Here is a 118,926-nt window from a genome sequence, read left to right as displayed (position 1 = left end):
AGAGTAAAGTGATGGATGTGGAGGCTTCACCCATGGATCCATGGCTTCCAGTTCAGGTCTTCTGAGGCCCAGCAGGCAGCAGAGCATTTCTGCCTCCTAGGATTTCTGGGTGGTGGCAGAGAATTACCTTTTATTCTTCCCAAACAGGCAAACAACTCAGAACTGCAAACACATACATCTGAACACTCGGTTTCCGGACCACACGAGTGCCCACAAGTTCCCTGAGACCACACCTCCATGCCTACCATGAAGGCCTTACAAACCACTCCTGTGGTAAAGGAGGGCGGAAGAAAAACAAAACAAACCCCCCCCCCCCCAAAAAACAGCCCACACAAACACCCACCCCAAACATCCCCAAGTGAAGGCAGTCAGAACACTGGCAAATGACAGGAGGTGGATGGAAGCTAAAATGCACTTTCGTTGTGTTTGTCATACCGAACTCACAGAATTTTGCGAATACAGAGTACTAAGGCTTGCTTTTATGAAAGGGTAGATCGCCCACTTCCACCCCCTCGGGGGGAGGGGGGGGGGAGGAGGGAAATAAAAATCTCCTATCAGATGCTTCTGGAAAGTTTCTGAATGCTATTTTCACTGTAGCATGTATTTTCCAGATTCTATGGACAAGTGTTTGGGAAACACCCAAGAATACAATCCTGAGAAAGCCCACACTGTGAAGGAAAAATGCTGCCCTGCAAATACAAAGCTGTAGCCTACTAAAGTAAACACTTTCCTAGTAGCCATTTTGTATTATTTCTAAACTTAAAAAAAAAAAGAAAAACAAAACAACACAACCCCCCCCCCCCCCCCCCCAAAAAAAAACACGTGCAGACTTCTAATCTCTGAAGGAATTAGTCTGATGCCTAAGCATACCTGTACATGCAAGTCAGCACTTACTCAGTCTAAACACAGATAGCACTGGTTTGCACCCTTCCCCAAGTACGCGGAATGTGGGAATGATGTGATGCAAACGTCCTCGAGAGACCAACCACGCAGACCCCGAAGTCCCAACATGTGCTGAGAAGAACCTGTTTAAAATTTATTTTTTCCTATAGAAAGCTGAATTCACCTACCTGCGAAGAGGCCTGGATTACTTACTTCATCTCCTGCCAAAGTGTGCAAGTCATCAAGCGCATTTACATCAATTACCCAGGATTTTTACATGAACTAACTTTCTATACAGCCGGAATTAAAGACAGCTACAGAAAACTCTGGAACAAAACTGTCTGCGTAAATACATCAACAACAAAGAAAATCAACTGAACAACAGTCTTGAAAATGCTTTATTGAACCGTGTGTCTTATTGTAATGTGCAGAAGATGTGTTTGAAAAGACTACAACTTGAAAAACTTTTGAAAATCCTCAACAATCAATAAAAAAAAGTCCCTACTTGGGGTAATCTAAGAATAACCAGAGGCCTCATGTAAATTTTCCCTTAGAACATTTTCTGTTGCAGAGACCAAAAGAAAACAAAGCTAGTACTGCTCTATGTGGAAACAATCAGGATTTGAGGATTTTATTATTATTATTAAAAAAAAAAAAAAAAAAAAAAAGGATGGAACTTAAAACCTCAGTCTATAGGGTTGCTTCTTTTGCTGCTGTTATTTTGGATTAGCATACACGTCACAGTTCTGCTGAGAACACCACCTGGTGTTCAAGTCTGTAAATTTACTCTAAAATGCTAGCAATGCTGCAGAGATGGAAGGATACAGAGAAAGAGAGAGGGGCTGAGGTGAGAAAGATCTGGAAAGACACCATTATGTTATAAGCCTAGTTTAATAATAATAATTATTATTATTTTTAAATCAGAAGCTGTGTGCACTTTTGTTTTTATAATCTAACTTTACATTCAAAACAAAACAACAAAAAAAACACAAAACAAAAAAGTAAAGAAAGCCAAAACCAAACACACCCCTTCTGTCCTTGTCTTGGGGTTATTATGAACATATATGCACAAGAACGCTGCACTTTTTTTTTTAAAAAAACCAGTAGGGCTAGTATAGGCATGTAGGTGTCAACGATTCAACTAAAAGGCTTTTAGAACTTTTTGGTTTTTATACCAGCAAAAATAACCAAAAGAAACAATAAATAAAAGGTGCTAAAGTTAGCATTAAGAATTCAGTTGTAATATAATGACAATCTGGGGATCCAAATCCTCAAGCTCTCCTGATACTAACATGTCTCTGCAAACTATTAAGCAAATACATAAATAACTCAAAATATGATTGAGGCTGTGAAAGGCTTTTTAAACTATGACAACATGATCCAGGTTAACTTTTTTTTTTTTTAAACACAGTGAATATATGAATCATCTACACCTGAATAAAACATGTTTAACAATTAAAAAAAAATTAACAACCACAAAAAAGAAAAACTTTAAACAAAAGTGAACATCATTTGATTTCAGGGCACACAAAAGCCCTTTGCAGTAGCTTCCAGCAGTGGTCTTATTGTTGTGTCTCCTACAGATGCATAAAATGAAGTTCAACTCCACATTGACGTGATGAATAACAGGGCAACATAACGATCACATATAGCAAAATGCCACACCCTGGTCACGACAATATAACCCACTGCAGAGTTTCCATCGTGTGCAGGAACAGCACATACAGGTGTCATTCTGTCACATATTATTCAAAAGCTACTTTGTGGCCACAAACTGCACTAACCTTTTTGTTACGTAACCTTTGAATAATGGGAAAGCTTTGGGTTTTATAGTTTTGCTCCTTGTATTTAAATTTTTAAATGACAAGGTCACTAAAACTCATGCACGCTGCAAAAAACGTCATGCAGTAGTTAAGGTAAACCATCCAAGCAGTTTTTATTCATTAATATTCATAAATACACACAGCAGCTTCATTAGAGATTTTTCATTTTTTTCCTCTTCAGTTTGAATGTGGAGTATTAGGAGAGCCTTTTGCATGTCAAGGTACAGGACACAGAGCTTTTTGCTCTGCACTGCAACCTACATTTACCTGCTAGAAGTAAAAATTAGTTAAGTGGAAATGATTATCATATATATCTTTTTTTCTCTCTTTCTTTTGAATGTACACAATGTAACAAGAGTGACAGACCTGAAATTACAATCACCAAAACAAACCCAAGATAGTTGTTGTCCACTTTCATTGGCAAATACAGCACAGAGGACATTGTCTGCAAAGTGGGATGTCATCAAAGAGGAGGTGGAGGAGGCTCGTTTCCTTTATTACTCTCTTTTAAATTTAGGTTTTCTAAAGCAACATCTAGAGGCATAATATCTACACAGCCCATAGCACCAAAATCGGCAATTTCCCCCCGCTCATCCTCGTCTGAGGAGGAACTTTCTTCCTGTATCAAAGTGGACAGTAGGAGCTCTTGAACAAACAGGCTGCAGTCTGCCCGTTCGCTTTCCATTGACTGACGCTCTGCTTCTGACATCTTCGGATCATTCAATCTGTACAGCAGCAGGGGAGAAGAAGGGACAGGCAGTTGGTGAAAATACATTTCGCTGGTGGCACTTCTGGCACGTGCTGGAAGGCACACAAAGACCTCTGCCCTGCCTCGGGACACTCCTGCCTGCTCTTCGACATGCACGGCTCCGAAAACCTCTGGCTCCTAACAAACCACCTGCTCCTTACCTGCTCCTGTTCCTACAGCAGCCGTAACCACGACTTAAGGAAAACACAAGCTACTTGTGAGTTTCCTGATACTCAGAGGAGCCTTTCGGGGAGGGTTGACGGGACTTCATAGACACCCACTAGGTGCCTGGTTTTTGTTTCTAGGTCAACTTCTAAGTTTACACGTGCCACAAAATACATTACTGCACATGTAGTGCCTACGAATTCCCAAAGCATGATAAAAAATTCTTTCTACCACTTCTCTTAGGTGACAGCGCATGCCCTGATAGGAAAGGAAATCGCTCACTCACACTCTGGAAGTAAGTCTGGGACATTTGCACGTACTTTGATTAAGTTTCTCAAATAATAACGAGCTGCTGATTGAAAGACATCACATAGTATTACTTTGAACTTAGATAAAAATCAGCAAGGCGTAACAGCTTGACTCAAATCCAAGTTTCTTCGCACAGGAAATGCAAAGAAATGTTAAAATGCCCATAGCTCTTTCACACTATCAAACAGAAAAACAGGAGTATGTCAGGGGGACTGTGGGGGAGGAAGGTGGGGGAGCAGAAGAGATGTGGAAAACATTGATTTCAGGTCAATATCAAACTTGTAAAAGAATTGTAATGACGCAGTGGGCAACTCCTCTTTAAAACAGCCCTGGGATCTAACTATAGTTTCTAAAGCAGTTGTGTGTCCTGTTAATTAATGGCACCCTTTACTTGCTTTGTGATTAAGTCTCTAAAACACTTTATATATAAACTCCTACTCAATCTTCAGCTTTTAATACAGATTAATTTCCTGTTAAACAATACTATCTTCTGACCTCTCCCTCTCTCTCTCACTCTCTCTCTCCCCCCATTATAGCTTAAATCTACATGCTTGAATCACTGGAAATGCTCCTTTCATTGGACATAGTCAGAAAAACAATCACAATTTAGTCATGTAATATTTTTGTTCCTCTTGAAATTGAGATGCAGCAATTAATGTTTACCCATTGCTTAGGAGCAGACAGAAGGTTTGAAAAGATGCTACAAGTACAAACAAAAGCGCGGTATGTTAACTACAGACTCGATGAGGGATCTGGCAGAAGTCTCCTGCCTGGAGTCACAAGTAGCTTATAAAGCCAAAACTCAAAAGTAGCTTCCTTTCAGGGTTTGCAGAAAGCCATATTCAAGCCTAATCCTTTAAAGACATTTGTAGTTGTGGGAAAAAAAAACAAAGAAACAAACACCACAGTGCACTTGTGAGATTGTCTCTCTTTTTTGCAAACGTTAGACCACTACAGAACATATCCAAAAGCAGATAAAGTCCCTTCAGGCCACCTATAAACTGCTACTCTTGGATATTAAATTACTGCTAAAAGTTTGGATCAGGCAAGTTTTTGATGAACATTTTATACCTTTAAATATGAACATCTAATTGCAGATAAAAACAAATGGAAAATTTCCAAGCACCACATTTCTTGTGATTATAATATACAAAGAAATGTGACATTTAATACTCTTCTGGTATTTTGAGTATTTGAGATAGAGTAGTCTACAACCACACTTTTAAGTACATTTGACAGAGTAAGCAGATGATTCAGTGGACAAAAATCTTTCTTTTAAGGGTGGCACATTAATTCATTGAGGGTAGCGGTCTCCTTTCAGGCTTCAGTTTATTGTGACCACTGTTGAGATCTATCATCAACATATTCTGTATGATTAATTAGCCTGTTAATTCTGGGATAAATATGATCACAATTAAAGACCCTGCTTTACTAGGGCATGTGTCTAATTCCAAACACGTAACAGTTTAATTGAGCTCCGCCTCCAGAAAAACCAAGGAAAACTGAAGTGGTAAGAGGTAAGTATTGAAGTAAACATGCAGAACAAGTTACCTTGTAAGAAGAAACTGGGAATTCTGGATAGTCTGCTGACTGTTTTCTGTGTTAGATGTGTTGGTGGTTGTTGTAGATTGTGTAATAGTGGTGTTGACATTGATCGTGTTGGTACGCCTAGTTGCATTGCGCGCAGTCTCCAGTTGTTGTCTCGCTGCCTGTGCATGTTGTCGTTCCAACTGCAGTTGCATCTGCAGCTGCTGTAACTGAGAAGCGGAAGGGCCAGGGGAATTGAGCTGTCCTCCTGCAGAACGCCTCACGCCTGATAACTGAGATAAAAGCTCTGCCAGAGAAGAGAAAGGTATCTATGATGAAATACGTTAAGTGACTATTACACAACAGAATGAATACACCCTGAATTCCAGTGCATCAATTAATTTTTTTTCAATCAACAAAAATAAAGTACTAATAATGTTGGAGAGCCCATGAAACTCTTCAAAAAATTCCAAACACTCAATATCTCAAAGGGTAAGGAAGATCAAGACTAATTCTATGAAATTTTATTTCAAAGAAAAAGTCAAAGTTTAAAGCCTTCTAAATAACAAGAGAGACAATCCATAGACAATACCCAGTGAAGGATGGTACCCTCTGCAGCAGTTCTCTGAAACTTCAAGACAAAATACCAAATGACTAGGAAAATACTTCATTTTGGCTTTGGTTACTGATTGTATTTTAGCTTCAACAAACATGCCCCCAAAACATAGGTTTTGCCATCCTGGTATCATAGAAGGAGGCTGTATTGAGTAAGAGAGAAATATGTGCTGTCAACTTCAAACATTTAACAACATGTATTTAGTTAAGCAAACTTGTTCAAAAATTGCTTCACAAAACTGTTGACAAGCATGTTTGCTGTTAAAGCTTTTACTCCGCGATCTTCTAGAAATTAAGAAGTCCATCCTTAAGTCCTCCCTTCTGAATGGTGCAATGTTTTTAGCAAATTTTGTCTGAAGATTATTTTTTGAAACAAATACTAGCAGTAAATTACTGTTTGATGTCTTACTGCAGGATCTCTTGTACACCCCAAAGTTGTGTACTCCTTAGCTGTAGTTAGTGCAAGGGCAGAGGAAGTAGGGTACGAAATTGTGGCATGGAGGAGAGTGCAAAATTATTATAGGTCATGATAATTTTCCTTCCATTGCAGTAATAAAATACAATCCTTTTAAATAAGTCTTTCAATGGGGGAATAAAGCAAAATGGAATTCTTTTCTATGTCAGGAACTCAGAATGGTCAAGTTTTTTTTTGTTGTTTTGTTCTACCAGCACTGATAATCCCAACCATCCTAACTTCTAATTCCATTTTAATTACTAGAAAAGGCCACAGAGGGAAAAATATAAGAATGTAACAGATACTACAAACTCCATCATTTTTAAAACAGAAAACTTCTAGACATCTTTCCTATTCATCGTTTTACTAAAAGGGAAGAAAAATCAAACTGTCAGACAAGATTTAGATTCATTTATCCTCACTTTAAGTTAAGCCTAAACTAAGGCTTAGAGAATAAGCCTATAGCTGAACAGTACTTTGGAAGCAGATGTGAGCTTGAGATAGAGGCTTGATATGAGGAGACCCAGGCAGACTGCACTGAACTCTAAATGCTTTTGCAAAAATGGCTTACTTAAAAAAAAAAAAAAAAACACCAAAAAAATGAAGTTGAGAAGAGTGCTGTTTTATCCAGTATTTAACTCCCTTAAGAGGGAAGGCCTTGTGAGGCTGAAAACAAACCTCAGCACCTTGAAAACCTCCAGTGACGGGGTATTCCACCATGTCCCTGGGGAGGTTTTTCCAGGGATTGACTGTCCTCACTCTAACAGATTTCTTTCCTACATCAAAACGAAACCTCTCATGGTGCAGCTTGTTCCCACTGCCCCTAGTTCTTTCCATGTGACTCCTTGTGAAGAGAAAGCCTTCGTCCCCTCTGAAGCCATCCTTTAAGTACTGGAATACTGTGATGATGCCTGCTCTTAGCCGTCACTTCTCCAGGGAGAAAAGACCAAACTTCTGCAGTCTGAACCCTGGGAACCGCTGCTTGTGATAGGATGTGGCCTAAGGAAAAACCACTGATCGCCACCCTTTGAGTGTGACCCCATTTAAGCTGTTTTCTACTTTTACTGGGTTACATTAAATCAGCTGGGGAAAAAGTGTTAAAGCAGGTCACAGAGGGTCAGCAGAGCACCAGAGCCAGCAGAAGGAAGGAAAGGAGACTCATTTAAGGAAGGCAGCTTCCCCTTCAAGGGCAATGGTTAATTAAGCTGGCTGGTTGGCTACCTCTGTGGAATTAATAACCTAGAAGAAGGAAGTTCCAGTTTAAGCATTTATGCCTACTCAGCATCTGAAACAAAGGTGGATTACAGCAGGAAGTTCTGATGTTTCCCTAACACATTGGCATGGTCAAAAAACACAGCATAAAAATGTATTTCCAACCAGGAAAAAGTTACATTTTAGAATTGTTTCCATTCCATTTTTTTTTTCTTGTAAAGATGTTATTTTCAAATCAAAGCTAAACATACACTAAACAAATTGTTCTGGAAATCCTAGAAATATCTTCACATTTTTCTGGCGTTAAAAATGAGACAACCTTCCTTCATTCACAGGTTTTCTAAACTTGACCAAAATATGCTACAAATGCTTGCTTGCAACAGTACATTTATGTAAGAACTTACAAGTACACCTAAAAAAACCCTCCGATATTAGCAAGTCTGCCATTCACACAGCCTGAATGCAAGCTGAACATATTTTCAACGTCTGTTAATAACATTCACGTTGATCTGATTTCATTGTCACCAGCTCTAGAGTATATGGTTTGTGCTAAAACAAACTGAGAAAGTCTCCTCCATAAACACCTTCATACTCATAACAAATTAAAACTAGAGGTACTGAAGTAGGCGATGAAAGCAGGACACAATCATGTGTAAAAATAAACAGCACCTGTGAATAACAGGCTTTGGGAACCAGCCTTGCACTCTCTGGAATGAAAGGTGCAGGCTACAAGTGGCAGTGGTTTCAGCTTCAGAAGACCCAGGCATAGGCCCTGGGATAACCCAGCACAGCACAACATTCATCGACAAGCAGCCACCAGTCGAAAGCAAAGCAACCATTTATCATCTTGAACTTTTCTCCATCTGTATAAGAAGGACACTGGGGTGAAATCGGTGGTTACAGCTCTTACCAGCTATAGGATCCATGGCTTCTCTATTGCTTGGAGAATATGAACTCTGAGAAGATGAAAGCCCACCAGTGGAACTGCTAGTAAAGTGCATGTTTGATCTACGTGCACGGGGTCCCCCCAAACCCCGGCCTGGGTGAAACATTCGACGTACATGCCGAACACCACTGGATTCATCGTAAGAAACGAGTTAAGAAAACAGAACTGTTTTGTATCGACTACTAAATAACAAGAGCATTTGCTGGGTGAACCACTCAGGTACACACATTCCTAAAATAATCATTCAACCTCCAAAGCAACGCTAAGGTGCAGTGTAGCTATGGTGCAAGTCGGACATACAGATCTGAACTTGAGACTGTGTACGCCAAACTCCTATTTCTTCAGCTTTTTACTATGTCTTAGAAACATCTTGAAGGATTTTTTCCTAAGATCAAAGTCTTCTGCTAAGTAATCTCAATTGACATCACATGTTCAGCCAAAGTTATCAGAGACATGGACTTATTCCCCCTCCCCAATTCCTATATTAAATACTGAAAATAAAAAGCTTATTGCCTAATAAAAGTACATAGCAATTAGTGTATTCCTTTTGACTTTTGTACTTCATGCCAGAAACTTCATCCAAGAAATTTCAACACTTCAGTCCTTAAAACTTTGCACGAATTCAGCACATTCATCACACTCCTTTGTTTTACCTTCCCTCTTTTAACCAAACAAATACCACAAATTCCAATTATGAGAATGACTTCTTTCATTTTCCTTATTCCCCCTCACTTCCCATCTGATGCTTAAATTTCAACTCATGTGTTTTTACAGGCTCTCAAATTAAGACACCATCAACAAATAAAATAGACTTTGTTACAGAACATTAATATATATTGTATGATAACATACTATGTAATATAAAAACATATATTACTATATATATTAATGTACATTACATTGTTAATGTACATTCTTCCAAGACAGTCCAGTTAAGATTTCATATTATCTTAAAAATCACTAGTACAAGTAACTAGAGCAAAATGAAATAATTACCTAAACTTTTAGCTCAAATCCTTGTTTCCTATTTTCCTTGTTTCTAAAACAGCATGCTCACCACTTGTACGTAATCTACTACAGCGTAAGATTATTGCCCAATGTACTTTTTACAAAACATACAGGTACAGTGCAGAACGTCAGGACATTGCAGAGGTCAATAAATTAAGACTGAAAAAAATGTCTAGACTTCTTATGGCAAGAAAGAACGTACGGTTATTAAAAGAAAGTTTACAGAATGCTTGCCTTTCAAACCTACTCTGCTACAGTATAAAATACAACATATATGGTGCAGGAGGAAAATCTTCCTCGGAAGAAAATACAGTTTTTCCAGTACAGAGTGCCTTCCACCTCTAAGTGTGCTAATACTGGGTGCTACTGGATGCATTTCCCTAGCTTTCTCCATAACCAGACCTGATAGAAAAGACCAGTTTCTGGAGATTTTTCAAGCTACTGTGGGGTAGGTTTGCTAACTGCAGCTTTTAAAGTGCTTTAAGATAAAAAGTAAAGTCTTACCAGCTACGCTAGGGTAAGAAAAATCTTTGTAAACCCTAACTTGTGACAAACAGATAAGCTGAACAGCCATGCAAGAGCTACATGGATTACTAAGGCTGAAAAGATACATTTAATAAATTTTCAAACATTTTCCTGCTGAAGTAAGAATCTATTTGTCCAAGAAAGATCCCTTCTGGGATGACTGACAATGAAGCATTACCCTGTACATGAAAAGACTGATTTTTATGTTTCTTTTTTTTTTTAACCTATATAGCTAGCAATAAACAAACACTCAAATTGCACATTATCTGGCAGCATCACCAATATGGAAGGGGAGCAAAAGGTGCAGAAACATGAATTCCAGTCGAACATCACATCATGAATGTCAGCAGGAAATTCTTTTCACTGTATAACTGGTAAAATTTAGATTTCATGGCCTATATTAATGTTGGAGGCCCAAAATTTAACCTTTGGTATATCGCTATGCAGTTGTTAGGGATGCACATTTTGTTAGATAAAGCACAATTAGGCAGGTGTTACAAAAAACACTTAACTGGTAGAAACCACAGAACTGAACTGATATATGCGCTCAATGACTTGTTATGCCAATCAACGAGCAACAGCTCAGAGCAGTCCACAGGCCAGGAAAGACCCAATGGTCTGGAAGTTGGACTATAAATGCTGGACTACATATATCTCCAAGAAAGATCCATTTTGGAAAGGCTGCCACTGAAGCCTTACTCTGCATTTGAAAAGGCTGATCGATGATGCCTTCCTCATCAGTCTCATCCCACCTCTACCAAAAGGGAGGATGGCACAACTGCCTTAGAGGACGGACCGCAGACTGTTGAGGACCTCCAGGGACACCAGGGACCAAGCTCACATGGCCAGAGCCCCCACACTCAGCACCAGCTCCTCCCTAATGCTTAAGAGTCCTGCTTCCACCCACAACGAAAGGGGAAGCAGGCATGATTGCTTTCCTGTAAATTTGTAGTGTCCTTTGCATTACACATTACTCCTTCACAGAGGCCATGAACACCCAAATTCCTTTACACTAATCCAATTAATGTGTAGTAATTAACATGTGTGTTTAGCCTGTCCTGACCCTTAAACTGTGATAAACATTAACAAGCTTAAATGCAAACACAGTCATAACTGAAATGGAGCCATCTCCTTAAGTGGTGTCTTCCTTCTGCTAGCATAATGAACTTCAGTTGCAATGTGTTTTTTTCCCCCTTTCTAAATCTTTGAACAAAAAAGGCATTAGCAAAATAGTAATGTAGTCTTTTTGTCTATTTGTTTATATGAGATGCACAAAGAAATAATTCAGACTACTTAGTTTAAGTACTCTATATAACCTGGAGATACTCTATATAACCTCATCTAATAATAAAAAAAATTAAAAGCATCAATTAACCCTAGAAAAAAATAGAGAAAAAAACATATACCTAGAACAAAGAAAAAAAAATTCTTTCAGCTCCCCAGCCATCAAATGTAGTTAAATGTGCATAATCTGCAGCTAAGGTAACTGAAAGACAGCCACTTATTTCCCAGGAATTCTGAAAGTTTTCCTTGTCATACTACAAAAATATCAGCAGGTAACACTAGGAAACTACCTTCTTAAAGCATGGTGATAGAACATTTGTCAAAAACAGCTAAGCTCAAATCATCCTCAGATCACTGTCTTCATGTCACAAATAGTTAAAAGCCACTATTGAACCTGGATGCATAAAATCAAGACTAATGACCAGGCAGGATAAACCACAATGTAAGTAGGGAAAAAAAAATTTAATCAAAACACACTGTGAAACATACCTATAGGCTATTCACCATCTAATATTTATGGTTTTGCTTTGTTTTGTTTTTAATAGAAAGCAAGCAAGTTTTTGACATACAAATCTCCACCAACTTTTAAGTTCCAAGAAAACCAGAGGTATAACCCCTTGATTAAAAAAGGAAAAAAAAAGTATCAAAACAAGTAGTCATGTCTACTAGATGAAGAAGTCTAACTTCTTCTGTCTGTCATCTTAGGAAAGGATATTAAATCTCTAGGAGCTCTGTGTTCCAGTGTAAGATGAGCTGCAAAGTCATCTGTGACATGATTGGGATCCCCTCCAGGTAATGCTGCACATATTGGACAAATCTGAAATGACAAACAGAGAAAAAACAAATTTATAAGTTTTACACAAAGTAGAACTCATATCACTTAGTCAGTCACTACACATTAATTCTTAAACTTTAAAAATCACATTTCAGGCACCCACAAAATGAATAGTCACATATTTAAGAAAAAAACACACAGAAAATATTTTCTCTGCTCGGCTCTCGTGAGACCCCACCTGGAGCACCGCGTTCAGCTCTAGGGCCCCCAGCACAAGAAGGACAGGGACCTGTTGGACTGAGTCCAGAGGAGGGCCCTATTTCCTTACGGGGCATAAAGCTACACTGATCTTACAGAAATCCCGTTACTTAATGGAAGAGACAATTTTCTCCATTTTATTCTTGAAGAATACAATCTGAATAGCTCCTGTTTCGTTATTGTGAGAAAAGCTCTCATCAACTTTATCAACAACATATCAACAACCCTGACCTTGCAGCTCATTCACAAGGAGCCTAGTTACTTGCCTCCTGAAATGGGATTCAAACATGACATACAATGAAGTTTTTAATTTTCTATTTATTTATTTTTATTTACAACACTAACAGACTTCTAGCTGAATGCTGTATTGTGTTCAGTACGTTGGACTGAAATGAAACCCAACACCAATGGTATCATCACACCAATATCCAGATTCTTTCGCAAAGTTGCCCTATAATGCCTATTGTTACCCTTGGGCATTTACTGGTGAAGAAATACTGGCAGTTACTGAGGTTTTGGTTCTCTACAAAAATCATAATTTATTCCTTTTACAGTGTGTAACCTTACAAACCCTAATCACAAAATTTCCAATCTATACCGTAGATGCCAGTGTAATTTTTTGATTAAAGTACTCACATTAAATTATCTTTTAAGAAAATATTGTCAAACTCTTCCTGTCCACAAGTACCTAATATTGTTACATGTACCAATGCCAAATACACGAGAAAATAAGCAGAAAATCATCATCTTATCTGTACCACTCTGAATACAAAAGTGGCAAAATTAAATCTTCACTTTTCGAAATTATTAACAGTACAATATTTTATTTTTATTTTGTTAGATTTCTTCCCTCTGGTGGACCAGAATTCTTTGTGCTTATTCATTTAAAAAGATGAGTGGGAAGGGAAGAGTGACCATAAACAAAATAAAAGTTGCTCCATCCCTGGAAACCTTCCTAAGGATCTCAGGTAAAAAACAGCTTTTACACTCAGATCTACTACTAGGACTAAAAGGTCACTACCTAAACAAAAATAGTTGCTTGGAAATCCAGGATCACAGAAGTTTAGAACCCACAAGATTTCCTTCTCAGTTAGGTGATGGTTTTTCACCATCTGCAGTAAGTCTCCAGTACCCAAGCAGTCTTACATCTTTTGCGCACTAAACATTTACCAGAAAAGCTAGTCAATACTTAACACAAACATATGCAATTATATTCAAGGATTAAAATATTGTCCTTTATCATTATTTGAAACAGAGATGATAATTTTGCAGGCTGACTCCAGAAAACTAATGACTAATTTAACACTTACAACTCTTTCAGAAATCAGTAGGGTAGCAGGTGTTTAAGATCACAAATTTGGACTTTGTATATGGAATTCTAGAAGTTGCAGCCACAAACAAGGACATGCCACATTTATAAACCTAGAATCTTATAAACCTAGAATCTGAATATTCTGTGTCATGAACATACCACTGACATCCAGTGGTGCAAATCAGAACTACAACGCCAAACCACAAAAGAAAAGTCATCCAAATGTGGAATTTTCAATTAGTGACACTATGTCTGAAAGGTGCAAAGTTAAAGAGAAAATCAAGGAGATGATAAAAGTTTCAGAGTGTCACTACGATAACTCATGATCCTACAGCGTCACTGCTAAAAGTAAACTGTTTCAGTTCATAAGTTGTCAGGAAAGATCAGAGCCTCAAAACAGCTGAGGAGTTGCCTCCCCCCCAGCATTCCTTCTCGCAAGAATAGGTTTCAATAGGCTTGAAGATAAAAGGCTTATCTTCTTCCACAGAATTCCTTGAAAGTCAGACATCTGCTGCTGCTGCACACCTTCCTCTGCCTTAAGAGTTACAACAGACTGGTATAGGTCTTACAGGCCACTGTCAACTCATTTGGCAATTACATGCAGGCTGTAAAAAGGGAGACACTGCTATACAGAACAACCAGGAGAACACTTTAAATATCGTCTTACAGCATAATAAGCTCCCAAACATGGTAGCCTTTACATTACAGCAACCAAACAGCTATTACAAAAGAAATGCAAGCTTATTATCCAAGGATACCCTTAAAACACAGAAGAATTTAGATGTCACCACCAAATGTAGGTACATCTTAAAAAGCATTTAAATGAATTCATGCTTCACGAGAGATATTGTACCAGTTTCCCAGAAGACTCCTTTTCATGTTTTTCCACCACAATTAAAAACCAATTCTGAAGCTTCTTACCACTTCTGTTGATGTTTCTGCATGCTCAGAAGTAACATGTTCTTGAAGAGATGTTTCCGTATAACCCATTTTTCCACAATAAGGACAAGTAAAAGACTGTGGCTGCTCTACAGAAAAGGCTTCTCCACCATAGTACAAATCTGGAACAAAAATTATTTAAGTAGAAGTTACTTCACAGCAATAGAGTCAATTACTTTGTTCATGTAAACCTCTGTTTATGAATGTACTTGAATGCAATAACTGCCAAATTAATCTGGTATTTAACTAAAATGGCTATTTTAATATTCTGTAAAGGCCATATGCTGATAGTCAAAAAGTGTTCAATTACTGATGACAAAACACAGACAGACTACATTTCACTTTCATTAGCAAACATAATATAATCTTCTAATATTCAGTAGAAGCAAAGACTCCTCTGTTGCTGCCAGATCTTCACTTTTCTACCACCCTTGTTATCCCTGGTACGAGGTCGGTCACCTTTTCAATCACGAGATTAGCTCTCAAAAGCTTAACTCTGAACACTACTCTCTGCAAGTTTAGATTAAAATTTAAAAGTCCTCTGTGACTCCATACATCAATACTTATGCCATAGCTGAACCACTGTTTAGTAATAAGAACTTTTAGAAATGTCTTAAATAAAAGTTATACAAGAAAGAGAAATCTGATTATGTTACATGCTAGTTTCAAAACTGTGTTGAATTCAAGCACTTTTGCACTACCTATGAAAAGCATGCACTTTTGAGTTCAAACTTAACAGTTCTCCATACTTATCATGAAAATTTAACTAACCATGAAAAAAACGTGGTTTTTTTTGTTTTTTTTTTTTTTTCTCACTCTTCCTCTGCAGGGGTTATGTATTCTACAGGAAACATGAATAAACTTCAAATTCACATCAAAATAATAAAGAAGTGACTTTTGAGGAACTGATTTAAAATCTTTTTACTGAATTTTTTTCTATGACTCAATCAAAAATAAAAATTTTCAGAGAATCGTGAGTAGTCTGCTGTAAATTAAGAATTGGATTAACCTGAATAGATACAAGAACTTATGTTCTACACCCCAAGGCAATATCCATCTAATGTGCTAGGAACGTGTACTTCTGCCAGAATAAGTCACCTCTTACCAAGGTTTATTGCATCTTCTGCTATTGATCTGACTTTAGGACACAGCTAGGAAGAAAAGCATTTTTGTTTCTGTAGCCATACAAAAGACAATGCTGAAGTTAAAAATGTACATATCCATAGTCTGTTATATTAACAGGTAGGTAACTTAAGTTTTGAGGGCTAACACTGCAAGACTGCTTTTACGGAGAAAATCACCTTCAGTAACACGCTAATACACACAGTTAAAGATACATGCAGCTCCACAAATGGAACACGCTGCAGACCAGAGTTTATGTTCAGTAGGTCCCTGTTCCCTTGTTCTGAAAACTGCTTCCAGAAAATTTCCAATATGGGATGACAAGAGAAAGATGCCCCTTTAACACACATGGTAAGAAATGCCCAAGTAGACAGCAAGTGTTGCCCAAAAGGAAACAGTACCTGACAAACTGAGCATTTTAACTGGTTCATCCAATTAATTATCATGCTCAGCTTGAGAACCATCCTGAATCTAGGTTCATTTATTTAACGCATGCACACGCACTAGAAACTTATGTCCACCAATCCAAAGCAGAAAATTTCCATCCTATAGGATGAATCAAACAGAATTTATTTACATGCATAACTATCTTCTGGCTTGAATTGGTTCTCTTAAAATCACAGTATACGTATTTTCCACGTGCAGACCAGTCTTGTTTTGCTAGTCTTCTGTACTCCTCTTATACATGATATGCAATATAAAGTTTATGACAATCAACCTGTTCCAAGACTGTCTTGAGGCGGTACAAAGGCTGTTTCAGATACAACACACAGATGATGCACATAATTCACAAGACTTCAAGATACTGGAGTTTCCAGACAGTGCCACTTCAGTGCACATATTTCATTGCGCACTCTTCTGAAAGTTTTTTCAAAATTCACAGATTCCTACTCTGATGTTGCTAAAAACATGAGTGGGGGTATAAAAATTGCCAATATGCTGCAGCATACCCAAATATGAAGAATCTAAGTATGTTGTTGTTTCAAATGAGTAAAGCAGGAAAAAGGGTTTACACAGGACAAAGTTTTAAGGAGTCACTAAAACGGTCTCTGAATAGGTCAATCGTACACAAAGTGGAACGAATACTCTTTCAGAAAAATATTTTGAAAGGCAAAGGATTCAAAAATGATAGTTGAATAAAACAGATAAATGCAAAATGCTCTAGTGAAGACTGATGAAAGAATCCTCCTTAGCATTGTATGAAGACAAATTTTAAGTAACAAAGCTCATTACACAACTCACTACAGCATGTATCAAAAAGGAGAAGCATGTACATCAAAAGTAAAAACATTTTTTCCACTGTTTCATTGCACAGAGGAGAATTGAACTTCAGTTCTCATGTTATTTCATGTCCTGAAGATACAAAAAAAGTTGGGACGTATATAAAAATTCTGGGAACAAAATCAGTGAGAGGGCCAAGCTTTTGAACTGAATAGTAATAAGGAATTCCAAATTAACTGTATTTAATCTGCCCAAAATAGCACAAGTAAACACTATCCTGTTCGGTTAAAGTAATGCAGCAAGAACTTCTGCAAAAAAGGCTGCATACTTGTAGGAACAACAAAAAAGCCAGTCAAACACACATGGCAGAAGCCACTCACCGAGGCCATCGGCTCTGGGGGGAGCGGGGGGTCGAGGCGGGCAGGGCGGGGCGCGGCAGGGCGAGCAGGGAGGGCCCCTCGCCGCTCTCTTGCAGCGGTCTTTCCCTTCGGTACTTGTAACCTGCCTGCGAGGAACCTGGCCATGGTATCAACCAGGCAGAAAACAATGGCCTCCGCATCTCTTGCGGCCTCTCCAGCCGCAGTCACCGATGTGGCTACTCAGAGGGAGGGCTCGGGGAAACACGCAGCCGTCCAGGTCTTGGGCTGCAGGGTGTGCCCGAGTCTTCTGTCAGTATCTGACAGCAGCGGCGAGGGGTATGCCTGTGGGAGGTGTGCCCAGGTTGAAGAGCTGCTCAGCCAGGTAAGCGGAGCTTCGGGAGGAGGTAAGCAGGCTCAGGAGCATCAGGGAGTCAGAGAGGGAAATTGACTGGTGGAAGGGTACTCTACCCTCTCTGAGACAGACTCAGGAGCCAGCCACAGCACAAATGTCTCCTGCTACACCAAAGACAGAAGTTCCCTCATCCCGCCAGGCAGCAGGAGGGGACATAGGCCAAGGAGGGGAATGGAGTCAGGTTCCTGCTCAGGGTGGTAGGTGAGCCCTGTCCCTGCCCCCCTCACCTTCCCATCTAACATTATATAACAGGTATGAGGGTCTAGAACAAGACAGTCAGAACAACGATGTAGACAAAAGCCCGTCCCAGTTGGAGAGGGTGCCTAAGGCAAGGCAGCCTATCCCCTGCATCGCTACATCATCTGTCAAAAAAGAAAGAAGGGTTATGGTCATGGGGGTCTCCCTTCTGAAAGGGACAGAGGACCCGATATGCCGACCAGACCCAACCCACAGGGAAGTCTGTTGCTTCCCTGTGAGAGAGAGAGTTAGGAGAATCTTACCAAGTAGAGATAGAGCGCTGATGGCATTAAACTAGGATGCTACTTAGTGTCTTTGCTAACTATGGTGCATTGTGCAAATTAACTAAAGCAAGAAGCAGCCTTGGGCCCCTTACCAAGGTCAGTCTCCTAATAAGAGTGTGAGCCCATCTTAAACTAGCAGAAACTGGTCCTGCAGATGGACAAGAGCCAAGGAGCAACTGAGTCTGCGCAAAGACAAGAGGTCAGCTAGCAGCGATGAGGAAGAGTCATCAACCTTCATCCCCATGACCCCTGATGACCACCACCAGGAGACACTGTGCAAGCGCAGATGGGAGGAGTTTATGGAAATGACTCCTTGGAACTGATTTTAATACGAAGCAGGGACAGGTTATGAATGTGTATAGGCATACTGTGAAACTTCATGCATATGTAACTCTTTGTTGCATATAACCATGGCAAGTTGCCATGTCAGGTGCACACGACTTTGGCGGGACTACTCCCCGTGCTGCCCAGCGCTGAATAAACATAACTACTTCACTATCTTACTGATTGTGGAGTCCGTTTTCGGCAAGTCACCTGGGGCTCGGGTGAGAGACTTTGCTAAGAAAGTCAAGCGCCTGGTACGGCCCAGCGACTATTACCTGCTACTGGTCTTTTAGGCCGGTAATGACGAGGTAGCAACTAGAAGTACGAGAGTGATCAAAAGGGACTTTAGGGCTTTGGGGCGACTACTTAAAGGATCAGGGGCACAGGTTGTGTTTGCCTCTGTCCTTCTGATAGGGGGGATCGATGCTGACAAGCAGACTCATTAACACGTGGCTTCCAGACTGGTGCAACCGGCAGAATTTCAGGTTTTTTGATCACGGGAAGGTCTACGCGACACTGGGCCTGCTGGCACCAGATGGGATGCGCCTCTCTCAGAAAGGGATAAGGATTTTTGCCCAGGAGTTGGCAGGGCTGATAGATAGGGCTTTAAACTAGAGTCAAAGGGGGAAGGGGATAAAACCAGGCACGCCGGTAATGAGCTAATGGATGGTGCGCTAGAATCAGAGGGACTGTGTGTTAGTGAGGTCCTTCAGTCAGCTCTACAAGGTGCTGTGCGTAGGTAGGTGCATTTGAAGTGCTTCTACACAAACACACGCAGTGTGAGGAATAAAATGGATGAGCTAGAAGTCTTGGCCCAGTCCTGCAGCTACGACATCATCGGCGTAAGCGAAACCTGGTGGGATGAGTCCTGTGGCTGGTGTGTTGCAATAGGTGGTTACAGGCTCTTCAGGAGGGACAAGAAGGGTAGGCGAGGTGGAGGGGTGGCGATCTATGTGAAGCATGGGCTGGATTGTGTGGAACTTCAAGTTGGCGATGGCAAAGTTGAGAGCCTCTGCGTAAGGATTAAGGGATGAACAAATAAAGGGGATGTCATTGTGGGAGTCTGTTACAGAACACCTGGCCAGGACAACAATGCAGATGAATTATTCTTTGCAGAACTAAGAGATGCCTCATGATCAACTCCCCTTGTCCTTATGGGGGATTTCAACTTGCCAGATGTCAACTGGGATCACCACACGGCTGACACGAGCAAGTCCAGCAGGCTCATAAAGCACCTAGATGATAGCTTCTTGGTGCAGGTGCTAAGGGAGCCACCTGGGAAAGGTGCCCTCCTAGATCTGTTGCTGGAGAACAGAGAGGGTCTTGTGCGAGACATGGCAATTGGAGGCCGTCTCGGTCATAGCGACCATGAAGTGGTTGAGTTTAGAATTTATGGTGACAGAAGGAAAACTGTCACCAAAACTTCAGCCCTAGATATGGGGAAAGCAGACTTCAGGCTGCTCAGGGAACTAGTCAGCAAGGTCCCCTGGGAAACTGCTTTTGAAGGCATTGGCTTCCATCAGGGCTGGTCAGTCTTTAAGCACTGCCTCCTAAAAGCACAAGATCGGGTGATTCCAAAATATTGGAAGGCAGGCAGGCGGGGCAGAAGGCCGGCCTGGCTGACCAGGGATCTTCTACTGGAGCTTAGGCGAAAAACAAAGTGTACGGCTGCTGGAAGGAGGGTCATGCGATGAGGAAGGAATACAGGGATGCTGTTCGTGTTTGTAGGGAGAAAATTCGTGTGGCCAAAGCCCAACTAGAGTTGAAGCTGGCCATGTCTGTGGGAGACAATAAAAAGGATTTTTTTAGATATGTGAACAGAAAAAGGAGAACCAAAGAAAACATAGGTCTGCTACTAGATGGGGAAGGTCTCCTCACAGACAATGACACAGGCAAAGCAGAGACGTTTAACGCCTTCTTTGCCTCTGTCTTCAACACTGATGAAGGGCTTCGGGACCCAGGGTGCCCTGAGCTGGAGGACCGTGATGGTGGGAATGACAAACTCCCAACTGACCCTGAAAGTGTGTGGGATTTGCTGCTTCATCTGGATCCATACAAGTCCATGGGTCCAGATGGGATTCATCCCAGCGTGCTTAAAGAGCTGGCTGACATCATCGTGGGGCCTCTCTCAATTATTTTTCAACGATCTTGGGAATCTGGAGAGGTCCCATTGGACTGGAAGCTGGCAAATGTTGCGCCAATTTTCAAGAAGGGTAAGAAAGAAGACTCTAGCAATTACAGGCCTGTCAGTTTCATGTCAGTGCCTGGTAAAATTATGGAGAGAATGATCCTTGAAGTTATTGAAGTGCACCTGGGGGACAATGCAGTCATTGGTCCCAGCCAACATGAGTTCATGAGGGGTAGGTCCTGCCTAACAAATTTGATCTCCTTTTATGATAAGATCACCCATCTAGTCGATCAAGGGAAACCAGCTGATCTGATCTTTTTGGATTTCAGTAAAGCTTTTGACACAGTTTCCCATGGGATCCTACTGGACAAAATGTCCAGCATACAGCTAAACAAAAACATCATATGATGGGTGAGCAATTGGCTGACAGGCAGGGCTCAAAGTGTTTGTGGTAAATGGGGCCACATCTGGCTGGCGGATGGTCACTAGTGGGGTCCCTCAAGGCTCCATTTTAGGGCCAGTCCTCTTCAATGTTTTTATAAACGATTTGGATGTAGGACTAGAAGGTGTTTTGAGCAAATTTGCCAATGACACCAAACTTGGAGTTGTGGACTCGGCTGAGGGTGGAAAGGCCTTGCAGAGAGATCTGGACAGATTGGAGAGCTGGGCGATCACCAACCACAAGAAGTTTAACAAAAGCAAGTGCCAGGTCCTGCACCTGGGACGGGGCAACCCTGGCTATATGTACAGACTGGGCGATGAGATGCTGGAGAGCAGCCCCGCACAGAGAGATCTGGGGGTTGTGGTTGTCAGCAAGTTGGATATGAGCCAGCAGTGTGCCCTGGCAGCCAGGAGGGCCAACCATACCCTGGGATGCATCAAGCACGGCACTGCTAGTCGGTCGAGGGAAGTGACTGTCCCGCTCTACTCTGCGCTGGTGCGGCCTCACCTCGAGTACTGTGTGTAGTTCTGGGCACCACAGTACAAAAAGGACATTAAACTGTTGGAGAGTGGCCAGAGGAAGGTGACGAAGATGGCGAAGGGCCTAGAGGGGAAGACATATGAGGAGCGGCTGAGGTCACTGGGCCTGTTCAGCCTGGAGAAGAGGAGGCTGAGGGGGGACCTCATCGCAGTCTACAGCTTCCTCGTGAGGGGGAGTGGAGAGGCAGGTGACCTATTCTCTGTTATCACCAGTGACAGGACCCACGGGAACGGTGTTAAGCTGAGGCAGGGGAAGTTTAGGCTGGACATCAGGAAGAGGTTCTTCACCAAAATGGTGGTTGCACACTGGAACGGGCTCCCCAGTGAAGCGGTCACTGCACCAAGCCTGTCTGAATTTAAGAAGCGATTGGACTGTGCACTTAGTCACATGGTCTAAACTTTTGGGTAGACCTGTGCGGTGCCAGGAGTTGGACTTGATGATTCTTATGGGTCCCTTCCAACTCGGGATATTCTATGATTCTAGTGATAACTCATTTAGTTAATCATCCAATTTCCCTCGTGCATTGGTATGATTTGTATCATGATGATTAAATACCTATTTAATGGTTGTAAAACTGGGATTTTCCACTGCTGCAGACATACACACGTTAGAACTTCCAAGTCAATTTTTCTCAAAGTACTCCTAGCTGAGCAGTCTCATTTTCGTAGATTTTCAAGTTCTGACACCTTATATGCTAATCTGGGTGAAACAAGAAGATGACGCAAAGTGGCAAGCTAACACAAAAAGGGGCAAATCATCTTATTCTTTAGAGGGTTTGCATATAAAAGTAACATCTACTACCTAAAAAAAAAAAAAGTCTCTTAAAATTATTAAGTGGTCTAAAAGCCTCTACCTACAAACCTCACCATTTCATGAATGGAAGTATTTTGAAGTAAGGGACCAAAGGGCACCAGGCCATTACCAATCTGAAGAGAGTGGTAAATAGGATAACATGCAGATAAAAATCTCTCTCCCAAGGATACGCTGTTAGCTCAGTCCAGATGTCAACAATTCCAGTAGTACTGTTCTGTCACAGAGGAGAGAGGTTCGACAAGTGCTGTCAAATCCTGTGATTCTGGTCCTTGCTTTTACAGAATCTGAAACAAGCCATTTATTAATTAAAAAAAAAATCCAAGTTCCTTCCAACCTCTTGATTATGCTCCCACATGTTCTCCCACTTACACTTCATTTCACATCTTTCTTGTAACTCAAAGCAAACATACATGCAAATGGCAATTACGTATGCCTTCATCTGAAATAAAAGATATATTTAAAAAGGCACCTTTAAGAAGTGAAATCAGTTACTGGCATATATGAGTATTTTTTTCCTCTGGAAGTTCATATCTTCCTTCTTATTCCTCAACTTTAATCTCCCTCCACCTCTTACAATCAAGCTTCTGAGCTTTTATAACCTGATATGTTTTATTTTAAACAGCCTGTTCTAAAAAAAAAAAAAAAAAAAAAAAAAAAGGTTGGTAATTGTGGTATCATCCACCTTTTTTTCTCTCTACCTGTTTTTATAGTACATGAACAGTCCTAAAAATTATTACCATAGTCATATTACTGATGACCGAAGGCTCATGTGCTAAGGAAGGCCCGAATGATTGGAAGCAGTGTGGGGAAAATGAAAAGGCCATGGCTCCATTTATTACTGCTCTGATGCAACTATCTCATGACCAAAGAATTATCCCTTGTAGTGACAAAGAAATCTTTCAGATAATGAATTCTGATTCTTTTCAAATGCCCTCCTACACAAAATTTTGAGGCCATAACTCTTCAAACTCCTCTGGACCTCTGCAGCCCTCTTCTCAGAAGAGCTAGGAAGGCAGATAAGGTTGCTCAGTAAAAAGAAGACAAAACCACCAGACCAGATCACATTCCTCTAGGAGAAGATTCATTACTCACATGGCTGATCAGTTGCAGGAAGAACGCAAAGGAATAGAAGAATCAAAATACTGTCTAAAAAGGAGTCAACAATAGCTTATGAAGTTAGATTTCAAACTTGGTGTTTATAGACTATAGCTTTTCTTGAAGGAAATGAATTTAATGTGAAAACTCAAGCAAAAATATGAGCAGTTTTGCTTTATCATCCATCCAGACTACTTGTATTTAACATTTACATCCTCAACGAACACATTCTGAAACTTGGCAGAAGGTTAGAAATGAGGCAGAAGCACAGTAAGATTCCTTAGATAAAAATCAGTCTTTGAAAGGGATGATTCAGGACTACATTTTACAACAGCTTGTACTTGTTTACTGTTTAGACATATTTCTTTTACAAGGGTACACGAAAGTCAGGAATTTTAGGTTTGTTTTTTTTCCATGCAAAATTTAATTTTAACTCCATACTCACATACAAATAAAAATGCTGGTATTAAACAAACTGTAGTGTAATTATTTGAAGTATTTTTTTTATTGGTGTTTTAAGAAAACAAATGGTGGCAACACAACACATCAAAAAAGGGCCTGTCTGGACCCTTCTGGTAGTGGGGAGCCATCAACAAACTGAAGTGAGCTCAGCAGAAGGCCTTTGAGGTGGTGGGGCTGGAGCACTGCTGTGAGGGGAGGCTCCAGGGCAGGGCTGGTTCAGCCCAGAGCAGAGGTGGCTTTGAGGCACCTGCTACCACCACACCTACAAGATGTGAGGAAGGAGACTAAGCCAGGCTCTTCACAGCGGTGCATTACAGGGGTATAAGGAAAAATGTTTTCCACCATGTAGATCAGCAGTGGACCAGATACCCAAAATACAGGATGAATAGGTTCAGTTATCAGTGGCCTACGAAGAGCATTAAGTCCAATTGTCAGACTATTTCAGGGCTGACCCAGAGTTAAAACATACCATCACGAACATTGTCCAAATGCATCAGAGATGGGTATGGAGCAACTGCCTCTCCAGGAAGCCTGTTCCAGTGTCTACCTATCTTCTCCAGAGAGAAGTTTTTCCTCATGTCTAGTTTGAATCTCACCTGACACAGCTTTAAGCCATCTCCATCCTTGGAGGTTTTCAAGACTGGATAAAGCCCTGATTAATGCTGGCCCTGCCTAGGGTTGGACCAGAGACCCCAGAGGTCCCTTCCAACCAGAACTACCTTCTGACTGATCCTATGACATAACGATACATAGCCATACAGCTGTGTTAGTCATCTAGATTTCAGCATTTTGTCTATCACAAATACTGTCCTGCATTACAGACTGGAGGGACATATTCCCAAGCGGCAGGATCTCTCCTCACCTACTTGGAACCCTCTTTTCACCACCAATGCAGTGCGATCGCCATGTTTGCTAGAATAAAATGCCAACTCAAGTCAGAGCTGAAAGCAACTGCTAATTCCTTCCAGCCAGAGCATCACTGCCTCAACCAACCAGCAGGTTTTCAGTACAGCCGTGTCCAGTATGAAAAAACAGCACATCCTCCACTTTTCTTCACATAGTTTCACCAGTTGCCAATCTCAGTATATTGAGCGCAACTAGACAGTGCTAGGCTAACTGCTTCAGTGTGAGAGACACTGCGATGACAGTATGACAGCGATTACAGAGCACATTCTCAGTTGTTTGTCCAGCAGCAGCTGTACATTTTGTTTCCCCAGCAGGTGTTGGGCTCTGAGCAGACATACAAGCCTTAATTGCCTTGACCAGCCTCAAAGCAGACCTCCACACACACTCCCTCTCTGCCTGTGGGCTACATGTAAGGTCCAGCCATCTGGCCATAAACCCTGTTGTAGCTGTGCCCAGACCTCCTGCTGCCTTAGATGGATTTTCCCCATGGACCCCCGACCTGAAATGTTATACTTCCTTTCTCTGAGACAGTCAGCAGGACCTGATCCTCTCACCAAACCTGCCCTCCACACCTTGGTTGAGTAGTACGGGAGGATTGCACCCTCCAAGCGAGGAGGCTGACACTTCTTGTGCTGTGGTCACTCAGCTCTCGACTTGCTCTTCGTTGCGGAGCAGCCCTGGTTTTGCTGCTTCCCAACAGTAAGCACCACATTCTGAAGTCATGAACAAGCACTGATACTAAGGAAGGTTAGAGATGATTTGAAGTCCATCTGCCAATACTGAGTAGTGCCAAAATAGCAGCTGCTGCTTAGAGACAGTGTACGCTGGGGAGCAGCTCTGCTGAACAGGACTGAAGTGTCTTGGTGGACAGCAAACCAGCAGTGCGCCCCTGCATCAGTGAAGGGAAACCATGACCTGGGTTGCATCACAAAAGAAAGTAACGATCAAATTAAGGGTTGTGATTATCCCATGTTACCAGGCATTTGTTAGGCCACAACAGGAATAGAGGGTCCAGTATTGGTCTCTCCAGTTTAAGACAAACACACGCAAAAATGGAGCGGTTTGGGGCAGGAGGTGGGGAAGACACACACGTGCATATGCAGATGTGTCCACCAAGATAGGTAGAGGGTTGGCGAACTTGACATAAGATGACAGGTTGCAGGAACAGCAGCTCATTTTGCCTAAGTGTTAGGCGACTAAAGGTATCAAGACCTTCTGTTACGTGAACGTCGGAGCTGGAAACCGAATGTACACTTTTACAGTCCCTCTATTAAAGTAATACAATAGGACTCTGGTAGAGAATTCTATCAACAACTTGCATTACTTTGCCAGTATTACCCCTTTGCAACAGTGGTATTCATGTAGAAGTTATAGGATTAAAATCATAAAGCATCCTAATTGTTTAAAATTCTTCTTCAGAAAAAAGGAAACGATGAAAAGTGCTCTGAACTTCTACATTGTCCTGGCCAGTACCAACAGACTACCTGGTAAGTATATCCCTGTTTTTACACAGACCTATTACAGTTCTGCTCTTTGACTCCTCAGAAATAAACCAATTGGTTTTATGCTTTAGAGGTCACCTATCTTCATATATCAAACTTCATACTGTATTTTAATCTCTGTCACTGTTACGGCAGTCTATCACCCTTTCTGTGTAAAACCATTTTCTTCCAGCGTCTCTGTGGGGACTAAAGAACACCATCACTATGGCTGTTTTGAATCCCATCTACCTTCCAAAGTAATACGAGCTCATGCAATGATTTCCAAAAGACAGATACTCCAATAAGATGGTTCAAAACTGAACACTGGTGTCACCAGAAATCACCAGGGCTTTTCATTCATTTTCAGTGTTCTTGTAAGGGCTCCTATACCAGTCCAAGTCTCTGGGAAAAAAGCGCCTTCAAGGCACCTGAAGGAGCCCATCTTCTGCCATATGCTTTGCAACTTTATTACTGTGCCTAGGAACCCTACAAATTTACTAGAATTTTCATGGAGGTAAACAATACATTTTTTTTCTATGCTGAAACTATCCCAGATACATAGGATTGGTCCATGTGATTAGCTATCCCCTGCAAACCCAAGCTTGGTCACAGCTTTAAGAACAGAGTACTGAGGTGAATCCAGTTGTCTGCACACAGACAGTGCTGGTCAGACGGGAACTATGGATACCAGGGTCCTCATCATCACCTGCAGCTGGATCTCCAGCAAGTGGCTCACTGATCCCTTTTCTCACTTTTAAAATCAGTAAAGTAACACTGACTTTGTCTGAAGTGCTTGCTTCAGTTTTGCAACAGAAGGATCCCCCTTGCTGCTTCCTTCTCCTTGGCACAATACTCATATTTAACCACCTGTCCTCTCTCCAACCCAACATAAGCAATACCTCTAAGTTCACTCTTATAAAAAACAGTTTTCATACCTTTGAGTCAAACCTGATCAAAGACAACAGTACTGAAGTTTGCTGACCACCTAATCTAGAATTCATCTAACTACCTATACTATGAGACTTTCAGTCCACATTTCTACTGAAGTTTTCCTTACTCAGATATTCCCTACCCATCACACATTAGAAGACATTTTCCTTTTCTTTCTTTCAAGTTCAACTTACCATGTTACCAAGAAGAAACTGAAGAATTGACTACCTCTTTGCTGTTTAGTTTAACATTTCCAATCTTCCCTAAGAGATTATTTTCTTTTAACCTGTTAATGTATTTCCTTTACGATTTTTAAATTCACTGGCATAACTATCCTAATAACCTTGGAAGAGGCCATTTTAGACTAGTTCTACCATTCATTATAGATTTTTAATTTAAAACTTAGAATTTCTTAGCTCCTAAATTTTTGGATGTTCTTCAAAGTCATATGATCTTGCCTATAGAGGTCTCTTTGAAAAGTTACCACAGTTTCTCTTAATAACTGTAACATACTGTAAAGCCATGCTCCTTTATGACTGACGTTCTACAAGGAATTGTAGAATAAGAACATTTTAAGAAAGACATTACAGACCTTCCTGACTCCTAAGAAAATGTTATCTATAAACATTCCGTAGTCCATGCAATGGTGTATGTTTCCAAGCTCAGTAGTACTCAGGTGCCCTCTTGCATCAACCACTGCTGTGACTCGGAATCTAGCAACGTGCTCTTTCCTATTATTGTCCTACGGTGTTAATCCAGCAAGTAGTCTTGCTGTAGTGCTGAGATGCAGTAACAATCCTCCCTGACACTGATTCTGTGGGAGCAATGCTCAGATACCAAGCCAAATGAAATTTCCAGAAGTCGTTTTGTCATCTTTAACTTAAAGAAGCCACAGTAGCACGCACACCAAACAATGCAGGAGTAGCCCTCAGAACCCTATTACCCGCCTGCCTCAGTACTTCACTGCAACCTTCCACCTCTCTGTTTCCTCCTACAGGCTCAAATGACAAAAAATAACCTCTCCCTCCCCACCACAACATAGACAAATGAAGTATGTTAAATCAAAAGACATGCTCGTTTACCAAGGACTTCCAAGAGAGAAATATTCAAGCTGCAAGAAACAAAATATATTTTCTAGACATTCCTACATTCTAATGACAACTATTTTTAAGAGGTACGTGTCTAGGAGAAATTTCCCCATTGCATGACATTCAAAGTTTTGGCATTTAACATCAACTTCAGGCTCCACAGAAAGCATGTTTCAGTCCTCTTTTCCCTGTGAATTATGACCATTTAATGTTTATGGCAATGCTGTCATTTTAGCCTGTGAGAAAAATCCTAGAATAGCCACTGCTAGGGGACAAATCAGTTTGAATTGTGCATCTCCAATTCTGACCCAAACTCTGAACTGTTATGTGGAGATTTTTAACTCGTAAGTAAGACTTAAAAAAGAAGCATATGCAAATAAAAATGATTGTATGCATTTTTGATAATGAAATGAATGCTTTCCTTCCAAACCCTAGATTCCCAGGGCTTGGATTTTAGAAGTCATGACCAGGCATTCTCAGGGGAAGCAGAGGTCTGAGAATTGAGAGAAAGTGAAAGATATCCAACAGCCATTTTGAAAGAGAAACAGTACGTTTCTATATCCGGCTGTTCTCTGATGTTTAAATCAATAAAGAAGTAGACTATTTCTGTTTTCATCAAGAACAAAGAAATTACCACCTCTCAAGTGCTCAAAATGTGAAGAACAATACAGCTGGAATCACTAAAAAATAATAAAATGTGAGCCCTGTGGGCTTGGAATATATATATTTTTTTAAATGTCCAGTGACAGCAACATCTTACGGTAGAGGTTTGATGCAGAAGTGTTTCCTCAGTTACAACCCCACTGTTACAATGATGCAATAGAAACAACAAATGGGATAGGAGAAATAAGAACTTATTTTTAAGTATTGATGTGGTTTGACAGTAAGAAATAATTTTGAAATTAGTGAAACTTCAAAGGAGTCCCAAGAAGACTACATGCTAGTCCTTGCCACATTCAGTACAGCCAGACTATCATTACCCTGCTGTACCAACATTCCCACATAAACCACCAGAGAACAATTCTCCTCCACAATCTCATCATTTTTCTGCTTCTTCAGTTTCACTTAGTTACAACATATTGAACAGGAAAGCTCGCCCCATTTTTTGAATTGGAAGTTAATTAGAAGTAGTCATTGTTATCCAATATACTTAATAGTCTGATAACCTGCTGTGCACTAAATTAAGAAATATGTAAGAGTTTTTATATGCCAGAACCAAAGAAAACATGCCTGTTCTTTAGAAGACGGGAATGTGCCCTTATTTTCAGTGTGCTAATGGAAGAAAAAGCGCTTAGTAAGTAGAAATATGAAAAATCCATATTCTGTTTACTAACACAACACAGCACCAAATGACTGGAGTCTCAAATTACCACTTACCAAAATCTACTCTTGTTAGTATGCACTGCATTGGATGGTCAGTCGTATGCCTTGTTGTTGTTGCACCACTTTCATAACAAGTTGCACACAGATCGTAATCGTAGCAAATTAAACACTTGTATCGTCGACCTCGGAAATTTCCTTTTAAACATGCATCGCAGCTGACACCTGTAAACAAAAAAAATTGTTTTAAAACAACAATAAAAGCTTTTTTTTTTTTGATGAAACTGATTTGTTCCTGTTCCCTCTCAACAACCAAAAGAAATCAGCCATCTCTGACACCTACAGCTTACATACACGACTCAATTTCTAAACACATTTACGTCTCTAATTAAATACTGTTCTTGAAAATTAAGCTCTTGAATTCTAGAAGTAAAGTAAGGGCAAACTCAAGCATCTGAAATGATAACAAATTGTTATAAAATACCTTTAGACACACCTTCCTGCAGATATCTTTATTTGGTAGTAGGACTAGTATTTGACTATTCAGCGAGAGTTTTGGGTCAAATACTCTTAATAGCTAAACAGCATACTGGTTGATCAAGGAAGAAAAAAAAAAGACAACAAACACCACTTACAAAAGTCTACGAGCTTTTCTGCCTTTACTTTCACATTTTTCCTTACATCCTAATTTTCAAGAACACCACAATCATTCCTGGTATTACTATGTGGGGTATAAAGTAGGACTTTTTTTTTTCCATTTTAAAGAATGGGGAAAAATTAAAGCTTTTTTTGAGGGGGAGAGAGGGGGGAAGGGTAGTTAGGCTGCATCGGTGCTCTCTACCTTACTTCTTTCTGGAGCTCAGTATCTGCGCTTGAGGGTAGTCATACTGTGTGTGTCAGGAAAAGACTTAATAGATTCCAGAGACTTTCATTTTTTTCTGTGTGGTTTCAGATCTCTCTTGGTTACTTGGTTAATTGCAGAAGTATCACCATTTTGTAATCTGTCACGCCCAACAAACTTCCTTCAATTGCAGTGGCAAATTAAGGGCCTCCAGGAAAGAAACCACTGTATACACTGCAGGCAAAATTTTCATCAACATCCTCTTTCACCATCAGCTAATGCTTGTTCTTCACTGCTCCCTTCAAGCACAGCCTTTAGAGAAACAACATTACCAGAACAAAATAGTTACACCATAACCCATGGCCTATTTACCTTTTTTTTTAAGCCTACTTGCCAGAGGAGGGCTGGTGTTAATTACAAAAAAATTCTTGCATTTCTTTTTGTTGTGCTACTCCACTCTGTAGCACCTGAACAGAAGCCTTAACACGGGAGTACAGAAATGCAACAACCAGTTATTTCTTTTAAATCTCTGCTACTTGTTCAAACAATTAGACAACTAGTGGACAAAATTTTCTTTTTTCTTTTTTTTTTTTATTAAAGTTTCTCCACCTACAGGACTACCTTAAGGCATTATCTCATCATTTCTCAGGTCGAAGTGCTGTGCACTGGTATGAATACTGAAGCTAATTCTTTAGTTGTCTTGCTTGGTATGTAGCTTGGGTGTAACCGTACATGGAAGTTTATTCAGAAGAAACTGCTTCAAGAATACCCTTGTTAATAGCCTAAAAGAACTAAATTTTTTAGGACTACAAACTTTTTAATCTTACCCCCTTAGCATGCTTTTCTCTGATTTTTCTTCTATTAACTCTGAAGAATCTGGAACAATGTTTAATAATTTGCATACTGTGAGCAACCTGATTTCTGAGGACATCTGCTCATTAACCATGTAAAATTTCAATGTTTCAGTCCATTTGCTTGCTGTTTTCATACTGAGATGTACGAAGTTTTATACATGCAGCATCCAAATTTCCCCAACAATGCATGTTATACAGAAAACACTTATCAGCTACTGGCAGCACTGCAAGCCTTTTTGTTGCCTACTAAGCCTTCTAGAAAGCGCTCGATCAGCAAGTTAGGCATCGTACTGAAATAAGCAGACTAGTTTAACATACAGCCTGTGTCAGACACCAACAACTTTCCAAACCAAGTATTAAGCCATGGTTCCCCAAAAAGCGGGGAAGGTACAGCTTATTTCTTTAAACTCGAAGCAGTTGATTTACTGCAGATGTATGCTTCTTTGCGACTGCCAAACTCCTCCTGTCACATGCTTTCTCAAACATCTAGACAGTTCCTATTTGAGGAAAGACATGTTTTTAAAGTTTTCCTTTACAAACTTTCCTCCTGCCAATACATTCTGAAGTGCAATGCCCCTCCTCCCATGTATTTTGTGATTATTAATTTTTCTCTGGAAAAATTCAACCACGAACACAAATCACAATGTAATGTTTGTTCTTAAAAATAAATGCAACAAGGTCTTCAGACAGCAGATGTATTTTGCTTCCTACAATCAATTCTCTACTGGAAAGTACACGATCTGAACTTAACAACAACAACAGAATTCAGGTTAAAAGAATAATGAAGTCATGCTTTCTACATCTCTCATAGTCAGTATTTTACCATGACCCCAAACTACCACTTCCTTCCCTTGCAGAAACAGGCTGACAGCACTGGATGGATGTACCAAGCTACTTTTGTATGGTGATTTTTTTTTTATGTAGCAGAGAAAGAAAGCCCCTAAAGGAAACTGGTTAAAAAAAATAATAATTAAAATAAAGGACTTAGATTGGGAAATAAACCCATATTTAAATTTGCTATATCCCACTGAATCCTTTTTTTCTAGTCACTTATTCTTATTCTTCCCTTTTAAAAGCAGTCCCACCAAAACTGAGGTCTATTGCAGTTTTTCCTGTTCTTCTCTAAGCTGATTACCTGGCTGCCAAAACCTCACTCACCTATCTAAACTGGGATCTGGAAACTGAAATACCCAGCCCAGTAATCTCCTCTGACCCTACCCCTTCTATTATAGTAAACACTTTCACTTCCTTATGGAAGCTTTGTTTTTCATTTTTCTCTACTTTAATTTTTATGTCAACTGAAATTCCCTACAAAACCCCCAAGCACTTGAAGATAACATATTCCCGTTAGCATGGTATCTTTCACCAGCTGCCAATCTTCCAACATTTCACTGCATTTACCTTATATTGCAAATACAGCATGCATATTACAGATTCAAGAAAGTCAGATTATACTGGATGCATCCATATTAATCACAGGTTTAGAGAAAAAAACAGGCTCTGGAAGGATTCACTTTGAAGTGAGGAACAAAAGCAAACAACCAACTGAAAGAAAAGACTGAACAACATGTGACAAAGATTTAGATAGTCAGCATCCAATTCTGACTGGCGCAAAATTCTAATTAATGACTTTTAAGAAAATGCTTGAGTGAAATCCTCTTAGCCCAGAAGGAATTGCTATTCAAGGAGAACTTTTGAACACAGAGTAAGAAATAAACATTTTAGTTACATTTTAAGTTTTCAATTCATTACCATAGATTATCCCATTTCTTCCTCAAATTCTCTTCTACGTTGTTGCTGCTACGCAAGTACTCACATACACTGCCTAACATATTAAGTAAAAATTTCCTGCTCACTGACAAAGGCTGGGTTTTTTGTTCTGCCCTTTAAATGTAACTCTGTTCCACTAGAGGGTAGCATTGTGCTAAAAGCTAAAAAGGTTCAGTTCATTCTACCTTTAACTACCCAACTCCAAATCCTGAAGGCTTCTTCAACAGCATTCCTTTGCAATGTCAACAGTCACAACTTTGCATTTTGAGTGAAATGAATCAGGAGATACTTGACAGTCTCATTAATATTTTTTTTTCTCCTTTAATACAAAATTCTTACTTATATATCAAATCATTCCACATCTTCACCTAATCAAGGCCAACAACTTCAGGAAGATATTGTCACACCAGCATTTTATACAAAGGATACTGGATACTAATATATTTTTAAAAAAGCAATCCTCCCCCACACCCAAACTCCTTTGTCACTTTGATCCTGACAATCAAAAATTCTTTGCTCTTATGACAAACAAAAAAAATAGTTTTGCTAGGAATTATCATCAAATCAACCTCTGCTGGGTTTAACAGAGTGACCAAAGAAGGCATATGATCTAATTTCATAACGGGAAAAAAATGCTGGACAGACATGGTTCCAATGTTACGTATGTTGGGACTAATTTGCTTTTACAATTGCAAACAAAGCTAAGGTGTAAAATCAAGTAAGATGTTCTGCATGTCAAAAACCAAAATTACTGCCCTGGATAGATATAGATTTGTAACAGAGCAAAGGGGTTATTCTGCCCCACACACACACTCTTGGCTGCCCAAGACACTATGGATTTTTAATATTATTTTGATTGCTCAATAATCTGTTCCAGATAGTTTTTATCTGAGAAAATGTTTATACAGCACACACAAGACTGTTCAGACCTACCAAGAGACCTCAGAAGGAACATTACACAAAATTTACGGCCTAAATGCGGCAAAATCTTGAATACATTTGTAAGACTGACAAATGAAGCAAGACAGGCATTACTTTTTTCAGTATTTCACATAGGAAAGCACAGAGGCTGAACTCTACTCACTACTGGACAGAGAAAGACCACAACTTTGACGTTTTTCCCAATGAAAAGCAACAGCATTTGCCAACAGCACTCAAGAAGTAATTTAAAACCTAGTTTAGATACCTGAAGCTGGAGACATATGATCTGGGAACAAATATAACACGTGTACAGCATGAGAACATAACATGTGTACCTCAGAGAACGTATGCACAGCATGCAACTGGTTCCCTTCCTTTCATAAAGCTGACTGGCTTCCTGCTCAGGATGGACAAGATTTTAATGAGGAGAAGGTAATGGTTGTCAAGTAGAGCATGTAAGTCATCCCTTAAAAAAGCAAGCTAAAAGAGTTTCAATAGATGTACTTTGCAAAGCAACAGTATGAAGGGCATACCCACACAATGCAACAGATTTCTTAAGTATTAATTCTCTTCAAGAGCTATGCCGCCAGATGCAGCATTTCTTGCATGTCACCAGGAATCTGTCTTTGAGAAGGAAAATCTGAAGTCATTAGTAAGACTCCTCAGAACTTCACCAGGGCAAGAGACCTATGCAGCATGAGACGAAGAACACAGGAGAACCTGGCAGGGTTTTTTGTTTGTTTCTGCTTATAAAGAACATATAACCGTACGTATGCCATACAGAGGTACTAGAACACGTTCCTATCTCAAACAACAAACTTCTAAACTTTTAGCAATACTCTGGATCTATCACATCCTTTAACTTTTAGAAATTAAGTGGACAAAATTCAAGGCTCCTGCCTTTCACAACTACCTTTCAGAAATCCCAACTTCAGCATGCAAATGAAAAATAAAACATAGCTGACCCATCTTTTACGGTATAAAAGTCTTCAATCTGTATAGTGCATTTCATTTTTATATTCTGAAGGTCGTAAGTAACACTCCTTTTAATATGTACCTGATAATTTTCAGTGTAAGATGTTCTTTCAGTGGGTTTGTTTTTTAATAAATTTGCTTGACATTAACCATCTCATCTGTAGTCTACATGTCAACCTCTGACCTTAAAGCAATAAATTCTGCCCAATTTTTCAGTTCCTTCTGGGACTGAAGCTAGGAAAATATATGCCATTTGATACCATTAAAAGAATATTAAGCCAAACATTTCTTACTTTAGTATCCCCATCTCTCAACGCAGTCACTACTGCCAAATTTGAGAGGTTAACTTATAGAAACAGCAATTTTTGTTGTTCGTGTGAAAAATTCACCAGAAGTTCAGCAAAGCCAGCAAAGTCTGATTTTAAACATCTTAAATGTTTTCCAAATCAGACTACAAACACAAGCATCAAGGAGATGTACTACACTGAGCATACTCCATCATTCTTGCAGCTCCAAGTGCGGAACAGAAAATCCATACACCGTGTCCTATAGCTACTCGAAGTAACTAAAAATGCTCCATCCCCTCACGCATCCTGTGAGTAACAGGACTGAACATGCAGCATCTTCCTACAGCAGTGTGTAAGAGGAAGCAGCCAGACTAGCACATCTTCAAAAAGAACTAATAGGACTGAAGTTGCTGACAGAGATGATGTAGACTTGCATTTGGGAAGAAATGGGGGAGAAAAGGAAGAAGTCATGGCTGCATCAGCCCAGAAGGGCAAAAAGGCTTTTGTTTCCTGAACTGCACCCTTCCTCCCTCTCCATAGGCTAGAGCCTATGGGAGCCCCCAAGTTTTGTCATCTCCCTGACACTGACAAGTTTCACAAAGTGCCTGGTACTCGTCTAGAGCTGGCCTACGGAGGGAGATCACGCAGTACTGCTGACCGACCCTCCAAGTTTCACCTTGATCCTAACACACGAGTGCCAGCAGGCTGCCCAAGGAAGTTTTTCCATTTATGCTTTCATATCCCACATTGCGGAACCTACACACAGAAAGGTTTAAGTCATCTAGTGCATTAGTAATAACAGACAATTAGTAAGTGCCCCAAAACTCGCTCAACTCTATACAGAAACCACGTGGCAGAGAGAGCAGGATGGCTCCCCACAGCAACAATCACCTATTTGCCTCTACCTTTTCCCCTCTGCAATTACCCAGTTCTTTGATCACGCCTTCCAACTGTTACACCACAAGAGCCTTACACAGCTGATTGCCTACATACTGAGCTCTGCTTCAGCTTCAGAAGACCACATCCCGTGCAGTCAGGGAGGACTGTCCCAGACACAAACTTGTACCTGGCCAGGTAATTAAGCAGATTACCTTGAGGCATGTGTGCAAGGCATGATGCAGTTGTACTACTTGGCCTCATTCTGCTTTCTCCTAACTAGAGTTTGCGAATGTTATAAGTCATTCATTTCTATTTGATTACACAAATGGTTTTAATAATGCTGTACTAGAATTAGCCAAAGAACAAAATAACCATTACAATAATATACGTTCCCCTTAAACACCACAAAAAACGCACCGAATACTGACAGAAAGTCACTCAATGTTTCACTCCCCCAGATCCAACTTTGAGAGGGAGGCTGTAATATCTAAATGCAACAATTCAGGCTGTTTTTATTCCTCCCAGAAACGTCCTTGAAAACTACCAAATTACTTGTACTTCAAGATCTTAATAAAAAAAAAAAAATCAGAAGCAGTTCTGATACCAATCACGCTGCCCAGCAGATGGCATCACATCACACCAGTGACATTTACGCGGCAGGTCCAAGAACAATTTTGCCACCATTAAAGCAAAAATAAATGCGAAGTGCAACATTTTTTAAAAATAGATCCCAGAAACAGCAGTGGTTTCACTACTACAGCAGTAGCTGAAACCGATCAAAAGAGGGAAGTTATTTTCTTACAACCCCAGGCAGATGACATAACAGCTATCTCATAAACCTTGACCGTGAAACTTTTTCTTTTAAATATCACCTTTCCCAAACGGAAAAACAAAGAACAGCAAAATCAATATAAATTTACTGAACACTGTCCAAAAAAAAAAAAAGTGATAAATTACTCACATCGTAATGTACATTTGCCCAACTACCAATTCACCAGAAAAGGTGATAAGACACAAATACTTCTGTAAGATGAGCTTTAACTATTATTCATTCTGTCTTGGAGCAGACGAAAACAGGTTCTGCACACACACCCATAACCTTGATCAGTTCCCAACAATACTAGTCATATATTTTCTCTGCACAACAAGAGCAACCACATCCTTTCTAAACATTTCTCATACAATCCTGATATTCTTTCATCTCTTCAAATACACCTGTGGGACATCATGAAAAAAAAAAAAACAGGAATTGCTCTAGGAGCTGCTGGAGACCTTTAACTTCCAATGTAGACATCATTTTACTGAGAATCACTGTATAGTCTACGCTCCAAAACAACTACTTTAATGACAAGCAAGGAGGAATACTTTTGCACCCTCCCTAACCAGAGAATGACAAACTTATCAATACTGTGGAGGAAAGGCAGACAAAACACTGCATATCCCTGTGCCAAAATACAGAAAGCAAGCATGGATTAAAAGGAGGATTTTAACAGGCTTGTAGGAGTCCTGGGCAACCCTCCCAGGTAAGAGGAGAACGCAGCTGCAGGAGACCAATTCTAAAAACATTTTTTTTTTTTTAACTAGCCTACCCTGTTTCTGTCTAAGGAATTATTTATATTGTTTAGCAAAAACCACTTTGAAACCTCCTACAATAATATTTCCTATGCCTTCTGTTTTATTATTTTTACAAGTTACTGCAAATACCACAAAAGACAAACCATTTTCTCCCAGATACATTAGAAAATAAAAACAAAACACCTTAAACGACAAAAAAAAGTGTATTAAATACCATCCTAAATAGTGAGTTGTGTGCTTCCTACCCTGATCAGGCTTTTCGCCAATTGTTCCTTGAATTCACTGAGAAAACTAGTTTATAGCTTTAAGCCCTGGCCTCTTAAAGCACACAGATGTCGTCACTGAGAGTCCCACGGACTTCTGTATTTTTAACAAAAAATGTTAAATGTCTTCTCAGATGAAAATATTACAATTAACATATCTAAATATTTAAAACGCAGCAAAATTCTTAACATGTCATGAGAACTGATTCACAGTCAAAGGCGTGCTAGACATACCTAACAGACCTTTGAAGTAGAACCAAGAACAGCCTACCCTGCAATGACATATGATTGAGCAAATTTGGGTTTCTAACTGAATATCTGATTTAAAAAAAATGACAAAAATAATTTGATTTTCGATTTGATAATTTGATACAAACTTTGGTAACGTTTTATACGAATCTTATCCTTCAATTAATATAATTTAATTTGACCTTCAAAACCATCACAACGTGAAAGCCTGCTAAAATACTGTAAACACATTAAAATTAAACAAATTTCAACACATTTATTAGGGCACAGAAAGTTTTTAATGTGGCAGCAAAGGAACTGGCACCAGACACAATCTTATTTAACAACGCTGTTAATCTGGAAAATGGCACACAGCATGTGAATTCTATTAACAGAAAAATACTTAAACTGAGGAAAGCTGTAAACAGTGCCAGGGCTAGAAAATAACAGCAACAGCACTGGGCTGTTACTACTTATCCTGTATCTAGTAAAATCAATAGCAAAGTTTCTTATTTAAGAGACAGAAACAAGTTCCTGAGTTTCTTTCAGGCTAAAAAACAGAAATATGTAAACACCAACTGAAAGGGAACTGGGATGGGAGGAAGAGTATCACACAAGAGTTAGTTTTATCAGTGTTAAAACCGTGAATAAACACTGAGCAAGTTCTGAAGAGAAGTTAAACAGAAGAACTGGTACTTCTCTGTTGGGCCCTGCAAGAATTAGATGCAGTCTTCTCAGAAAACACCCTGCATATTTTGATTAAGAGTGTTATTTAAGAAGAGTAACAACGAAATAAATAAACCACAACAGGTAGAACAGGACATGTCCAATCAGGCACTGGAGGGCACCAATTAGCATGGCTCAGCTGAGCAGATGAGTAGAAATACTTTATGGCTTGACAGCCTCAACTCCTTTTTCTATGAGCCACTGTTATAGACAGGTAAGAGAAAAATATCAATATTCAGAACACCTGGAAGAGTCAAAGTTCATCAGCTTTCCCTGCAAAATTTTGCAAAAGGCTTAGCAGAAATTAAATACTTAATCAAGGTACACCCTGAGCGTAGCTGTTGTGTCCAAATGATATACTCAGCTTGATTTATTTTTTTATCTATCAGACTCACTCCCAGCCCTCTTATACTTAAAACATTTACAAAATAAGAAAAGCATGGCAACCTTTTCTCCCATCCAGCATAGAGAAGAGGTAAGATTTAGCACAAGCAGCAGTGCAGCAAGCACGTAGCACTGTCTGGGCAACCACAGGGCTAGAAGGAGAAGACAGAGGTTTTCAAAAACTCTCCCAGTAAATGCCTTGTGAGAACACGACCCATGATAGCCAAGACTTACAGGAGAAATTTGCACAAAGTGGTTTGGAAATGCGCAGGCTTTTCATGTCAGGAAAACAAAACCTGAAAGCAGCTGGAAGAGGGATGGAAAGAAGAACAAGTGGTTCTCCTCCTCACTGAAGTGTATCGGCAACATCCAATACATGGCAGGCAGCTGTAGCTAGATTCCTCCCTGTTAACCCACCAGGTTTATAGCGACAAACACAGTAACACTTTCTAATTTACAGCCTACTTTCAACATCACCATGGCGCAGAAGAAATTTACCTTTCCTTAACACCACAAGAGGTCTCAGAGCTTATAAAAATAATCCATTTTTTCCAAACACAAAAGAGAATGCTAACATGAACGTGTTTTTAAAATGGCAATAGGAGGTTAAAATCCTACAGCGTATTCGTTTCAGTAGTGGCAGTGTTTTACTCTGGGCTCTTCCTCAGGCATTTTTCTTACTATGAACATAAACCAACTGCCTTGCCAACCACTGCTACTCCAACTCTCTGTCACAGGGAACAGCTTCTCAGGCAGATAACACGCCTGCAGAAGCTACAGTTGATCGTGATGAAAAAGCTGAAAAGTGCTGTGGGAAATGTAGTCTCCCAAAGCAAAAAAAGGTTTCACACCTCCTTCAGTCAAGCTTTGAATCTGCTCCATTACTTTCTCCCCTTCTTTCCACTTCTTTGCTGATTGTTCATACGTTCCCTGGATTGACAACCCAGACATACCAAGTGCCTACCTTGCTCTTTCTTCCTCTCAGCAGCCAAAGCTCCTTTTGCTTTATTACATGATTTTTTTTCCTTCTCCTGTTATATCACATACACATAAAGAACCAAAGGTTATCAGAGTATCATCTTCTAAACACTTCCCTTACAGACCCATCCATTTTTTTTATACATACAACCAACTTATTTTTCAGAATAATTTACTAACAACCCTAACAGGGTTGTGTCAGAATATGTGGAATCAGACCATTTTCCTAAATAGCTACCTATTACTAAACACTCTAAAAGCCATTACTGATCTACAAATCACAGTTCATGAATCTTCAGTAATTATTGCTTTTACTGTAATAAGCTCTTTTTTTTAAAAAAAAGAAAAAACATTTTTTATTTTTAATACTTACATTCAAACCCATCCTTAAATGTGATTCTCAGGAAAAACACCACACAATTGGATTTTTAATCTAACACACTAAAAAAAAATAATCACTTGGCACATATGAAAAAAATTCCCATGTCTGCCAAACCAGATACAAAGGGATCAATTTACTGCAGAAGGTACAAAATAAGCTCATCAACTTCACTATGATTGTGCCATAAAAGTCCCAATCATATTAAGAAATTTAAGGATAGGAAAGGAGAGTTCATTACTATTCCTAGAACAGAAAATAACCACCCACCATTTCAAAGAAAAAAAAAAATCAATCTGTCTAGAAACTGAAGATACACTTAGATCAGTATTTAAGGAACCTATTTTCAGCTGAGGTAGGAAGGGACAACAGCTGTGAAGGAGGACCCTTAAAACAATTACTGTGGTTTCAATATAGCTGTTCTGTTTAGAAATATATGGTATATATAGAAACACTAAAAGATACACTAAAATCAAGACAAAAACAAAAAACAAAAAATAACAAAACCCCACAAATCTATTATTCTGTCCTGCCATAAGCCAATCTCTCAAATCCCCATGATAAATTTCAATGAAGAAACTTCCTAAGCTCTCTCTTCAACCTACACCACAAGAGTCAGACAGGTACCACAGTTTCACCACCTTCCTTCAGAAAAAAAAAAATAAAAAAAACTTTCTGCAGCCTTGTGTCCTTCCTCTGAATAGGAGAGAATCAGTCACTCAGCCTTGCTATAGAACATAACATTCAGGATTCAACGACATCAAAAACATATACAAAATTGCATTCCCACAAAGCATCAATAACCAGATGAAAGAAGTCTGAAATTTACAGTTGCAAAGCAATACTTACTAAGGGAACCTAGTGTAATGACTGTACAACAATTATAATAAACCACCAAACTTAATTCCCACAGAGATCTAAAAATGTGGAAACTAAGTTTTAACAAAAAAGACAATTTTTGAAGATCAGGCAATTTTTTAAAAATTAGAATAGGCAGTAATTTATAGACGTTTCACATTATTTGCTGATCTGAATACAAGAATAAAACACATACTTAGCGATACAGCATTTTACCAGAGCAGACAGATATGCTGCATCATAATTTGAAGAAAAAAGGAGAGGTAGTATCAAAACCGACTAGGTTTCACTACGTGTTACTGCAGGCTCATGTGCCACACTGCAGTTACAAAATGCATAAAATAGTATGTTAATGATTAGGAAAAATCAGCTGTACAAACAAGTCTGACAGATCTTCATTGAGAGAGTTTTATAAATGATCTATTAGGAAAAAAAAAAGAACTGAACACTATAATATAAATATAGTACTGAAGAAAAACCTAGATATAAAGCTGGGGAAGGCAGAAAGACGAGAGATTTTCACTGTGTTACCTCACTGCTTCTTCTGCACCTCAGAAACAGATATAGTTCAGTAACGACACAAACACACAGCTTTCTTTACACTTTCTAACTAACTTAAAGTTCTGTTCTCCATTTCCTACCAGACTCTGCTTGACCACTAAACTGCTGAGCTATCTTGAGTTCTCAGGTGCTTGTGAGAAAATCACTCACCCTCACGTGCACTTCTTCAAACACAAATATTTTTAAGACTGCCTCACTACACAATGCGTTGGATTCTTAAGTCTGGCTTACGAATGGATGTCAGAAACACGCAGCTAGTTTTACCAGGAAGACAGCACAGCCTCCTAGCCTGCAGACACCCAGGACAGAGGTTGGGTATGAGCTTGAAACTCTATCCGTTTACCTTAGCAGTTCTCAAGGTGGTGTCACCGGGGCGCAAGGATGAAGAGAGACCTTCAGCCCATCCAGTCAGAGCCATCTGCAGTATGGCGTGTCTGCGCTCCTAGGACAACTTTAAGCCAACTGTTATTTTAACAAGTTTTCTGAGCTCTCCGTAGATGGTTACACCACAGCAGCTCCTACAGGAAACAGTAAGCATTAGCTGCTTTCCTTCCAGGGTCTTCTGCATGCACTAGAGCTGGCACCTACCTTACTCCTCTGATATACCTCTCGGCTGACCAAGTCAGCACTTCATACCTTCCTACAGTTTACAGACCCTACATTAACTTTGTATGACACTGTCATACGTATATTATACATACATATATTATACATACATGCATTTTATGTGGACCTTAATGTCCACATAAAATGTATTTTACAGGCAGAGGCTTGAAACATTTTTGTTTGTTTGCAAGCATCTTTCAGTACCCACAAATACCAACTTAGAGTCAACGGTCCAGCCAATAGAGTCAATTTTCCTTGGGTACAACTGGAAGACACTTTAGGATCGGTACAGGAGGAAAACAAAAGGATTCACAATCCTATTAATGCACATGCACATTCTTTAGCCTTCTTGTGCCCTAAGGTCTGCTTTGTTTTGATAATAGTTTATTGGATCATTCAAAATACTTCCTCTGTAGTTTCTCACTTATGAGACATTCCTCAGGTTCCCAGCAGCTTCGCTAGAGTTCCTGGATCAACAGGAAGAAACTACAGTATGGACCTTTACAACTGCTATACACTGTCAAGACCTCCAAATGCTCAGCACCATGAAAAAGCATGCAGGCAGCACCTTCTTCCATATTAGTGATGTTTAATGCAATGACACATCCAGTTAAGAAAGTACCTGCTTCTTCAAAAGTAATGATTTATGAATTAAAGAGAAGGAAAGATATGTTTTGAAGAAGCTCGACACAAAACAGTGCAAGGACTATGAACAGTATTCATCATTTGCTGACCTGAAATATTAGCGCTGAAACAATACATCATGGCATTCCTCAAAGCCAGAGTCAGGAGTCTTCGACCAATTAACAGCCTGGAGTACTTTATTCTTGACTAGACAACTGTACTCTGGCACGTAATTCTCAACAACACACTTCTTCAGCTCTGTGGTCACCCTCCTTGCATTCTTAATGCTTTCAGGAACAAAATATTAACTGAGCTAGTTACAGTAACTAGCTCCAACACTTCAAGGCTGAATAGTACCACAATAGACTACAAACTCCACCCCCTCCAAAAAAAATATAAAAAAATATACATATGAGTGGAGGATTTTAAATGTGACATCATCAGTTAAACCTGAAAATTTGCTTCCTGCAGATCCTCTGCTTCTAAATAAACGTCAGGCAGCAGTTTGGGATGCAAACCACTGCAAGTCTGACCAGTAAGAGTCAATTAATCTAAAGACATCCTTCACTTACAAAGCCACTCTTCTACAGCAAAATCTCAGGCTATTTTCTCAGCCCCCCATGAGAATCTTCCAGAATAGGACAAACTTGCTGTTCTCTCAGATCCTCCCCTGGCAATTTGCAGGCCTTATGCCAAAACAACTGGAGAGAAGATCACAGCATCCCTTCTTTCTGCAGCCAACAGGGCAAATTAACTTTTCATCTTTACATGTAAATAGACAATAACCAAGGCAGAAAAGTGTTAGAAAATGTTATTTGACATAATTGTGTACCGAGACACTCTGCATAGTTTTCACTCTGTCTTCTTAAATTTGTAAGGTATCTTATTAATGTAAGTAACAAATGCAAGTCTATACAAAACAACAAATAATCCTGGTCGTTGTTTACAGCAGGAGTAACACACTCTTCCACCTGTATAGTCAGAGATCAAACCATGCCTGCTGGCATTCTCATCTTATGGGGGACAGGTATGAAATTAATTTCATGTGAGCAATCTTATGCACATCTAGGTTGGAAAAACAAGAACGTTATGTGCACAACATCAGAAGCAGTGCAGTCTCTACAGTTTACTTTTGCCAAGTTCAGTCGTCTTTCTTCGAGGGCATCCTGAATGTTCCTTCTCCATCTTACTTCATTTCCACAGCCAGGTTTAGGGAGAAAGACGACTCTGGACATATGAAAAAAATAATACTAACAATAATTCAGGTGCTAACGGACTCACATTTAGTTTTGGAATGTATGGTGACGAAGTCCAAAGAAACTGCAAATCGCAGTGGTAAAGCCATGCTTGTGTAGTCGTGACCTACGTTCCACCATCGTTACTCCTGGCAAAGCTGTTCTCATCAACCTGATTTCACCAGTGAACTACAGGCTGCCTCTCACTACGTACATTTTCCACTTGCAGTGACAATCCACAATTCAGCTTGCAATTTTGCATACACATAACAACTGTGCACTTAACACCATTTGTGTTAAGCACATCACCTCATTACCACCCATTTGAAAAGCACATGCAAATAGTTTCAATAATGGAAGCATTTGCTTTGTTGAAGTGAAAGCGAAGTGATAGGACCCTAAGCACAGACAAGCCCTTGTGTCTAAACCCCAGATTTCTTCAGAGCCAATTTCATTCTAACTATCGTAAAAAAAGAGTCCAACCAAGAAAGTTATTTATTCAGACTTCGGCAATTTCAAATTAAATGAACATTAATTTCTAAGCATGCAGCTAATACACAAAAAAAACGAGTTTTTTTTAAGTTACAAAAAAATACACTGCCATAGATTTGAACACTATTCCTTGTCAGAATTATTTGTATGGAAGCAAAGACAAGCTGACAATCACAGAAGTCATTATACGATTATAACCTAATAAATTCCTGACCTTGAAAATCTTGCACGATCTATTGCTGCTGGGGCAGGACACTTCAGGTAGGTATCCAGAGAATATCACAACTTCAACAGCTCACAGCACTGCTATCCAAACAGCCACATGCAAGACACCTCCAAATAACCCTACTGCCATTCCAGGCATGTACCTGGATATTTGCTTCCAGGAGCTGATGTTGGGTTCCTGCTATATTATTAAGCATCTGAAGAACAACTCAGTTGGTATGTGGAAGTGCAGAACTTTAGAAACTGGTTTAAAATTACAATTCTGATATGAATACTGATATTCTCAAAGAACTTCGTCCCATCTGTCCAATTAATCCATGCTAATTTCCAGACCGTTTGTACATAAAGACTTCACCTTGCCCTTTCAATTTTCGATGGTAAATACAATCAAGAGAGCTGGCCAACAGCAACACCCCTCAGACAAGAACACTGGCTGCTTTAGTATCAATAAGTTAACACAAGTGAGTCCATATATACCACCCACACTTGCAATCCACTGTTAATGAAAAGTTTTTAAACAACGGCCCTCCTCAACAAATACTGTAAGAATGGTTTGGTGTTACCTGGCAAGGAAACACTTTCTTTTTTTTACTCCTGAAGCTGTCTCGTCTCATCTGAAAACAACAAAACACGTTCATGTCTACAACAGCCAGAGAACCCACTGTCTAGAAACATTTTGGAAATAGTTATTTTCTTAAACAGACCAGAGTTAGTTGTGTTACCAAGAAATACTAGAGCTCTGTTTTTCAAAGAGGCTCACAGAGGCAGGCATTAAACTTCTGTTGCATTCAACTCCGACAGGGGCCTACGGCATCCACAGACCTTTGTGAAAATCATCCTCTTTAGGAACAAAAGTAGGAGAGAGACAGCACAGCAAAGGGAAAAAAAGAACAATGACAAAGAAATAAGAAGGTGACAGATAAAAGTTCAAAGCCAAAAGGAAGGAAAACAAAGAAGAGAATTCATCCTACCAGAGACAGCACCTCTTGTCAGTCAAGACAAGAAACATTGCCTCCCAAAAAGAATCTGGCACCAGGACATGGCAGAAGTGATGGGGGAAGACCAAATCTGACCTGAGATAAGAAAGAAAATGGAGTTATGATCCAGATTTATATTTTTGAAACTTCACCTGTTACTTCATCCATATCTTGCAGGATGTTTTAAAAAAAATCTATGTTTTTTTTTAAACTGATGTCTTTCTTCAGCTGCATTTTGTCAGTGATTGCACTGGGATGCCTCAAATCAAATCTGGAGCAATACTTTGATAAAAATGTGAAATTCTATGTGAATACTGAATTAAAAACAAATCAGGGGGAAACCATAGGAAGTAATAGCTGGAAACAGTGTATGCCACTGAAATGTTCCAGTGAGTCACGAGCTCGTAAGAATGGATTTGGACCTATAAATCTCACTGAAATGGAGTACAGAAACACTAATCCTCATTTTAGTAGAACCTCCTTGGTGTCTTCAGGAAAGGGAACTCTCTACCTGGATCCTGCATGTGCAAACAGAAGAAAACATCACTGGTTCCCGTGTCCAGGCTTCCTGTTTAATCATAATAAAGATTAAGAAGATTTACCCAGGTCTCCAGCTGCAAACGGGAGCAACTTTAAAAGCAAGTCTCCTAGAAGCTCCATATAAAGCAATCACGATGAAGAGAGTTAATAAATTCATGAAACTCATTGCAGGGTGACAAATGGATAGTAAAAATGAGAATTCTGGTACTTGGCCAGATCATATACTAGGACTAAAAAAAAAAAATTATTTAAATATCTTAACATTAAAAAAATAGAAGTTTCATGAAACAAATCCAACCTCCCCCTAACACCCAAACTACACTCTCAAAACAGGTAACATGTATATTTTTCTCCAAGTACTTTGGAGGCTCCAGTGAGTTCTACCCGTACTTAAAAATGAATCCCAACTGAGAACCCATGACTTCCAGTGCTAGAAACCAAGTGATCACCTGTATGCACCTTTGAAATATTATTCTGAGACCTATGGATAAAGAGAAATCACAAGTGATCGGAAAATTGTACTGAAGCTGAAGACATTTATATGATAATTCCCCACAACTTTAACTTGGGACAGACCACACTCATCAATTTTGTAAATGTCAGTAACCTAAGACAAATAAAACTTTTTAAACTGCTCTAACCTGAAGCCTTGATTTACACACTGTCAGCCAGTAAAGCTACTGAGCTTTTCTCTGTGCTCTTCACTGAATTCAAAAAAGACCTATTTCACAGTGTCAAAGTTTATTGTAATGTTGTGCAGGGATGAAGATGTGAATAACCACAAAGACCATAAAAACAAAAGATGATAGGAATAAGTTCAAACCAGATGTTCAGGTGTTGCTTCAGGGACAGGTAAAGGAACCAAATGGGACATCAGACTTGAGATATTCCACAGCCACATTTAAGTCTGAAATAGTCACAAGGCCTGATGCGTGAAGTTTAAGATAAAAACCAAAGCTTTAGCTGCTTAATCTGGATACTTGTTATCCAGACTCAAGAACCTTCACTGAAAAAAGTTCCACAATCTCTTTACATACTATATGAAAAAGCACTTATATTCAGTTTTCATCACTTTCTTGAATATATTAAGTATCTCCTTCTCATATTAGGAAATAAGAATTACAGACTCTTATACAGAAAGGAGTCAAGTCATCTGAGGTAAACACGTTGCAATTTCTATCCATGCAGTAATTCTTCCTCACACATGTCCCGAGTTGCTAACATTACTCTGAGTTCTCTGAACTCGGTATACCCAAGCCGCATAGTGCCTTACAATGCCATTTCTGTATGGGGGACTGACATTTCTGCCTCTAGTTAAGCTTGTAAATCTCTTCTCCATTACGACTTCATTTTCAGAACACAGCACTACCAAATCTGCCCATCTAGTCTAAATCTGGCAGAGGCAAGAACGCGTCCTGCATGGAGGATTTAGCCTCCTAAGTGATTCCAAGAGCAAAAAACATGGAAACTCAAACCCTTGCTGGTATTAAAATACAGGCATCTGAGTATCAATCCGTGATCCAAATCCACAGGAGATGCAGTCTTACACAATTACACGTCTTCCTAGAAAAACAGCACCTCGCTCAGTGCACCAGGGCCAACGGTGTTCAGCGAACAACCAGATACCCGTTTTATCATCACGGGGTCAGCCTGAGCCTTTATTTACCACACACTTTTAAAAATTTGCATCGACAATGGGTTTTCTGATACAGAAGTGCTTACAGGGAAAAGGCAGCAAGATTTCCATGTAGCATAAATATCAGCGAATTAACTTTCACAGCACTTCTAAGCCACTTTTTTCCCCATTGAAACTGATGGAAAACAAGACACAGATTAAAACCACAAACCTACCAAATCTACTTGCTCAATCTGGGATGCCAAAGGATCATTTTTTCGGAGCATTTGATTTTCTCAGGTCAGGCATATTTTCAAAGCTGATCACTTAGCTACTACAACTGCAGGTGTAAAAGCTCAGATCCCCCGAAGCCCAAGTCAGGCCTTCCTAAAATAAGGAACAAACATCGAGCAGCCACCTCTGTATTCTCTCTTTGGTGATTTGCCTAGCCCTCCATGTGAGCTCTGCAGCGGAGGAAGGAGGTGGGGTTGATCCAACTTTCCACAACAAAACTCTGCTGTCACCACCTCGACCACCCTTCCTTTCGGCAGCACCCCTACCTGCTCGCTCCCCGTACGGTCCCAAACGGGGCCATGCTCTGACACACGGCAGCCCCCCAGGCACCCCAATGGGGGCTGGGGTAGCACAGAGCAGATTATACACAGCTGTGTAATTGCACAATGCGGATACTCACAGAAGCCTGGATTACAACCATCCGCAGCCAAATTCTGACATATCCCAGCTCCCGGGGGGCTCAGCGGAGAGCTCTTCTTCAAAGGTGCTGCTGTGTCCAGCAGCTTCTTAAACATATTAACACTTTCTGTATTAGTCATTGCGCTTAACAAACATAAAAACGGAGTAACTGAAGCAACAACGACACAACTGTGAATAGTGACATGAAAAACTCTCTCAAATGGTATCAGCACTGTAAATAGGCAAAGTACCTGAAAAATTACTTAAATAAAATCTTTTAATTTAAGATGTATCAATTTCATTTGCCCAGTACTGCTCACAGAACTTGCGTCTCTCTCTGCACACCTCCCCAGAGCCCCTGCTAGTCACCATTAGCTCAAACAAGCATTTGTAACCAAGAGTTATTTAACCACTCTTCTCCCCACACGCACACCCAGTGATGTTAGACATATCATAGTTCTATACCCATTTTTCTGCTTAAGGTGTTGACCACCAACCTTTCAACACTGACCATTTAATTTTTTTTTTTCGCTGTCTCCCATAGAATGATCCATGACACTAATTCTTACCACAAGCCTGAGAGAAAAAGTGGTCTCTCTCTACACCTATTTTTGGAGGACCTTGTTCACATACGCTGCAGGGACATCATCATACTGGTTCACATGCAATATGCTTCATAAGCCATCATCCATAAACCTTTTTTCTTCTTAAATGAAAGTGTAGCTTCCTCAAAACCCGAAAATACTGTGGCTGTTAAATATCACTGAGGTACCCAGATCTTTTTTATTATTATTATTAAATGATGACTCAGTTCCTTGCTGAAAACAAACAATAGTTCAATAATAAAGCAAATTACTGTGATCCAATATTTTGAATCACATTTGCAGCTGTTCAGGTTTAACATTAACATATTGTGTGTCCTAGACATACTCTTACTAGATAAATTATCACGCCAGTGCACATTCAGGTATTGTACCAAGTTATAACTGGTCTCACAGATACGTTTCTTCATTATTAAATGCAATACTCCATCAACGCAGTGCCTAGAGTACTTTATATGAAAATTGTGCAGTTCCATTACCTGAATTAAGAGTTTTGCATGCAAAAGTACATTAATTTTGCATTTGGTGGCAACTGTATAACTGACACTACATGAAATATTCACAGTTATATATCAGCTGCCACACGTTATTTGGCTTGACAGAAATTTGTAGTTTCACTCTACAGCTCAAGTACGATACACATATGGTATAATTTGGAGGATCAGGTGTTACTCTAGTCTTCAAAACCTTTATTATGGATAACATTTTATGTATGTTTTTTATCCTGACCATACAGAAAATGTTATTGGCCCAGACTCCCAGTCTTTCCATGGTACAGCTAAAAGACTGGAGCTAATGCTGCCCTGACATTAACCATTCTCAAATGGTTAGCACATGTAGTTCTCGAGACTTCTAGGATGCATTTATTTACCCTCCCATTACAAATAAAGAACTGACTTAAGGTTCGTACCTTATTACCACCCACTTGTAACTTTTCTTCACTTGGAACTGAGATTACTTGCCTTGCAAAGCTCTGCTGATCCGTAAGAAGTGCTGACAAACGGGCACCAGTAAAAAATAAACAAGCAAAAACACACACAGAAAAAAAAAACACACTACAAGCCACTTGCACTGCTACTAGCTTTTTGAAGCTTAAAGAATACATCCCTAAATGCATATAAGAAACAAACTATGGAAGAGAGTCGGGGAGGAGGGGTACAGAGTGTGCAGGAGATAGAATCGAGTGTTGCCGGGAGCCCTCTGGAACTGCTGGGACAGGAGAACAGAATCCAGCCCCTTGTACGACCAGTAATGCTGCAGCAACCCAGTTTTACAAAAGATGTGCAAAAGAGGTCTTCTAATGATATTTATGGGAGTTATAATTCTGTTTTATGCTGTCCTGTGTGCTGTGCACTGTTGTACGAAACAGTCATGACTCGACGCACAGCCATAGAAAGAAGATTTACAATATGCAAAATACCTTCTGCTATACTTTCCAGAATATAAAAATTCACCTGTCTGTTCCTTGTAGGCTGCCAAGGATTGCACCACCACTCACTCCTAAACATAGGGACTAACGCAGAGAAACACAGTGGATCACTCCTGTAAAGGGAATGACAAGAAAACCAAGAGCAGGGGGTGACCTCACCTTGTGTTCTACCAAACCAAAGGCAGGGAATAACCAGTTTCCTAACACCAAGTCATAGAACAGGGATGGTTTTAAAAAATTAGAAATAAGTAGTATTAGCAAAAGGTGGATAAACACTAACAACTACTCTTGACAGTATTACCACAAAGCCTCTGAAACACAGAATGAACATTTCAAGGAAGAGGAACAACAAATCATGTTATACTTGTGCCTATTTTCCTGAAGTGGGGAGAAATGTGAGCCCAGAGCTCACCTGCGAGAAGCAAACACAGTGGAAAGGGAGACTGCAGTTCCATTTTTTCTAAAGGGTACAAAAATAGTTAAAAAAGATGCAAGAAAATCTTGCACTTTTGTAAGTAAAACTGCAGTTCTTGTAAAAACTGCATTTTTATAGACAATTACACCGAAGAAGACAGTCAAGAAATCCTAATGGAGTGTCAGCTTAAATCTCCATCTGATGCTTTTATGGCCTATTTAGGGTCCCAAGACTTTGGGGTACCAACTTCTCTAGCATTTACCCTACCAGAGACATCCCTTCCCATCACGCAACTGGTACAGCGTTCCAGATTCTGTCAGGAGCAATCAATAAACCTTGTTTGTAACTCAGAGGAGGGGTCATTTTTAAAGGGAACACACAGAAAAGGTGTCAATTCTAAAAACTTGCTTTTCTCCCTTGCACCATATTCTACCAAGACACATCCTCCCGACTAAGTCGCATTGGATCAAAATTGTCAGCTGTGAATGACATTATACAGACCTGCAGCAAGAAGTAATTTTTTGTGAATATTTCACTTCTAATGATTTCTGTATATGTAACAAAATCAGGTTTCTAAGCCTCTTTTCCAGAAAGTTGGAAAAGCACGCCTCCTACATTAAGAGGAATTATTCTAACCCCATAAGTAAAGTTGACTAAAACAAAAGATCCGAAATATGAAGTAAAAGGAGTAGCAACGAGAAATTAAGCTAGATTTTTATAAAAATCTATCACAAAGATGCAGCAATACATGTCCTATTTAATTTCATGGTACTCTCATGGTTTCAGTCATGCACATGCACACACACACGCACACTCAAAGAGTCTACATCCACAATGTGAAATTACCAGAATTCACGCTCGCCAACCGATTTTCTTTCCTTGTAAGTGAAGTATTTCAGTTTTTCAAAGTAAGCACAGCTAGAAAGAACAAACACTGAAGAATCTGGTTCAGAAAGAAAATACTAAGCTTGGTTTTGTTAAAAATCACTCCTAAATACCAACAAAGCCAGTATCCAAGCACAGGGATATAACTCTCACTGCTACAAACAAAAATTGCTGCCCACTAGGGAAATTTATGATGTTGCCTCCATCAGAAACGTACTTGGAAGGAAACCTCTTACTTTCAGATTTTCCCTGTCTTAACAGAAAGGCTGGTCAGGACTTTCTATATTTCTAACTTATTTTATCAGGACTTCTTAAAAAAGACACTAAAATACCACAGCAAATACCACAAACTTCGAAAAAACAATGCCCATGCACTTATCTCTGAAAAGCATGAAAACAACACACGATATTGCTTCCATAATTTTTACCTGTTCAGTCTAGAAAAGTTTGCTTCCTACTACTGTACTTTAGAGAGTATCGTTGCTACAAACACTATCGACAGACTTACAGAGCTCATCATCACGCAACGTCACTAACGAAAACTCTGTGATCAACCCTCATTACACTCATTATTTTTCAGCAACTGCATCTTTAGTCACGCACAAATCCAGCATCTTCATCTCTGCCCTCTTGAGAAAAGAGGTATTTCATAAGGAAAGGAGGTGGGTGGGAGGAGAGAAAAGGGAGAGCTGGTTTGGTACCCATACTAAATTTTAACTTCACCAAATAAAAGATGGCTTGTGGATTCTGGCAAGACAATTGTTTGATAAACAAGCGTGCTTACTCGCGTGAAGAAGAAGCCTGCAAGCTATGTGCAGGCCGTACACCGAAAATCTCCTGCGCGCTGTTGTCCAGCAGCGAGCCACCGGCTAGAGGCCAGCCACACTACCCACCAACACCGAATTCTCCTGTAGCGTTTCTGCCGAAACATTCCAAGACTGGGTAAAACAGCCGAACGAGATAAGGGAGAAAATGGAGACAGGTGCTGGGCTAAGTTCCTAACATGGCAGAAAGTTGTATTTTTCAGGTGACCGGCCGCGGCTTCGCGGCGTGTTTCCACGCTACGCTCGAAGCGCCTTACCTGCTGCGAGACAGGCTGGGGGAAAAAAAAATAAATAAAAATAATAAAAAAATAAAGAAACGGAGGGGTTTTTCTCCTGATACCACGTAACCGTCCTTTTTCTGCTCGAGTCCCCCCGTTGGCTTTCGGTCCTCCCCACCCATCCCCTTTCCCCCCCACAAGCTCCCCCGCAGCACCCGGCAGCCCGGCGGCCTCTCTCCGGCCGCCACCGCCGCGGGCACCACCGGGCGGCCCCGGGGGCTACTCCCCGCCCGCACCGCCCCTCTCTCTCCCTCTCCCCCCCGGACACGTCGGCACCGCGGGCCGGGCCGGGCCGGGCCGGGCCGGGCCGTGCCGAGCCCCCGGCGGGCCCGCAGGAGCGGCGGGGCCCCGGTCAGGCCGCGCGGGGCCCGCTCCCTGCCGGCGGCCGCCTGCCGCCCCCCCCCCCCCGCCGCCCATGACACTGCAGAGCGCGGCCGGGCCGCCGCCCTCCGCCGCCGCCGGGGCCTCTCTTCCGCCGCCGCCGGCTCCGCGGGCCCCCTCCCGGCGGCGGCGGTGGCGGCGGCGCCATGATGGTCCGCCCGGCGGGGCGTAGCGCCAGGCCGAGCCCCGGGCCCCGCCGCCCCCGCCGCGCCGCTCACCTTCATGTCGGGACATCCTAGTCCGGAGGCGGCGGCCCAGGCCCGTCCCGGGGCTCCCGCGGGCTGCTCGGGCGCCGCTGCGGCCTGGCCCCCCCCCGCCGAAGCCGCCGCCGCCGCTGCACGCACGGAGCCCCGGTGCGAGAGGAGAGGGGCCGAGGGCAGGGCCGAAAGGGGGCCAAAATATGAGAGGCGGCGAGCAGCCGGCCTCCTCCTCCTCCTCCTCCTCTTCCTCCCTCCCTCGCTCGCCCTGCGGGGGGCGGATCCGGCGGCGGCGGCTTCCCGGGCGCCGTGACACGGTGACTCCGGGCCCCGCCGGCCCCTGGCGCCGCCTCCCTCCGTCCCTCCTTCCCTTCCCTTCGCTTCCCGTCCCTTCCCTTCCTTTCCTTTCCCTTCCCTTCCCTCCCGCTCCGCCCGCTGCCGCAGCAACGGCGGCGGCGGGGCTGCCGGAGCGCCGCCGGCCCCTTCCTCTCCTGCTCTGGGAGGAAGAGGAAATGCAGGCTCCAGCGGGGCGCTCGGCGCCGCCCAGGCCCTCCCGGCGCGGATCACGGGGGGAAAAAAAAGAGGGAAAAAAAAAAAAAAGAAAAAAAAAAAAGGGGTCCTGCCGGGACGGGACGGGACACGGGGAGCCCGGCCCGCGGGCGGTGAGGGATCGGGGCCCGGCGGTGGAGGGGCCTGGCGGCTGAGGGGCTCGGTGCGGCCCCGGGGGTGAGGCTGCCAGACCCGGCCTGGCTTGGGGAAGAGCATCCATCGGCTTTTTATTAAAAGAAACGTTAAAAAAGGGAGAACCGAGACCACCACATGTCCTCCAAGTCGCTTATTGTTGCTCATTCTGGACGTTTTGTGGAATGGTTTGTTGTGGACTGTGTGTCAGGCACTGCATCCTCCTCTTCCCCGTTATTATTATATTTTATTTTATTTTCATCTTCTCTCTTTCTCAGGCCAGCAGAGTATTCCAGTATTCCTGCCAGAAGCATCCTCCTGTCACTCCCCAGCCCAGCGAAGGACACGGAGGCCCCACATGCCGTCCATCACCAAAGTCCGGACAAGGCTCGGTTTCTCTGCGCAGAGAGAACTTTCTGTCCCGTCACGCTTGCTTTCTGTCCTGCCGTGAAAGCGGTCGGTCTTCAAACAAGTAAAAACTCGTGACGTGGCTGTGCTCCTTCCTGGTTCAGATGTACATTGGGTATATCAAGTATCCTGCTGCCATGCTGCCTGTCTCACCAATTTCCTGTTCTTCCCCCAAATTTCTTTCTGAACAGCACAGTCTCTCCTTCTCAATCCGTGCTACTTCCACCTGCTTTCATTTTACTCTGCATTTTCATCTCCTACCCTGCTCCTAACCCCACTCTATCTTTTAACTCTACAACCCCAACACCTCCATATTTTTCACTACCTTCCCTTCTTCCTGCTAAAGGCTTTAAGTTCAATTCCCTCTTTGCTCTCTCCTCCCCAGTCACCATTCCGTGAATAAATTTACAATCTACCCCCAGTTTCCCCGCTGCACCCCACATTGTGCCACAGGCCCTGTGTACCTGCCCTGATCCTGCAATCCCTGTACATTCCTGGTGGTGAAGTACCTCTATAGTCTGTTTTGAAGGCCAGGAGGGCCTACAATCCAGAAAGCCAAGCACCGAGCTGCAAAGAAAGGCTGAAGCGAACAGTAAGTGCTGAAAGGAGAAAATGCCAGCCTCATTCCCTGCATCACCCCCATGCCAATTGTGTGATGCCTCCACTTCTCCCCCTGACGTGTTTGTACACACTTCTCCCCCTGTACTCTGCCTACTTGCTTCACTTCTATTACTCCCTTGCCTGAGTGCAGCTTGATAACCACAGTGCCTACTGAGAGTGTAACCCAGATCCATCCTGCCTGAAAAGATGTGGGCATCTTCATGAGAAGCGAACAATACCTTTGTATGGAGAAACCGAGTGACATTTTGGCTGAAGAGAGTCAATGGCTTCACAGCTTCTGCAAGCAGGGCAAGAGTCAACGGCCTTGCAATGTTTGCAAGAAACACCACAGATGAAACAAAGCTGACGAGAAATCTGCAAATGTCATAGAACTCCCTACAAAAGAGTGAAAGGGGCACCTCCAAGGCCGTGCAGGGGCGAAGCTGTCCCTGTCTGTCCACCTTTTCACAGCAGCCGTGCACAGAGTGGGGCAATGGGTCACGTGTCCCACTACTGTATTTTAGCACGAGCATTTTTAAATGCAAGCAGCAATTGTCTCACCACGGTGGAAAGTGCAGACCATCAGCTGCTCTTAGCTGATGCTACCCTTCAGTTTCTAGAAGAGCTCTGGAGTAAGTTGTCATGCAAGATGCTAACTCTGCTGGCTGGCAATATCTTGTCCCCTTGCCCCACCCTGAGCACTCTGCTGCCGTTTTGACCCATGTTCAGCTTTATCCTTTTACTGGTAGACTCACCTTCAAGATGAGGAGCTCCTTTCCACGCATCTGGTAAAACACAAACTGCAAATAAGGCTTTTTGGGGCACCCAGAAGATTCGGACTCAGTTCTTGGTCTTGCAAGACCTTGGGCTACTCACCTCATCTCTCCACGCTTCAGTTACAAATTGGCTTAATAACCCTTCCTGTCCCTGTTAAGCGTTATTCACATGAAAGTCCCCTGAATGCCCATGTTAGTCCTACACATGTTGGGGAGCTCCCCAGCAAACAACTTCTCTGAAACAATCCTGGAGCCTGTGGCAGACAAGCAGAATTATTTATTCTATATAACAGTAATTATATACTGCTTTCTTGCCTTAATGCCAGTATCTATACTAAATGAGGCAGGATGGGTAAAAGCCTTGACACGCTTGGAATCACATTATAATATGCTAGCATGTGCAACAGTACTTAAAAAAGGTACCTGCTTATATCCTTCGGTGGGGATTTTGCTGATTATCTGCCCTGCAAAAGTAGCAAATACGGTAAAGGTTAAGGCACCCATGCTTCCACAGATGAGCATGTGACAACTCCAGCCGGGTAAGGACAGAGGCACCTATCAGACAATCTGAAGGTCCTTTACAAGGTCATGGCCACCAGTCAAAAATATTCTTACCACCTCTGCATTAACTCGGTAGTTAATAACCTATACTGCCCTTGTTTTGAGCAGCATTTTTCTTCAAATCCGTGCATTGTTACTCCACAGGTAGAGTAAGAAAGAGAGATTTTATTGAGGTTTACAAAGTTCTCATGGAGATGGATCCCTCTGTCCCTGAGGGAAGAGCCTACCATAATCAGGTTTCTCATTCTTTCTCTCCCATGTGGCAGAATAATCTATAGGTGAGGCTCGGTGTAGGGCCGCAAGGAAAAAAATGTCGACATGAGCGTTTTCCTTTTGGGTAAATGCAAGCTGAGAGATGAAAATTTACTTACCCAAGGTCACTCAAGGTCAGAGGAAGGCAAGGGATTAGAGACCCAGATCTCAGAACTAATTAGGCCACTGTATAAGCCACAGTGAGAACAAGGAAGAAAAAACATGACTTTTCCCAACATGATACCGTAATACGACAAAATTTGTACCCGAAAGCAGCAGAACCCTGTGAAATAGGGAGGAGGTGCTTTTGTAGTCGTGTGCGTTTCCTCTCCCTGCCACAGCAGGAGAGCTCAGTACCTGGAGAGGAGCAGGACAAGCGCAGATAATGAACTGAGTTCAGTCATCCTAGAGGTGACGTAAGTGATAAAACCATTAGGTTAGGAGCCGCTTGGTCCATTAATCTACGTGAAATCTTTCACCCCTTTGCAGGCTACTTGAAGTGATGGTTTTGCTCGTATCAGTGCTATTCCCACCAGACTACAGCCACGTGAATATGTGGTCTCCTCAACACTTTGCTTGGGCTTATTAGCGAGGCTGAGCATCCTACTGCATGAAACACTGAAACCTCGTTGTCTTCATTAATCTGCTCGATGATTCCGCTTCACGTCCGGAGGTAAGATGCGCTGTCATCAGAGCAGTCTGTAACTTACATAAATCTGTTGGTTGGATGAGTCCAGTCATCGTAAGACAAATATGGCACTGTGACTGCTCACACACTCAAGTGAACCTTATACACGGGTGCACACCAGGGTCTCCCACTACACTTTCCCTTCTAACTGCTGCTGTCCTGCCTCCTCTCGCTCAGTCGTCGTTCGATGTGATGTAGAGCTGCTTGCTGGCTGTGTTCAGCAAGCTCCGTGAGGAAAGCTTTTAAACCGAAACAGAGGAAAGCAGCCTTGCTATTTTCTGATTTATAAGGAAAAACCTGAAAGAAGTTTGCCTACCAACCTTACTCTGTTTTGTTTTGGATCCTGTGCCAAGGACAGCTGTTCTGCCATCATAACGGACCAGAAGACACAACGATTCTGGGATTCCTGTGGATGGATGCTAGACAGGAAATGGTATTTCCACATAAATACTGCTTGTAAACGTAATCCTCTTTCCTTCCAAATACCCAGGCCTACTGATGGTGTCGTGCAGTCCAGCCTGAAGCACCCAAAGCACTGAGGATCAGCACAAACAAACTTGGAGTCACCAGGAAAATCAGACGGCTTTGCTTGTTGGTGTCCTTTGGAGTACAAGCATTCCGCTGAAAGAGATATCCCACTGGGCTTGACGTGTCACCAGAGTCATCCCTCCTCTGGGGAGTTTATTGGGTGTTGGGGCTAAACTGAACTGAGCACAACCACGTGTGCCATAAGATGTTCATCACCAGTTTAAACTTCTATTAGAAATCCTCTTTTCTGAAGGTTGGACACTGCTGGGATGCGCAGTGTCATCTGGCGGCACCCCTGTGTTTGCATACATGTACCCTGAAATCACTGCCTTCTCCCCAGCCCGTCTGTAACAGATGTTGCATGCTCCCAAAACCTCTTTGGAAGCCAGACAGATGTCGTGGGGAATTTAAGCTGATCAGCACTCGCACACAGTCAGACATAAGCAAGCAGGCATTGCACAGAGTGCTAGAACTGTGTTGCTCTTTTCCTTACACCAGCAAATGTACCCAGGCTCCAGGAAAAAAAAAAAAAAAAAAAAAAAAAAAAAAAAGCAGGAACTCTTTTGCTGTTCTCCTCACTGTTCCAGAACGTTCTAATTTGGAGTCACCTTTCAGAGGTTATTCCAGATCTGTCCTTCACTAACGAGAGCTTTCTTCGTTTCTTCAGTTTCTGACGCTGGTTAAGACACCAGGTGTTGATACAAAGGTTACGGTGACCCTACTACCTCATTTTCTTCTGCTTTTCTGGCCAACGCTTCATGAAGAGTTTGAGCCAAAGCAAACACTGAAAATTCATCAAGTCATTCTGTCCTCTTACAGAACTATTTCTCACTGATTGCATACCAGCACCAGTGCCTTGTCATGGCATGGTTCCAGCAGGCACACTGTTCTTACAGGACCTGAAGTCGCATGGTATGAAGAAATAGAAACAGCTCTTAAAAATTCTCCGAATTCCAGCTCTGCTCCCTGTCCGAAGAGGACAAAGAAAAAAAATAATTTACCATTTCTCAGAGTTATAATGACTGTTCCTTTGGAGGTTACCACTGAACCAACCAGTATTCATCTACTTGATAACCACATATGTTGCTGTTTTGACTCCATTCCATGGGAATGAATCAGAAGCAGAGAATCTCAAGCGCTGTTCCAGCAAGGAGGAGATACCCGGGTGTATCCTGTTTACTTACAAAGCCCTGTTTCAATGAGCAGGAGGAAGCAAACAAAACAATATCTGCTCATCATTACAAACAGTTCTTCCTCTCATTCTCAGCTATATTGTATGCACATGTTTCTCAGAGCCTTGCTACAACACTGCTGCTGGCTATGAGCTCAGCTTTTGTGGCTCTCTGATCTTCTTCTCAACGTTTCTTCCCTGCTGTCCCCCACCTCTTTCAAAATGACATCCACTCTTGGGCGGGTTCCCTGGGAGTTCAAAGCACCGAGTGGCCCTATCTGGCCTTTTTGAGTCATGCTCTGTGCCTGTTCTTGTGGTTGGATGCCGTTTGATACCAGAGACAAGCTGCTCCTTGCGAAGGATAGTGGTTAATCTCAGATCTATGTTTCTTTTCAGTAAAATTTAAGCCAACTGCTACCTTATGCAGTGCACTGAATTTGCTGGGGCGGGGGGTGTTCTGAGTACGCCAGGGGGTTTCAAACATGGAAAAACATATTGTTCCTGCTGGAAAGAGCCCATACTATAAGGTGATATCAGAAAGCTGGCAGCATGGGGTATAAAACCCAGGGTAAGGGGGTCATGTCCTGGCCATGGATACGGTATAGCAATCCTGCAACACAAGGGGCTATATCTCATCTTTCCCTTCCTCATCTCTCCCTATAAATTTTAGCCTGAATACCTCAGTCATGTGCAGGGCCATCAATGCGTTAGCAATTAGAAAAATAAATGAGAAAGTCAGTACAGCCTGACCTGGAGGGAAAGCACTGCTCTTACTGAAAATGCACAGAACTGCTGGGTGTGCTAGGCAGCTTTGTCTGGCTCTGCAGCAGGCGCCTCTGCTGAAACCATTTGCTGTAATATTTTTAGCCGTTATTAGTGATGCATGAGTAGTAATTTCAGATTGCCCCAGACCCAATCATCCCTCATCTTCTTCTTTCTTCTGCAAGGACACAAGAGAAAATGTCAGCAGAGGGACTTAGGTGTGCCTGGGAGACCACTAATGACAATTAGAACTCACACACTTTTGGGGGTTTTGTCCAGACATCTCCTTCTAATAAAAACTGAGGTCTTATTTAAAACAGATCTCTCTCATTCAGTTGCACTCTCAATATCAGAAGCCAATCAGTTTTCTATTCTCAATTTCCAAGTTTTTGTTTTTCAGTTAAAGAATGATCAACATTACATTTGAAAATGTGCTTTTAAAAATGCATGTTTCGGGTTCTTCTTTGCCCATTTAAAATACTGAACACTCAATTTAATGAAGCTTTCAGCAGAGCTCAGCCTTTGTGGACTAGACCTGCATAAAGGACTGAGCAAGGTGGTTGGCACTGCCTCTAACCAGCAGCAGAGAGCTGGCAAGGTGCTGCAAAGGGTTACTGTGACTGAGAGCCCTTCGCACCTGCTGTGCACATGGGCTACAGGTTGGCACCCGAAAGTGGTCATTTTGGCTCAATTTGCAGTAGAGAAACTGCCAATGCAAGAGGCAGTTAGTAGAGCCAGAGAACACCTCACACGATGATGTACAGAGGCAGTGTATTTTCATTATCGTTTAGTAAGGCCATGAGCAAACTCACATTCAAGGTGTAGCTGTAAGCTGTAGCGGGAACAGGTGTATGTAATCACCTTGAGTCTGAAAAGAGAAGAAGGTTTTCTATCTGCCATCTTGTTCTGTGACTGGCTTTGCCAGAAGGGATAGGAAAGGGCTTGTGCATCAACAGTGTGAGTACAGACCCCTTTTCCTTTTCTATTCCACCTCCTAAAGCTTCTTGGTAGCGGCCCAAGTACTTTTTTGAGCTTTTTTATTGAATCTGCTGGAGAGACGACTTACACAACAGACAGGACAGATTAGGAAGACAACAAAGTACTTGGAAAAAAAAAAAAAGAAAAAGAATTCGAGAAGTCTAGACACTGCAAGACCTCTTCTGTAATAGCAAGATCCTTGCTCACAAGCAGTACAGATGTAGCAGCATTTCACTTGCAGAAGCACCAGAGCCAGCTTTACAGGTGGGCGTGGGTGAGAGTAGCGTGTCCTGGCAGATCAGTGCCTACACACATAGGAAGCAGTCGCACCTGAGCAGCCCGGCATTCTCCAGCTGGCTAGGTGGCAGTCATGCACGGCATCCCCTCATCCATGTAAAACCCCTCACTGTGGTGGTGGCAGCTCACAAGACTCAGTTTTGACAAACATATGGGTAAGGAACGAGGGTGTGTCTTTGCCCTGCTTCACTGAGGTCCTTGGTTGTGCTTCCTGACAAGCAGGGACCCACAACAGCACCCTCAGTTTCTTCAGCAGCCCCAAGATGTCCCTTGACTTGCAAGAAGCAGGGGCAGACCCTCTGCCTTCAACCACCGTTAACAAAAACAGCTGGCAATGCCCATCCTTCTGTTGCAGAGGGACTAAAGAAACTTGCCATAATAAGGACAATAAGACAAAACTTCCCAGCTTTTGAAGGTGCTTGAAAATGTGACTCTGACTGTAGGCATGTGTACAGAAGTTGCCAACTGACCACAAAACCCACCCTCCAAGCAGAGGGGCTTAGTCACCCAGTTATTTTGGAACACCAGGAGTCAACAGAGTCCAAATCCGGCATCAGCTCTCCGCTGTCAGGGGCAGCAAGGAAATCCTCTGCATCACTTCAGTTAATTAAAAATTGGTCTCCAATTAACACCGCCGCTTTTTACCGAAGATGACCACAGGGCCTTTGCCAGAGTACTCGTGCTTGAGCCCTCTGCGGTACCGTGCATTCACTGGCCGAGCAGCTGCTCTCCCGTGCTTAACGAGCAGGTGTGCAATCCGATGCGCCGCACGGAGAAACAGGGGGGTCCCTGTCACACCTCTTCCTGCCTGCACGCAGCCGGCGACCGTAAGCTCAGGGTGAATTTCACACTGCCACCTAGCGACTAAGGCCGCCTTTCCCCGCTGCACACCCAGCAGAAAAAGGAAGCGGCAAGGATTTTGACTTCCCAAAGCTAAAATATTACAAGCGCTCATGCCCCATGGCTTCTGAGGAACAGTGTTGGGTGACTTGTGATGGAGCACAAAGCATCTCAGCTGAACGGATTTTGCATAGGACAGTCTACATAGACACCTAGGCATCCTAAAGTGCTATTACCATCTAAATCTAGTAAAACTTTCCTTTCCTTTCCTTTCCTTTCCTTTCCTTTCCTTTCCTTTCCTTTCCTTTCCTTTCCTTTCCTTTCCTTTCCTTTCCTTTCCTTTCCTTTCCTTTCCTTTCCTTTCCTTTCCTTTCCTTTCCTTTCCTTTCCTTTCCTTTCCTTTCCTTTCCTTTCCTTTCCTTTCCTTTCCTTTCCTTTCCTTTCCTTTCCTTTCCTTTCCTTTCCTTTCCTTTCCTTTCCTTTCCTTTCCTTTCCTTTCCTTTCCTTTCCTTTCCTTCTTTCCTTTCCTTTCCTTTCCTTTCCTTTCCTTTCCTTTCCTTTCCTTTCCTTTCCTTTCCTTTCCTCTCTTGCTTTTTCTTCCTTTCTTCCTTCTTCTTCCTTCCTTTCCTTTTCTTCCTTCCTTCCTTCCTTCTTCTTTCTTTTTCTTTTTCTTTTTCTTTTTCTCTTTTTCTTTTTCTTTTTCTTTTTCTTTTTCTTTTTCTTTTTCTTTTTCTTTTTCTTTTTCTTTCTTTTTCTTTTCTTTTTTCCTTTTCCTTTCTCTTTCTCTTTCCTTCTTCTTCTTCTTCTTCTTCTTTCTTTCTTTCTTTCTTTCTTTCTTTCTTTCTTTCTTTCTTTCTTCTCAAGAGCAGGCACAAGGAGGCACAGAATCTGTAGAACTGTCCCTCTCACAGCAGTGTCAACATCATCATTTCTTGTCCAGAAATAGACTCCTTATTTTCAAAACGTCTTGTGTCTGAAGGACTTTATGTTTTTAAGCCAACTGATGCACTGAAATGAAAAGATACTAAGCAGAGAAGAAACGAATAGAGAATATGAGCGTATCACTTTTACAGTGTGACTTCTGCTGGGTACAGACCATCCTTATTTGAACATTCCACCATTTGATAACCTATTGTGGAAACAAACAGCTGGTTGTCTACAGATTTCCATTCTCTACTTCAGAGATTTCATCTGCTGTTCATCTGCCTTGAATGGACACCTATATAGACTGTACTTATCTAAACGTACACAGAGTCCTTTAAGATAGCAATGTTATTCATGACCTGCATCATACAGACCAGTACAAACTGCCCAGGATTCTGGGAAAGACCTGTTATGGAACAGAAGTGATATAGATGTTAGGTTCAAATGCAATTTTGTACCCTTTGCTGTTAGAATGTGTTGTACCCAAAGCCTGCCAGTACAGCCTTGCAGGGAGATGAAGTATTTTCAAACTGAGGTTCTTAAGAGATATGGTCATTTACAATAAAAACTAAGCACTGCGGGATATTTAATATGTCTGGAATAAAAGTAAAAAGCTGTACTGCCACATTTGCAGGATTGCCAAAACTCAGCCAAACATTGGCTTACTCAAGTTTTCCAAAACAACCTATGCTAAGCAGAAGATATACTAGGGAAACCTGCTGCCACCCAGACAGATGCAGGGGAATCACCAACAAAACCAGAGACTTAAATGGAAACTGCAAAGCCTTATCCCAGAATGCCAACGATTGCACGAGACACAGATGTTCAGGAAAGGCCATGGGCTCAGCTGAGGAACATTCTTCATTGAGCTGCACCCACCAGGCTGTATCTGTGACAACATCTGCGACATGTGGCTCAAGGCGTTAATAAAGATATTCTCTCTTCATTCACATGCACGAGGCAGAAAAACTGCAGCTGCAGTGTCTCCACTGCCTATTTGAATCTGCACATAGTCAAGTCACACCAGCATTTGCAAAGCCTTTGTGTGATCCCACACCATCACATCACATTGTTTCTTTACCCCTTTGTTCTAAAAGCCGCAGCAGCTTTAAACCTTTTTGCACCCTCGTAGGGGCACAGCTCTCCACAAGCCCATTGTCTTCACTGCGCTCTATGAATCGCCCGCTAGTGCTTGGACAGAAGTGTTTCGCATGGCTGGACTGATTAGAAACCTTACTGCTTCCCTGCTGGAGAAGAATATTGCTCCCACAGAAGATCCAGCAGAACAGAGTGCTCCTAATCTGTCTCAGCACAGCTAGACGGCAACTGATAAAAGTGTTTTGTGCTAGTTGAGGTGGCTTTGTGCTGAATAGATTAGGAAGGAATTGCACACTGTTTTGTCAGCCAAATTGCACAGACAATAAGATGCAAGTCTGTGAGAGATTCAACAGATAGGCACAGCTAGACCTAGGCAATAGGTCTATTTTGTCAAATTTTGACAAATTTTGTCAAATTTGTCATCAGCTTCTGACAAAAGCAGGCATAGGAAATTATTTCACGTGCTTTAATAGTTCTCCGTATTTCACTTGAGGTTCCAATAACACAGACTTACAAGGGATAGTTGTACCAATAATTTTTTTTCCATTGACACAGCTCTTCAGTAGTAAAATTCAGTACGCAAGAGTCACACTGCTACATACAATCAGTTACAACGGTAACTTTTCTTGTACAGGATAAAGCGGTTTTGTTTTTCCTGATCACAGCAGTCAGTAGCAACGCCGATTGGTTAGTCGTCTAACACTTCCTACTGTAAGATCCTGCTCTGTATAGCTTATATACTTTGTCAAGCACTCACTTCTATGACAAAGATCCTGCCTCAGACATTTTAAAGGCTTGGTAGCTGCAGTTGCAAGCTGGCTGGGCAGCCTGTCATTTTCACAGCTTTGACAGCTCAGTATTTCTGAATGTGGTTGGCTACAATAGGACCAAGGTGTCTTTTGAAAATAATTTTAGAGCTGCCTTACACTTGGAATGAGAATAAACACAAACATTAGAATGAAAAAAAAAAAAAAAACACCAAACATTTCTGCTAAATGCACTGCCTTGTTACTTTTTTTCTTCTTTTTTTTTTAACTGGACTCTCGCCTGGTCTCTTAGCACTTGCATGATTTGTTTAATCATGTGCTTTTTACTTGAGCCAAGATTTTTTTTCTGTTACAGTACATTTTTGGAGTGCATATCTGTTTATTCCTCTTTTGGTAAAATTAGCTATTGGAGAAGAGGATACTTGCTTGTATAACTACTATAAAACCCTGTTAACGTTGTCACCAGATAATGACAGCTCACTGAGTACTTCTAGAAATCATCTTCATGAATGAGAAGGCCAGAAGTTGACCACATCATAAGATTAAACAATCTGAGAGACCTGCCAGAGCACCCCACTGTACTGACAGAGAAGCACAATAATGGCTGTATCTAAGCTCTTTTGTCAGACACAAGAGGTCACGTGTGGAAACACTGTCCCAGCAGACACAGTTCATCATCCTACATTAGATTAATTATTCTGTCTGAAACTCATGCTGGTGTCTAAAAAGAATCCTCTGCCTTACTCATTATCAAACTGTGTTTATAAAAACTGTGGGAACTTAGTAACATCATATACAGAGACAAAACTAATTCTCTGTTCCCTCTTGATTGATGATGTTTATTTTAATGGTTGCATTTGTGTTGCACCTCTGTGAGCTTTCTTGACTGTTAATGGCAAATACATTACTTTGCCGTGAAGTCATTGAACATACTTCTGCCTAAGTAGTATTACAAACTTAGCGTAGTTTCTGTTAGGAACAATTTATCTGAGTAGAAACATACATTTTTTGTTTTATGCTCGAACTTCAACTGTGGTAAAAAAAATATATACACAGTAGATAAATCTCCAGAAGTCTGAAGCTCATGTTCACTTTTAACATTCATGTGTCATGATAAAAATGCTTTCTCTACTTCTGGAAAAGTGGCAAGACATTAGAAGTAGTATATGGATTGTATGTACTAACTCAGTTCCCTGTGAATAGTTTTAAATCTGAAGAATACATAGAATCAACATATTTCAAGCTTCTGAAATAATCTCCGCTATTGTTTAATTATGGCAGCAGCTCTTAACAGTTAGTATCACAAAGACTGTTCATATCATGGAATAAATACTATTACTTGTTCCTTGTATGATAATTTGCAAGAAAATACTGGGTATCAGACAAGCACATTATGCTAAGAACAAAGTTTACAACAGTCATTTACTGAAAACAGGGTAGGTAGGTATAGCTTCTGTACAGGTATACACCTCCTTTGCAGTTCTGTATTTCAGGTATCTTGCATCTTTCACAACTGCAAGGAAAAGTATTTTTTGTCTGAATGGAAAAGACATGAAAAAACTACAGAAACAACAAGGTCACGGCATTTAATGCAGAGGTCTGCAATAAGTGTTCCTTCCCTTCCAGCCGAGTAAAGATACATAGCATAACCATTTAGCTACAACCACTTCTGATGCATGACTTCAGACTTCTCTGATTACAAAGGATGAAAACAAAAACCACCTACCGCCACCACATACACACACTCAAAAAAAACAAAAAACAACAAAACAACAAATCACCCACCCACAACCAACCAAAAACAAAAAACACAAAAATTTCAGATTTTCACTTGTCTGCACAGAACTTCATGAAAAACTAAGCAAATCTTTGGGTCCCCAAACCATTCTACACGACTGTGCAGACAAGAATTCAAGGATACCTTGAATATATCTAGCATATTTAAAAGTATTGTAGTAAGAATACACCAGAGCAAAAGACACATAGAAGCAACAGAGTCCAGTGTACCTAAAGGGGATATTCTATTTTTATCTCTGCTAGCATCTGAGAAGAACAATAACACCCAAAGATAAAAAAAAAATCACTAAAAATTTCAGACGAACGCTTTAAGTTATCTTTTTTTATTCAAAATGACGGTGTTAGTTGCATGCAATAGCACATGCTGCCAATGCTGCACAGCTGCACCCACAAGAGGCAACTAGAGCACCTACCTGCACTGATCTGAAGCAGGTTACTTTATACCATCTACACCTAGTGTTACTTGCAGTCATTGCTGCAGCACCTGATATGGCTGTTAGGAACACCATGTGGATAAGCCTAGATGTGAGAAATTGGTTTAGTGCTTTATAAATAGCACATATAGCTTTATATATTTCCTATTATGAAATAAATCCTCTATTTGGTACCTTTAAATAATTAAGCCTTAATTACATTTCTCTGCTGCACCCAGAGCTATCTATCACCAGTAGCAGCGGTGGCCCAAGAGACTATACTGCGCTCTGCACTTCTCCTTCATTGCAGCAATACATCTTCGGCCAGGGAAATACTACGCTGGCTTTTACACTAGTCGATGTCCTCTACTTAGTACTCTTTTACAACAGGTTGAGAGCTTAACACTGCTTCTTCCAAGTTCAGTTACTGCTGCTTGTCTGTCAGCGTGCTCTGTTCAGTGCCGGAGCTGTGCTTGTTCTTAAGGGACCTTCCAATGTATCTCCAGTACTCCTTTCGGATGGTGTCTTTTTCTTTAGCCAGAATTTCACAGAGCTAAGAAAGAAAATTGAGAGACTGCAGTGTTATACCAAAAGCTTAATTATCTTTATAAAATACAATCAAAGGATGGGTCAGCCAGTGTTACAGATACTTTTTAGCAATACTGTTTTATTCACAAGGGTTTTTTGTTTGTTTTTGCAGAAGTACAATGACTTCAAATTGATGCCAGCTCCAAAGAGCAGTTAATCAGCCTGGCGGTGAACAAAAATCTCCAGTCCTATTTCGGTTGCTACTGCTTCCTGTCACTCCTTTCTGTGCCTATGGCTTGCATCTATAATAGTATTCAGCCTACCGCATGATACAGTGTCCCTTGACAAAACTGTAGGCTATAGATCACTTGATTCAAACAAAAGAAGGAACACTGTACTTTTGATTCTCCAGTACTCCAGATGAGCTGACAGGAGATATTTCGTTGGTTTTCCTCTCAGCAGACTCTCCTGAAAGGGTTCTCAATTCAAGTCAGTGACCCCCTCCCACAACTTGTTAGAGCTGGTGCTATACAGGTACATGTTCTGACTTTTGTTTTATTCTCATCTGGGTGAACAGCTGGGTCAACCCCACTCACAGGACATGATGTATAAAATATATATGGTGTGAACACTACCCACAAACACTCTGGTCAATTCCCTTACTGTGCAGATGACATTGTCTTTTTTAGTGAAAGAAAGTGAAGAAATAGCAGCTTCAATGCCTGAATATATGAAGAAACCAAACTTAGTGAAATAGTATTAAGGGACATGAATCTGGGAGGTACAGCTACATTTATTTAGATTCCGGTCTTGGAACACAACAACGGAAAATTGTTGAGAGAGAACGATGTTGGAACACAGAGACTCCAGGCAAGAACTGCAGCTCTAATCACAATGAGTTCCAATCTGTCCCAAAGTGAGTGAAAAAAGTGAGTGAAAAAATTTTTCATATAAAAAACTACACTGCGAGCCACTGGATTCCCCAAATATGAAGCAAGGGAGATAAACAACATTGCTAGAAGTCATTTATTCCCTGTGAGGAATGGTGCCCAACACTCCTTACCGACATTCCTAGCATCTGCTGTTTTAAGCTAATTCCATCATTTGTCTTAGAAATAACTAAGAAGTGAAAAGGGAGCTTGAGCATCCAATCAAATACAGACAGTATGAGAACAAAATTCCCTAACCTACAGATTAAAAAGAAAGAGTTTATGCTACAAAGCTAGCATTGGAAACTCCTCTTATTCAAACATTTATCTTCTTCAGCAGGTGGTATTAGAAACCTTCCTTTACTACCTGGTGAAGAAAAATTACAGTGATTTAGTAACTGGTGTGTTACTATTTATAGATAAATAAACAAGACCCTTGTGATTATTTCATGTCCAATTCTTTGCAGTGCTGCTGTGATTAACAAGTGACCCGTTTGATTTACAAAAACTAATTTTGTCTGAATATAAAATGAGAGCAATAGACAGCAACCCCGAAAGCAAACCCAAGCTCTCCAAATGTACCTCTAATGCCTTGTTTAGCGTTTCTTCCTTGTTATCACACTGGTTTTCAAGCATATCTTCATAGATGTCCACGAGAAAGGCAATCAGATAGGGCGAGCTGTGGCTGGGCTGTAAACTCAACAGTTGTTCTAGCAGATTTGGATACTGAGAAAGACCACGATCCTGCAGAATCCTGGAACAGAGGCCAACACACTTCAAACATAATGCAAGGATGCAAGGATATCTGCTGTGAAGAATTATGGTTTAGTTACAACTCCTTTACTTGAAGATCAGTTTTGAAATAAAGGAACAAATACGAGCAAGGCAGTAAGTAGGCAGTGTAATTATAATGCGGCAATAATATAGCTTAATGTTGTAGTAAGCTAGTATACTTATGCCCAGCTCAACAGAAAGTACACTGAAAGCATGCTTGTTACTTTCTACTCTATGCTCTGGAGCCAGTAAAAGTACAGGTCTACTCTTCAGAAGTCCTTGCAATCCTCCTACAGGAACTAGAGGACCAGAAACTTAATAGAAAGATAGAGAGAAATTATGTATCACACCCTTGCAGAGGTTTTGCCTGTGGGTTTAAGCACAGAATCCTAGAATGAATAGCAACAAGCTTTTTCCGGTGAAGACCTAGGCACAAGGCATGAGGAGTCATACAGTTTATGGCACCTTCCTTTCATAGAAACTCTCTTTCCAACACAAAGGATGCTCACCCTTTTAAATAGTTCCAAGCACTCTCATTATGTGGTACTGCTGTGATCATCTCAAGCGTGTATCTGTGAGAAAAAGAAAACAGATCATGTATGCAGACACTAACAATTCTGTTAGAAATTGCCTGAATGTGCTCAGATACTCCTAAGCACATCCCTCCAGTCTGTATTTCAGAATCTTTTCGCAGATCACCTCAGCTAGTTTACAGATCAAAAATGTCTCGCAATATAATCACCACAGGCCTCAAAGAGGCAGATATTACTGGAACTGTTTTAAATTCTGAAGTGTTTCCATTTGTTGTATTTTATACATTAACAAAACAGCTCTCAAAATAATGAGTGTTAATGCTAAGAAACAACATGATATACTCTCCTGGTATGCTAAATGACTAACTTGTGTCTTTATGTTCATCAAGTCTGAATTCAAATGACAAGGGGCTGAAGAAACCCACAGTGAGATATTTTAATATCACTGGATATTGGTTCTGTACCTATTTGCACAACTTCCGTTAAGAGGCTAAGTCTAAGCAAGCCCCACAGAAAGGGGCAGCCTGAGCTCTCAGCTCAGAGCCTTCTGGTGCAGGTTCTGTTAGAATAGCAGTTAGGTAACTCCGCTACGAACAAAGCAAGAATAGGCACTGGCCATACAGTGGAAAAGCCATGTTTCGTCTTCACAAAACAGCCTCTACCTACTGCCTTTTCCACAGCACTGCCAGGTGTTCAGCTGACTTCTAGAGACAGCAGACATTGATAAACAGTTCTATAAGCACTACTGAAAAAAAAACCAACAACAACATATATTTTGTATATATATATATATATATATTTATCTATATATACAAACATTTTCTTTTTTCTTTTTTTTTTTTAAACACTTCTGCAGTCACTACCACAAGGACTGAGTTTATCAAGCAACAAGCAGCCCAACTACTGTTCTATAAAGACACTTGGGAAGTCTTAATCTTAGATAGTCTGATTCTTAAGATGATATCCAATTAAGATTATCTTGGTCATAGCATCACCTTGTTATACCATCATGTTATGTATCAAAGGAGGAGGGCAGCTCTAACTTTCACAGAGAAAAGGTTAGGTCTGGAAACATCCAAACCTAAGTTATGGAAAGGGTTCAGACTCATTAATTTGCAAGAATGTCATAAACTGGAAAAGAAGTAAAATTTACATTGGTTTTCTAAGACAACCATGAAAGGTGGTGGAAGGTGGGATCCTCTATCAATGACATACCAATTGACCTATTCACAGCCTCAGTACTTCTTCTAAAGAATAACTCAAAAAAAACCCAAAAAACACTACTTGTTCTCATTGCTTCCTCACTTTGTCACCTGCCAGTGTCACAGGTTTTCTGCAGGTTGATCCACTATAGCGAGTTGACTATAAAAAGCCAAGTTTTGCGCTCACAGTGAAGAGCAAGGTAGGAAGACACATTCACGAGAATAGCCTGTCAAGGTTAAGGACAGCGTGCCACCTGACAAGTCAGTGGCACTAAACACGTCTACATGTGCACTAACAATTGATCTACCGTCTGTGAGAGGAAGCCCAAATGCTACTTTAAAACAAAACAAAAAAAAAAAAATCCATGCCCACAACTGTCAAGGCCTGTCAAGGTATTCATTCACTTGCATATAATGGAGAATGCTTAATGTGGGAATGAACAGTATTACTAACTGGACTTCTCTGTCTAGGACTGCTGGATCATCATAGCCAGTGGTGTTGAAAATTACAAAGTATCTTTGGTTCCAAACAGAGTTGTTTCTGACATCCTCCCTCAGAAGTTGGTCTACATATTCCAGTTCGTTGTCCCATAACTTGAACTCCTACAAAAAGGGAAGGAAGAGAGAAAACCACAATGAAAAGGTTTTATTTTTTAAAACGCATTCTACTTCATACTAAGCTCTCTGAACGTTAGATACAAGGACTTTTTAAAAGAAATCAACACAAAATTCAAAGAAAAGTAAGGAAGAGTGTACAAAGAACTTGCTATGTTATTCAGTTACACACAATGCTATTAGCTCATCATTGAATTCACACAAATAAAAGGAAGCAGCTGGTAGCAGATATTTTTGAGCTTGTTTGCTAAAAGCTAGGTGATATCTGAACTCTACCACCTACTAAAATGCAATTGTTTTTTCCTTCAGCTTTAAGAAACAAAGTGCAGAATGCATTTAAGATGTAAAACTGCACAAGGTGAGCAGGTTATTTAGAGAATAAGCAATTCAATGTATACAATACCTGAATAACCCATTGTCTGTGTTGCCAAGCATGGTAATTTTTGGCATCCTGGTTAAGAATGTCAGCTATGAACTCAAGCTCTTGGGATGGATCCTGCAGCCACTCTACCAGCACTCGTCTATGATGCCTGATGACAAGAATAGGAAGCTATTTTTAGGATAGTCAAGAATTTGTGTGAATGTGTGGTCTGGATTAAAGCGGCATTTAACATCTGTACTACATACATCAAGAAGTGCTAGGTAAAAGAAATACACCAAAACATTTCACTTGTCTCTGAGAAATACACAATGCAAACTTACACCATCACAAATTCTATATAATTAATACTTTAACTACACATACTCACGGGTCAATCACATCCTTTTAGACAAGTTGTGTTTATCTGAAGTACCATGTTCACACTTTAATACTCATTCATGGACAAAATCTTCAGCAAAATTAATTTTTCTCACGCTACATCATTTTTCTAGTAATAACAACGTGGTAGGATGGCTCCCATGACCGGAGTGTTGAAATGGGAGGAGACTAGGAGGAGAGGGCTCTCTACATCAACAACCAGCTGGACTGCATGGAGCTCTGTTGGGGGACAGGTGAGGAGCCGACGGAGTATATGGGTTAGGATTAAAGGGAGGACAGGGCTAGGTGACATCGGGGTCTGCTGCAACCTACCTGGCCAGAAAGAGCAAGCGGATGAGGCCCTCTACGGAGGGATAGGTGCAGCCTTATGCTCACAAGCCCTGGTTCTCACTGGGGTACTTTAACCAACCCAGTAGCTGTCGGAAGGACACCACAGCAGGACAAAAACAGTTGAGAAGGTTTTGGAATACTTTGATGATTATTTCCACCTCCAAGTGGTAGAGGAGCCTATGAAAAGAGGTGCTGTGATGGACTTCTTTCTCATCAACGAGGAAGGGCTTGTTTGGAATGCAAAGGTCAAAGGCAGCCTTGGCTGCAGTGACCAGGAAACAGTGGAATTCAAGATCCTTAGGGCAGCAAGGAGAGCGCGCTCACAAACACGGACTTCAGGAGAGCAGACTTTGGCCTTTTCAAGAATCTACTTAGTAGAGTGCCAAGGGATAAGGCCCTAGAGGGAAGAGGGGCACAAGAAACCTGGTGAGTACTGAAGGATCGCCTCCTCCAACCTCAGGAGCGATGCATCCCAACAAAGGAGAAGTAGAGCAAAAATGCCAGGAGGCCTGCACGGATAAATAAGCAAGGAACTCCTGACCAACCTCAAACACACAAACACAGCCTACAGAGGATGGAGGTAAAGACAGGTATCCTGGGGGGAAAACAGAAACACTGTCCAAGGTTCCAGGGGCAGAGGTAAGAAAGCTAAAGCCCAACTGGAATTGAGTCTGGTTAGGGATGTCAAAGGCAACAAGAAAGGATTCTGCAAGTCCACCAGTGACAAACAGAAGAGGAGGGAAGCACAGGCCCTCAGATGAACGAAAGGAGAGACCTGGTTATGGGGCAGTGAAAAGGCTGAGGTACTGAATGTTGCCTTTGCCTCAGCCTTTACCAGCAGGGCTGGCATTTGGCAATTGCTGGTCCCAGAGGCCAGGCTGGAAGCAAGGAGGACGTACCTCTGGTGGGAGACGATCCGGTTGGGGAACACGTGAGCAAACTAGGGGCACGTAAGTCTGCGTGCCCTGATGGGATACACCCACGGGTGCTGAGGGAGCTGGCAGATGTCACTGTGAGGCCACTTTCCAAAATCTTTGCTCACTTGTGGCAAGTGGGAGAAGTGCCTGGAGACTGGAGGAGAGCAAGCGTCACTCCTGTCTTGCAGGAGGACCTGGGGAACTACAGGCTGGTTGGTCAGCCTCAGAGTCACCTCTGGGAAGGGGACTGAATTCTGGAAAGCATTCTCAGACACGTGAAGGAGAAGAAAATCACCAGCAGTCATCAGCATGGATTTGCCAAGGGGAAGTCAGGCCTGTCCCACATGACAAGCTTCTGTAACGCCACAACCAACCCCATGGATGAGGGAGGAGCAGTGGGTGTTGCCTTCCTGGACTTGCATAAGGCCTTTGACACCGCCCTGCTCGTAAGATCCTCAAAGACAAGCTGCTGAAGTATGGACTGGGTGAGCAAACAGTGGGGTGGGTTGAAAACTGCCTGAATGATTAGAGCCAGAGGGTGGCAAGCAGTGGTGCAAGGGCTGGTTGGAGGCCAGTGATGAGTGGAGAACCCCAGGGGTCACTGCTGGGTCCAGCCCTGATTAACATCTCCAGGAATGATCTGGATGATGGGGCAGCGTACCCACAGCACGGCTGCAGATGACACAGAACTAGGGGAGTGGTTGACTCACCAGAAGGCTTTGCTGCCATCCAGACCTTGACAGGCTGGAGAGGTGGGCTGCCAGGAACCCCATGAAATTCAGCAAGGGGAAGTGAAAAGTCCTGCACCTGGGGGAGAACAGCCCCAGGCACCAGGACACATTGGGGCTGCCCAGCAGGAAAGCAGCTCTGCAGAAAGGCCCTGGGGGTCCCAGTGGACACCAAGTTGAACGTGAGCCAGCAATGTGTCCTAGCTGCAGAGAAGGCTAACGGTGTCTTGGGCTGCATCAGGCAAAGTACTGCCTGCAGGTGGTGGGAGGTGATCCTGCCTTCCTCCTCAGCACTGGTGAGGCCACACCTGGAGCGCTGTGTCCAGCTGTGGGCTCCCCCATACAAGAGAGGCCAGTGGAGGGCCACCAGGATGATCAAGGCACTGTAGCACCTCTCCCCTCCTATGAGGAAAGACTGAGAGTTGGGGCTCTTCAGTCTAGGGAAGGGGAAGCTCAGAGGGGGTCTTGCCAATACCTGAAGGGAGGGCAGAAAGAGGACGGAGCCAGGCTGCTTTCAGTGGTGCCCAGCGCCAGGACAAGAGGCAATGGGCACAAACTGGAGCACAGGAGGTTCCATCCGAACATCAGGAGGCACTTCTGTGCTATACAGATGACTGACACAGGCTGCCCAGGGAGGTTGTGAAGTCTCCCTCTTTGGGCATGGTCCTAAGCAACGTGCTGATGACCTCCAGAGGGCCCTTCCAACCTTAACCATTCAGTAGTCCTGTAACACTGCTCTTTTCTTTATTTCCCCTCACTTGAGAAAAACCCTATGATAGGTAAGTGAATTCCAAGAGCCACTAAAAGAAAAAAAAATATTTTTCTCATGTATTTTGCCTTTTCATCAGTCATTATTGTTCTGTCACTTATTTTGACAGCTTAAAAATTTAAGTTAAAAGAAAACGACCTTTTTATCATATAATAATAATTGAGATTAGAACAAAGTGCTAAAGAGGACTTTGGCTGTGACAGTGATGCAACTCCATCTTACTCCTCTGCTTCTGGCACTGTATTACACACAGGGAACAACTCTTAAGAACCTTTAGTATCAATTAGCACAATTTATTCTACAGAATTAAAAAAAAGATCTGTAGAAACTTTAAGAACTGAAAAGAAAATGTGGTTTTTACCAGACTTGGTAGTTCTTTGGTTGGTCTTCAATAATAGCTGTAATGTACTTAAGTTCCTCATAAAGATCCTTTCCTAAGGACTGCAGGAGGACCCTCCGGAAATGCCTGTACAAAAATCAAGCATTCAGACACTGCAGCAGACTTTCCTAGAATTCATAAAAGAGCGTTTCTTTGCAGTTCTTCAGACAGATACTGAGCCTAAAAGAAGTGCAAAGAACTAAGCCACATATCCAGTCCTACTAAAGGTCATTCAATCACTGAACAGCAGACAGCTGGAATATGACTGGTTATAACAACATGTTATCTAAAATCACAGCAATCCTAGGTTTCAGGTCAACCTCTGTCTACCCACACTAATTTCATCATTGCAGAATCCATGGCTTTGTACTTGAAATAATGTAAGCTTTCTGATTCTATGCAAGATAGTGGGCGTAACAGGGGTATTTACTGGCATTCATGAGTTAAAAAGCCCTGCTTTGAGTATTAGAAATTCACTGCTTATTCACCATATACGTATTAACCAGAGAGATTTTTTAAAATGCACTATTTAGTATTATACAGCTATCCAGCACTGAAGCAGTAACTACCATACTTCCATGCCTCTTCTTGAAGTTACCTGAAGGAATCTTCACCATTTTGCCAAGGTCACGTTGTTTAAAATTAAATCACTTACCTAGTGAAATTCTTTTTATAGCTAATCCTGACTTTGCTCGGTAACATCCTCAAAACACAATGAATGAATACCAGTGAATCAAAACTAGACACGGAAAATAGTGAACATGGGCTTTCTTTAGAAGCTCAGTGGGAGTGTACAGCATTCCCCCGCATAAACTCAGCTAGTTGTGCCCCAATTATACTAACAAAATTGTTTGAGATGTAAGAGGCTGGCAATCAACTGACAACAGAAATAATCTTGGGTAATAATCTTAGTGATCACTTACCATACCGTGTAGTTTGCAGCATTTAACTCAATGGCATCTGCTGTTAGCTTGAAAGCTCTTTCACTTCTCTCATCCCGCTGCAGAACAGCCCGGAAGTAATCATAGACATCTCGAACTAGATAGATAAGAGCATCTTACCCAACAGTACGAGAAAATGGCCTGACTAAGGGGTAAGGTTAATGACCCCCATAGAGTTACTTCCTACAACTCCTTAAAATGATAGCTACATACTGATACGATATGCCTGTTGATTGAAGCCTCTAGTGACACTGGTATACTGAAAAGCTGCGAGAGTATCTTAAAACACACTATCTGAAAAATACCCAAAACAATCTGCTTTATGGTGCTTAGTCACGCTATTCCCCCAGATGCAGTAATTTCATACATGTCTCTTCTATACGTGGGTTAGAAATGCCTTACTGTGTGAACCACACTGTCTGCTACAGTCCTTGAGCTGCACGATTTTAAAATAAAATTTTGCCTATTGACACCTGACGTAAAGACTCAACTTCAGAGATGCCCGTTGAAAACATCACGTGCAGCTGCCTTCACATGTGAGATACTAACCACTTTCTTTTTACCTGGACAGGTCCTCTAGCAAATATATTATCTGAAACACGGAAACGTGTTACCTGGAACTAGTGTTGCTTTAACAGTGCTAAGGACAGATAAAAATTTAATCCCCTTATGTTTTCCCTGAAGAAAATACATACATTTACAACTTACACTTTTCACTGTAGATGATCTGAACCACGGGATTCGGCCCGTCGTTCTGAGGAACCGGTTCAACGTCTGCCCACTCCTTCCTGTCCCTGTAAACAAACTTAATTTACTTCCCTGTCCCTTTTGAGCCACACAGGGCCCCAGGCGGGCTGCAGGCGCAGCGGCGGCTCCCAGGGACCCTCTTTCGGGTTTGTTTCGGTGCCGGCACGTTGGGCGCCGGCCGGGAGCACCCGCTTCCCTCCGGGCCTCGCCTTCCTCCCCCCTCACCCCCCCCCCTCCTCCTCCTCCTCAGCATCTTCCTCATCCTCCTCCTCCCCCCCCCAACGCCCCACAGGTGAGGCACCGCCGCCAACCGTCACGGAGCGGAGAGGGGCGCCCCGTCCCGTCCCGTCCCGTCCCTGCCGCACCTGTAGAGCACGTAACCGGCATCTTCGCCCTCCTCGTCCTCCAGCAGCTGCCCGAAGCCGCCGCCCTCCGCCTCGCCGCCGGGCTCCCCCTCGGCCTGCAGCTCGGCTGCCGCCGTCCCCTCGTCCGCCATGGCGCCGCCGCCGGAAGGGGAGGGAAGGGGGGAGCGGGGACGGCGCCACAGCGCCCCCTGGCGCCGCGGGGAGGGGGCACATGCGCCGTGCGGCTGGGCGGGAGGATGGAGTCATCCCGTCAGGCGCATGCCGCTGGGGGCGTCGGGAGGCTGGGTGTTAAAGCACTGGCACGGTTGTAATCGACAGTGTTCACCAAGGGTCTGCGTTCCTATTACCTACGCAATGCTTTGTTTGGGCTGATATAAATATAAATCTGAACGACAAGAAGTGAAGGAAAAAGAGGCACTTCACAATCCAGCAGTAGTTCTTATTCCTACGGGGTCCTGCCCTAACACCAGTATAACTAGCGATAAAACCAGAGGCAGTGGCCCCAAGTTGCGCCAGGGGAGGTTCAGTTTGGAAATGAGGAGACATTTCTTCTCAGAAAGAGCAGTCAGGCACTGGGACGGGTTGCCCAGGGAGGTGGTGGAGTCACCATCCCTGGGGGTGTTCAAGGACAGGCTGGACGTGGTGCTTAGGGACATGGTTTAGTGGGTAACACTGGTGGTAAAGGGATGGAGCAGATGATCTTGGAGGTCTCTTCCAACCCTAATGATTCTGTGATTCTATGATTTTATGATCGGGGTTTGCAGGTGCAAGGCGTGAGACCAAAATCACCGGAATAACCCCACAGTATTACACGGGAAAACTGCCACAGGGGCTCTGGAAAACACTGCTACAGCAGCTGGTGTGAAAAGTTACAGAGCTGCAGGTAGCAGATCCCTAGCATCACTGATGCTAAGGCATTTAGGTGCACCTCTACCAGCAATATTCCCCCCACCGTGGAAACTCACAAAACGAAACCATTTTCGAGTTGGCCTTGTGACAGTTCAAGGTTGAGAAATTTGGTCTCTGTAAAAGGTGGTGTTGGAAGGAGGCCTTGAAACAGCCAGTTGTGACCAGTGGGTGAAACTGGGGAAGTCAGCAGATCCACTGAAGTGACGTTGGTCAGTGGGACAAAGCAGCTAGGGGAGATAGTCCTTAGGAAAAGCAGCTGACACGGTGTTACAGGTTTGCAATCCATGCCATGCTGAGATGCTTCAAAGAGGGGAGGGTTAAAAATCAGCAGAGCACAAGTGTAGCAAGGGCTGTGCATGTGTCTGCACCTCAGCAGTGCTGACAGGATGGTAGGAAATGATTCCACGTGTGGTGAAAAGGATTATAGTCTCAAAGTCTGAGGTGCCCAAGTTAAAAAGAGCTGTAGGTGTGTCCCTGGTTTTACAAAGATTTTACAGAAAGAAGAGTGGTGTCAGAACAACAAGAAAGGAATATAAAGACAGGGCTGGAAATCAAAACACAAGATCCAGGACAATGAAGAATTGGGCCCTCAGGTTCTTTTTGTGGCACTGAGCAGCTTTGTCTCCTTTAGGAAGTCACTTGACCTCTTGCCTTGCCTTGCCTTGCCTTGCCTTGCCTTGCCTTGCCTTGCCTTGCCTTGCCTTGCCTTGCCTTGCCTTGCCTTGCCTTGCCTTGCCTTGCCTTGCCTTGCCTTGCCTTGCCTTGCCTTGCCTTGCCTTGCCTTGCCTTGCCTTGCCTTGCCTTGCCTTGCCTTGCCTTGCCTTCCCTTCCCTTCCCTTCCCTTCCCTTCCCTTCCCTTCCCTTCCCTTCCCTTCCCTTCCCTTCCCTTCCCTTCCCTTCCCTTCCCTTCCCTTCCCTTCCCTTCCCTTCCCTTCCCTTCCCTTCCCTTCCCTTCCCTTCCCTTCCCTTCCCTTCCCTTCCCTCTCTGCCTTTTTCCTGCCTTATCTATTTTAATGATACACTTGGGGACATGATCTGTTTCTGCCTGTATGTTAATTCAATGACTGGAGTGCAGATTTTTTTTGGTGCATCTGAGTACTACAGTAACATAGAACGTAATAATAACATAGTGGAGGGAAAAAACAAAAACAAAACAGCAATCTATTGAAAGGTTGCTTCAGATTACAGAGATATGAATCAAACAGAACAGGAATGGAGAAAGACATACACAGAAACTGAGAAGATACCCAGCAGTACCTAGGTGAAAGAAAAGAAGCTATAAAATGCAAAACATTATTATTACAAAAAAAAAAAAAAAAAGAGCCAAGACTAATTCTTCTAAAAAGAAATAAGGAATATTGAAAATATAAACAAATCAGAGAAAATGCTACAAGAGTGATCACGCTGCAGCAAAGTTACTGGGTGACCTATTTCATGGTGGAAGATCACAAGATGATAAAAATGGTTGAAATGAAGAAAATCCCAGATTGCCAGTGTAAAAGAAGGGCAGAAAAACTACAAAGCGGTATGTCTGTTATGTAACCAGACTAATTAAAGAGTAATGAGACTTACAGGATAACCAGGCTCTATCATTGCTGGTCCTTTTCAGAAGACAGCCTTAGGCACAAAGGTTTTCTTTGCTTACTGAGGAGAGCAGGAACTCATTCATCATATTACTGTCTTTTACATGGTACTGTAAGTAAATTGCCCTTTTCCCGCTTTTGCTAAGGTTTTTTAAATATCCAAGTGCAGCGTTCAGCCTAAATGTGCCATTGAAAACTGCTGCTGTGAATGAGGATTGGAGATTTGTTAGTCTTTGTGGTCTAGTAAGACCATTCAGCTTGACCTATGTTTCTCCTCTAAAAACTTGCGAATATATGTCTGAATGAAAGAGAGAAACATCAAAGGCAGCAGATCTCCTTGTTAGCGTGCAGAAGGGAAAGGCACGTGCTGACCTGTGGAGGGACAGGTTGCCTTGTGATTTCATTAGATAGCAGTGACTCTCCATGGGCACAAAACACTCGAGACACAGATCTTTAGGAAGTCTGGTTTATTAGCTCTGCTTGTTGGAGCAACAATTCGGTTTTCGATTGTGCTTCCTCCATGACCGCCTGCCCCAACACCCATGCCTTCGCTTATGCTGGCCCAGCTCGTTAACACCGATAACAGGCCAGATCCTGCAATAGGCGCTTGTTTCCTCAGAGTGGCATTTCAGGACAAGAAATGAAATTGATTTTTTTTCTGATACCAGCCGCTGGATGGAGCTGATCCAAGAATATCTTGCTGATAGCATTGGGTCGACAGTGTCTGACAGCCATCCCACCGCCCTCAGGACTAACTTCTCTATTTTCAGTTTGAATCTGTGGATTGTTGGGGTCTATGGACAGCGTCTGAGGACTGGATGGGTGGTAACTGGGAAAAGCAAGCCTGTTGCCAGGAGGCTAAAATGCATTACAAAGAAATTCTGCCCTCATGAGAGCAATTTAGGAGTCTGCAGACTGAGGGAGCTTGAAAGCCATGAGTATAACTAAATTTTAAAGTGAGGGACAAAACCAAAACCTAATGGGATCAAAGCAAATCCTTCCATTAAGTTTAACAGGCTTCTGATCTATCTCCATCTGCTCAGTTTGATTTATGGGCTGCTTGTGGCATGCTAGCTTCAGTCCTGTCAGCCTCATGGTACCCTGCAACCATTAGTCAGGCCTCCAAAAGCAAGAGTCTGCCTTAGCATGGATCCACTTATACAAAATAATAGTTGGGAGTTTCTTGCTACATGCCTGCCGGCCCAGAGCCGGTGGAGCAGATCTGTGCTGCAGTTCTAATATCTGTAGCCATGCTTTGCAAAGCATATTTAAGCCCCACCTGATGCTTCTACTTACAAATGTGAGCCCAGCAGCTAGGATTTTGGGGAAGAAACAAGAGGTGTGATGAAACTCTGGACGAGGAGTGAGGGATAAATGAATCTGTCATGTCCTAGCACCACGGTGATGCTTACTAGTTTTTGTCTTAAGAGGAAGGTAGTAGCCCAGGGGAATCAGAGCTCTGTGGTGCAGTAAGAGCAGCAAGAGGTGGGCCCTGCTGCAGCAGGCTGCAGTCAGCCACAGCGATGGGGAGAGGGCGGGAGAGGAAAGGGGGCAAAGACAACACGGCAAGGATCACTTGCACTGCTGTTTGTATTGCTGGTTGTCTGCTGGGTGCTCTGTGAGCCTTTCAGAAAGGCTACAGGCACAACCCACAGTGTAGTAAGGAGATGAGCTGTGTGCTTAACGTTTGCATAACCTATATCACTCAGACATGTCAGCAGAAGTACGTCAAGCTTTCCCTCTGCCACCTCTGGGATGTTTCCACCCTCTGCTCCCCTGGTAGCTGCCCTCCTGCACCTCTGCTGCCCTTCACACCCAGGCTGTGCCCCTCTCATGAGCCCCTCCATTCCTGGATTGGGCACTTTTACTCTTGGGGGAGAGGAGATGGAGGAAGAGTTGTTTTGCATTTGTTTTCCCTTAATGTTTGAAGCATCAAATAATGGTGTTTTGCCCTGTTTGTGTATAAGTAGCGTATAAGTAGAATCATAGAATGGTTTGGGTTGGAAGTGACCTTAAAGATCCATCTCATTCACAAACACTTACGAACAAATATGTGCAGGTATCAGACATCTTGGTATTAAAACAAATGGGATATCATGTAGATCCACGTTATAAATACGGACATGTATGGTTATGCGTACGTACCAGACGGATAAATGTAATCTCTGCCCTGAGCCAGCACAACCAACATTTTAGAGCAAATATATTTCCTTACAAACATCAAATGCCAGAAACCGCACAAAGAGGGCCGCAACCTCTGGAAATCCCGAGCTGATCTGGATCGCTACTCGCAGCCTGGTAGGGATGCCCCGCGAGGCTGGCAGCATGTCGCAGCCGTAGCCCTTCTTGTGCTCGGGGTGCCTGCCTCAGCTCTGAGCCCGAGGGACGAGGGATGTGTTCCCTCCCTGTGAGACAGGGCCGGCCAGCAGGCACTTGAGTGCTTCCCAACTTCCATGACGCATTTGGTGTTTTGTTTTTTTTTTTTCTGACAACCCTCTGGCTTGGCGCAGTGGAGCTAAGCCCTCTTGAAGAGAGCACCGGATAAAATAGTGGCACTGTTGTAAAGATGAAACAAAACAAAACGAGGGAAAAAAAAATAGCCAGAAGAAGCACAGCTAGGCTAACAGTTATAGAAATCAGTGTCAGAAGCAGACTTTTTAATTATTATTATCATTTTATTTGTTTTTTTATTTCGGCGGGAGAAGCAGCCGGGAGCGGCAGCGCGCCCGCTGCCATCGGCCCGCCGCGATTCCCCTGCAGAGCCCTCGGGACCCCGAGGGGAGCCGACCCCCGCGGGCCCTCCCCGAGCCCCCCGGGTGGCCGCAGGGAGCTGGGGGGGGGGCTTTGGGAGCGGTGGAGGAGGAAGGAAGGAGGAAGGGGGAAGGCGCGGATCCGCGCCGCCCCTCCGCGGGGCCCCGCGCAGCGCCCGCCTCCCGCTTCCCTCCCCAAGTGGATGCTCGAACTGAAAGTGAAAAATAGCCAACAAACAAACAAACAAACAAAAACCCCAAACACACACAAAACAGTCACCAAACAGCAGCAGCAGCAACAACAACAACAAGAAGGAAAAAAAAAAAAACAGACCCAACAGCACGGGGACGGTGGCACATATCGGGCGGGATGGATTTTTGCGGGTAAGTAGGAAAGCAGCCCGCCTGGCTGGAGGATGCTGGAGCCCCAGGGATCGGGGGGGACACGGGGCTGCAGCCCCCGGGAGGGGTACGGGACGGGCTGAGAGCCGGGCAGGGAAAGCGGGGTGCACAGGGAAAGCGGGGAGAGCGGCCCCGGGGCACGGCTGGATGCGGGGGGAAGGCAGCGAGGCAGGGCCGGGAGGAGAGGGCGGCGGGGGGAGCCGGTGGGAAGTTTGGGAGGGTGTGCGGGGGGCCGCTCTGCTGCACGGGGTAGTGGGATGCGGTGAGGTGTCCTGCTCTTTCCCCAGGTCCTTAGGCCCTCTGCTCGGCAGGACCGAGGAGGGAAGGCTCTGCGAGGTCTGCTCTGCTGGCCAGGCTGGGGCAGGACGGAGCCCGGCGTGGCCCACCGTCAGCCCGCCGCTGGGTACGAGCACCGGGTTTGGGCACTGCAGGTGACAGAGAGAAGCCATGACCCCCCTGCCATGCCCCGGGCAATTGGTACAGCACACCCGTGCTGTGCAGTTCCCCCTCTGGAAGAATACCTACACCCAGGAAGATTCCTGCGTTTTTACCCAGGCAGAGGGTGAGGGGGGCTTCCAGTGTGTCATTAGAGCCTCACTTTTCCATGCATATTGTAAGATGTATCCTATTAAAGACACTGTTCTGCCCCCCAAGCGTGGCTGAGTAGATTTTCACTAATACACTTGCAATCAGAGTTCAGCCCCTTCCCCTCCTGATGCCCTACTTTGGCTGTAATGCAGGAAGGTACAGGGGATAGAAGACTTTGAAACCTGGTTTCAAAGGCACTGAACTGTCAGCAGCATGCTGCAGTACCCAGACAAAACCTTCAAAAGCAGCTGTCCCACGCAGAGCAGAACTCGCACAGCACCGTTTCATGTGAGGCTTTGGTGAAGAGGCTCCTCAGGTGGTTGATGCGAGGGGATGTGCTCATGCTGCAGCGGAAGCAGGAGCAGCCTTTCGACTCCATCTGCTAACTCCACAGAGGCAGGAGGCAGGCAGTAGCTGTGGGACCCATCCCGCTGAAAGATTTTTGGAGCTCCATGACTGGGATGCGGGAAGTAGCTGATGGGCACACACACACACACATAGGGAATGCGACCACATACGCCTTTTTGTAGAAAACCAGACTAAATTCTAAGAGGCACATCTCTGAAGGAGATGAGTTTTAAAATAGCAATTTGTTAAAAAAAAAAGGTATGTTTTTCCTCTTTCTCAAGTTTCAGAATACCCACATTTTCAAACTATAATCCTATGTCTTGAGAGAGAAAGTTTTGTTTTTCTCTCATCTTCTTCTTCCTCTTTTTTATTTTTTGAATCTGAAACTGGAATTTGTGCTGGTATTTTCACTCAGTAACATCCATCATGCAGCAAAATGGTCTGGGAAAACTAAAAAAAAAAGAGTGTCAGGGAAGGGGAAGAGTCATTTGAGGTTATTTGAGAGGCAGACCAGCATGGATACAGATTGCTAGAGAAGGGGAATTTGTTAAACCTAAACTGTTCTAGGTTTGGAGAGAAATATGTGGAGAGGTGATGTGTGGCCCAGCTTTGAAAGGAGTCCAAGTCCAGGCTGAGCAGAGGGAGACGGCAGTGTGTGTATGAGTGCTATTTTGTGCAGACCGCTTCCTGGTTTAGCTAAGGGTTAGCCTGGCTCAAAACATTGTTCCGGCACCTGCAGAAAGCTACAGGTAGACATCAAGTTAATCACCAAGCTCGAGGAGCGCTCTTTGTTGATGTTTTACCCTTTTATTTTTTTTTATTTTTTTTTTTTGGCAGCAGTTACCATGAAGAGGAGTAAGGATGGAGTGGGACAGCATTGTGGCAAGGGCTGAAAACTTTCAACAAGCTGGCCTACCTGACGCCTAGCTCTAACTGTCCGTGGGCGCCCTGCGGACCTAACAGTGCAGCATGATCAGGACGAGGAGGAAGAAACTGTGGGTGTCTTGTTTCTGCTTTGCAGCCGCCTTTTTCCTTCTGGTGACATTCCAGGTACAGGGGAAAAAGGGCAGGGGGCATGCGTGTAGTTGCACTCAACATGTGACAAAATTTGGCAAATTGAGAGAGATCATAAAAGGCAGAAGATGTTTTTCGTACAAGACTGCTGTGAGAGGAATATTTGAAGAAAGTCTGTCAGCTCTCTGTCAACTCTGTTAGGATAGCGGTAGCAGCTCCGTAAGTGACATTACACAGAGAATGCCCTTCTTGCACAGCTCCTTAGCTCCTGGAGGAGTTCCTCACAAGTCGTGTACCAGGCCACCCCATGTTGCATTGCCTCCATCCTGTACTGCTCTCCCAGTCTCCTCAAGGCCTGGAGTTTGAACTGATGAGGCCGGGAGGCAAGGCTGGGCCCATTCCAGGCAAATGTGGAAGCCTTACCAGGAAAACCTGAGCAGTCGTGACTCAAAGGCTGTGCTTAGCATTAGGAAGTCCAGTAGCTGGTCAATAAAAGAAAATGAATGAGAAGAAAATCAGTGTGGAGGCATATTAATTTACAGTAGGCGCAGTCCAGCCTAGCTTTTCATTAGAAGAAAGCAACTTTTACACAGATTGAACCAGCCTTAGCTGGCAGCTGTGGGACTTTCAGAAACTTCAGTCATGAGAAGTGCAGGATCTGCCCCAGGGATGTCTCCATTTGGGCTGTGCTCTGAACTGAAGCTCTTGTTCAGACTGGTACCTCAGGTGACTCCCTGTGGACCCAGCATATGGGTTTCTGAAGTTCTCCCAGGCCAGCTGCTTGCTCTGAATGGGAATGACTTTGTGGGGGCAGGTGTTGTCACTTTTGGTTCTGTGCCCCTAAGCTGGCCATCCAAAGTTTGATGTGGCTGCCCTAATGTGGGAACAATGCTAGCAAATCTTTAGGAGCTTTACTGGCAGGTTTTGTGACTGCACTGCACCTCCACAGCTAAGCAGGTTCGGATTTGGGATTTTCATCTGACGAGTTCACTGCACAGTGACACTCGGTGCCCTGCTGCTGGGACTGCAGCAGCATGTGTGCTGTGGGTATAAATGGTATATTATCAATCCTCAGGAGTTCAGAGAGAGCTGCTAGAAATTCAGAAAAAGCACACAGATTCCTTGAATTCTGCTAGGGCAAAATTTGGAAACAGAAAAGGAGTATGTTCCTGGAGAAACCTGGACATGAAGTAGCTATAGACTTATCAGAGTTATACTGCTGCACTTATATCTTACCGCACTGTTAGACAAATAATCCTTGTCCCCAGCTAGTATCTTGTCCACTTGCCAATGTGGGAGTGTTTTCTGTATTTTTCTGTGCAGCTGCACTTTGCACAGCCTCCTGTGTGTGCTGTCCCAGTGTCCTGTGTTGCACAGAGCCTATTTAGTTTAGTTACAATCAGTGTATTTTACTAGACAGTAAGAGTGAATGACATAGCTAACAGCAAAATGAATGCATGCGGTAATGCTATCAGGGAAGATAAATGTTTTCAACCAACTTAATGTAAACAACGCTCTCCTGCCTTCCAATATCCTCCTTCAGAGCCATCCAAAAAGTGGAAATGCTGTGAGCCAAAGCTGTCTGGTGGATATGAGTTCCTCCATCGCTCTTGCAGCTGTTCTTAGGGTGGCATTAGGCACTGCCTGTGGAGATGCACACAAAAAAAGCCGTTTGCATGGTGGCAGGAAGGTCTTTGCCCCACAGAAGCTAAGGGTGGTTCCTGTGTATCCCGCAGCACCACCTACCAGCACCATTACTGTCTCTTCACTGACTCTCCCTCAGCAGACTTCTCTGCCCCAGGACACTTTCATGAAAGGTACATCCTGTAGAAAAAGGTGGTGGTTTCATGGGCACCTGAATTAGTGAAGCCTGACTTTCTGAGGACTTCTGTCTCATGGCTGATGGCAAGCCCTGTTAGAGGTTCTCCTACCGTTGGGGAGCTTGTAAGGTTCCTCGCAGGGTTTCTGATCTGTACATGATGGTTTACGCAGTCAGGTCTTTTACTTCTCTGCCTACAGGTGGGATTTTTCTCCTCTGCCTGGCCAACAAGTTATAGTTAGGTTTTCTTTAAGACCTGTCTGCATCCAATATATCCAGTCATTGGTTTAAAAATTAATTAGGGTGGGCACAGGTGACCACACAGAGATGTGAAGACCTCATGACTTTTTTTTTTTTTACAGCAGTTTTCCAGGATAAACCTTGCTACTGGAGGGCTGTCCTCTGGTTTATGCTATTTCCAGAGAGAAAGCAGAATTTGTCATCTTAACTTTTGTCTGACACAGCCATATCTCAGTACAGAAATTTAGTTTTTGCCTCCACCTTACCAATTCAAATTGAAGTACCCCCTATTCTGACGTAAATCACCTGGACAATGGCTGCAATGAGTGAAGTGCATTCACTTCCTTGACTGACAGTAACTTCATGGAGACTTACTTAGTGCTTGATGTTTGAACTCTAACATGCAAATGTCCTGGCTAATGGCAGTGATGTGCTGTGATACGTATGCTTTTTCCCCTGAAGGTTATCACTGAACTGAGCGATTCAGAGAATAAGGTGGCAGTAGACTCCAGTTTACACAGTGGTCCACTGAAGCCTGAGGAGAGACATGATTTCCAATTTAAGAACAAACTTGACGGCAACTTCAGGACAGAGTCTGATGCAAACCAATACCCCATCCTGCTCTGGTGGTCTCCCCTGACTGGAGATACAGGGAGACTGGGTCAATGTGGAGAGGATGTTTGCTTCTTTACTATCAACAAGACCTACCAGCACAATCAGATGACAAGAGCTTTTCTGTTCTATGGTAAGGAGCTGTTTCTTTCTAAAGGAGAAACTTTCCCTCCTGTCCAGTTATTTTCCTTTAGAGATTAAATATTCTAGGTGGAAATCAGGAGCAGGAAGCTTACACAGCTCACTTTGTTAAACTTTGCCTGATGCTGAATCTATCGTCACAGGTCCAGAGACCTCTGCAAAAGGACTCTGAGAAGTGACCATGCACATCTGTGGGATGACTGTTGTCTTGCCTCATGCTGCTTTCCTGTCACATGTGCTCCCTGTTTATGGGAGAAAAGATAATTTCCTGTAGCTGCCAAGTCATGAAAAGACAGTCTGAGATCAGGACATTTTTCTTCCCGGTCTTTTGGCTTATCACCCCCAGCAGAGGTTCTGCAAGGCCTTTGTCACGCTTGTGCAAGACTCTTGTCTTAAGATAATGCCCTCACTGGTAACTGTGCAACTGCCCTGCTGCATGTGCCAAGAGATTGCTAGCAGACTGTAAATGGAAAGCACTGAAAGAAGTGCATTGATTCTGCACAAGGAACAGCAGCTAGTGCAACATGCTGAGCTGCTCTGGCTCTGCTGCCTAAGAAACTTCTTACTACTTGTGCTGTAAAATCAAAACACAAGAGGCACCATTGTTAAATTTTTTCCCCACACCATTGCTTTGCAGATGAAAAAAAGAACTTTAGTTGGAAAAATAAAGACATAAATTTCTGTGATTGGTAGGTTCAGCCCCTTTGTCTGGAAACAAAACAAAACAAAACGGAGTACTGAATTTTCGTTCACTTGCTGAAGACACAGGTGAACTGGAAATAAGGGCTTTTAACGTGGTTGTTAACAGTAAACTAAAAACTTCTCATCAGTAATCTTTTCAGAGCGCCAAGTAGGTCAGCATTGTCTGTTGCTAACATAGTGGTCAAGCATGAAGGCAAAGGAATAACAGTGAGGGAATGAGAAGCTGACCTAATTAAAGACAAGGAAAGCTAGGTTTGCACCACGTGAAAGTTGTGAAGTCTGGTGCTTTTGGTCTCTGGCAGCAATTCTGCTTGCCTGTTTCAGCATTAAAAGAACTACTACTGTTCATTTTTAGCAGGTTTGTGGACATTATTACTTATTTTCAAAAGGTTATTTATACTGGGCAAAAGACCTTCCCCGTAGTTTTTCTTTTTCTAGTGGTGCTGTCTTTTCAGTGTATATAAAGGCAAGTGTCAAAATATGCAAAAATCTTACTTGTTTTTAAACCACGATAAATGACCTCACAATGCTAAAGTCTGCAGAGACAAAGGACATAGGTAGGGGTTGACATAGGTCATCTCTCCTCTGGAAGTGAGCCATGGCACCCACTTGCTCGATTTTGTCTCTACCTTTGGAGTAGAGTCTCCAAAGTAGTATCCAAAGTCTGCCTTTTCAATATCACATACTCCACAGAGTTTTGCTTGTAGCATGAGCTGCCAATGCTGTTGCTTCTGAGGAAAACTGTGTCAGCAAGAGCTGGATCTGATGTAGAGGGAGATGCTCAGCTTTTCTGCACCAGAGAGTTGAGTCCTTGGAGTATAAATCCCGAATGAAAGAAGTCTCCTAAGATACAGCACTTCTCCCGAGAGCATCTGTCATTTGTTCCTGCACTTTGCCACATATCTGAGATTTTCTAATTAGTAGTTTGCAAGTTGAAATTGCTTGTAATTACAGTCTTGCTGTGCTTTCCTTATCCCTTCGTAAGCTCATTAATTTCCTTCAGCTCACAGGGGGGGCAACATGGTGGTGGTATCTTCCCTTCAATGCTCAAAATTTTTTGTCTGCTTTCTGGATGGAGATTGATTAAGTGTTATATTAGAATCAGCCAATTTGGTGTGCTTTTATCTATTGTGCTGTTTATTTTTCTCTGTGCCTAATTCTCTCTTTGTTTAATAAGTTTTACACATTATGCTTCTATCCCTCTCTCACCCCTTTTCTTGTGTCATTCTTTCCTGCATTTACCTTCCCTCTCCCCTGCTCTGCTACGTCTTTGAGATAACTCTTGCAAGAGGCAACCCTGAACAGCTATGGTTTCAATCCACAGCATTTCGTTATTGTCTATATGCACTGCAGCTTCTCTTCTGGACATCTCTTAAAACAAGGTGTTTTCAAAACCAGATAGACTGCATGAGCTACTCTGTAAGAATTTGATTCATTCTCATTTTTCTTTGCCTTATTTCATCACTACCACACAACAAAAACAAAGAAAGCAAACAGCTTTTTTGTTTGTTTGTGTGTTTTCAGTGAGTGGCACAGCCCTTCATCCTCTTAGTGTTTGGGGCCTGGGACCACCCCTCAGTGGAAAAAAGAATGTCAAATCCTTAATGGTCTTAAAAAACAAACAAACAAACAAAAAAACCCCACCTGATGCTCTTTGAAGGATCATTCTCTATAGGAGGTTTTTATACTCCTGGCAGATATCATCCATCTTCACTGCTGTAGTGAAGTCTTCTATTGGTTTTACAAGGTCACCCTTGGAGTCATCTTGGCAGGCTTATGCAGCTACAGAGATCATTGGGCATTTTTTTCATTCATTCTTTATATATTAGTTTTTAGATGAAAACTTTTTGTTACTTTCATTAACTCCCTCTTTTCCCCTTCCCCTCTCCCTGCCCCCAGTGGTTTGAGGTCAGGTGTAGAATATAGAATGAAAGGTCATGAGTAAGATGGAGATGGTAGAATAACTTGTCCAAAGAAAAGGGGTTTGTGTTGTTTTCAAAACCAGCTGTTCCTTTTATTTTTTGGTTTATGAACCTCACGTGCTTGGCAGAACAGGTTAAAAGTTTCATATGTTCAGTGCTGGTACACAAGTCAAAACCAAATATAGTTCTAAGACAGTGAGGAAGTGTCATGGCAGAGATTCGTCAGCTTTGCATTTAATCTGAAAAAAGGCTAGTCATATGAGTGTAGTACAGCACTACTGAAGGGAGAGAAAGGTTCTGATTCATGACTTGATATTTTGAACTCAGTTTTGCACAGACCAGTCTTTGAGAAGAGGTTTATAGGTTTGACCTGAAGCTTTGACCCTGGTTTTCCTAAATTGTTTGAGGAGCTTGCTGTCCTTCCAGAAAAGTGCAAGCAGCCGCAGTGGTCTGCTTTCTGCATTTAGATGTGGTTCTTTCTCTACTTTTGCCACTAGATTGAGGAGCCATCTTTTGCCAGAGGCCGTTTCCTTTATGTATCTGGTAGGCAGCTGTGATACATCATCTCTTAATTTTCTCTATGATAAACTAAATAGATTGGCTTCCAAAGTCTCTATAATATATTATCTTTCCAAGACTTCAAGTCATTCTTACAATTTTTCTCCTTAACTGCGTCCAATATTTTAGCAGCTTTTTTTTGTTGTTGTTTTGGTACTGGAACCAAATTCATCCCTGCAGTGACCATTTCCCTCTCATTATAAGACAGAGGAAATGCCATCTGTTCCCCTATTTACATAGCCAGGGGATTATTAAGCATCTTATTAGTCTCCCTTCAGTGCAGTAAAATACAAAATAGGGAGGCTTTGAAATGAGGGGCCTTTAAACTAACATGACGTGAATGTAAACCGTTTTTAATGTTAACTACTGATCTCCCGTCTCTAGATTCTTCTGCTGCCAAATTTGCTTCTATCTGTCTTCACATTCCTTTGTCTTTGTATGAATTACTCTCTTTGTTGTGCTGCCTTGTAATGTCATAAACGCGGTGCTGTAGGGCTGATATTAAATTAAAATTGAATTTCTGTATATTGTACTTGTGTGACATGACAGGGGAAGGCCAGATTAAACACTATTTGCTTTTGTCTAGGTACTGACTTCAGTATAGACAGCCTGCCACTCCCTCGAAAAGACCACCATGACTGGGCCCTTTTCCATGAAGAGTCACCAAAAAACAACTACAAACTCTTCCACGAACCAACTATCACCTTATTCAACCACACCGCGACCTTCAGCCGCCATTCTCATCTACCACTGACCACTCAGTACCTTGAGGGTGTAGAGGTCCTCAAGTCCTTGAGGCACATGATCCCACTGCAGATGAAGAACAGCCTGAGGAAGCAGCTTGCTCCACTCGTGTACGTGCAGTCTGACTGCAACCCTCCTTCTGATCGGGACAGCTATGTGCGTGAGCTGATGTGCCACATCGAAGTAGACTCTTATGGGGAATGTCTGCACAACAGAGACCTTCCCCAGCATCTCAGAAATCCAGCTGCCATGGACAACGGGAACTTCTTTAAAATACTGGCACAGTACAAGTTCATTCTTGCATTTGAAAATGCTATCTGTGGAGATTACATCACTGAAAAGCTCTGGCGGCCACTGAAGCTGGGAGTGGTACCAGTGTACTTTGGGTCTCCCAGCATTGTAGACTGGCTTCCCAACAACAAGAGCGCAATCTTGGTATCTAATTTTTCACACCCTAGGGAGCTGGCCCACTATATCAAAACACTAGACAAAAATGATCAAGAATATGAGGCCTTCCTGGAATGGAAACTGAAAGGCAACATTTCCAACCCAAGGCTGCTTACAGCAATGAAGGAGCGCAAATGGGGAGTGCAAGATATCACCCAGGACAATTACATTGACACGTTTGAGTGCATGGTTTGTAACAGAGTGTGGGAAAACATCAGGAGGGAAGAAAAGGTACTTGTGACTTCGTGTCTTGTGAGGGCTTTAAAATGGCCATAGGTTCAGATTTGCCAGAGGAATTTTGATTATCAGATTTCTGGCCAGCCTACAATCACTGGTATTGCAGTGTAATTGGGTTATACATCCTCATGCCAAAAGTTGTTGCCAGAAGGTGTGAGTATGTGGCCAGGGCATGTGTTCTTCATACTGCTACAGTACTGGCACTCATGCACAGTGACTGTTGAGCTGGTGGTCATCTCAACAAAAAGCTTGAATTGTTCAGGGAGGAGGTTTTTGTCAGGCTACAGTGAAGACCCTGACTTGCTGACTTGCTTTAGAAGACCACCCTGAAGGCTACCAAACACTGGAACATGTTGCCCAGAGAGGCTGTGGGATCTCTGTCCTTAGAGGCTTTTAAGACTCACCTGGACATGACCATGGGCTTTAAGATCTGATTAGACGTGCTTGGAGTAGGGGACTGGACTAGATGATCCCTGGAGGTCCCTCCTGATTTAAATACTCTATGATTTTCTGAGTCTGTGTATATGTGGATGCATGCAAGCCTTTAGTGAAAAAATGTCATTTTCTCTGGCCACATTTAGTGACTAAACATTGAAATATTGATGTTTAAGACAGGTTGTGCATTTGTGAGAGGAACTGGACCTGTTTCTGCAGGTCTAAATCTTTCAGAAGTTACACTGATAGAGACCAGCTGGAAATGGCTCTGTTATCTGGAAGCCCGGCACTGAGGGCCCACCAGACTTGCAAGGTTGTTGGCTGTGATACCAGGAGGTCATTTCAGAGCCACCATGAGCTGTTCAGTCTCCTGAGGCTGCTGGTTGTGGTGGACTGGGCATTAAACAGAGCATAAACAAAGCATTACCTGTAACAGTTATTACAGAATGAAGTTAGAAACTCACACCATGTGCACCTCTGAGTTAGTGAATACTCATTTTAATTACCATATTCCTTTAAGGTTTCTAGGTTTATGTACCAAGAACCATTTTTTTAAAAGCTCTTCATGGGCTCAATTATCAGCATAGGTGGAAAAACAAACAAACAAACAAAAAACCACAACCTTATTGTGCCCAATAATGGAACTGACCAATGGTTATAGTACCCCAGAGTTGTCCTATACCTATTAGGCCCTATTTTTACAGGTGACAATCTGAGCAGTACACTAAGTAGTCAGCCAGTAGAAGGGAGATGAAGAAAGCATTAGAAACTATTAAGGTGAACTGAAGTGATGGGGAGTGCAAACTAGTAAGCATTTACATTACATTTAGCCAAGCTGTCCTAGATGAATCCAGTGGAAATCTAGACAGTTGTCCTCTCCTTAAATTGGGAATAAAACCATGGAAAGGTATAAAAGGGATGAGATACAGAGATTCTTTTTGCATGCTTTTGTGACTCTCCAGTCAAGCAGACTGTGAAGACCAGTCTGCTTTCCTCGTCAGATTCATACCTTGTCTTTTTCTCATTAAAATAATCTCATGAAATGTGTGCATATTTAACATGAAAATGGAATATAGTGATGAAAGTAGAACTTGTTTCCTTAGAATTTCAGATTGGCTTAGCTGATGCTGCTTGTTTGTAGCCAGATCTGATATGAGATTCTGGCTCTCGTCAGCATGATTGCCCATGGATTGTTCCTCCAAGCAACTCATGGAGAGCTTCCCCTTTGACATCCACAGGGACATGGCTAGAGCCTATGGTGGGAGGGTAAATTCGCTGAAATGCTTTAATAGTTTATTGATGGCATAGAGCCTTTTTTTTTCTTTCTTTTTTTTTTTTTCTGTCTGCCTGGGTCCCTGAATAACCTCTTCCTTTTATTTCTCTCCATTGCCAGGGATGGCTACCCCAGAGGTGGAGTGCTCAGGTTAACCATCTGAGCTGCCCCAAACCCGAGGCTTTCTCGTTCTCATCTTCAAATGCTGGCTGGAATTCCCTCCAAGAGATGTGGATAGCAAGTTTTGAGCAATCCAAGAAGGAAGCCTGGGCACTGAGGCAGCTGGTGGAAAGGAACAGGAATTTTACAGCTCAAGAATTTTGGATGCTTGTATTCAAAGAATAAACGCAACAGCCTGTAAAACAAAGTGACCTTCTCAGAGGAATCTATGGATTTTTATTTTTTTTTAATTTTTATTTGTTTTGCAGGTGGCCTTACTGTACGTAGGATTGTAAACCACAGGAAGTAGACCTGTAAGACTGAATTTAGTATGCTTAGTGCTCAAGGGGTATAAGGAATGCTAAGCAGAAGAATCACCCTACTGGTTGATAGGAGTATGTGTGTGTATGCTAATTGTCATTAATTCATGTGTTTTAGCATCAGAGCACAAGTTTGTCAAGGTTCTCAGGGACAAGGGTCCAGCACAGATCTAGCCCTCGTGACGCAAGTGGAGCTCCCTCCATCTTTAGGTATGTGCCTGTGCTCATAGCCTCAGGACCCCTTTCTTCCCCAGTCCAGGATCCTCTTTTGCTGCATTGGTATCCACGAGTTGGAGAGCAGATGATACCATTACACTGGTACAGCTTCTGTGCTGCTTTGGATGTAGAGAAAAGATTGGGACTGTGTCCCTGGCTAGTTGTTTGTTATCAATTTCCCTGGCATCAGCAGATTTAGCAGGGACTTGGCAAGCTTTGTGTCCTGACACTGAATGCCAATGTAAAGTGCATTAGTACTTGGCACAGGAAAGCACCATCTGTTAGTGTCCAGGGACAGATTGGATGAAAAACATGCTGGCTCAGATTTATCCACCATCTTCTGCTAAAAATAAGCAGAGCACATGAATATCTCCACTCCACAGAAATAGGGCTGGCCTCACTATCACTTACCTTCTTGCCTTTCTGATGATAGACTAATTTTTTATCATATATAAACATGGAATTGTGGTTTTGAGAAGTCAGGGATAAAACTGAGAACTGGTTCTGAAAAGTATTCAGAAAGCACAAGGAAAAGGTGGCAAACAGCCTACCTGTTTTAACACAGAGAACCCCAGATGTCTTTATCTGACAAAGAAAAAAAAAAGGTGATATTGCTCATCACCTGCCAAAGGACATACCTTTGCATGATATACAAACTTCTGTTTTTCATCCCAACTTCTTCCAACTTCAGTCTGTGGAGGAGTGGAGGAGTCCAATTCCACAGGAGTTGCACACTGGCATTATCTGTGTGGAGCCATTCAGATGAGGGAGAATCATTCATATGATGACACGGAAAATAGAACTACTAATATGAAGTTCTCCACATCTTTGGAAAGGCAGATTTCCACCTGTCTGATCATTTCCATGCAATTGTTCCTTGTAGCAGGCTATGTTAAGACTGCTGCCAAGCATCTGGCTACTTTGTGAATGGGTAGCAATGAGAAAGGAAGTGAATAGCATTTACACCATGAAATTCAGGTGCAAAATTCACTTACCTTGGAAAAATTTCCTCACCTGAAATTTTCTCACCAAATAACTGGTGAATTCTTTATTAATTTTCAATCTAGCAGAAGAAAGCATTTTTGTGGCCATAAGCCATACAGCATTGGACTTTGTTTCTATGAGCACATACTTATTTTTGAATGAACAAAACAGTCTCACTGAAATTTTTCTTCTATTTTTTTGCCAGTGTGGCACACAGAACCTGTTGGACATGTCTTAAACTCTTTCCCCATTGATCTACAGTACAAATGATAGTAAGCTCTACAAATCAAGCAGGTGGTGTTAGCAATAGACTTGCAGGCTTTCCTCAATCAGTACCTAGAATTGAATATAAAGCCTACAGCATTCTCAGAGGGAACTGATGAATTCCAGCCCATCACCAAGAATTTCTGTTTCTCCTCTCCAGATGGCACAGAACATCTGCAGAATGAGGGACTAACTTCTTGTGTCATGTTCTGCTGTGCCAAAAATCTCAAGCCAGGTAGCTTAAAGACCTCAGGAACTGCACAAATTAAGATTTGTTTTTCCTTATTTCCCTGGTGGAATGTGAAACCCTGAGGTTCCTGAGCAATCTGCTAGGTATGATCTAAAATTGAGGCATATTTATCTCAAAGAGTCTATGATACATTATCCCTGATTTTACCTCGGTGGAGTGGGAGGAAAATTAATACTGAAGTAATTGGTTTACAACTCAAATTCTGAAATTCAAAGTGACTAGTAACAGATGTGTCAGAAGAGGTAATATCTTCATCCACTACTATATGGAGAAGGAAGACAAGTTCCAAGGAAGACGGTTGGCTCAGGGTACACTGTGGTATAATTGCCACTCATCCTCACAAGGTTCTCTCATGATGCAGCCTTTCTAAAGGGTCAGCATTAACTCTTGTCTTCCACAGCCTAGTTCAGAGCAACATACATTTGGCTTCTTGGTCTTAAATCACCCTCTGCAGCCTTTTCTCCTGTGCTAGGTGGAAGGAAGTTTTAGTGATCACCCTAGAATATGTGAATATATTATGGCAATGATTTTAGCAGGCTAATCAAGTGTAAGACAGACTTTCCACGAATTTTAAGTCAATCTATTTTCTCCCCCTACTGCCCTGAGAAAGAATAATCAGAAGCAGCTGACCAGTCTCTCTCTCCCTCTTGTATTTTTTTTTTCCAGCTGATTTGCTAGCCTTCCTGTCATGCGCAGATTTGTAATTCTAGCCAGGACAGTACAGCAGCCTACAGCAGTCCTGGCATGGTTAGGAGAGCCTGGGTAATGAGGCAGCTTTGGATACCAGCTTTGGACATGCTCTTCCTTCTTCCTCTCCCCAAGGGAAATCAGAACTGGGGCATGGATGAATGGGAGCAGGGCTTGCTTTCACCCTTTCTGCTGCTCTCCCATGGCCTCTCTACTTGTGGCTTCCTCCTTTCACCAGCTCCTCCAGGTGTACCTGCATCCTCCTGACTCCTATTGTCCATGACATCTGGTTGTGCAGGGAGAGAATACACAGGGATTTGCTTTTCTGCTGCAAACTTTAATTGCATTTAATAATTTTCTTCCACTGTGCCAGAGGTCTGGGCCTCCTCCACTGTCCCCGTAGAGTTTGGCTGCCTGTGCTTGAGGCCAGGTCTGACTCAGTATGGTGATAACATGGTGTCAGGCTGCCGGGAAGCAGCTAAGGTAAGCGTGAGAAGGAGCTGGGAGAAGCCTCAGCTGGGACCTCCCCCCTTCCAGAGCTGTTTTTCATGTGGGGCCCTTGCCGAGGCACCTGCATGGGCTGTGCTGCACCATGCCCATGCCTGGCCACCTTGATGACCCTGACCCCTGCACTCAATTTCAGTCTCAGTCTTGACCTGTCTTATCTCTGTGGAGCTGCTGGACAATTACTGTGCTGTGGCCAACCCTCCCAGCATAACCACACCTGCCCCGCATGCTCTGCCGTGATGCAGCATCCCCTCTGTCTCCATGGGGAAGATGCTCTACCTGCAGTATGGTTGCCCTCTGCTCCCAGTGGATATTTTCTTCCAACAGCCAGGGACCTTTTCACCAACCTCTGTGAGTGGGAAAAATGCCCCTGGTCCTGCCATCACAAGGCTTCCTTCAACTGCCTAAGAGCTGCTTCACCTCCTCGGTGAGCTGGTCCTCAGCAGATGCCCCCACAGAAACACATGTGTTGGTCAATCCCCTGACTGCTACTCACAAACCCTTGGCAGCCCCATCCCCTGCCCACAGCAGTGCCAAGCAGTCAGGCCCATCCTTTGCCTGCTGTGCTTTGCTTCCTCCTTGCCTTCCTGGGCTGTCCTCCAAACCCTGCAGCACTCCAGGGTGCACCCACCACATCACTCTGAACCCAAGCATGAGCAGGCCTCAGACCCAGAATTTCCTCTCTCCTTTGAACTCTGACCACTCAGTAAGTTTTTCTCAGTTCTTTTTTTCTTTTTTTTTTCCTGCCCTTCAAAAATGTCATTAGCGCTGACAGTAGCCAGCCTACTTGCTTTGTTTCATTTCCTTTACAGGGCTTGGTGGGGTGGGGGTGTTAACGCAGGTGGGAGCAGATCATATGAGATTGCTGCACTGAGCATACATTAGGGAAACAATGGAGTATTCACCTCAGAGAATGAGCAGCAAGCCAACAACTAGGAAAGTAATTGGAGAAATGAAACATAAGGAGCACTTTGACTGCGTTCATTTCAATGCAAGACAGGTCTTGATCCTATGCTGTGGGTGCACAACTATGCATTGTGATCTTCAGAGGTCAAACCCTAGCTTTCCTCCCTCATTCAGCATTTTGCACACTTGCTTGTGGCAGGCACTAATGAAAGCCAAAGAACTTGACGCCAGTAAAGCACATTTGCAAGTGTGTGATAGTCTGTTTTGTCGGCAGCATGGTCTCAGCCTAACACAAAATACAACGTGGGTTGCAGTGTGCTTCTACAGGACAGCGTGCAATCAGTGCATGTGCAAGAGGTGAATGTAGGAAGCATAATACTGCCACATGCAGCACAGTTCTGCGGAGACTGTCCAGAAAAACAGACTGAGGAAAAAGTAAGCTCTCTCTGTGCAATTAATGCAAAGGGAGAGCACATCTGAATCACTCTTCACACAAGCATATTCTCCAGCAAGGAGTATGGAAGGCCAGATAATGGGGGGTGGTGTGAATGTATGCTGCTGTGTTGTGCTGGCTGGCAGTCCCAGTTAATTGTTTTTAAACAATTGTTTTATAGTATCATAGAATCATCCAGGTTGGAAAAGACCTCTAAGGTCATCCAGTCCAAACTTTGAGACCTTGTTTTTAGTTTCTCCTAAACTCAGTGTGAGTGAATTAATTATTAAAAACCTACAGCTATTTGCTGAGCTCTTGGCTTCCAGGCCTTGGATAATGATGGGGCACAGAGACAGCTGTTCTGCATGTAATCAATGAAAAATCTTGAAAGCAAGCTTATTTAATATAGGTACACCTATTCCACAGGGAAAACTCACCTGAAGACTATTAAGAGTGTAACTGGTATTTTTTAAAACTGTCTCTTTGCCCTAAAACATTGTGGGAAGTTGGGGCACCACAAAGCCCAAGAGACCCCATCCCTTTTATATCCCCAGTCCCATCCCAAAACCACACACAGAGACAAATACACTGACTGGTTACCTTCTTCTCACCCTTGCCTTCAGCTGCTGTCCATCCTGAACCTGGAGTGAAGTGAAAGTCCGCGGAACAGCACCACCAAAAGGGTCTGTGCCCTCCTGTCCAAGAGCAGCGGAAACATCTGGCACCTCTCAGCCATGGGGTGTCTGACTTGCCAGTCTGGAAGTCCTTTATACACAAAAAGCCATGATAAATAACGAGGGGCAGCATGTTGGCTGCCAGTATTTCTCTGTGTGGAAATACAGAGGAGAACAACCTGCTGGGTCTCCTGGAGAAGTAGATCTGTGGTCCCAAGGCTCCCCAGGCTGTGAGGAGTAAGGAGGTTCAGGGGACTGACACAGACTACAGATGCGTGTCGGGAAGCCCAAGCAAAGCCAGCTCTGTTTGATGCCGCCAGCCCTGGATTTGCTGCAGGCTCCAGGGCTGCTTGGCAGCTACATCGATCTCCCTTGCAATGCTGTGAGGTCCCTGCAGGGAAACCAGCTCTTTGTGACCCACCAGCATGTGTCTTGTGGGTGCTGGGGTGTCCTCAGGCCTCTGCTGGCTGCTGCAGGCCTCAGGACAGGCAGGTTTTGAGGCTTCCTGAGGTGCAGCAGCTATAACGTGGAGGTGGGACTCAAAGCTCCCTGTGATAATACAGGTTCATGACACTTGGAAGATAACTGCATTTTTTAGACTTTGCTGGCAACATATCTGAGTGTTTCGGTGTGCACACTTTGCAGTTTTGGGTATTTCTTTAGTATTGTTAGGCCTCAGAATACCTTTTTGTCTTTATGTGGGTAAAGAAATTATCTCACACTGCATACCTGTTCCAGCCATTGGAGCTTTGAGCGAGACATTGCACAAACTGTGCAGCAAGGCCTGTGATAAAACCAAGAGACTTGGCAGCCAGGGCTTGGCTCCCCGGGAGTCATAGCCTCTCTACGGATCCTTTATCCCCAGGATCATGTGTGCCTTTTGTAACTATGCTGCAGAACTCTCGCTTTAAATAAATTAAACTTTATGTGGAGTGTGAATTATTAATGTGCTAAAATGTGCTGCTAACAGTTGTTTGCATTTAAAGTGATTACTCACTGTTCCTGACTGATGCATTTGGTCATTTGCCATTTTCCCTGAGTCAGCAAAAACACATCCTTTCTCTCTATGCTGTGTATTTTGTGCAAAGACCACAGAAACCCAAGAAGATCCACTCCAGGAGATGGGAGCAGTATAAAGAAAAAATAGCTAATACTGGAAGTAATTGCAAACTCTGATTAGAAAAGACCCCTTCGTCACCTAATAAAATTTAACCATAAAACGTAAGCCCTTCTTCGTCTGTCTGAGAGGGTAAATTTGGACTGTCTGGTCTAATGGCTACAGCCAAAGCCCACCTGTCTGCTTTTAGGATGTCTCTGGGCAAGAAAAGTTAAGCCTTACTCGTTTCAGCATGGTTGGCCTGCCCCAGGAGGGGATGAGTCCTCTCAGACAGGCAGAGCAGCTTTGTGAGCTGGTTCCTGCTGGGCAAGCACACTCCCCAGGACTCCAAAGCACTCCTGAGAGTCACCCCCTGTGACTCTCAGCAGTGCTTTGGAAGGAAGTCATGACTGCTTTTTAGGGTTTATATCCTAGAGGCAGAGATTGTAGTGGCTAAGAAGTGTAAGGGTTGAGATAGGCATTCAGACAGATACCTGAAAACCTTTTCAAAACAACTTTGAGCTTGTTCTTAGGGTTGGGTTAGGTGTGTGGACATGAACCTGGCTTTGAGGAGGGACTCTCAGGTACATAAGTTATCAGCAGGAGGTAATCCTGCCCTAGACTCAACCCTGCCTATGTCTGCCACACATGTGACATTGTCTGACTACCAAGACCTGTTATGGGGCATGTACCAGTGCTCTAGGGGCCTGAAACTGAGGTTTCCACAGAGCTAGAGACGTGCAAGCGAGGGACAGCAAGACTAATGCACAGTTTAACCGAAGTCAGGGTTACCTGTTACATGCTTGCATATCCCACCTGATGGCACTTTGCTATATCATTCTTGACTGGCACAAGGGAAAATAGACCTCTGGCAACCTGTACAAGGAGGTCAGTGATAGTTATTAAAGTAGGAAATATACATCCAGGCTAAGAATGTGAAAGAAACAAACAGGTCCAAACGCTCTTGAACAAGAACTTGTCTTTTTGGGGGCCTGTCCAGTTCAGAGTTGAAGAAAGGTGATGTCCACAACATTTGCAATTATTACTATAGTATTACCTGACACTGGAAACATCTGAATACTCTGCCACTTTGAAAATCCGGCTCTAATTCTGTGACCTTAAATTCCTATGCAAGGGCACCAAATGGCAGATTTCTGGCATTTGATCTTTTTGCTGTTGTTTTGTACCTATACCTATACCTATACCTATACCTATACCTATACCTATACCTATACCTATACCTATACCTATACCGATACCGATACCGATACCGATACCGATACCTATACCTATACCTATACCTATACCTATACCTATACCTATACCTATACCTATACCTATACCTATACCTATACCTATACCTATACCTATACCTATACCGATACCGATACCGATACCGATACCGATACCGATACCTATACCTATACCTATACCTATACCTATACCTATACCTACACCTATATAATTTTTTTGCTTGACCCAAGTACACCCATCTATCGCAAAGTCAAAGGTGTTATGATGTTTCCTCAGGGAGAGCTGTTGGCAATGTTGTGACAAATCTCAGCCCTATGACATTGACTTCTCCTTTACCTATGTTGCTTCTGGCTTTGCACAGAATTGCCTAGGACTGTCACAGCACAGCATGGGATTTTGCAACATTTCCCCACAGGAACTTATGAGTTAGGTCTACTGTGGGAAGAGCAGGGGAATCAGGAGCAAGCTCCATGCTCGTAATAGACAGAAAAACAGAAATACCTAAATATGAGATATGGAGTTTATCCTTTGTTCTGCCACAAGTAGTGGGGGATACAAAGGGTATCCAAAACACAGTGCAGTGCATCAACATCCCCTTGTCCCAAACAGCAGCAAGGCTGCTGGAGTTGGCCCATATACTTGTTAGCAGATGGGACAACATAACCTTGAGAGATGACAGGACTGACTCAGCCCTGCGGATGCATTTCATGGTCAATACATCCTGTGTCGATTAGCCTGAATTCACATCCATGATGCCTCAGCCAACCGCATCCTCAGAACCATCATCAATATTTAACCCCGAGCAGAAAAGCAAAAAAAAAAAAAAGAAAAATCTCAGCAAAAGCCCCTCCGGTGACTCCACACCGCCTGTTTCTGCGGAGGGCAGGGAGCGGGTGCTCGACCAAGCGCCAGGCAGCAGCTGCAATTTCCAGCAGGGCCACGAGGTGCCAGTGCAATGCAGAGCACCGCTGCCACACCGCAGCTGTCCCAGGCAAGGACTTCTTTCTCTTCGGCCTTTTTTTCTTGTGGTTTTTGGTCCTTCTGGTAGCTTGCATGCTTCTTGAAAACGGTGCACCTCTCCTAGAGCAGGGTGCGAACTTTGCGTCTTGCTCATGTGTAAACATGGAGGAACTCTCCTTTGGGCAGTATCATGGCTGAGTACTTAGTAGAAAAAGTAAAATATATTCATGTGAGAAACAGCTTATGACTTGGTCTCTTGCGGTCCCTGCCCTGTCAGCCCAGGGAATCCTTTAGCAAAGCCCTTCTGTGAAGCACAGGCACACTCTAGCATGCTTTGAAGGACTTTCTTGAAGCTCTGTTTAATTCCCCGTGGTACGCAGTCATGGGAACGATGATCCCAAATATTTGTGAGGATGAGAAGTGAATCAAATGTTCAGACTCCAGGACCAAATGGGCTAGATGTTAAGGACACCCTACTGGCAAGCAGCCTGGGCAAATGTGGGCAGGAGTGTTTGGCTTTTTGTGTGCTGCTCTCTCCTCGAGATTGTCTTTGTACAGCACAGGAGAAAGCTGTCATTATATCAGATTCAAAAAATCCTTGAACTGTTATCAATCAGCCATTTCAAATGGTTGTTTGCAAATTCACACCAAACATTGTGTTACCTTTATGTTACTATGGAAGAAGGATGCAAAGAATGTGACCGTTCCCCAACTCCTCTCCAGGAGCTGGCCATAGTCAAGACAGGGCTTGTATGGCACGAGCCTTACATTGCAGTGGATGTCTCGTTGGTGCCAGGTGTGCTGCCTGTGATAGATGCGTGCACTCTGCACTGCCTGACACAACACGGGACAGAGTCCAATGGTGCTGATGGCACCCAAGGGCCTACAGGTACATCCCTCCCCTTATCACCCTAAAAAGCCCTAAGCTCCAAGAAACAGCAGCATACATTCAGTCCACTGCAGTTTCTTCTGGATGCCTGCACAGTAAGCTAACTGAAAAAACAACAGAATCTGTGACAGCAGAAAAGCATAAAAGGAGGAAAAGGAAATGGAAAACCCAGACAATGCTATTAACACAGCTGATTTTGAGAGGCTGTGTTTACAAGTGTCTGGGTTTCCTTCAGAGAGGTAGTTATCTGCAGCTTATTAACCAGTTTAACAATACTAAATCAGGAGATGAGGAGTTTTACACCGTAATGATGTAGTATCAAATTGATATTAATCAGTATATTAATGCTTTTTTTTTTTTTACACGAAGAAAACAGGTAAGTGTTGTTTTACAAGCATTTAACATTATGGGACTTCTCTTTTTATAAGAAGAATCTGCAGGTCATAGGTGATGTTATGATATTCATATTCATATCCCACCTAGGATCAAACTGACATGTGAATGATCCTTGTTCTGCATTCCTGGAGTTTAATTTGTGGTTAAAGTACTTTCTATGACAGCAGCGTGGATTGTGCCACTGAGTCAGTAAGGTCTGGCCCATCTTCCCTGGCTTATGTAGGGAGGGACAGCCCTGTTTCTGCATGGTGTGTTGGTCATTGACAAAACCCCCTCATTTGCCTTCCGATGCTCCATTCAATTGCTGGGTGCTGGTTTCTTGTCTGTCACTGTAATCTGCACAGTTCCCTGGAATGTGCTTTTCCATCTCCCCTGTGTGTTGGCACTCCATGCATGTGACAAAGCTGCATGCTATGTAACAGGGTTTCTTCATTCTGTTTTTCTTATTTTCTTTTTATTTATTTTAAAGCAGTAAAATCACAGTATAGTAGACCCTCAGCGAAAAGGAATAACACCAGAAGTTTCATCACAAAATGTGATTTAGAAGTCGACAAAGTTTACTAAAGGAGTAGGTGTATTGTTAGGAAGTTAGAGAGATTACCTTCTCGATCAGTTGCTGTCAGACATATACTAAATTATTCAGAAGAAACAGAAATTCAGAGAAAGCTGAAGCTTGCTTAAAAGTATTTATAAGCTCCTTAGAAGAACACTGTATTAGAAGCTACTAGGGCTAGGGGTGGGGAAGAGCTTTTACAAGGGCCCTCACGGACTGGGGCAATACTGCACTAGAGTAAAAGCTCCTGGAGATTTGGTACCCTGATGAGGGATGCTGAGGCAGCTGGAGCAGGAGTGCCTTGACAACTGCCTCTCTTCCACTGAAAGGCATCTTTTTTTTTTCAGTCCTGAGGTGCATCTGGGGCTGTGGCCCTGGGGTGAGCGAGCTCTGTTGGGCTGTAAGCTGGCTTTCCTTGCCTGGGTGTTGTGTTGCCCAAAATCAGGTAGAGAGAGTCGAGGCAAGTATGACAGCTCAAAGGGCTGCTGGAGAGCCCAAATCTGCCCCCTCTCCTCCCCTGCAAAAGGAACTGGCAGAGCATCTGCTAAAACAAAGATATGGGCATACAAAGGGGAAAGGACACAAGTAAATATGCTGTTGTCCTCTCCTACCATGCCATGGGCCTCCTGGTTAAGGCTGGAAAGGAGGCCTCGAGGAGAATTTTAAGCCACAAGCCTCAGGGGAAGCTTGAGCAGGAATATTTGGTCTCTTTTGGTTTGAGAACCACAAAAGGCAATGCTGAGTGGGAGGGCGGCTTCACACAGACATAGATCTTAAAAAAAAAAAAAAAAAAAAAGCAAAGTATGACCTTCGTCTGCTTTTTCTTAATATACATCTTTACTGTGTGCTCTGGGCAATCCCTGTTCTGCTCACTGTGATTTTAACTGTAGGTGACACATGCCTTACGACAAAGAAGCCGGGTGTCACTGATAGAATCAATAGATGAAAATTAAATTAGATGAAAAAGAGGGGGATGGGGAAGCAGTATTAAACCTCTTTTTTCCTTCTTCCTTCAGGAGGCCCATGCTCACTAATAGCTGAGCCTTTCTGACTGAGAATCTGGATGTGTCAGTTTAATAAGGAGAGTCCTGACAAAGGGGAAAGTCATTTATTAGGATGATTTAAAACATCACATTTAATCATGATTTAAATAAAAATCAAGGAACTTCAATTTAAATCATTGGTTACATTTTTGCTATGTGTGGGCTTTCAGGATTTTTTTTCTCCTCCGAGAAAGTCTGATTCTCATTTGCTGATACAATCTAACACAGCTTTTGGCTGTGCTGGGAATGCACTCAGAACCCTCAGCTATTCTTCACTCAGCTGCATAGTTTAAAATGTTTATTCAGATTAATAATTTTTACTTTCGTTATGATGCTGGAGGATGACAAAGACCTATTTGCTATTCCAAGTTAATGGTTCTTTCTTGTGATTTTTGTTAAACAGCTTCTGGAAGAGAACTGGGATTCGGTTAGTCCCCAGTTGTAATTACATAAAAGTACTATATGCATACTGCAAAAGAGGAGGTTTATCAAAACATGTCCAGCATTTAAACTAAGTGATTCATTAAACAAAAGTAATATGATCCTTATCCAGTGATTTGAATTTAGCTTCTGGTCATAATGACCTTCAAGATTTTAAAAGAAATAAATCTAATTTTACATCTTGTTTATACTTACAGATTAGAAGAGGAAAATTAAACTTTTCTGCCCTTCCTTTTACCTCCCACTTTCAGCTCTGAGCAAGCCAAGTTACTGCTCCAGAACATGGAGATGGTCTCCCTGCACATCTGGAAGTGGCTGCTCTTGCAAACTGACTTCAGCTTTTCAAAACTCACCTTCTCCAGGGCTTAGATAAGGATTTACACTGTCTCAGAGGTTCCTTTTTCCTTCAGATAACAGCTCTACTTTTTACAATTAGACCTACCTCATTTGGCTTTAAATAATTTTCAAATTAACTTAGTTTTATAAATAAAAATTGGTCATATTTTACACATGCATAAGTGAAAAAAAAAGTAAGCAACCAATTTATTTTGTTACCTTCTGGTAAAAGAGAGGAAAGGCTGGCATTCCCTCTGACTTCCCATAGAGATGCTGAGGGAGGTTCCCAGCCAGCCATGTGGCAGCATGGAAGCAGACAAGGTGGCAGTGGAGGAGCACTTCCTTGGGGCACCAAGCACTGTCCAGCCCTGCAGAATCAGAGGGTGGTTGAGGTGGGAAGGGACCTCTGAAGGTCACCTCATCCAATACCCCTGCTCATCAGGGAGACCCAAAGCAGGTTGTCTAAAACACCTAGGTCAAGTACTGGTGGCTTTTGAGTATCTCCAGGATGAAGGCTCCATCACCTCTCTAGACAACCTGTTCCACGATGCCTCTGAAGATGTCTCGGGTGAAGCAAGCCTAATAAATGGCAAATTTATTTGGATCTGCTCCAAATCACCCAAAATCCTGGAGCTGTGTACTGCACTTGTGGGAATTGGTGTCAGGAGAGAGCTCCCCAGGGAGGGCGCAGCAGCGACAGCAGCAGTAGCTGCATGCAGCCCAGGACTCCAGTGTGCTGGCCACAAGCAATGTGCCTTCCTATGCCTTCCTGACAGAAGTTACACCTTCCTGGCCCAAGCCTTCCAGAATGGCAAGGTGACGATGACTGCCTACCATGGTCTATTTCTGGGGTGACTGCGGGGGGGAGTTGATATCCTAGCTCAGATCTGCCACAAGAAGATGTCAGTCAGTATTTCCTGTAGATGATAGGGTTACTCTTTCTTTTCTTCCTTCCTTCCTTCCTTCCTTCCTTCCTTCCTTCCTTCCTTCCTTCCTTCCTTCCTTCCTTCCTTCCTTCCTTCCTTCCTTCCTTCCTTCCTTCCTTCCTTCCTTCCTTCCTTCCTTCCTTCCTTCCTTCCTTCCTTCCTTCCTTCCTTCCTTCCTTCCCTCCCTCCCTCCCTCCCTCCCTCCCTCCCTCCCTCCCTCCCTCCCTCCCTCCCTCCCTCCTTTCCTCCTTTCTGTCCTCCTTTCTTTCTGTCCTCCTTTCTTTCCTCCTTTCTTCCTTTCTCTTTCTTCCTTTTTTCCTTCCTTTCTTCCTTCCTTTTCTTTCTTTCCAGCCCTGCAGCTCCACAATCAGTATTGTATCAGCTTGTGTCTTCTGCAAGAGCATGCACACAGACCTCCAGCACACAAGGGACTCAGCTGGAAAACCTGCTCTCAGTTTAGCAAAAGAAAAGAGTCAAGTAAATTTCCCTTAAATAAGCTGGAAACAGCAAAGCAGACCAGAAATAAAGAACAGTTTTAGGTTATGCTGGACATGAAAGACTGTACTCCTTACTGGTGCCAATGCCATACCAAGGTGGAAGGGAAAGACTGACTAATTGATTCTCCTGCTGCAGTTGCCCTGCTGTCCTGGTGGCAGTCATCTTCCATGTTTCTTCAGGATTGCCTCTTCTTCTGTCTATGCAAGCTCTCGTGTGTCTCCATGTTACTACCCTGCTAAACAAGATTTTTCTCCGTAATGCCGGGGTGCCTCAGCTACGCTGTGCAGCATGCACAGCTCACAGACAGCTTCATACAGACTCAGTTTCCTACTGTATCTTATTGTAAGAGTGTGAATAAAAACTTGGAGAAATAAATACAAGTGACAGACTTTTCATTTAGGTGTTCTTGTTTGTTTGTTTTGTTCTTTCTTTCTAATCATCTTCCTCCATACTTTTCATTAGCCTTGAGTATCCTGACACTGCCCCATTTCTTAAAAGAAACTGAGCTGAGCCCCACTCCACTGCCTGAGTCCATTCGGACCACAGCTCTCCTCCTGAGGTGTGCTAGCAATCCCATAAAAGAGATCCGCGGTGCTATGAGCTATGGAGCTGAAGAGGCTGGGAGCAGTCCTGGAAGCCTTCTGTACAGCATTGCTCTGGCCTGCTAAAAAACTGAAGGTGCCCTTCCAGCTGCTGTGACAAGAATCTCACACTTGCTTGGCTCACAGATGTCCTTGACGAAATCAAAGAACTCTGCAAGGAGATGCAAAGCACTCAACAGAGAGCATGATTGTGAGGGCCCACCTTCATCAGTAGGGCCAGGCCAAGAATTATCAGGACCCTTCTGGGTACCTGGGCTGTTGCTACATCCGTTCATTGTGAGGAAGACTCCTTTGCAGCATTGCAATGGGTCTTATTTTCAGGCCACTGTTTGTTTAAGCCACTCTTTTTTGGGGGAAATGAACATTGCTGTTTCAATGCCAGAACTTGAGACTTGATCTTCCCAGCAGCACCGTCTCAAGTCCAGTGTGAGGACTTATGTGTGAGGCTGAGGAGTCAAGGAGAAATTAGAGCCAGAAATTGTGGGTGAGGTGATGGTAGGAAGAAGTAGGCAGTAAGTAAGGATCTGGGAACCCTTTCAGGAAACAGGGAGGCTGTGTAGAAAGGACTGGCTGTCCACTTTCGTAACAGAGCTTGCCTGCTGGCACAGGAAAAGGGGACGGTCACAGAAGAGTACATCATCTTGAAGCTAGGGAAAAACCGGCGGGAGTGGAAAAGCACCTTGCTCAGAATGGTGAGGCCTGCAGGGTAGACTTGACTTGTATTTGGTGTGTCTGAGCAAGGATGAGCAGAGAAACAGAGGGAACAATCACATGGAAAAGACAAGTTAGTTTACCTGAAATTCCAGCTCATGGGCATGTGCCAAGAGACAGAGTGACAGCAAAATTTATGAGAGTCTCTACACTAATGCTGGAGGCTTGAAAACATGAAAAGTAAAATGTTTGACCTCCAATGTCATTCCCACATTGACAGGCGTCTCAGAGCTTGTGGGAGGGAGGTAATTAGTGAAAAATGTTGACAGGTTACCAGCTTCATGCGGTAACAAACTTCAGTGCAGCAGGGTATACTGGTGGGGCATGGCACCACATGTTAAGGATTAAAAAAGTCTAGTGACATTACAACAGTTTGGGCAAAGGCAAGCATTGTAGGAGCCTTGTGGCTGGAAATACCAAGGAACAGCATGACAGGTAGGTAATATGGGGTTTATTCTGCTGGCCTCTGATCAGAAAGAGAAAATGCTGAGAGGGGTTAGGGAGGCTGCAAATTTAGGAAAAGTTAACAATGGTGGCAGACTGAACTACCTGCTGTGGTTGGATCAGTGTCTTCTCAGAATAAGGTGTGGAAATATTGCTTCTGGACTCAGTAAATGCCCACTCCAGGGAAAAAAACTAGCTTGGGAGCCTTCAAGAGGAATATGGTGGGTTGATTCTGACCAGCAGCTAAGCCCTCACCCAGCCAACTGCTTATTTTACTTTAAGTGGGATGAGGGAGAGAAGATGGGCTATAATGAGAAAATCTCCTGCTCTGAGATAAAGACAGGCTAATATGTGAGAAACCAAAAACAAACAGACACACAAACAAAAAAAACAGACAAAAAAGCAAGTGATGCAAAAGCAATCACTCACCACCAGCAGACTGGCGCCCAGCCAGCAGTGGATAATTTGGAAAAACTTTCTGAAGTTTTGTTGCTGAGCACGGCATTACATAGCATGGGAGGTTTCTGTGGCCTCTTTGGGCCAGCTGTCCTGGCTGTATCCCCTCTCAGCCTCTTTGCTACTCTGCAGGGAGGGCTGGGGGAGAAATGAAGATATGTTCCTGCTCCCCCTCATTGTCCTACGTGGTTCAGTGGGGAAGCTAAGCAGGAAGATGGCTAGCATATGAGAGATGGAAAACTGGCCCAAAAGAACCAGGGATGCCTGGCTTATAAAATGTTATCAGGAAATCAGGACTGCCAAAAAGAATTTGAAGATTCCTGTATGGAAGTTTGTCAGACATGTACAAAAAATGACAAAAACTGTTGCGAGTCTGCGTGATGAGTAAGGTGTCAAAAAGTACCTGGGGACAAAAGTATAACAAAGACAGTCCACCTATTCTTTGCCTTTGCATTTTTCTACTAAGTTACTGGGGGGGCTTTCCACAGCTGACATATTTCTTTGTAGCAGATTGACCGAAGGAACTAGATTAGCTTGAAGTAAATATACAGACAGTTTTAGACTAAAGAGATAATTTATAATCTGAGCATCCTAGAGTAATTCAGTTTAGAAGGAACTCTAGACGCCATCTACTCCAACATTTTCCTCATATCAGGGACAAGTCCATCCAGTTGCTTGGAGACTTGTGCAGCTGAGCTGGGGAGACCTCCAAGGATGGAGATCCCATGACATTGTAGGGTCCTTCTCACAATGGTGGAGCACCCGTCTGGGTTAAAAAAGGACTCTTCCAGCCTCCTGGCTATGTTCCAAACTGTAACTTGCATCTTTTGCTTTTTTTTCCTCTCTATACGCACCATTGAGAAGTGTCTGTCTCTGTGGTTAGTAAAATGTTAACAAGTTTCTATGTCAGGATGGTATTCACCCACAGGACTGAGCAGCAATTTGGAAGTGAACCTGCACATCTACTACCGAAGATACACAACCTGCCATTGCAAACAGAAAGGGCTGCTGGGCTGGCAAATTAACTCCCACCTGCAGGAAGACCTGCTGAGAAAATCCTGGGAACTACCAACCAGTGAGTCAATTCCATTTCCGAGAAGATGACAAGAGTCTGCAATCAGGACTAAGGTCACAGAGCAGATGGGTAAACAAAGGGTACTGCCACATAACCACTATGGCTTTTGTAAAGCTCGATACTGCTCCACTTGCCTGGTGGGGCTTCGTGGGAGATGCCCCAGAGATTAATCCATCAAAGAGCTGGAAAAGGGAGTGTGAATGGGGAAATCCTGAAGTTTATTAGTGGCATTAAACACTTTGTAGCAACCAAATGCCGTGCTCATGGTGACAGACTCCAGAGAGACCCAGCAAAATTGTGCTATTGGGAAATAAGTGAGAGATGCTTCTCTGAGTAGCTAAAAGCAAGGTCACATATTAAATGAAATACAATCTAATGCATACCTAAACAGCACTGAACTCAGAAATGGCAGTCATGGCTAGGAATGACATGGTGCTCTTAGTTCATTGACTTTTCTGGATGGTGCTGTATGCTGAGAAGACGCTGATTTCAGAGCTGCTGGCAGCGTGCTCTCTCTTCCTGCCCCTTTGGGAACCATATAATGGATGGTGTGAGATGGGATGGAAAAAGATCACATGGGGCATTTCTGTTGAGAGAGCATCCTGTCTGGTGCTTGGCTGGACAGCCTCTCTCCTGTCTGGCCCTGTAGACCTTCCAGAACTTGTAGATTCATGTGGTATGTGTGTCTCAGAGCACAGGCACCACGAAGAGATACAGCAATGGAGCAAGGTTTGCAGGGCAGGGTGAATGAGCAGAAGCTGGCTGGCCCCACTGAGTCCACGAGGTAGGACTGGTCCACTTTACAACTTTTCCCAACTGAATTGTTTTGATTACAGGGCTAAAAGCTGACCCAACCAAGGGGTCAAATTATCAAAAAAGTAAGGGAGGGTAAAAAAAAAAACAAACAAACAGAGGAAAGAAAGCACCAGTCTCAAATGCTTGAGATGTCTGCCTCATAAATTCAGCATCAGCTTCCTTTGGTCCCCAAACCAAGTCTGCCCTAATGCTATTTGCAGATATAGATTGCTGTCTTTTTCATTACTGTTATCAAATGATGCATTTGTGGTGCAGCTCCAGAGCCCTCTCTGCCCTGGTAAGTGGATTATGCATCCTGGTGCCAGCACAGCTTGAGTTATACTTTTAATACTAAAAAAAAAAAAAAAAAAAAATCTCCCAGCCTTCCAGATTTTTTTTCTCTCTCTTTTTCTCAAAGATCTAATTAAGATATTTATATCCCAACAGGCAGAAGAGGCCTGACCCCTGCTTTGTTAGCAAAATGTGACTAAAGGCACTTTGCTAAGCATTTGCCATCACCGCTAATGCCAGCTAAACTTCTGGGAAATGCTGTCCCTCTTCTCACTGCTCGAAGCCAAGCCAATCTTGACAAGATGAACATCCCCTCAGCAAGCCAGCTGGCTGCCTCATGTCACCGCAGCATTTTGCATCCCTCCATCAGCACCAGTGGAAGCACTTCTCAGCTTTGAGGCTGCTGGAGTGGAAACAGAGAGGGTCCTTTGTCCCTCTCCCTGGTAGGTGTCCAGCTGCACCAGGTGCCCACAGACAGCACTTTCGAGCATGCCATTTATACTTGGGTTTGGCAGGCCCACTTTGCACGTTTCACTGCCCCAGGAAGTGAAGCATTGGTTGCAACACCCAAGAGCTATGTGATCTGTTTTGTTCGGTAGGAGCTGGCTTTAGTAAACTTGACCAAGGACCTGTAAATAAACATTTTTTCTCACTGTAAGTTTAATGCCATTGCCTAGCAGAGGGAAGATGTGAGCAGAGGTCCTGGTGCTCCTGAGCCTGTTGAGGAACAGGGCTTTTTTTGCAATGGAATGGGTACCAAAGGAACAGTAGATGTTGCTAAGACCCTTTGTCACTGCAGCGTCTCTCACTGATCTGCAGGTGACCATGAAATCATCATTTTATTTCCCTTCTTACTATTGTCCTGTTTAAGTATTCGGAGAAAACTGTTTTATTCTGAATTTATGTGGTATCATCTGGAATGAAAGATCACCTTTGGTCATAACATCAGAGGTAGTCAGAGTGCAAATAAAACAAAGCAAGCCATTGCAAGACTCTCTGGGTCCAAAGTAATTACTTTGACAGTATCTGTTTAGCCAGCAGAGGTGATCCTCAGCAAGTAGGACTATGGGGCCAGCAGGAAAAGAAATTATTTATTTCCCTTCCTTTCAGCTGAAGTTCTGATAACCTGATGGCTTTATACTCTAGTTTTACTTGTTTATCATCACTTGCTAATGATTCTGCCCAGTTTCAAGACCATGTCATTACAATTACAAACTCCACCTCAAGTTCTGAGCTCTGCCATGAGCTGTGACCTCTCCACCCTCAATTTCTCCACTTTTTTTCACACGGGCAGCATGTGCCTGAAGATATCCTGGCATCACATGCACTGAAGCCTCAGTTAAAATATTACTAAACACCAGTGGAACAAGAGTGAAAAGGTTTCCTGAGATCAAGAGCATAATATAAAGATAACACCAAAAAAGAAAAGCAGGCTTTGCAGTGTGCTCTTCAAATAACAGTGGTATTAATCTCAAGGAGTGACATAAGGGTAGAAACATGAGCTACAATCAATTGATTGCTTTTTTTTTTTTTTTTTTTTTTTTTTTTTTTAAACTTCAGAAAGGGAAAGGGAAGAAAAGGCTTGATAGATGCTGAGCCAGGACTATAACACCCAGCATATCAGATTCATACACATGGGATAGTACGTGAGCTGCTGTTTGGGTCTGTGCCCTTCAACAAGCTTGAAAATCTTGGCCTTCTAGATCCTCAAAGAGATTCTCAGGAAAAGGCAGAAAGAGGGAGAGAAAAAGGTACAGGACCAGATCTCTAACAGGTGGAAACCTGTGCTGCTTAACTGAAGGCAGTGGAGCTACACCATTCAAGTTTTGGTCCATAAAGGCTGCAGAGACTTCAAAAGCAATGAACAGCCTGACTGACCTCCGAAACTTCACAACCACTGCAAAGAGCCTAGGGGTCAGAAAATGCAGAGGACAAATAAGGGTGTGTCATTTCAACAGACCTGACCTGCTGCTGGGCTGTGTCACCTCAAGTTGTCTATTATTTAACACATTGATCAGTTGGCCAGGATGAATGTGGAAACATAAAATCAAACGCAACGCATTAAAAATCAATCAGAAACAACAACAAGCACAAATCTGCAGCCTTAAAAGACAGTGGGATCTAGCCCAGGGGGAATATGAAGAGTTTACCTTTGATTTTAAGAGCTGGGAACTCTGCTTATTTGAGGGGAAGAATGACATCACGGTCTAGCTATGTCAGTGAGGAAGGTTTTATGCAGAGAGAGATGATCACAGCAAAAGCATGGAGTCAGCCACCTACCCTACAACAGCTAGAAAGACACAGTGTCAGCTTGTCTTTGCTTAGACCAGGAGTTAAGCACAAGTGGGGAGAAGACAAGTTTGATCTCCCAGGTGCAGGTTGACTCGTAGAGCTTAGTGTCCGTCAGACTGCCCACATACTAAAACCAAATGCTCCATACAGGGCCTGCAAGGATCATACTCAGCTCACCCCTTGGCGTACATCTTTCAAGGTCCAGTTAATGTTATGTGCTCCAGCTGCAAGCAAACCATGGCTGAGATGCAGAAGCCATTTGTCTCTTTGGTTTGGGAGGAACCTTACCACAATTTCAACCTTCTCCAGGGGTTTCTGCTTCTCTTTGTAAGGTTGTGTGGTAGAGCAGGTTCCTTCTACTGAAGAGGTTGAGTTTTTATGAATTCATGTCAGGCAACAGTCAACTGTAAGGTAGGCTGAGGTATTTGCACAGCAGGACGTGATAGCTTGTCTCTCCAGGTTTCTTCTGTGTCTAAAGACACTGGCTGTCCTTAATAGTAGTCACTCTTTGATGGGGCTTGTTAGCCTCACTGCCTCAGCTTGTTTCTTTCCCATACATTGACTGCATTTTTTTCTTGAGTAATTGCCTCTTGGTTTTGCTTTAGTTCTTGATTCTGAAAACACAAGGAGGGGCCTCAGCTCCCTAAAGTGACAGAAGATATATTTATTGCATGTTGGTGGCTACAAGTGATTCTGAAAAATTTTTAGTGGAGTACATGAAAAGAATAGAAAAGGAGGGGGTAGGGGGGAATGTGTGATCATGAAGATGCACTAAAGCACAGACTTTTAATGTTGGAGCCTTGAGCTAGACAGCTAGATCACTGTGTCTTTGTAAGAAGGCTTTTTACTCCTTTTTGTGTTCCTTCCCCTCAATAATTCAAAATCTGATGAGAACTGCTATGACAGTAGCTGCTCTGTCAATGTTGTTAATTCTTATACAGGATATTCACTGGGCTGCCAAGGCAGAGCAGCGCAGCTACACCAAAGTCATTCGAATGTCTCCGACTTACGACAGCTGAGAATCATTTTTACTAGTTGCAATAAATAACAACCCTGACAACCTGGCCTGAATCCAAAGTGCAGTGCAAAATTTTATGCAAGTTGTTGGAAGGAAATTATTCTGCAGGCTCCAGGCACTCCTCTGGGATGAAAAAATTAATGAGCAGCACTTAACTTTATCAGAATTTAAAAGAAAAATGTCTTCCAACAGCCTCTGGTGGTGCTTCTTTGTTGTATTAATCTTCAGAGATTGGTGCAGATTTCAAAGACTGGGAGAGAAAAAATATAATCAAAGGTTTGCCAGAAAATAACCATTGACTGCTGGTGCAAAGGGAAGAGGATACTGAAAAATACACATTTATCTATATAATTCTATATAAAAGAAATATACATATTTCTCTATCTACAAGTAAAGCAATTATGTATGATATATGTTATATGCATTATCTGCAATGCATCTTTCCATGCAAATATAAATATACTGGGGGAATGTTCTGAATGGACACATGGTAGCCCTTTCTCAAACACATGTGTTGAGCCTGGGAAATCCTCTATCCACAAGAACTCCTTGGGGCTGATGGCTGTGTGACTGAAACCTTGCCATTTCTAAGGCAGAGAAGAACAGCTATTTCAACAGCTAGTGCAAAGTAGGAGGAAGGAGAGGAAAATGGGGGGAACGCTGCTTACCTTCAGGTGTCCTATTGACCAAACTGCCTCAGGTACCTAAGATTAATGCTCATGAAATCCAGCAGACTTGAGTAAGGGCTGAAACCAGGCGGTAAAGTTGCCAGGAAGTCTGCAAGGAAGGCACAGTGTTCCTGAGGAGTCATAAATATTGTCCTTATGCAACACCCTACAACACGGTGAGTCCTTTCCTTCAAAAGGAGAAGGATGGCTGGGAAAAGAAGGACATGGCATGGGAAGAAGGAGGGAGTCTGGGCACGGTATGCCCTTTTCAGTCCACTTTCTCAGAGTTTTGGACACTCCCCTCTACTTCTCACAGCATCACTCACTAGTTATGTCTACTTTGTGAAACTGAGCAGCCAGCATGGGTAAGACTGTGAGACTGTTTTGAAACAGGTTAGGAAAATAAGCTCCTTTGGACAAGGAGGGCACAAATTCATGTGTCTCCAGGTAAATGGGGGATTTGAATACAACACCTCAGCTCCTTGTGTGATGTTTGACAACTAAAGAGCACCCTTGCCAGTACGGGTTTGGATGTATCCAGAGCTAAGACCTGCTGCAGATAAACCAGACTTGGGCATATTCTGAGGCACTTAGACATACATGACTGCACTCCCTCTGGTCCAAAGACTGCAATTTGAGCAGAATTTGAGCAGAAATTTGACCAGAAATTTGAGCACATACAGGAATTTAGCTGCTACTTTCCTGTGGTCTTGACTAGCTAGTAGCAGAAGCTGGAATGGTGAGGGAGGAGGAAAGAAACTGCTGAAAATACACCCTAAATCTTCACAGTTACCACCAACAGGTCAGCTCCTCACTAGAGGCAACCATGGGAGAACTTTGTAGGTAGCATAAGCCTGTTAGAGGGTTAAGTTTGCAAAGTGTGCTTGCAGCTTTTCATGAGGCCTGAGGTCCGCTCTTGGAAAAGCCATTGCTGAGCTGAGAAGAAGCGATCTTGCTGCACTAGCAAAATGATGGAAGAAAGATAAACCAGAGAAACTAGGCTTAATGCAACTTGAAGTTCAATGGAATTGACTTGGTAGAACACTGGGATACTATGTCCTGTGAGAGGGATAATTCCTCCTGCAGGATTGTTGTTTTTTGGAGATATATATCTAAAGCAATTACTGTTCTTGGGCTGATGCCTCTGCCTGTAAACCTGGCAGAAACTCACTTGAGATCAAATTTCTGAGCTGTCAGTTCAAACAAAGGGCACCTTTCCTCTTTGCTATTTATTGTGTCCCTCCTCTTCTCAGACATTCCAAGTACTGCAGCTGGCAGTGCCTTTTACAGTGGGAGGAAAACTCTTACATGAGAACCAGAGGTGGTACAGAGGAAAGCAGATACCTGGCAGGTTCCTGGAGAAGCATCAGAGGTGAGGGAGGAGTGGGGAAGTGATTGTCTTGAAAATGCAGAGCTTTATAGCAGGACAACTACACGTTACAAACAATCTCTGTAATGAATGAGCTGCTTCTCCCAGACTGCTGCCTCAGACAATTACTGCCCATGTTCTAGAGAGGCTGAGGTTCAAAACACGTTACCAGGTCAATTCACATATGT

The 118,926-nt window shown here is 42.8% G+C and overlaps 3 protein-coding genes and 1 long non-coding RNA gene across 5 annotated transcripts; 2 read left to right on the top strand and 2 right to left on the bottom strand.

The window, feature by feature from the left end:
* Positions 1 to 2,793: 2,793 nt before the first annotated feature.
* Positions 2,794 to 55,352, bottom strand: LOC308185696 (E3 ubiquitin-protein ligase KCMF1-like). The gene is made up of 7 exons (XM_080574153.1): positions 54,465 to 55,352; positions 30,004 to 30,171; positions 14,765 to 14,904; positions 12,214 to 12,315; positions 8,646 to 8,820; positions 5,479 to 5,761; positions 2,794 to 3,430 (listed from the first exon to the last, which is right to left on the bottom strand). Exons 1-7 carry the CDS (start codon positions 55,210 to 55,212, stop codon positions 3,169 to 3,171), a joined length of 1,878 nt encoding a protein of 625 aa, XP_080430279.1. The 5' UTR covers positions 55,213 to 55,352; the 3' UTR covers positions 2,794 to 3,168.
* On the top strand, positions 55,174 to 65,792 carry LOC308185700. The gene is made up of 4 exons (XR_013943642.1): positions 55,174 to 55,312; positions 55,403 to 58,394; positions 58,900 to 65,396; positions 65,434 to 65,792. It is a non-coding gene; the product is annotated as an uncharacterized lncRNA (long non-coding RNA).
* A 2,086-nt stretch (positions 65,793 to 67,878) lies between these two features.
* FNTA (farnesyltransferase, CAAX box, subunit alpha) lies at positions 67,879 to 78,685 on the bottom strand. The gene is made up of 9 exons (XM_080574156.1): positions 78,502 to 78,685; positions 78,098 to 78,183; positions 77,372 to 77,486; positions 76,431 to 76,535; positions 72,969 to 73,095; positions 72,405 to 72,553; positions 70,725 to 70,787; positions 70,024 to 70,195; positions 67,879 to 68,537 (listed from the first exon to the last, which is right to left on the bottom strand). The coding sequence occupies exons 1-9, from the start codon at positions 78,630 to 78,632 to the stop codon at positions 68,409 to 68,411; spliced, it is 1,077 nt and encodes a 358-aa protein (XP_080430282.1). The 5' UTR covers positions 78,633 to 78,685; the 3' UTR covers positions 67,879 to 68,408.
* Positions 78,686 to 83,542: 4,857 nt separating this feature from the next.
* Positions 83,543 to 95,592, top strand: FUT10 (fucosyltransferase 10). 2 transcript variants are annotated; one of them, XM_080572647.1, is made up of 5 exons: positions 83,543 to 84,127; positions 85,922 to 86,131; positions 88,617 to 88,899; positions 92,676 to 93,511; positions 95,346 to 95,592. In XM_080572647.1, the coding sequence occupies exons 2-5, from the start codon at positions 86,051 to 86,053 to the stop codon at positions 95,568 to 95,570; spliced, it is 1,425 nt and encodes a 474-aa protein (XP_080428773.1). In that variant the 5' UTR covers positions 83,543 to 84,127; positions 85,922 to 86,050; the 3' UTR covers positions 95,571 to 95,592. The 2 variants fall into 2 exon arrangements, with proteins under 2 accessions (XP_080428773.1, XP_080428772.1); XM_080572646.1 differs by having other exon boundaries at positions 85,919 to 86,131.
* The last annotated feature ends 23,334 nt before the right edge of the window (positions 95,593 to 118,926 follow it).

Source organism: Anser brachyrhynchus, assembly GCF_964034855.1.
Source record: "Anser brachyrhynchus genome assembly, chromosome: Z".
Taxonomy (NCBI): Eukaryota; Metazoa; Chordata; class Aves; order Anseriformes; family Anatidae; genus Anser; species Anser brachyrhynchus.
This window is presented reverse-complemented; position numbering and strand designations above follow the sequence as displayed.

Excerpts from the sequence above, each read along its gene's own strand:
- LOC308185696 (XM_080574153.1), bottom strand. The coding sequence starts at position 55,212 with ATGGATGCTCTTCCCCAAGCCAGGCCGGGTCTGGCAGCCTCACCCCCG. Across the intron at positions 30,172-54,464 it reads TAGGATGTCCCGACATGAAG|GTGTCAGCTGCGATGCATGT; the intron begins GTGAGCGGCGCG and ends TTTTGTTTACAG. Across the intron at positions 8,821-12,213 it reads ACAGAGCTCCTAGAGATTTA|GATGAATCCAGTGGTGTTCG; the intron begins ATATCCTTTCCT and ends CTCGTTTCTTAC.
- FNTA (XM_080574156.1), bottom strand. The coding sequence starts at position 78,632 with ATGGCGGACGAGGGGACGGCGGCAGCCGAGCTGCAGGCCGAGGGGGAG. Across the intron at positions 78,184-78,501 it reads GCCGGTTACGTGCTCTACAG|GGACAGGAAGGAGTGGGCAG; the intron begins GTGCGGCAGGGA and ends GTTTGTTTACAG. Across the intron at positions 68,538-70,023 it reads CGCTAAACAAGGCATTAGAG|CTCTGTGAAATTCTGGCTAA; the intron begins GTACATTTGGAG and ends TTTCTTTCTTAG.
- FUT10 (XM_080572647.1), top strand. The coding sequence starts at position 86,051 with ATGATCAGGACGAGGAGGAAGAAACTGTGGGTGTCTTGTTTCTGCTTT. Across the intron at positions 86,132-88,616 it reads TCCTTCTGGTGACATTCCAG|GTTATCACTGAACTGAGCGA; the intron begins GTACAGGGGAAA and ends TTTCCCCTGAAG. Across the intron at positions 93,512-95,345 it reads ACATCAGGAGGGAAGAAAAG|GGATGGCTACCCCAGAGGTG; the intron begins GTACTTGTGACT and ends CTCCATTGCCAG.